We start from the raw sequence: 103908 nt of genomic DNA, 5'->3' as shown, positions 1-103908 counted from the left end.
AATGTACCATTAACACAATCTAATGTAATTAGAGTTATAGCTTATGAGTGGGTTGATACCATCATCGGAGCTCTCAGATATTGATGGTTAACCATTGCAATTCTCATTTTCTAAAAAGTCATTAGTGCATTTTAATATAGCAGGAAAGACTAAAGCATTAGGAACCTTAATTGCAATACAATGAAACTATTTAATTATAGGCAGATGAGTGCTTAGAAACAATAAGGGGGTGGATGTGTGTGTTCGTTTATGTGTATAAGTTGGGTGGGTGGTGTCAGGGTGGGTTGCGAGGGGACAAAAACCTCCTTTTATATTACCAGAATGGGCTTATATAAGAACAATCTATGGAAGTTAATGTGTCAGATTCTCAGTTTGCATATTTTCCTTGCATTATCATCATCATTTATATTTCCCTCAAGGATGAAAACATCTTGCATGTTAAGGCACACCATAACATAAGAGGACACAGCAAACATATGGTACCTTATTCTGTTTGCAATTAAGAGGAGTACAGCTAAATATCTTTTAAATGAAATGGCTCTTTATGATGCTCAAATGTCAGAGGAACCCTGTGGTGTGTGAGGAGAATAACATTTTCTAAATAGGACAGATAGGAAAGATTCACAATATTATATTTACTCTTCTTGACAACATCAGCCCTCCCTATTGTTCTCTCGGTGAATCTTCAGTTTCATTCACAGCAGAGTGCCAGCCTCCTATTCTGCTACAATGCTCTTGTCTTTTAACTGCAGTGTGTGTCTGCCCTGATCAGCAAAATAACTGGAGCAGAGACTCAAAAGATTTTACAGATGGTTTCCTCTATAGAGTCTCATCTTTTCAAGGAGACAGAAGATTTTAGAGTAAAACTAGTTTAGTTCAGTTTATTTCTTTTGCACTACTTTTGGTAACGAAACACACAAAAAATATATCACCAAAAAAAACAGGTAACACAATGACAACAGAAATTAGATTTTATCAATGAAGAAAGAAAGAAACAATCAAATAATGATTAAATCACAGAAACGTTCAAAGTTGTAAAGAAAGGATTTTAATGAGGGTGGTGGAATAAGTCCTAACCCAAACAATATTGCAATATGAGTTATGGGAAAACTAATCTGTAATAAAGAGGTAACAAACATTTGCTTTCATTGAAAAGACCAATAGATTTTGTAATCTTACTGCAGACTAAATCAGTAGAACTTTTCCAGCTCAAGTAAGTTTGTTATATGATGTATTATGAGATAAAATAAAGGCTATGTATGTATCAAATCAAAGGAACACTGTAGCTAATTGGAAAGTTCCTGTTTCTTTCTGGGTCTCTGCATCTTTTCCTCACTGCTGGTCCTAATCTGCTTGACAGTGTGAGTTCCCATGAATCCTCATCCTGACGAAACAGCCATTTCCTCAGACTCTGCGGTTTTCATATTCCTCATAAAGCCGACGAACACGAAACTGACGTTAAAATAGTTCACAACCATGACAGTTTGACTCTCCAGCTTCGGAGCTTGCACAGCACGTGGGAGTTCGTGGTGACGGGAACTGGACGAGAGGAGAGACAGGAGGCAGGGAGTTATCTTTGGAAGGCAGGTTGTAATAATTCAGCGCTGGCACAGGAAGCAGCATGGTTCACACCTCACTGCAGATTGAGTGGAATTGGGTGAGCAGGTCCAAGAAGTGTGGAGTGGAAAAGGGAGAGCAGGATAATGTCCAGCAGCTGATCAAACATGTCCAGTGAGAAGAGAGGACGGGAGTGCAAACAGTTTCTGTCACGGTTAGGTCGGACTCTGCCAATCCACTTCACATCTGTCGTCTGCTGTACCAACCAACTGCGTGTCTCTATATATGTGTGTGTATGTGCACTTTTGTACATGTGTAAGTACTTGTGTTCATTTGATTAACCTGTTCTGAATAGCTTCACTGACATCTTGCTAGCGAAGGAGAAATAGGGAGAAATAGCAAAACTAATTTGGCTCCATATCATTGATCATCATTATCGTCATAATCCGGTCTATGGACGTACACTATATGACACCCTCCATTAAGGCCTTGTTGTGTTGTTAAACTGTCTGTTTACAGGATTGACTCATATCACTAAACACCTTTTTCAAATTGGCCTTTTGAATATATTGACCATTAATAGGAGAGTCAAAACCCCTGATAGCGATAGGCTGCAGTGTTTATCACAATCCACCATACGAGTGGTTTAGACTGAATTAACGTCTATTCTTGGATTCTATTTTAGCTCTTCTGTAGCTGTACCTAACCCTAACCCTAACCCTAAAAGTTCACTAGATTTCATTGTCAGTACAGTAAAAACGACCATTTCCTAACCTTAACCTAGTGCTGTGAGTATCTAAACATACTAAACATAACCATAAAAAAGTTTAATCATAGTTTAGTTTATTATATTGCAAATATTGTCAGTGAACATTTTACTGACACGTTTAAACATTTTGCGACTTGCCTGTTACATGAATTAACATCTTTTCCTAAATATGTTGTTTAAACAAAACGTTATTTGGGCAGCATTATGTTTCCCCTGAAACGTATTTGACAAAGTAGTTGCATAAAAACAATTTCTATGAGTCAGGGTCACAGGGTGGACATCAGGTAAGTTATACAAATAAAACACGTCAGCAAGGCACCAGGATAAACACACACCTTGCATGCAAAACCACGAGTTAAACCCACAGCGGATGTGTCTCATGTTCAGATCTAACATGTTAACATCAAAGGCATGATCCCACAAGGTCGGCTCTGAGTCAGTTTAAATTAGAGCCAGTTGTAACAGAGCTCTTCCTCATTTAGAGCCGTGTTACATCATCAGATGGGACGGAGACGCCGGGGTCCGCAGGGCAGCCCTTATCCCAGAGCCACACAGCCGTCACTAATGACAAGGACCAAAACACTGGGGAAAAAAAGAAAATTATTCAACAATTTTCAAAACAATTTTCATTGTTCAAGACAACTTTGAACAAATTATTCAACCTCAGTTCAGTTTCAGTTTTTAAGGCAGCAGGAGAATTTACGTTTTTAAGTTAAACCAAGTTAGTTAACTTTGATATTAAGTACATTTTGAAGTTTTTCAGAGAGAGAGATGAAGGACTTCTCCTCTTATTTACATTTTATTCTCTTCTAAATATAAATTACAACAGAGTTTCAAAGTGAACTGCCTGCGTGTGTTGGCCATGACCTGTTATGGTGACTGATTGTTTAGTTACATGCAGAACTGAGAAAAATACATCACCAAACAACATTATAATTATTATTATTATTATTAATTATCTTATTTTAGAATATTACTTTTAATGAGAAGTAGTTTCTTTTTGCAGAAACCTTTCTTTTCTCACATAATGGCCATCTTGCAGTGTCTCCCGTGTTTCTCTATATTAAAATAATTTGTCACACACACACACAGGGACCATTTGCAAACAATTATAATCTGTAGAAAGTACATAATTACACTAAGGCATTGCAAATTACCATCTCCAACAGGCCCCAGAATTGTTAAATTGCCAACTTGAACTGCATTTTTACCTTTTAGTTTTTCCACAAATGTCTGCAGAACAGCTCAGGCGTCCTCATCTGCATTTCATTATGTAAAGGTCAACTGCCGTAGTTTGTGCAATCCTTATCCTTCCACCACTTCAGACCCTCAAAAGCTGTTTTCTCTTCCATGCTCTGCTCTGTGCCGGTCGTGCCATGGCACCGGTATCATCCCTGATGAGATGATTGCCCCGTCAGCTAACGACTCGGTTTGATTATGCATGATTTTGCTTTGTTTTCATTCAACACCACGCATGCTAACTAGTTCTGGGGGGAATGTGGAGGTGAGACATGGGCTGCTAAGGTGTATTTAATTTCTTTTCCTTGTTGTGGTCGACAGCGTGAGGTGCTCTGCCAAGCGCCCATTAAAAACAACAGTGGCACACCAGAGACACTGATGAAAGCTCCAGCAGGGCAGCGAGGGCAGCAGGATGATGATGGGCTTTTCCTCTTCCTCCAGATGCAAATGGTGTGATCGAAGTGGCTTTCACCAAAGTGTTTAATGAATATGTGTTATTTGCATGAGGATTCGAATTTGGAAGTGCACACTTAATAGCATTTGGGAAACGCTAATGAAAAAAGCAAAGTTGATTCAGACTTTCCTGCTGTCCATACTTTAGAATTCAATGCAATTTATGTTAGCCTTGGATTCGATGAGGAAAGTAAAAAGATTTTGTGCAGCTGAAATTCACAAACCTGATGTACGTCAAGTATATGAATTCATTGCAAAAACTCATGACCACACTGTATTGTAGTTACGCTGGTGTCTATTCCTTTCTACCAAGACTGCTAGAGTCTACAGCCATGCGGCTCTGTGAAGCTATACTTAGGCACTGTGGTGGTCGAAGCAAAATGCTAACATCAGCATGCTAACAAGCTCAGTATTGGACAAATTGAAATTTTTGGCGTAAAAGGTCATATTTTTTACAGTGTTTGTTATGATCCATCTGCACGTGAGCGGATGTGTGAGGAAACATATTTATTCTGCATGCAGCATACATGCAGTGAAAGGTCTTGTGCTGTCTGCTGGGAATCATTATCCAGTGCTGGAAGCTGAAAACGGGCTGCCAAGAGCTAACATCCTGACACCCCTTCACACACACTCTCAGTGGACAGATGTGAACTTGCTGTGCTGGGATACTTTGGAGCAAAAGTGTCAAATTCACGACCTTAAGCAGTCATACTGAGAGCCATGAAAGAGCCACTCACACACACTTACATACACACACAAATAGGCTCTTGCTTATGTTGTTGACATTTTCACTCATCACTGTTTGAATGTCTTTTGTGAGAGTGAATCTCAACGGGGATAATTAATCAATTATAGATTTTAGAGACTCTGTTGAGTGGGATTAATGGGCCCATTTATGTGATGATGAGGCAGTGTTTTCACCGGGGGGTCTGAAGCTGTGTCATGCGGACGGAACCATGGCGAGATCGCATCCGGGTTGCAGTGTTTAAATCTTCACTTTGTTACTCTCGAGTTTGTAATAATCATGTTCCACTGGCTGTACCTGATAAGCACCGGCAGTGTTCCCATTCAGGCGCTGTCGTATCTCTCAAGTGTCATTTCTCTGGATCATTTACCCGTTCCATTCTTTTCCCCCCAGAGACTTTCTCATCCGAGAGTCACTGGACATAAAATGCAAACAACCCCAGCGATGAGAGTGGCTGATGTTCAGCTGCAAAAGGCAATCAAGCTCCTCCATTCCAGCCACTCCTGTATCTGAATGACTGTCATCAAGAGCCCACGGTGGGAAACATGCGCACACAGAGTACACATTCCTTCACCTTTTTTGGCCACATCTGGGTGCAACGCAACACAAAGTGCACCTCACAATCAGACATGAGGCACCGGAGCTGAATTGTAAACCAAACACAGCAGTAAATCTGTCCAATTATAACATTTTAATGCATAAAACACATCATTTGTTTGTTTTACTTGAAGATATACACTTGAGTGCTGGTAGATTACATTAGTTTAAAAGAGAAAAACACCACTTGAGTGAGCGCATCAGAGAGGGAAAAGAGCATAAGGTACTCAGATCCTTTACTTTGGACATGTATAGAGACCAAACAATTGGATAATATGGACTGTATGTTTGTTACGTGAATGACATATTGTGATATATATTTAATGTGTGTACCGGATGTTGAACCTATTGGCAGAGCATCAATGGTAGAAGCATTTATGTTACTTATTTTTCTTCTCCCTGCTCCTTTTTGATAATGGAACAAGTATTATGTTGTTACAGATTGTACCTTATATTTCTATTAAATAAATAGATAAATGATGTAAAAGTACCAATACCACAATGTAAAAATACTCCATTACTAAGTAAAAGTCCTGCATTTGAAATCCTAAGTAAAAGTAAAAGCACAGAAGTATTATCAGCTAAATGTACTTAAAGTATCAAAAGTAAAAGTACTCGTTCTGCAGGTTTGTTTTGAAATTAATTATTTATAACTATTAAAATTACTGTTGCCTCAGTGTGTAAGTAGTGTTATACTGTTGTAGCTGGTTGAGGTGGAGCTACTTTTAACTACTTTATGTACAGCTAGTCCAGTCCCAAATGTGGGGGGTCGGGCAGTTTGTCTTATCTTTGTTCTTTTATGATATATTGGATACATTTACCTCGTTGGGCCTTGAACAGTTAATTAAACGAAACCAAGTGAGTAGCATAAAATAGTAAAGTACAAGTACCTCAAAATTATACTTAAGTACTTGAGTAAATGTACTTTGTTACTTTCCACCACTGAAAACTGATTCACTGCTGTATGAAAACAAATCAAACTCTCTGATATTAGCCCACACCTGTATTTGGCCTGTAGCAGCTCAGTGTGTCGCTCAGGATGCAGAGCGCTGAGACCTGCTGACCTGTCACATTTCTGTCAAAAAATGTTCAGCCGCCCGTCGATGACACACGGCTCCGCTAATGACTGACTTCCGCCTCCCTCAGGACTGCTTCTATATCAGAGGCCAAGGTGTGAGCAAAACAATATCCCGCTAACTCTGTACTTCCGCTGTTTAATAGAGGAGGCACATTAGGTTTGTAATGACAAGCTTAAAGACATCAGCAACAGGCACAACCAAAAGAACGTTCTAGCTATAATGTCAGGTGTTATTTCCATCAAATGAAATATGCATTTATAGGTGAATCTACTGTTTATTTTAAATCAACTCAATTTGGCCACAGGGGCAAAACACACAAGGAAAGGAAATGAAAGCAATTGCTTTATAATGTGGACACAAAACAATATTTGACTGTTCTTATGTGTTAATGGATAAAGAACTGTCCCCAGGCACATTCATGCAAAACATAAAACTGAGTTAGAGGCAGGCAGAGGCTGGGAAATGTGCCTTTATTTTAGAGATCTAAATGTCAGGACAGTTTACAACAAACAAGGCTTAAGTGAAAGGGAACACTGCTGTGTTTGTTTTCATTTAACTCAAAGCATGTCTCACAAAGATACATTAGCCTTTTTAGAGAGCCACAGACATGTAACCATAAAATAATCAAAGCAATTCAGATTAAATGCATTCTGTATTGGCTCTGTCTCAAATGTTACGGATATTTGTTTTGTTGTGTGGTTTCATGCTCCATTAAAACTGGCATAATGTTGCTGCAAATCAGGAGGAAAACGCAGAAACAGTCAATATTCCTTAAAATGTTGGATGACTAATAAAACACGAGAGTGATGAACAAACAGAAACAGTGATCAGAGATCTATCAAGTTAAATCAGCAAATCTATTTCTAAGAAATCCAATTAATGACTTGAATGTTCACAAATGTAGTGAATGTTAAAATCTACCCTTTTCAATTGATTCAAATACACAGTCATTTGTGATTTCAGGAGAAATACTGTACATGATGTATGTGCATCTCAGCAAGTGTGACCCTGTTTGAAACATGGCTTTGTGCATATAGAAGTATTATTTTAACTCATAATGTTTTTAGTTTAATCTTGTAAAGTTGTTGTTTGGCAGTAAACATCACTAATTAGCCTCTGAGGACAGGCTGGACAAGCAGCCCTCAGTTTCACTCATATGAGCATTAAAGGATGTTGTAGCTAATTTACTACAAACTGTGTATCCAAAGCATACCACAGGTTTAAGTTTAATAAGTAAGCCATCACTTATGTAGTTGCTTTTTTTCTGTCACCATTATTGTTGCATATAAAAGCAGTTGAAAGTGCAGACCGGAGGAGAACCATTTTGACTCGAACATGAAAGACTTTGGGATTTGGTTGCCATGTGGTTGCTATCCATGAGCTGCGCTGCCAGAAAATGAAACCCATCGCATGTGCGTTAGGGAAATAATGTACATTTTGTTTCCATTATATTTTTATTTTATTTGTCGTTTTACAACACGGGGTTGCACAGTTGTAGCCCCCTATACACATATACACACAGAAAGTATGTGCATAAACAAAGACTTTGGTTTCACCTTCATTACAATTTAATGGAAAAAAAAATATAAGATACATGTTTTTCACTGTGATGGATTTTCATTCATTTTGTGGAGTGAAGTGAAATAGCTTCTGCCTGAAATGAAGGAAAATCAGTCTAAAAATCTATAGTATGCTTTGGAAAATGGTTTTTGCCATGAAGTTGGCACTAATATGTAAAAACAATCTAATAGTCAGTCCACTCATCATTGACATACTAAGTTCAATGCATGGAGGCACATTTGAATTTGTAGACGTCAACATTGATTTATGTCTGAAGACGGAGCACTGCAGCTTCACTTATTGTAATGTACTGAATATTTGCCTTTAGGAACATGACTAAGGATCCAGAAGTCACTGTTGTCAAAACTCACGAGCTTTATTCAACACTGAGTCAAATTAATGTATCTATTTATATTTATCAGGATAAGCTGACATGCCAGGGGAGAACATGTCAAATTCAATGCAAAGATTTCCTGCGTCACAATACTAATATCTTTTCCTGGGTTTGTGGGAAAGTGCCCTAACATTTGGGTAGGTGGGGAAACCAACGTATCTTGCTGGGGGAGAAAACTGCTCCGACCGCACGGTCGCCACATGAGGACCAGAGCTCTCTATTCAAAATAAATAGCCACTGGAACCAACTTGGCAGCCTTCATCCTCCTCAACACTTATTGTAGAGTAATGGGATCACGCCTCATCGATTATCAAAATAGCTCCCAGTTCAACACCAAATTGTTTTTTAACACGGGCTGATTAACTTGCCAGGATTAAAAGTCATCGGTGAAGTGCTCAATATTTCCTCTTTAAGCGGCTGTCTCCAGGTTATTACCATGGCAATAAAAGCTGGATGCCAGTCTCAGACATCTGCAAGTTGTTCTTGTGTAAGGCTGTAAAGTAGGGTCATTAATCCGTTCACTTCAATTATGTTTAACAGATTAACTGGGTTTTATTTTTAGTTCACCGTATTCCGAGTAAAACGTCATGAACACTGCCTTTTTCGGACGGCTGAATGTGATTTGTTGTAACTTTAATGTGAGTCTTTATTTAATGGCATCTCCCAAGGAAAAAAAACAAGAGAGAATAAAAAGCATGAGATAAACTCCTACAGAGGAGCTGCAGATCTGCATGAGTGAATTTTGCTGTTTGTCGCAAACTTCCTCGTAATTTCAAGCGACATTTGGAGCAAAACAAGTGGATTACGTCATTAGAATTAAGAGTAGTTTCGTATTTCATTTTCCACTGAGCTCCTTTCACTCTCTATTGTTGTAGTTATGCCTCAGTTATAGGAAAGCCAAAGGGAACAGGGTTCAGTGTCACTGACTCAGTGTCTAGGCTGTATCGGGTTGATAAGCAATATGATTACCTTGGTGCACTAATAGCTTCTCTACGTCCGCTGATGTTATTAAGCATTGTGACAAATGCAAACCCCCGCAGTTCAGTCATCATGTTTGTTGTATAACTTCACTTCCTGCCACACAAGCCAAAATGGACTGAAATTAAGGCAAACACTAAATTGCCGTGACAGAGAAAATGGACCTTTGGATATAACACAACACGTCTCCATTACTGCAGCTGTTGTTCTTTTGGATGTAGGAGTCCTGTCTGACCTTTTCCAAGGAACCACGGTGGGCTAATATCCTTTGTTTGTCTTCTGAAAACAAAAACAACTAATCCTACAAAACCTTTCAGTTGTCTCTCTCTCTTCCTGCTGTCAGATTGAAAGAGCTTGTTAGCGCCGCTTCACAATTAGAGAAATTGTGATTCAAAGAGAGAACAAAGAGACACATGCAGAGAAAATTGGGCCACATAATTTAACAATTTGTTTGTAATTTGGACTAATTCACGGTTTAATGAACAGTATTTAAATGTACATTTACAACACACCAGATTTATATAATACTGATGTGCAGCAGGGCAGAATAAACATGTTTCAGATTTTTTTTTCTTGCTTGGTTCTGAACCAAATGCTTAAATCAGATTGATGTTCTGCTCTGCCATTCACAAGATTCACTATCATCCTTATGTAATGTCTTTTGTGACATCCACCCTTCTGGCTTTAGCTCCTGTTTGTGTGAAGATCGCTGTTCTGGCCGGCTGTAAAGGGCTGGAGGCCAGAGCAGAAAGCGGAGGCACGTAGGCTTCAGATCCACTCAGACCTCGAAAGAAAAGCCTGGCTCCCACTCTCCATCCCACAAACTTTTCCATAATGTGAAACCATCGCTCATTCTCTCAACTCTGCCATCGTTCCAAACCAAGGAGATCAGCACTGTTACCACCCAGTGAGAAACAAAATACCTCAAGAGAGAAGAAGAGAGGCATATTGCTGTTGTCAAGTAAAAACCTGGAAACTGATTCTGGTCATTTTCCTGTTTGAATATAATTTCACAGATTTATGGCTCCTCTGTTCCACACATCTGGTTTTACGAAGCCCATTTAAAACACTTTGTGAAAGTAGTATGGCAGCAGCTTCAGCTTTGAGCTCAGCCTGTCAGGACTGGCCCAGGGGTGGCACAGGGGGTGCCATGACTGAGTGAGAGTGGACCTCAACTGACATTGCTAAGTTACTGTTGTGATGCCGTCAAACTTTTTGTTCTCACAAAAGTAATTTACATGGATAACAGATTTACCACCCAAAGTTCTTGGACCTTAAAACTTAAAATGACAAAACCTCATTTCTAGCTGGTAACCATCGCTGTCTCCGGCTGACTTTTAAATGTTTCCTGTAAAACCTAGAACCCTGTAAAGGGTTTTTAAATACTTGAAGGCTACATACAAGATATTGTGCGAAAAGACTAAGGCTAAGTCGGCATGTCCCTTGCAAAAAAAGTCAGCATCCTCTCTAGTTGAGGATCCATTATTGGAGAAGACGTGGAAATAAAGAAACAGCTTTCTTTAGAGTAAGTTAGTGTTTTAAGTATGATAATGAAAATGTAAGATCAGACAGTTATCTTGTTCTTCCATAACACTGTTTAGCTGCTTAACTTGGCAAACAAGGCAGGGATTAGATGCTTTATTGTTTGTATTTTCAATCGGTATGTTTCACTTTTAACATTACAAGTGAAAAGGCTTGTAGGATAAGGACCAGCATTAATCAGTGCTGTCTCATTGGTTCTCATCACACAACCATGAGAATGTGGAAATGTAATGCAATTAAATAAATCTTTATTGCATTAAACAGGTGCATGCCGATGGTGTGGGATACAGATTTATTAGACCAGAGATGTGTTGAAAAACATTTTACATGCTCATTCATTTTACAACATGGATGCAAATGACTCTCAATGTAATAATTAACATAATAAACATTTATTGATGGATGGGGAATGTTGAGGACAGACTCGGTTTGAGTAAACATTGTCTTCTCAGCATATGTTTCCCTTTTATGGGCTGCAGAAGAGTTTGAAGAGGATAACTTTCATGATTGTTTAAAAAGATGTCAGTTTAAATCGTGAAAGGCTACTTCATTCATTTATATAATTCATTTATATAAAAAGGCTTCAGGTCTAAAATAGTTAATTAAATATCATTACCGGATCCTGATTCAAGTAGCAGCATTAAGACAAGCATTTTCAATATTTTAGCTTTCTGAGCCCCTGAAATGTGGTGACACATCAGTCAAACACTGTATTTTTAGCTGGAAATATGGAAACGTCCATATGTACTGTATATACTTCGGGGGACTGTTTGGGGGCCACAAAACCACCGATTGTGTAATAGAAAATATGCCTTTCAATCATTTGGATCTGTTTCATGGCTCTAGGAATTATATGTCTGAAGATATTGAACCCTAAAAATGGCTTCTCACCTAAGATTTTTTTAGGGGGCGAAAATGACAACATTCCTACTGGCAAAAAAAACTATGCAATTCTCAAAATTCAGCCAAAATATTTTACAGAACTTTTGGTCTCAAATAGCATCAGAAGAAAAAGAAAAAGAAAAACTGCAAAAAAAACCCAGATGTTGATTTTCTATCAGGAGGCAAATATCTCATCAGTGTTTACTATCATAACTGTGGAACAGTAACTTTGTTAATGCTCCCATGAAAATGGAATGCCTTCCAATCCTTTGCATGTTTTTCTTCAAACAGTTTGTCAACACACTCTCTTTAGTCTTGTATCTGCACAGGCCATGTTTCTCTGTGAGACAGGAATGTGCTCTGTTTGATAAGACCTTCACAGAGACTCCGACGCTGTCAGATGACTTCAAGGGAGTGGCTGGTAGGAAATAAAAAACTCAACAATGCTCAAAACAGTTTGTTCATATACACAGTGAGCATCCAATCAGGTAAAAGCTCACAGCTGGAAATCAATTTTGAACCCGCAACATCTGGTTTAACAATTATCCCAGTTTGAAATCTCAAAACTCTGTCAGTTCTCTGCTTCAAACCAAAGTGTAAGGTCTCTTTCTCCTCTTTGTGTGTGTCATTCAAATCTTTAACTGCATCCCCCAGTGGATGTTTTCCAGCACAGTGGTCAGTCAGTGATAGAGTGCCTGATAAAGAGGAAACTATAACCTGCGTCTGTGGCTTCACCACAAAGCAAAGCAGGACACACACTGAAAGAGGAGGAGACATACGCACGGTTCTTATACGGCACATTATATGTCATTACCAACCTACGTCATCATGCTGCTCTCTCAGTGAGCTCCATGACAACCACAGATGATAACTGTCTCGCCATTAAATGATTTTCTTGCACAAGTTTAACAGGGTTATGTCACCTGTCCTTTAACAACTCGAGAGTCCCAAACTGTAACCAACAAAGTCACATTATCTTTCAATTATATTCTTCCCCGTATACATTAATGTCTTGTTGATATCTGTCATTCAGCAGGCTGGATTACAGTCAGAAACTTTTCTCACATCAGAGAAAGAAGCCTCAAAAGTAGAGCTGTCACGAGTTTGACCCTGAAGACAATCATCATCGCTCAAATACCGACATCGATATTGACATTAAGTCAACCGCAGGACATGGAGAAATATCAGGTGTCTTTTAAAACTGAACATCATGGATTGTTGTAATACTTGGAAAATAATACCTGGAACAATATAAGAAGCCTCAAACCCACACGCTGCTACTGAACCAAGATTCACAACTCTTCAGAGTCTCAAAACGTGTAACTTCAGATGAACATTGTTTCACAAGCCCCCACAATGTTTCAAAAGCTGCTGATTGTCCTCATGAAAGCACAGTCATATTGTAATAAAGTGTTCCTAATTGGGAGCTTTTGTTCACTCTAGTACACGCTGAACCAGCCAGTTTAAGCATTCCTGTTCAAGAGAGAGGAGACATGATAACTGAGCAAAGAGACAAATTATCAACAAGGCCGAGGCCCACAAGCAGATAAGCAGAGATTGTTTTATTAATCAAATCAGTCTTGTTTTCACTGTCATAACCTACAGCATTTACCTAAGTGCACCTAATAAATAATCTTGACGGGTCTGGTACAAATATAACACCCAGAGGGGAAAGAAGTATTAAAGTAAGTATTAAAAGTTTAATTGTCTGGCAGTTTCCTCTTCACAAAACTCTAAATCTTCTTTTCACAACCCACATGTCAGATTTATAGTTGTACAGTTCATCACAGGAAGTGGGCCACAGTGATGAACTGTTTTAACATTAAAACTTAACACAACCTGATACATACATCACATTTCTTTCCGTTGTGTGATAATGCATGAGTCACTTGAATGAGAAAATGGATCTTTAGACGTACATTGGTACGTGACTTCCTCTTGGTTCTTGTTAATAGTGGTATCTAGTGGAGTGGAGTGGAATCACTTTCTTCCTCTCAGGTGACAACCACGGCACCGAAATGCCGCCTCAGTTGTTCGAGGAACATGAAGGTGAAGACAGTGTGAGGGATGAGACGTATGGCTGCAGGAACAAGACCCTGGACACAAATCACATCATTATTTCAGTGAGTGACAAGACGAGAAGAAGAAGAGTCATGCTTTTGACAGGAAGGAACAGTGTAGAACATAATTTCTTTGTGTTATTAACAGTGACATCAACCTTGTAAAATGCCTTTGGGCCCAGTTTTGCTGTTTCTGTTAGGCAGTGAAACACACCCTGCAACAAGGAGACACAAAAACTGAGACATGTCAAGCTGTGTAATTCTCCCCACAGTCCATGAATAAAACATAGAAGTCAGAGTGATGAGAGGGAGACCACGAGAGATTCCCCAGGTAACCTTAACCCTGCGGTCCAGGAAAAGATAAAAGTATACAGAGAAACAGCATGTATTGTACAAACTCACCCCATATTCCTGTTTTGAGTTCATTAGTCTTGTTTTAACAACATCAAGTGGTTGGCACAGGATTGTAGCACACCCCCCCTGTGTAGAAAAGGAGAAAAGGTGTCTTATTTATATATTATATATTATATAAACAATGACAGGTGAGTGACTTACCGCAAACACACTGGCCAGGAAGTGAGTGAAGACGCTGTCAGTCAGGTAACCAGCAGCCAGAACCAACTGCTTGGACTGGTCGTAACAAGACAGCTGCAGGGGGGGCAAAATGCACACATACTGCCAAATAATACAGTGGCATTTTGAGATTTAATAGTTGTATAACGCAGAGGTCTTTACCTGTCCGACAGAGACCAGTGCACCTCTAGTAGACGCCACTGTAGCACCAGAGAACAGTTTCCTCAATCCCTCTACCAATTAATCAGCAGAATGGAGCTTGTGAAAAGGTTTGTTCTTGGATATAAGGTCCTCAGTCACGTCACATGGGAAAACGTGCCTACACATGGCTAAAAACTTCTGAAGAAACATTTTTCACATGTATATATGATAAATTGATCCCTTTTTGCAACTTTAGAGCTGTTTTCAAGTCATTTGTCAGTATGAAGGAATCAAACTTCAGCTGTAATGTAAGAAAGTGTTTATGAGTCTTACCCTCCTTCCAAACACGCAACAGTCCATCTAGCGCATGAGCATAACTGGTAGAAGAAAAGAAACCTCACAATGTGGTGATTTGCATGTAACTACGAGTGACCACAGACAGTTTTCTGTACATAAAAAGATCTGTACAGGATGTTCCCCTTTTTTCTATTGTTACTCACTTTCTCCTGAGCTCTGCCGGCAACTTGACATCATTCTGCATTCTGCACAGATGAGAGATTTAAATATTTCAAAGCTAATTAACTGTCAGGATAAGTAACCTTCATAGTGATTATCTTAGCTGTGAAAACAGACCTATTAAACCTGAATGGTGCAGCACAAAAGGTTGTAGCTTCTCCAGGAAGTGACATCAAATCTAAAGACTTTCGCATTGCAGTACTACTTGGTATTTTCCCTACATGAAAATTTAAAAGAGAGGGAAATACTCTCTTACTTTAGTAGGATTACAGCATCCTTGATTTAGTCATTGTTCGCTACTTTTTTACATTAGATTTGGGCTCTCCATCGCAGAGTATTGTGCTTCCCATTATGATAAAAGTGAAAGTCCAGGTTGTGACTTCTACCTGGTGAAAGAGTTAAGTTATCGTATAAACAATTTTTAAAAACACACAGAATCTCTTCCTTAATAATACATAATCCACTAGACTCACCGGACATTCACCACGTCAGCTGGGGTCCCAATGAAACCACCTGCAAACCCTGACAGAGAAAATGCATTAAGTAATAAAGTAAAATATAAACTAACATGCCAAATACTGTCACAACACAAACCTCCAACGGCACCAAGCAGGACTTTCTGGTAGAAAGGCATGAGACCTTTATTTTCTCTGGTCATCTTGTCTCTGACAGTCTCATAAATGGCGAACCGTGACAAAGAATATGTCATCTAGGAGACAGGAAGAAAGAAATCTCTCCATGGAAATGTACAGCGAGCGAATGATTTAATGAGTGTGTGTGTGTGTGTGTGTGTGTGTGTGTGTGTGTGTGTGTGTGTGTGTGTGTGGTTTTCCACCTGTCGGCAGAGGGACGCACTGAGGCCACTGTAGAGAGTCAGGTAACCTTCCCTCCTCACCACGTTAACGGTCATCCCGATCATCCTCATCCTCACCTCCTGCTGTGTCTGTAAGTGCACCTGGAAATGATCACATGCTCTGTCACACTTTTACTGAGAGTGCCTGCACATGTGCAAAGTGGCAGTAGACGTCACCAAATCCTCTTCCTGTCTGAAGCAGGTGCCAGTGTGCATCAAGAAAACACAATCTAACTTAAAGGTGATATTCAGACTGAGAGGTAACGTCTGCAGCCTGCTCCAAACATCACCACAGACGATTTTAAAGAAAATCAATTCAATAGCTGGATAATAGCTGTAGGAAATACAAAATTGAACAGGTAGACCTGTGCTAAAGATGTTTCTGTCATCATTTTATGCACTTCAAAGCACCCAAACAAGCCTATTGATTGTCATAATCAAGGCAATTTAGGAAATTGGGTAAATGGAATCAGCGCCATGAAACAGCTTGCTCCTCCGAAAGTCAGCGTCAACAGGAAAAGAGGGCATAATAAACCTTCAAAGAACATAATTTTATTACCATTTTCCACAATGCAATCCAGAGGCACATGTGAGAAACACCCCAGACAGATCAATGAGGGCCTAACTGGATAGTTTGCTTAATTTCTTAAAGGGAAAAATGTGCTACAATGGTAGTTAAATAAAAAAGAATCAATTAGCTTTGTATTTTACCTTAATTAAATCCAGTGGGTGTGTTAAACAGGCGGCTGCGCTGGAGGAGACGCCACCAAAATACCAACGAGAAGTGCGATTCTCCTTCATGTTGTTAGTGAAAGTCCAAAAGAAGGAGGCAAAGTGTCTGCTTCTTAAAGGTTGCTGGGACAACTTTGTCCAAGGCTGCTCTCTTCATCCTTTTCCTTCAACACTGCCGTCGATGGTCGGACGCTGTTCATATTAAATGCACAATAGACAAAGTCTAGTGCAAGTGTCCTTTGTGTAAATCTGTGTTTTTGTCTCTCAGAAAGAGCTGGACATTTTGGATTAACTTGTCCAGTGGAGTGAGTGCAGAGTCTTACTCCATCTTTCTGTGCCAGCTGGTTTGTGGGAGGAAGTGTACGTGACCAATATAAAAATAGTAAGTTAGCGTGACTGCTGCTGTAGTTTTGTGAATGTGGTATGCCAGCATCCCAGGATTCAACTCACACAGATCAAAGGTCATGAAGTTCAAACAAATATTTGTTAAGAATAGCTGCTACTTGCCCATTATACCATCCAGTGTCAGGGTCACATAACAGCAAACACACTCTGCATGCCTCCGCTCTTATTCAGTTAAGCTCAAGAGTTTGAACGACTGTTACGAAGTAATCTTTACGTTTTATGGAAGTTTCTAAAGCCCAAGTGTCTGTTTTGTTTCTGAAGCATGACATGATTTTAAATGAGAGCTGCAGCAGTGGTATGAATGAGCCGCCTGGCGCTGCCCTGCGTGTGCTGACTCAGAGGGAGGGGGGGGGGCTCATGACAGATGACAGAAAGGGTAACTGGATACCGCCTCAACAAGTCAGAGCAAAGACAAGACACGAGCAAACACTCACTGCTGCAGGATCTGACACATGCAGACACGTGTAATGACACTAATGACACCTAGTGATGGTTAGTATTCTGAATCAGGTTCCTGTCCTGTGCCTGTCTTTAGTCCAGACATTACCAGAGAATAAGACGCATTTTCAAGTGTGCCTAATTTGATATTCTGCATTTTTGGATTTCTCTGCCAGATAGTCGCCTGTGGATGTTTCTCTAAATTACCTGCACATATTGCATGTAGTTTTATATGCATTTTGATTTTTTGATTTGTAATTGGATTTGATCTCATGTGCCGCCTTCCTGCAGTGACCCAAGTTACTGTCTCAACACGACAAAGCAGCCTGAAACTGTCATCATCAGTAACACAGCAGGGTTTCCTTTACAGCACATTATTCTATCTATTTTTCCAGGACTGAATTGGAGTTTGAAGTAAATGGATGATAAGCCATTCATGACTTCCACTTGCCATCCTCTCTCCTCGTCTTCAAATGGTTTTTTTCTAAATTTCTAATTTACTTAAAATGCTTTCTTTTTGTAATGCATTATTTCATTTATATATTTGTCTAATTTCCCCTCGGGGATCAATAAAGTATTTCTGATTCTGATTTGTATTTAAACATTTAATAGAAATGTATTTCCAACTCCATTTGCATTTTTAATGCCAGTTTGCCATATTTGGTGATTCAAATTTTGCATTTAACCTTTGAATTTGAGCATTTCCAATTGCGTTGTCCATTTTTCATGTGTCCATTTTACTGTCATTGCATAAAAATGTATTTTACTATTCCTATGTAATATTCATGGTGTTTATTGTCCCTGAGGGAGGACTAAATGTATTCCTATGTAATTTCCCCTGGTTTCTGTCTCTTGAGGGAGTTGACTGACGTGTGCACCACATAGCAGTTTTGATTCAGCCTGAGAGTTTTGCTGCCTGTCATCTCCTCCTCACTCCGATCCATCTATCATTCTCTTTCTCAGCTGCCTGGCAATTTAGGCAAAACATGCAATGAAGCCTCAAAAAGGGAACAGCTTTAGCAAATGCACAGGATGCAGGAGGTGGCTTTTTGAAAGTCTTTTAGTCATCCTCTAACAGAACCTCTAACAAAAAGTGTACATTTTTGTTGCTTTGGTAAAATCCTCAGGAACAGGTTGAGGTTTATATTTACTGACATCTAAATTAAAATAGACAATTAATCAAGGCACAATAAATATAGTAGCCTATAGTTAAAATATGCTACATGAGCTGATGAATGTAGGTAGGTGTAATCTAGGAGGGTGCAAGAATTGACGTGTATTTTAAACCCATGTAAAATGAGCCCTGGGTTGATTCTGAATCTATTCTCATATGGGCTAATGATGAAACTCAAAATGTAACCCATATGGTGTCTATGTGGACCTAATAAGAATTTAATCCTATTAGCCTACTTAAAAAAATAGGAAATACAACCCCCCTACTGATAAAGTAGTGTCACAGCAAAAGGAAAGGCTGAAACCATGCAGGGCTTTCTAAATGTCTCCTATCCCCAAAAATACACCAGATTCCCCTTTGAGCTCCTGAACTCCTGAAACAGCATTCAAAAGATATTAATTTATAGATTAACTGCAATGACTTAATCAGCATGAGGTATCTGACAGATGCACACCAAACATTTTTATGAGGGAGGATGGCTGCACGCTAAGATTTCATTTTTCAGCATTTCACCCACACCTTTTGTCTTTTTCAAGGCAAATTTAAATGAAGTGTCAAACACAACCTTGAGGACAGACTACATACACCACCTGGTGGCAATCTACAGTCAGGTCAAAGGGTTCACTGAGTTCATCACAAAACACTTCCATATCCACAAACATTTTAACAGATCACAAAAATTATAGCTCTTAACAGTATGTTGGAAAAATGTTCATGTCTCAGTAAGCCAACATAAGGGCCCTGCAGACCCACACAGCTGTTTTCAGTTATTCTGGCTAATTAGATCTCTGGTTGAAGGAGGGTGGAGTGAATCTGTAATTATTATCATGTATAAAATGCATGTAGTCATAGAGATGATAAAGGTGTATCTTGTTCAACAGGAGAGTGAGCGAAATGTCAGTCAAGCCAATAATCCTAAGAGTTCTCATCAAAATATGTAAAATCACTTGTGTGGGTGTACAGGGCCTTTAAATGGATGCTGATGTATTTATTTCAGTGTTGTTTTGAAATGATGACTGGCAGTCCTTTCTTTCACAGAAGATATTTGACAGTCACGGTAGGAAAAACACGTGTAGGTAACAAAAGTAATGATGAATTCCATTTAGCTGCTTCAGTTTCAGGGTCCTGGACCTGTGCTTTTCCAACTATGACAAGTCAGATGTTTGTCTGTGATGAACTCACGTGTACCTTTTAACCTGCTGATGTGTGCTGTAGATTTCCGGCAGTCCCCTGACACATTGAGTTTAATGTGCAGCCATCCTGTATTCAAAATATTAACGGCTGCTTAAAGTTTATATTTTGGGGATTTGAGATAAACATGGTTCCCTGCAAATTTGCATGAGTTTACTGTATATGCTTAAAACTGTTTGTTTTATGTGTTAGTCCAACTATAAATGGCATATACTGAATCTTTCCAAAGCATAAATTATTTGAAACTGATTTCCTGTCTTCCAGGACAGCAACTGGCTTCTGTTGATGTCAAAGTTAAATCAGCATGACACATTTCTAAGTTGACACAGGAACAAAATGTGATTCAAATGTCTTCCCTCATCCTGACTGAGGTGATTAAAAGAGACCTTATGACCTCTAGTGGCCAGCAGCAGTAAAGCAGGACGCAATCTACCGTATATGTATACATTATAACCACAAGAACACATAAAAGAAGGGAAAATATGGATATTTCAACTTTAATCACAGTAATAACAATTCTATAATCAATATGAGGACTCAGCCCTGCCATCCCCTGAACTAGATACAGTATCTGGTGTTCTTCAACAAAGGGAGTGGTAACCATGTCCCTACACCATGATCTTTCCTTCTGTGACTAGTTTAACATACACACACAGAATGGCCAAGTGACTTACTTGGCACCAAGGCCAGTGTTTCTGTAAGTATCAGACAGACACATGAGCAGACAAATGGACAAGGAAACAGCGAGGCGGACGTGTGTGCAGGCTGTAGTGCCTGGAAAGTTCAGTCTAGAGATTGTACCGCCCCGCCTGACGCTGTTAAGAGACAGTATTAGTGTCAGAAGGCATTTCTTTGTTTCCTTTTCTCCCGGGATCCTCCTCTTTGTCATGTAAAAAAAAAAATAATAACAATAGGATGAAGGTTGAAGTGTATGAGCAGCAAAATGGTGGAGAACGGATGGGCAGGCAGCCACACAGATCTACTCCAACACCACGGTGCCGCCTGCTGCCTCCAGGGCTGCTTTCAGTTTCTCTGCCTCCTCTTTGGATACGTTGGCTCGGATTTCCTGTGGAAGAGACTCCACTAGTTTCTTAGCCTGGTTTAGGAACGACAGAGAAAAAACAACATTTAGTGAAATTACCAAATATGTGAAAACAGGAGCTGGGATGCTGTCCTAAAATCTGTATACACACCGATCATGTACATGTTTAAAGAGACCAATATTACTTATAAGCACGCTAAAATCTTTTGTTTATTACTACGGTGCTCATATAGATAGAGTATGTCAGCTGTCATTGACACCATAACAAACTCAATAAGAAAACAGTGTAACCTGTTCCAACTTCACAATGCAGTGTCACATGTGGCTGAACTATGAAGCAGCACCAACAGATTAAAAGCAACAGCATGTAATAGTGAGAAAAGCAAGCAACAATCAGTATGGGATTTAAAATCTTGCATAAAAAAAGACCACTAACAGGAAAGCTGTGATAAAGACTTTTCTTTATGCAGAGCTTCACACCTGTCATATATTATTGTAGGTCTATTTTAGGTTCTGTGCAGCTGTATAATGTGATTAAATACTGGATGGAGTGTATCAGCAGAAAGTACTTAATGTAAAATGTGCCCTGTGGAGAACAAAGTTTCTCTCATTGTGTGCATCCTTGAGGTCTAATAAATATGTTAAATGTATTTGTACTTGCAAAGCCAATATTCTAAATCCATGTTTGCTAACTTGCAGTCCTCCTCCTTGCCTACATTGGTGCCTTGCTGCATTTCTTGGCACCGACTGTCAATCAGCAGACATTGCTCCTTAGCGCTACTAGTGGTCAAAAAAAGCTCCACAGGGTACTTTTAACTAATGATGAGACTTACCTGCACCAGATTCAAGCCTTGGATGCAGTTCTTCACTTCCTTTATAAGTTTCACTTTTTCAGCTGCTTTTAATTCTGTCAATTTGACTGTGAAGTGAGTCTGTTCTTTCTTGGCCGGTGCCTCCTCCTCTTCTGTGGCCTAGTTTCAATCAGAAAGAAGTGAAGTCATTTTAGAAGTTGTAGTTTATGATGGTGTGGTAGCAGATAAAGTTATATTGTATACAAAGCACTCACCTGAGCTGCAGGTAAAGCTGACGCAGCCATCGGCATCATCCCAACATCCTGAATGTTCAGAGTTTTCTGCAACAAAAACATGACACCACAGATGGATCACAACAGTCTCTATCTGACACGTATTGGCAGCGTATTGTGGTTGAGATTCTGCGTTTCGGGACATTTCCACAAACCTTGAGGAGCTCATTGAGGTCCGACACCTCTAATAAAGTGAGGCTGGCTATGTCATTGACGAGCTGCTGGATTTTGGGGGAATACTGTTTGGGTGCTCCGTCTAGTGGAGGGGTGGCGATGGCATCTGAGTGGGTGGCTGGACTGGTCTTCAGAAGTCTGAGAGCACACAGGGATGGAGCCGGCCGCTGAAGCTGTTGCCTGGAAAAATTGGAAATGGCTTAGCTAAATGGCTGACTGTGTCTGGTCCTGGTCCTGTGGTCCTCAGAGCTCAAGATACAAGACACCGTGTATACACATCTGCAGCTCACATCTGACTTCAGCTGGCATCTTAAATGCATCTTTACTGATCGAGACTGAATACTTTTAGGAGGCTGAAGAGGTAAAATGATTGTAACAATACATCAAACCATTGATTATTTAATCTGCAATCAACTATTTTGATACAGGATTAATCTCTGACTCTTTTCTTTCGAGCAAAAATACCAAACATTCCCTGGTTCCAGCTTCTCAATTGTGAGGATTTCTTGCTTTTCTGTGTCTTTGCGAGATAGTGAAGTTGATATCTTACCATCTTGACTGGTGATCGGTCAAAACAATGAAGCCATAATTAGGTAATTAGGTAAATCAAGAGAATAATCAGCAGATTACATGAAAATGAATGAAGGACTTGATAGTTTAAGTCCTCATAAAAGCAAAGTTTTAGAAGAAAGTCTGCCAAAACAAACCTAAATTGTTTTTAGCGTTTATTGTTTTTCTATGCAGCTAACCACCCTGTGACCCCTACGACTCTTCGGGGGGCGGGGGTTCCCCACCCGGATGGGAACCACTGCTCTGGGATGACTGCTTTGTTGTACTGTACTGTCAGGTCTGGTTTAACATATTAACTGTAGTTCATATTTATGGTCTCAACTTTGCTCAGAGTACAACGACACAACAACAAATTAAGAGATGCAGCTTGTGGTTATTTGACAAGCAAAAACCTGAATTTGCAGTTACACGAGTGTGACCTTGGCTGTCAGAAACATAGCTGCTTACTGGAGGAAATCCTCTCACAGCTGCTACATCAGGTTTTTACGACCCAAACTAAAGACGGGGACAAAGTGTTTCTCATGAGAATAAATGCATAAATGCAGGGGATCGCGATCAAGTTGAAGCCCGTAAAGGTTCAGTTACTGCTGGCTAAAGTTACCAAGCTAACGTTAGCTAACACTTGACGCACAGCCGTAAAACATGAACCTCCCTTCAGACTGCGGATGAAACACATGTTCTGTATTTACACGAGCTACAGCGACAACAGCCTGTCTTACAACCGAAATAACAGTCAGAAGTCACAGGCTGTCTGCCCTTGAAGAAGCAGACAGCCAGACTCTGATGCACCGTTACTACTGCCCCGGTCTTACGTGACTGACTGTTGCCCGCTCAGCAGACGTTACGTACCGGTGCGTGGTCGCCGCAGCCCGCAGCGCGGTCCGGAGGCAGCGTCTGGTGCAGTACATGCTAACTCTGTTAACTGGAGCAGTTTATCCCGGTGTCCCTGATAGAAAACAAGCCAAGTCTGTCTCCTTCCAGTCCCCCTGTCTCAAAAGCACATGGCGTCCTCTCGGCTTCTGACCTACCCACAATGCATTGCGTGAACTGTTAGAAAACCTATGGGAGCCCATAAGGGACCAAAAATAAATAAATAAATAAATAAATGGGAATAGTGCTGATACGGATATAATATTAGTTCTTTAGCGGGAATTCACAGTTAGTACCAATGGTAACAGATATTATCACACAATATAGTTGTAAAAGTAAAAATACTCATAATGCATAACAATGGTCCCCTATCAGTGTATGTTGCATTTTACTGCTGTAGTTGTTTTAGGTTGTCTTCATTTTAACTAATTTATATACAGTTAGTTTAACCTACAGCAGTGTATCATATCCTATAAGATAATCATATGTTTGTCCTGTGATAACCACATATCTCTAAAAACTTTTGTGTTAAGAAAACAGACCTGTTTTCGGCTTTGTGACAATGCATTTTCAGCTAAATAGTTTATTTAATTTAAGAAGTAGGTGTATTTTCTCAGCCTATGAAGGAACACTTCATCCTTCAGTTTATCAGAAAAATGTAATTAAAAAAATCACCTCATTTGGAGATTTTCACTGGACAGGTATGGAAAATTGTAATCTGAAAAAATAACAAGTAACTAAAGCTGTCAGACAAATATACTGGAGTAAAAAGTACAATACTTTCCTCTGAGATGTGGTGGAGTAGAAGCTGCATAAAATGGAAATACTCAAGTACAGGTACCTCAAATTTGTACTAAAGCACTTGAGCAAATGTACTTATGTGTTTGTCCTACCTGTCCTGTACCAGGTCTGGCCACTGGGGAGGAGCACAGGGAATCCTCTTAGCCAGGTAATCTCTGTACCCATCTGCTGTTACAGTCATCCACCACATCCAGCCTCCACCAATGTGCCATTTTCCTGCTAGTCTCAGTCAACCAGCACAAGGGAAGGTGAGAGGGATTCTCTGAGAAAGAAAATCAATGCACAGACTGGAAATACAAGGTACAAGATGATATAGTGACACATCCTTCTGCTTCCCCCCCCAGACCATGCTGCTGTCTCCTCAGGCAGAGAGGAACTGGGAGGATCTGTGTTCAGTGCTTGAAGACGTGCTGGAGGACCAGTCCCACAGGCAGCTGTTGGCCTTGGAGCTGGGCTCTGGAACTGGACAGCATGTCGTACGCTTTGCCCAGAAGATGCCCTTTGTTACCTGGCAGCCATCAGACATCAAAGAAGAATCTCGGGACAGGTTTGTGTCTTGTAGAAGGATGGATATAGTTATGCTGTCTTACATGTAACAACCTCAAATGAATGGCTCTACAGCAGCCATACAGTCAAGTGTTTGACAGTAAACTTCATACTTACAGTATTAAGGCATACATTGCTGCAACCCATGTAAAGACTGTGCTGCAGCCTGTCCACCTGGATGCCAGCGAACCGTGGGAGAAATGGGCAGGCCATCCTCGCAACTCCTGTGATGTTATTGTTGCCATTAATTTACTGCAATACAGCTCCTTCAAGACAGCACAGGTAGGTCTGGTTATGTTTGTGATATTTCTAAATGATCAAAATGTGCCAGTACCTGTTTCATATGTGTTAAAATAAAAATATATAATTTTCCAAGGGTGTTTTCAATGGAGCCGGTCAGATCCTCAGGCAAAATGGGATTTTGTTAACATATGGGGTATGTTCATTAAATGTATTATCCACTCAAAATAGTGTCAAGTGAAAAGGCATTGCACAACAGGCTTTAAAAACTAACACCTTTCCAAATCTTAAACATGTTCCAGGTGTATGCTATTAATGGCACCATCACACCAAGTTGTAATGAACACCTGGATGAAGAGCTCCGAAAAATGTGAGCGGGCGTTTATTTTCTCTAGTACACAACATCCTCCAACATGACAACAGCATGTGTCTGGTGAAGCTCTGCTGGTGGGGTGTAAATAGACTTATTTATGCTTTTACACAGAAATCCAGAGTGGGGTCTTCCAGACATTGATGTGCTGAGACAGCTGGCCTATGGGAACGGGATGCGTCTGGAGAGGATGGTGAGCCACATACTGTAGCTTTGAGTAACTACTTGGTAATGACAACAATACAGCTTTTCTACCTGTATGGTTTTGCATCTCCAGGTTGAGATGGAAGAATGCTACAAATGCCTCATCTTCAGAAAACTTTAAAGAAGCCAAACTGCACAAAGAAGAAAAACTCTCTTCTTTGTATACTTATGCGCAATATAAAGTTATATGTTTAAGCGCATTTCATCATATCACGCATCAATGTAATATTATGGCCTTTACTCAAAGATTAAAACCCCTCTTGTTGAAACATGTATGAATGCGACAAGGAAAACTGTCTTAACATGAATAAAAGTCATCATACCGTACATGTCTTTCTTTTCAAATCCTTTGGAAGGTTATCAAAAAAGAAACCAAGTAAGTGAAGCAAGTGGACAATAAGAACCAGATATTTATTAAATATAATTTTAAAATTACTTTAAAGTCAGACAGATCAGTATGATGGAATAAAGAGATTCACAGATGGAAACTGAAGGTTACAGAAATCACTGATTGGGTGTCTGAGATACATACATGCGACACGTCATGTTCGCTCTGCAAGCATTTCCTCATTTCTGGAGAGCCAAGTATACTTTAGAAAAAACAACTGCCCACTTGTGACAGTTACAAACAAATGCACACGGGGTGGGGTGCCTGGAGGCCATTTGCAGTTAATTATTGTTTATGGTTTTATGCTTCTGTCAGTCTTGTCTTGTGACGGTACTTTACGATCGGCAACACAACTCATTTTAATAAAAGGGATGCAGGATGCTATTAGAGTTGTTGCACTGCTTTAATATGTATATTTTATGATCAGTAGTTGTGTAATTTCAATGATTTCATCTATGAAAGTATATTAATTGATGATTAAACAACCACCCAGTTAGAGTTTCTAACTTTCCTCCCACAATGTACAATCCCTGCAATGTGTTTCATCATTTAAGAAACTACATGAAGACACACAACATTCCAAACATATAAATGCCAAAAACAAGAAAAGATGACCCTGGTTTGTGTGTGCATGAGAGAACTGAATATTACAAGCTGGAATGGCAAACTGTGAACCTGATGGGAAATGTGAGTTAGTGCCATTTATTTCAGGACTTTTTGACTGTGCTTTCTCTCCCTAGACATCACTCTTTATCCCCACAACCTCTTAAACAGCACATACAGATGTCTCTCAAACTGTTACGATAGGTTGCAATAATTCACTTCCATTCCAGAAAATAACTAAAATTTAACATGCAAATTTTGCTTTAGAAAAATACGAGACAAAGGATGGTTGTGTCTTGTCTTTTTTACTCCTCAATTATTATCACATTTTTCTTATTCATTTTTAACTTTTAATACCACTGACTATTTCTGAGCTTCAGTTATTCTTTTAATAAGGAAATACTACATACATATCAGCTGGAAAGAGGGAGGAAGAGGGTGGAAGGGTCAGGGTTATGGTGCTCTCTCCTGCAGCTTCACCCCGCATTCCCACACGTCAGTGGGGGGAAAGGCAAGGAGAGCAACAGTTCTGCAACATCATCACAATATTTTACATTGCCACAACATCACAGCAAGGTGGAGGTGGGAGGCGTGTGTGTGTTTCCGGAGGGCATCCTCAGAGTCCAGAGAGTGAGGGGAAAGACCAGAGGGAGGAGAGAGGGTGTAGTGTGTCAGACCCTGCAGCGTGGGGGCTTTCAGTCGAAGGAGATGAGCTGTGCCTCTGCACTGCCTGGCACAGCCTGAAGGGCTTGCGGCTGCTGCTGCTGCTGTGGAGGCTGCTGCTGCTGCGGGCCACCAGGGGGAGCCACCTAGCAAGAAAGGAACAGTAGAAGTAAGATTAGTGAGGAGATGTTATTGTCTCAGCCTGGAAGACAGCTTAGATAATTCAACACAGTATGTTGAAAAGTCTTTACCATGTTTTCTTACTGCTAACATCTGCTAGCAAAGGAAGAAATGATAAGTGGCTGACCTGTTGGTACATGGGCTGCTGGCCTGGCATGTACTGCTGTTGCGGGGGCATATTGGGGTCCTGTCCTGGCAATGCTGAAATCATGTTCTGCATGTTGTATGGCTGGTAGCCCATGTAACCCATACCGTTAGTGGGGGCAGCCTGGGACATGGGGGGCATACTCTGGGCCTGAGAGACCACATTCTGCACAGAAGAGGGACAACGGTTAGTGGGCTGATTACTTATCTTTAAACATTTTGGCGGTAGTTTATGTAGCGATCATAAAATGAAAGTGGGAGTCAATCAGACCTGGTAGCCCTGTGTGGGTGTGGGCTGATAGTTGGAGTAGGGTGGACTAGTATTGGGTGGAGCTTGACCAGGAGGAGGAGCAGGCTGCCCATTGGCGCCTGCAGCCTGGTACATGTACGCATTAACCATATTGGGATCTGGAGGAAGAGAGGACAATCAGTCACACACTAGAGCACACTTAAAAATATTAAAGTATCATGTCAAATGTTTCTTGAATGTGCTGAAGCTATCAAAGCATTATTTCAGTTTATCCTTCTTCTTGTTGACCTCCTCACCTGTGGCAGGGCCGGGCATGGCCTGGTACTGTGGTGGTGCAGTCTGCCCAGGCTGGTTCATATAGATGTTGTGCATAGGTGAACCCTCCACAGAACCAGCAGGGCTGAAGGTTCCTGGGTAGCTGGGTGGAGCACCGGGCTGGTACACCACCCCTCCTGCCACATTGGGGGGCAAAGACTGCATCTGCGTAACAGCACATAAAGACATTACCAGACATTTATTGCCAAAGATTTATAAGGAGGTTAATATGGTGTCTAAATCCCCATTTTATTTCAATGGAAAACCATGACAATAAAACAAAATGTACTGCTGATTTGAATTACAAAAAGTCCCGTTAATACTGGATTGCAGTAATTCTCCATCTTGCACCACAAAGGCCCATGTGTCATACCAACCATTCACACTGGGTGATTTTACCAATGTGCTACCCTCTCAATCAATCTGCTAATCCCAATTACAGTAGTGATTGGGATAAAATGCCACAGGGACCACTGCCGCATGAGACCAGAACGGTTGGAGTACGCATGTGTCTACCTGGGCGTAGGGCAGGGAGAAAGCAGGCATTTGGGCTCTCATCTGGATTGTGTGCTTCTGCTGCTCCAGACGCATCTGCCTCTCCTTCTCCTGCTCCTGGAGACGTTGGATGGCCAGCTGTCTTTGCATCTCCAGGTACTCCTGCAGTTCAAAAACAAACACTTGTGAGCATGGTAATGAATAGTGTACCAATATCTGCATTTTCAGTGGAGAGCCTCCTTTCATTACCTGTTTCTTCTGCCTCATGATCTCCAGTTTTTGTGCCAGCTGGATCTGCCTCTGTCTCTCTGCCTCCTCTGCGGCACGACGCAGCTTCTCTCTGTGTTCGTCCCGAAGGGCGTTGAGGGCAGCCCGAGCATCACGCACCTGAGCCAGCTTGTCCTGCAGCCCCTCATAGTACACTGCCGACAACATGCATGACGTGATAGTTCAGAGACTGGACACGCAGCAGGATAGAAATGCATAATGCACACACAAAGTCACGCACGGCTAACACTCACATCGCTTCTCATCTAGCTGGTTGAGGATGTCCAACAGCTGAGGATGCATGTTGTTAATGGACTGGAAGAGTGAGAGCACAGCACTGTCGTTGGTGATGCTTCGCCCACGCATGTGGTTGCTCTTCATGCGGTTAAGGAAGGTGGTGACAGCATTCTGCAGAGCCTTCAGAAACTGCTCGTGGTTCTCCTCCGACTCCCCGTTCTGGTACTGCTGCTGAAGACAGGGACGAGAGGGAAGCAGAGCGCAGAAAGTCATTTGTGGTCTGCCCACTCTAGTTCAGCTAGATATAAAAATTACCAACGTCTGCTCTCAGCACAAAGTTTCAACATACCTCCACTATGCTGACTGGCTGGACAGGAGGGACGTGGCTTTCAACAGGCTGACTGATTGCCGGGAGGGGCTCAGCCAACGGCACTGGAGCCGGGGCTGAGGGGGTGGGACTCTTACGAGCCTCTTCCTGTTTCTTCTCCCAGTATGTTCTGTTCAGGTAACGGGCCAGCTGGAATAATGTGACATATCACCATCAGTGTTATAAGCATCATGTAAGATTTTCATTAGTCTACCTTAATGTGGGTATTGAAGAAGAGAAGGATACCACATGTACCTCAGGGTCTACATCTTCAGCTGATGGAGCAGAGGAGTTCTGGGGAGAATATATATAGTTAGTTATACAAAACATATTTCAATGATTTGCTCAACAATAAGCAGGTCTTCGAAACTGGTTTTAATCATAACAAAATGTTTGGCAGTGTAAATAATTCTGTTTGCCAATGAGAAAGACAGCATGAGAAATGTGTCTTACCACAGGGGAAGTGTAGAGGGTGCTGACTGGTGGTGCTGAGGAAGTCACTGGAGTGGGATCAGCTTTGGGATACATTGAGTAGGAGTTCTTTTGTCTCTGTAAGTATAAACACACAGGTATGTATCAGTTTCTCTCTACAAACAGGAAGTAAAAATACAGAGTACAAAGATTTCAGCTGTGCAACCCACCATTCGCTCTTTCTCCTCAGCCTCACTTTGAGAAAGGGCAATGGCCAGCTGCAGCTCCTCCTCCTCCTGAAGTGCCGCCTCATCTCTCTTGGGGGGCATCTGGTGAGAGAGCGTAGCATTGGTAAGATCCTGGGAGCAGCAATGAGGGGAAAGGAACCAAAGAGATTCAGAGTCTACAAACTCCATTCAATTCCAATACAGAGCAGAGTAAATCCAAGAGCATCATTAAAATACACAATGTACAATACATGTCTGTTTTCCTACAGGGGGAGTTCTTCAATATCAACAAATGTATTTAAAATGTGACCAGTTTGATTGTCAACTTCTCATCTAATTTTTCTACTCATAGTTCCTAAACATTTACCTGTGACTGTTGGGACAGCGGGCTTGTCAGGTACTCAGGAGGCAGCTCGGCAGGGCCTGGGGTGGGGGCTTTTCCTTCAGCTTTCCTAAGTGGAGGAGAGAGGGAGGGGTGGCTGGTGAGGAAAAGGGATCAGGGAGGACAAACAACCTTGTAAATTAGAAGAGAACATACTGCTTGAAACACCAAGATCTCGCCAAAAACAGATCAATACAAGACAGAGCTCAGGGAGTGCACACCTCGGTCAATGCTGCAAAACACACATACTCATGCTGAGTTATGTGAATCTTAAGGCTCTAAAAGGTTTAACTGCAAAATTTCAAGTCAGACTCAATACCACGAAATTATGGTCATTTTTCATGTTGCTACAGAGCCATTTATAAGTCAAATACAATCACGTATTGCAGCATTGCTCAGAGTGGCTTTTCATTTAAATCAGAAACTGTTATAGGATGATTTTATGGCATATGAATTTTTTCCAGGGACATTTAATGTGTACCAAAATGTGGGAAATACTGCTCAAAATTTGTTGTAATGAAAAACAACACATTTAGAATCGCGATAGAACACATTATAAATGGCCACACGGTTGCACTAATTTCCTAAAAAATTAATCTGTTCTATTTTTGGCCCATGGTTTAACTTTCCACCAAATTTCAGTAAAATTTGTTTTTGCGACCATTAACTAACCAACAGACAAACAGGGCAAAGAACATGAGGCAATATTTCTACACAAAATTAAGGTCAACGCATGAATAATGGTGAGCAAGAGTATAGACAATGTACTGCATTAATCTTTTTAAATATTTTACCCTAAACCAGGAAGCCATGGAGGCTAGAATTACCACCCTGCAGTTGTATGCCTCTGCCAACCGGTCAAGTTGTAGTTGTGATTCATATATCACAATGACAATGACCTTTGGAAAAGTGTCACCTATTCAGTGTCCGACCAAAAAGTGTTTTCCAGGACATTATGATGTCACAGTGAAGTTGACCTTTTACCTTTTGGGTAGAAATGTCATCACTTCATCATTGTGTCCCATTAAACATCTGTGGGAAATTTTGTCATAATTACCGCATCAATTCTTGAGTTATGGTCAAAAACGTGTTTGTCAGTCATTTTGAGGTCACAGTGACATTTGACCATCAAATTCTAATCAATTCCTCCTCGAGTCCAAGTGGATGTCTGTGCCAAATTTGAAGAAATTCCCTATTCCCTCACAGCGTTCCTGAGATATCGCCTTGAGAGAATGGGACGTATGATTGTGAAAACATAATGCCTTCGGCCACGGCTATCGCCAGCGCGGAGGCATAACAACAATCTAAAACCAATGCATACATAAACGCAACAACAAAGTATACAGCATAACTTGAGAATCATTTAAATGTCAGTGTCATGCTGCAGCTAATGAAGTAGTTCTCTACACTGCAGGACACAGATATAGAGGCACTGACAGCCACCATACTTCACACCCGGAGACTGTAATTCACACTAAATCTGGTAGTTTGATCATCAGGTCTGGGGACTCACTTGTTAAGCAGCTCAAAGCACGGCTCGCACACGCGCACCTCCTTCTCTATGCCAAACTTGGGAATTGTGGAGTACTTAGACGAACACTTGCCACAGAAAATCTGTCCACAGGCTCGACAATGGTGCTGGAAAAGCAAAGAACACAAATCGAGGTCAACTTCCGCACATGCTCTATAAATATATACTCCACATACACACACATACACTCCTGTAACTGAATGGAGGAAACCATAAAATCTCCAAGTGCCCTAGTTTCAAGAACGCCCAGCCTACCTTTCTTGTCATAACTCCAAACTGGACTCTGCACCGGTGGCATTCCTCAGCATCAACCCAGTCTGGGGCCTGGACAAAGCAGACAGACATCACACATTACTACAGATATGGTGGTACAACAAAAACCACTGGAGCTTAGTGTATGGTCATCCTCTCTTCTAAGTACTTAAGAGCCAGGACTCGCAACAGCGCATGCTGATACTCTACACATATCCACCCACTTCATAAACCTAACTCTACATCAGGAAAAATAAAAATATCTCACTCTCTCAGCCGCAAACATCGCATCACTCTCCTTAAACTCAGGGAACACATGACCTGAGAGAAAAGAAAAGAAAAAACAGACCTGTTAAACATAGTGTGACACTAGCAGCACATTAACAGAAGTCAATGATGATGCATAATAATTGCTGTGTAATACAATGTACCATGTTTTTTGAATATTGCTGATGGAAAACAAATCACAGTATGTGTCCGCTTACCTTCCACTTTCATGATCTGATAGGTGTCTTGAACCACCTTATATTTGGGTTCGTTGCGGAAGGCGTGAGCCCACGCCTGGATCAGGTACAAGATCTTGTTTCTGACGTTTGGTTCCGTCTGTTTCTGGTGGTAAAAGAACCACACAGAGTAAAATAAACCTGTCTTTACAGCTTTAAGTCCCTTTTGAGTTTCTATTCTACATTTCTGTTGCGATATAACATTGCTACAACTGAGCTTTTCAAACACAAACTGAATCAAACAACGTTGTGTTTGACAACAAGAAGTGAGGTGGGAAGTACCAGGCTTTGGTCTGAAAAAACCCTCGTGTCACAAGGCAATGACATCATCAGGAAGTGGAAACCAGCATGGGCTGCCGGAGCTGGTGTCACATGATATAGCTGGGATCCAATCAAATACTGCTAGCTCATGCTGTGATGCAGCGAGCACTTATCGAGTCAAGAGAGAGGGTGAGAGAGGTGAGACATCACCTTGTCTGTGTAAAAGGGTACCGTTTCCAAACTTTCCACTGCTTGTTTCCATGTTACTTTGACAGAGGAGGGCAGGGGACTGATACATATTTGCACAGATATTGCTTAACCTGATTAGAGGTGAAACTAGTGGAAGAATCAATTAGTAGATGGAGAAAATTAATTAGCAATTGATTGATTGTTTCAGTCGTAAATATTAGCTGGTTGCAGCATTTTAGGTATCTATTGTTTTACATCATTGTGAACTGAATATCTTTGGGTTTTTGGCTGCTGGTTGAACAAAACAACACATCTGAAGATTCCTAATTTCTCTATGCAACTTTTTCTATTGTTGAATGGGAGCACCTGCCTACCTGCTTAATTTCCCCCCAGAAATCAATAAAGTATTTCTGCTCTCGGCCTCTCAGAAACTGTGGTGAGAACAGACTAAAAGCTCAGTGGATTCATCAAAACTTTAACTGACAGATTAACTGATAATGAAAATATTTTTAGTTGCAGCCCTAAACCAGATTCTATAAATGGTGCCTTTGTCAGCAAATTCAGCTTCACAATGAAAATCGTTTTTATTGACTACAACTAAAGTCAAAACTTGTGCAAATGTATGTTTGTAACATGTGTGGGGAAATAACTGAACTGTAGCAACTTGAAAAGAATGAGACTGAAGACAGTATATTGGAAATTAAACAGAGCGGGATCATAAGAAATGAATAGAACGAAGGTCACCTTGAGTAAATCCTTCAGTTCCTCCATAGTTTGTTTACTCGCCACCTCATCATGGACCGTCTGGCCACAGTTTTTCACCACTGACTCCAGGACCTGCAGGGTGTCGAGGCCACGTAATTATTCACCATGCCAACTATGTTATACACATTTCACCAAAGCAGCTTTCTCAACAAAAAAAAAGACAACAAAATAGCACACTAACACACAACAAAATAGACAAACTAGAAAATAGCATAACTGTAGGTTTACAGTTAATTCTGTGCTTTTTACATGTTATAATGTATTTTTTAAGCTGCTGAGAAATAATTTAGCAGCTCATTTTCTATGGTACACACTTCTTACCTCAAGTGCGTAGAGGGCCACATGTGGATTTTTGTCATTCAGCTTCTTCTTAATGGCCCCGATAGCATATTTAGCTCTGCAAGGACAAAAACAAAGAATGCTCAAAAGAAGGTCCAATAATAAATTAAGTGAGCAAAGCAAAAAAAAAAGAAAGATAAACTTTCAATTTCAACATCTAGGGGTATGAATGTAAAGGTAAGTGGGCAGAATCACTCACTGTGCGTCTCCTTGTCGAATGAGATCACAGATCTGCAGAATGGATTCCCAGTCAGTTTCCAGCAGCAGCTGACTGGTGGCTTTATCTGCAATTAGTACAGATGGTTAAAGCTCTAACATGTATATATGTCTGCCTAATATCTACCACACACCAAACCACCAAGTCATAAAAAATAAGGAGTCTCCGCCTTTCCTGATCACAGTCCTAGACGTGTTATAGACATGCTATATGAAAACTCTGTCTGTGCTTTATATATATATATATATATATATATATATATATATATATATATATATATACATATATATATATATAGATGTGTGTTTTCTCAAAATTGTCATGTTTGTACCAGCACTCATTACCAAAACACTGTCTTATTACTGATTACTTATTAAGTGGAGTGACATTTGATCCTAGTTTGACTGTTTGGTTTGTGGTAATAATCACAAACTGTATCTTTGGGAATATGGAAATATGCACAGCTACAGCACAGTATAAACTGACATGATAAACGCCTTGAACTTGAGGATGTGTCAACATCTAATTTAAGGAACTTCATTACCTAATACTATGCTTACATGGTGTGTATATTTCTACATTTTTGTGTTTCCAATTACCACACAGCAAACTTGATAATATTCCATCACTAAAATACTGTAAGAAAGGTACAGAGATTGGTTTATCAACTGGGGGCTTATACAGCCACCAATGTCAACTGAAACTCAATAAGCAGTTTAGTAGTTAATACATAATTTTCAGCATGACTCATGAAACCACCCACACCACCTGCATGGTATGACAAAGTTTATTTTTTTCCTGGGAACGTGCTATGGTAAGCTAAGTTAATTAGCCCTCTAACATTACCTTTGCCAACTGTATTTTAAAGGAAATGTGTCTAATTCAGTGTACCGTTGATCTATACATAGAATATATTAGCATCGTAGCTAATTATACACGTCTTGCAGTTAATCAACCTGTTGTGGACTCTAGACAACACCAAAAGTCATAAGTATTACGCAATTCACAATGTTGTGCTTTGCTGCCTGGCTTTCATGGGCAGCCGAGCCATGTCATCAGTTATACAGTAACATTATCAGCTACTGATGGTGTGAATCACTAGCTAACGTTGGTATATTATCGCGTCTGAAGCTGATACGAACCTAAAGAAAATCAACAGCTTGGTTTAGCTTTGGCTAATAGCACGAAGATAACACAAGGATAAGGTAATTAGCTTCGATTAGACTTAGACGGATGAACAAGATTATATTCGCCATTTAGTCGGGTATGCAAAATCTAGTGAGCATATCTGGGCCTCCAAACAATAGCAGCGAAATTGTTAGCAGGCTAAAATTAGCTGGCCTGAGAGCCACAGCCCCAGCGTCTGTCAAAACAATACGCTGAAAAACATCGCACTTTGGCTCATAGTTGGCTAATAAACTATTAACTTAACAAATATGTTGATAACTTACCCAGAAGCCTCTCAAATGTACCTCCGCCTTTCCCCATGTTAGCTTTAAAGTCTCAAAGTAGCTGTCGAGGCGTCTTGTTTAGTCAACGGATCTTGATATTTTCACCGCTGAGGTTAGCCTGTTAGCTTCCTTGCTAGCTACACGGAGCACAGCTGTACAGCTCTTCCTACTTCCCACTTCCGCCGTGGAAACAACAGCAACACAGGGATTTTCTCCCTCTCGCGACTGATAGATGCAAAGACAAGTATTTTGAACAATTAAGCAACTAGCACTTTACTTGAGTATTCATATTTTCCACTATATTTCACAAGGACAAAAATTACTTTTACTCCACTACATTTATATTACAGTTAGCCTACATGGTTGAAGTAGTACTTTTACTCAAGTATTTCCATTTTATGCTACTTTATACTTATATACTACTCCACTACATTCCAGAGTTAAGTAAGTATTGTACTTTTTTTACTCCACTACGTTTATTTGATAACTTTAGTTTGTAGTTACTTTGCAGATTTAGATTATTAATATAAAATATAAACAACTAATAAACTATGATGTATTATTATAGATTACTGTAAGACACCCAGCAGTATATTAAGTAATTAAAATGAGCCCCTTTGCTAACTGCAACATTAAAGTGATGTACACATTAACACATCAATAATTATAATCTATTATTCTGAAATGGGCCATTCTGCATATTCTGAGTACTTTTACTTTTGGCACTTTAAGTAAATTTTGATACTACTTACTTTTAATAATAATACTTTTACTTAAGTAAAACTTTGATCAGCTACAACATTAAAGAGTAACTTAACACTCCCTGAAAATCTTGTTTTGCCCAACAAAGCAGCACTTCTGTCCACACCCGACCGGTGAAAGAGGACAGCATTACTCATTTAGCCAGTGATTGCAGAGTTATGCCACTCTTATGCTGCCATTTGTATTACTCTGATGCCATATTCTCTTTTTAAACATCTACAGCACCTCAGTTTCACCTGTAAACATTATTGTTTGTATTCATGCAGAGGCTTCTTGGTCTAAATTCAGACCTATATAGAAACAAGATCTCAGGTGAGCTGGTAGCAGAGTGATGATGTTAAAAACCTCACTGAAGTGTCTTGAACAAGTCATTGAATCAGCTGTGTGTACTTGGCCCTGTGGATGGTTTGTGGTATTCCACAATTTTTAGTACACTTATAATCTGTATGGTGTTGGTACCTTACTTTTATAGTTATTTTGAGACACTGCACTGATTATTTACAATGTAAATGGTGCACTTGTCTCACACAATTGTACAGTAAAACAGCACAGGCTGCCTTACTGTATTCACGGCATTACTCTACCGACATTGGTATAGGCCTACTTAGGTCATGTATGAGTCACTACCTGGCACTTGGGACACTGGTGCCCATTGTTGTTGTGGTGCTGTAATGCTCTATAAAGTGGCATTGTGTTGCTCTGTCCTCTGCTGTTACGAACAGAAAGAAAAACAAAACCGAAGTAGCCATGCATCCCCTCGCAAGCGTGATCAAATGTACTGTTTACAGCGGATAGAAAGCAAGTTCATCCAGCATCATGTCAGCATGTAACCAAACTCCAAGCCTCTCTCTGGTTTTAATTCACAGAAATTGTTTTTGAAACATTCTGTGGATGATCGTTTACTTAAAATTAAAGGAGCACAGACTCTGAGGGATCTGAACAATGTCTCATGAATAAAGATTATGCTTTTTCCACTGTGGATTCTAACATCCCACATTACATGCTTACACACGGAGACACTGACAGATAGGCACGCACACATGCTTTACAAACGTGTTGATCTGTTTGTTTTTTTTTACTTAATATCATACAATTATCAGCTGGAATATCCAAGATAGGTGAAGGGAAGGAAACTTTAGCCACATCAGTGAATTCCTGTCCATTGTGACTCTGACAAGGAGTAGGAGGTTCTTTGACATCACTAAGAGAGCTGCTGTACTCGCTGTTAAGTGAAGGAATATCAGCATTTTTATGTTGTGAAAGAAAGATGTTTTTCTTTGTCCCTGGCACCGGGTGGCCAAGACAGGGAAGAGGAGATGGAAGATAGGAGATGGAGGACCACACACACACACACACACAACAATATGGCACCACAAGCAAATGTACACACATCCCCATTGTTCTATTGTTCTTCTCCACTTAGCAGCTCACTGCCCTCGTAGTGTTTACATAAATGAGCAAAACAAAGATTTTCTTTTTAAAACTACTATACTTTCAAACACATAAGAGCTTTTATATGTTACTATAAAAATGTAAACACACACCATTTCCCTCAAGAGAGGATTTGGAGGACCAACAACTTTATTGTATTTTACACTGACAGACAGAGAAAAAGGTTACTGAGGGGCATCAGGTATGAAATAATGAAATGAGTTCAATTTTCCCTAAACAGCCTCCTGCGGCTTTTCAGAGAAAAAAGCAAACTGGAATAACATTAAATATAAAATAATTACAAGAAGCAAAATCAAAAGGAGAGGAATCAGGTTTGTCATCGTTTGGGGGTGTATTTCTGGGACTTGAAGGCTTTCAGACATTTTGGGAACTTAAACATAACCTTTGACTTGTGTGGCAGGTGCCCTGCGGGGACTACTTTCTCCACTGCTGAAGGTGGGAGAGCCTGGGATTCCAGGGGGACTTGACCCAGCATAGAGCAGAGATCCCCCAATGAGGAGCAAAGCTGATGCCCCCCAGCCGATGTAAAGGGCAGGGCCGAGCTCACGCTTGTGGGGGGCTGCCACATGTGGATCATAGAAATCCCTGATGATGGAGTGGGCAGTCCAGCAGATGGGCACAAGGTAGAGGAACCCAGCGATGGCAAAAAGGGCGCCAGAGATGCGAGCAATACGGGCCTTGAGGCTGTTTACACCGATGCACTTTGTGCACTTGACTCCAAGGACCCCCAGAGCCAGAGCCAGGCCACAGATCAGGATGGAGAACACGGTGAGGCCGCGGGCTGCCTGCATGTCACTGGGCAGAGCCAGCAAGCTGTCATACACCTTACACTGGATCTGACCTGTGCTCTGCACAATGCAATTCATCCAAAGACCTTCCCAAATGATCTGAGCCGTCACTATGTTGTTACCGATGAAGGCAGTGACTCGCCACAGGGGGATGGCACAGACTATCGCCCCACTCACCCAACCCACAATGGACATGATGAGGCCCAGCAACTGCATGCCCGTGGTTGCCATGGTGAAAGGTGTTGTTTGAATCAGATGGATTTGTCTTGGTTTTATTTCAGTCTTTGTTTGTTGCAAAGGGCCCACTTATAGTCCCACAAAGAAATGTGAAAGTCTATAGTACTGGAAATATCGTGCTCCACTACTGGGTCTTCAGGTGATGATGTCGCTGAGTTCAGCTTGGGTTAGACAAGGACAGGTATCCTGGAAATGACAAAAAACACAGACCCAATTTAAATCAGTTTTTTATTCATCATACAAATGGTACTGCAAAAGTATTTATAACTTCTTACTACTTACAACAACGAGCATCACATTAGTAAAGTATGAAAAGACTAATGCAGCATATATTTATCATAAATATTTGGAAACAGGCTGGGAGGCCCATGTTTAGTGGATTCCAATGAGAACCACAGAGAATAGCTGTCTTTGACACAGCTGTGGGTGTCGAGCTACGCCTTGCCGGGTGAGTGGATTATCTCAGAAAAACATGAGGAGACTCTGAACACAAGCATCTTTCATGAAGGCTTGTAGAGTGGGCCAGGAGGACCTATGTCATCTATTTATCGCAGCTCTCAGTATCTACATTTTACCAATTCTGTGAATCAAAACCTTCCCTGCACAATCAATCCAGGGGTTGCTGCATGACAAGGATGGATGGAAAAATGTCAGAGGGATAAGCTTTACCCATCGGACCCCTTTTAGATAAACATTTATCCAATAGATATCCATCTGAGAGGAGTTTTATTAGATTTGCATTAAGTATTGAAAGTGGGCAGATAACAATGGATCATATGACTCCTCGAATAATAATCCTGACAGGCCTACATTCTCCCACTGTTACAAAGTATTGTGCATGGATTTATAGTAATTAATAATTCCTCTCTGAAAGTCCCTTAAAGGCCCCAGACCTCACATTAGGAACATGTCCTTATCTTTGGTACAACCAGTGGCTCTGCCTACAATAAAGGAAATTATTCAAACATTGTAATAAGGCAAGAGCAACTGATAACATCCCATTCACCTGCCTCCAACACTGAGACTACTTGAATAGGGATATTAAAGCTAAACATATAATAGTTGAATTACTGGGAACATTTTTTATATTCCATCAAACTCAAAACACGTCATGCAAAAGTATCAGTTTTACAGTCTAGTCTTTTGACATTTTTGGAAAAGTCACTAATGCCCTGATAGAGGATATTATCAGGGATATTTACCTCAAATGAAGTACTCTCACGGCTCCCCTCGGTCCACAGGTTAGTTTTACGGCTCCTTTGCTTGCGTAGATCAGTTGGGATGCCCGGAGTTGTGAATGACGGCCCTGAGAAGATTCAATTCAGTCCACGAGAAGGCTGCAGAGCAGGGGAGGCTGTATCTCAGAGGTCAGGTGAACTGAAGCAGAGAGGGTCGATCGGCTTCGACACCCAGGACTGGACTGGAGATGGGGCTGCCCTCTGAGATGCCAGCACAAGTCTGTGCGGCAGTGGGCAGAAGCATGCGCTTGTGTGCACGACCGTGTCAGTGTGTGAATGAGTGAATGTGTTTGAGTGTGTCTCCCAGTGCCTGGTGTACGAGCACAATGCCCTGCTGTTCAGCTGTGCCCTCCCTCCCTGCTCCTCGTCAACCTCTGTCCCAACCCTGCAGCCCCTCGCATCCATCCAACTCAGCAACCCATTTTCTCCTCTTTTTTTGCCTCACTTGTTCATTTATGAGAGCATTCTCTTTTCTTCTGCCCTCCTCTTTCCTTTTCAATCTGTTTATGGGTTTCATTGAAGTTTTTTCGAGTGTAGGGAGTCAGTCCTTGTGCAACCTCTTGTTCACTGTTCTGACAGGGAAAATGTGGTTCATTGTAGTTTTTCATATGGTTTTGCAACTAAATAAATATATTTGACAAACTGGATTGATACTGAAAAGATAATCACAAGCAGCCGTATTTATACTGGAGATTTAGATCGTGTTTTAAGTATGATGTTTAGATGCTGCAGAAACTAGAACAGATCTTAAGGGGAGCAGCGTTTTTGCCGCCATGCAGGCGACCAGGACTGAAGAATGGATGAAGCCTGTCAGTGAATGTATCTGTGAAGGAGTGAATGTGGACTCCAGATTCTGCGCAGTAGAAGGACACGCGGCCTTCTGTGTAGTCCAGAAACACGCCCACCTTCCTGGGTCTCTGCTCCAGAGCCACCGGGGTGACAGGAGAGGTGTTGGCAATGTACTGGCCCCCAGCCTTCAGGCTTAAAGTCCAGAAACCATTTGCAGGGCAGACGGTAAACTTGCCCTTCCTGTTTAAGGACTGTCTGACAACACCCAGGTTCCACTCGATCTTCTCCCCGACCTCCACCTCCCAGTAGCACCTCCCACTGCTGATGCTTTCTTTGGCCAGCACGTTTGCCACGCGGTCGAACCGCTTGGGATGATCTGGTACCTCCTGAAGCTTGTCCGTGTGTCTCACCTGTTTTCTGTCATCTGAGACGGAGAGGAATGGGTGGGCGGTCTTAGCACTCAGATTGACATCCACTTCGAAAGAAGGAAGAGAAAAGGTCAAGACTGGGTTAAACAACATGGGCATCTTTAGCAGTAAAGGACTGTAAGAAAATTACAATTTAAAAAATTGTAAGAGCCTCCCCAGCATTATCAATACTTTATTTGGACCCAAGCTTTGACTGAAAACTGCAACACCCTCCCCCTAATATCTCAAAATATATCTCTGGGTCCCACCATTAATAAAGAATTTAAGGCGATGTCATTTAATTTAAACTTCAGAATTAATCGTTTTCACAATTGGTGGAATTAAGTTTGTGTCAAACATAACAAAAGGCTGAACTTGAATTATAATATAGGCCTACTTTATTTAAGGTTTTGTTATGACGCAGAAGAAAGTGAAGGAAGAAACAACTTTTGGTAGAGATAACATTTAATTTGATGGGAAAAATAAATCCCTGAAACAGAAATAGGATTGTTGTCCTCTGCAAATGACTATTTGATTAATTTTTCTAAATAATCCTGTGAGGGAATGCTGAATACATTTGGGGCCTTCAGAAATAAAAAGCTTCTTCTCTATTCTCCCAAAAACATCAGACTACCCTCCCCTTAGCAAAAAGAAACCTGATTTGTGTTCACTCCCTTATATTTGTTTCTGTGAAGACAAAGCCTTACCTGTGTATTTCTCTATTCTCTTAAGTTCTGTCAAAGGAAAAACAAACGTCATTGTGATTGAATTTATTGTGAAATGTTGATTTAATGTCAGATAAAAAAGTGTTACTCACCAGATTTGGAGAGCCTGTTGACTTCTACCTTTATCTTTTCCATCATGTCTGATAGTGCTCGTCTGGTGATCCCAACACAAGGGTCAGTTTCTACGGTAACCTTGGACCACTCCTTCAACTCAGAGGGGCACGTAGTGGAAACACTGTTCTGCATGACATAAACAAAGACATTTCACTGATGGTAGCCACTGTCGCAGCTTCTCCATCATCATTATATTATCTGCAGAAGGTAAAAGGTGCTTACCACGGTAACTTGCTTCGTGTCGTCACTTTGATCGCTGTTTACAGGAATCTGAGAAACAGATTCAGAGGTCTCCTTCCTCAGCTCCTGGATCTCCTGTTGTAGCTCTCCCACCAGTGTTTCTACTCTCTTCTCCTCCTCTTCCTGTCTCTCCTCAATTGCTGCCACAACCACTTTGTGACTCTTCTCCATTGCATTTACGAGGGCAGAGAAGACCTTCTGGCTCTCTCGCACCTCTCTGAGGTAAGAGTTCTGATTGGACATCATCATGCATCAGCATTCAACGATATACATTTAAAAAAAACAATGATTGTAATGATGCAGAGGTTTTCAACACACCTTTTGAAGCTCCAGGGAATATTTCAACCTTTCTATCTTCTGCAGCCTCTCTTGAATCATTTGCTCAACATCTACAACCTGTACATGTGCAACCGTGACATAAGCATACATGAAATATACTAGATTTATTAATTATCAAATGATGTCTGATAACTGGCAAATGCAACGAAGTACCATTTCCTCATCAGGTGGTTTCTGTGGTCGAGTCTTCCTGTAGTTGTCTGAGAGGTCAGCCAGAATGTGGTTGACACTGAGGTCCGGCCTGTCAGTAAACACTCTCTTACAGTGGGGGCAGTATTTGGACTGGTGTCGTGTCCAGTAGTGGCAGAGGCAGGACAAGCAGAAGCTGTGTCCACATGGTGTGGTCACTGGGCTGGTGAAGATGTCTCTACACAGAGAGCACAAGAAGTGCCTTTCGGGGAGGAGGCAAATTGTAGAGGCCATACTCTGAAAATGACAACATCAACAAAGTGTGAAAAGGGGTTGAGCTAGTTTTAGGCTAGGCTCCCGACCTAGGGGTCAGAAAGGAGAAGAAAATGCACAAATTGAACAGTTTAGAGAGGAAATGTCTCTTTGGTGGAACTGCTATCAACTCATACTGCAGACATCTGAAACGGGACAAGAAGCCCCGACTTGAAACTGTTCTTTTGTAAGAGGTCACAAGCCAAAAAGGTTGGTAAACACTTTACAATATGTTGCCTTTTATAAGCTTATCATATGTTTATTCTATGTATTTGATGTAAAATCTAATTTTGTAAAGTAACTAGTAATTATATTGTAGTGGAGTCGAGTAAAAAGTGCAATATTTCCCTCTGAAATGTTGTGAAATAGAAGTATAAAGTAGCAGAAAATGGAAATAATGAAGTCAAGTACAAGTACCTAAAAATTGTACTTAAGTACAGCACTTGAATCAATGCACTTAGTTACTTTACACCACTGTATATGAGTACCTATTGTTACGTGGCTGTCTTTTAAAGCTAAATACTGCAAAATTAACAAAAGGTTGTCATTTGAAATATGTGTTGCTTTTGATAAATGTATTATAACTTAATATCAAAGTTTTTTATTTGTCAGCTCAGCTATGCAGCACTCAGGCTCTTGGGGCAGAAAAGGGGCGTCATGTTCTTCAGCAGAATGACATTCCTCTGATATTATACAATGATACACAAAGGACAGGATATGTGATTCTGTTTTAATCTACTGAAGTAACATTACATTCACTGGTGAACGCTCCCCACTGTGAAGCCTCTGGCCTTCTGATTATTTACCACATTGTCTTCTTTCTCATTGTCAATTGTGAGTTAAAAGGAATTTCTTTGTGATCACAGACAGAGAACGGAGGCAGCCAAGTAAAAGAAGTGATGTAAAGTATGTCGTCAAACAGGTAGCAGCCAAATGGTTTGTTACGTAATGTGGACAACTCAACACAAAGCAGCAGCTACTGAAATCTTAAGGTTGTTTTTCATGCGATTCCTGAGTTTTGTCCTGACTCCGTTGTACTCCATGTACATCCATGTAGGAAAAACTCTTGGATTATGCAACATGTTCATGAATGAGTCAGAAGTCTGATTTCTGTCTATAAGCAGTTTTCCCAAAAGTGAAACTGTATGAATGTAAATGCAGAGTGTGGTCTTACCTATCCAAGTTGATCTTGTTCAGATAACACTGCAGTTAGTCTGCACTGCTTCTATTCACAGTTTCAGGTAATAATGCATAGATACGGCATACACTCGACAGGTGCACTAAGTGTGTGTGTTGTCTTGGAAAGGGGCAGTGCTTTAGACAAAGGCACTCTCAGTTGAAACTCCACCCTGAATGTTATCTGAGCCACACTTCAACTAACCTACAGCAAGACACCAGGAAATGTTAGAGGTTAAACAAAATGGTATGTGGTTAGCAAACAACACACTCTCACATGTGCTGCCAAAAATCACAACTCTGTTTATTCAAAACACAAATGTACAGTTTAAAGCAGCCATGAGGCTGACTGTTAGTAATCCCCTTAAACTGTTCTTTGGCAAAACAGTAGCATAATATGGAACAAGTCACGTTTCTGTTTCTACCTACAGGGAGCTGCGCATTTGAAGGCTACATAAGCAACAGTTAGATACAAAGAGAACATGATGTACAGTTTTTCTTTTCACTGTGTCCCTGGACGAGGAGTTGCAAAGAAGCGATTGATAAAGATTGAGTTAAAGTTGAGTCTGGCAGGAGGGGCCACTCTGTCCTCCATGTGCTTTATAGCCACTTGGGCTGTTCCTCCTGCCGACCCACCTACTGCACCACCTATGATCCCATAAAGAACCATCCCCCCTGGCCCCTCTATAGACCCAACCAGCGCACCCATGACCGCTCCCACAACAAAACCCGTTCCCAGTCCTCTGGCCAGGGATGTTCTGAGCCATCCATTGTCCATCTCTGCCCTGGCTCTGATCTCTGCGCTGACACTGGCGGTGTAGGCATCCTTCTGTTGATACAACTCCTCTGCTATGCATTGCTTCTCCATGTCACTCCATGCTTTCTCTATCTCTGCGGTCCTCTGCTTCCTGAGCCTCTTTTCCTCCTTCTTCACGCTGTCTTCTGCCTTCTGGAAAGTTCTGCTGGAGAAGAAGCCACCTCCTAAAGAGGCCACCATCCGCTCTATCTTCTGCAGCAGCTCTCTGTCCCGGCTGCGATCTCTCCAGTTCTTGCTGAAAAAGTGAAAACGTCCACCGTACTTCTCAATCAACTCTCTCAGGTGCCAGTCAGTCTTCTGAACTCTGTCTTCCAGGGCAGCCCCCTCCAGATTTCCTTCGTAGGCCAGGAGGACCATGCAGTGCCTCAGACAGTGTCTTCCAAAGCGTTTCCTCATCAGTTTGGGGGCTCTCATGTCATTTGGGGAGATTTTCTCCATGTCAAAGGCAATAAGAAAGGCATGGGGACCAGGAATACATAAGCACTTAGACCTTCTCAGCTCCATCTTCCTCTTGGGTTGAGATATATCCTTGTCATAGATGTTTGGTCCATTGATCACAGCCACTCGTCTACCAGCCAGCTCTCCAATATTCTTCTTGCTGTCAGAAATGCTGGTGATATCCTTAGAAAACTCCTCCCTCCCAAGTATGGCATTTGTCAGTAGGAACTGTGAAGGTCCGCTGCTACCGACCACCATGAGCCTTAATTCTGTAGATCCTGTGAAAAAGTGAAGTTCAGAATTTGAGAAAGTGCATTTGCTCGCACTTATTGTCAGTGTATATTATGTTTAACATTATCTTGCAGTAGAATCATTAGCTTTTAAGTGCATCAAATTCGTATGTAATAGGTTGAACAAGAGGCTGACAAAATAATGTAAACAATTCATGAAAAATGACTCCCTTTAACATAAATTAACCACTCTTGCTAACACTAGATTGAAGGCCAATAACCAGTACTGCCAATCACTGTTGATCCTCTATGTTGATACAGTTTATTTGTGTTTGGTTGTCATGTTTTTTTCATTATGTTTTTTGATATTTCAAAAATTTTGCATTTTTCTAACAATGCACTGCCAGAATGACGAAAAATTATTTCCTCTTTTAGTTTTCTCCCGTAGCTTTAAGATTACAGCCATAGTGTCTCTGTGAGGCTGTGCTTTGAGCTAAATGCTAAGGTTAGCATGCTAACATGCTCACAATGATAATGTTAACATACTGATGTTAAGCAGGTATAGCTTTGTAGCTTGAGCTAAAGTGAAGCAGAGTACCCCTGTACATATTAAATCACTGAGCTTACCTTTCTTCCTCTTTTCCATTTGGCCGATTTACAGCACAGATTCACTCTTTAAATTTGGATTATCACAAACTTCTCCAGCTTCTCTCTGGACTGAACTCATCACCATAAGTGTTGTATGAAAACACATCTCTATCCTTCGTGCTAATCTCTCTCTCTCTCTCTCTGTGTCTCTCTCTGTGTGTGTGTGTGTGTGTGTGTGTCTCTCTCTCTCTCTCTCTCTCTCTCTCTCTCTGTCTCTCTCTCTCTCTCTCTCTCTCTGTGTCTCTCTCTCTCTCTCTCTCTCTCTCTCTGTGTGTGTGTCTCTCTCTCTCTGTGTGTGTGTGTGTGTGTGTCTCTCTCTTTCTCTCTGTTGATTAGGTAATTGGGTACGAGATTTAGTATTAAGTGGAAAATATCCCCAGGGTTGGAAGCTAGCAGTGAGCACATTTACATTTATTGACATTTTTAATGAAATACTTTGATTAATTACTTAATAAACTACTGTGTTTTGTATGTTTGTAGTTTGCGCCTAATACATTTTCTTTGTGGTGGATGTTGACTGGCTCATGTCTTTATTTACATATAGACACACGTCATATAAGTGACTTGTATAACCATCATCATCACAACAAACTCTCCAGAGTTGATCGGAGGTAATTATTTGAATATGACAAGCATTGACTGAAGAGTTGTTTTTGGCCACTTACCTCAACATGATGACGAGATTTAATTAGCTGTAACCCTGATGAATGAATGCATTCGAACAGTGTTGATTTTTTGCTTCTCTGTTAAAATGAGCACTCTGACACCACAAGGTTATCTCACTGTCACTCCTGGGATCAGGGAAATCAATAGCTCATTAAATTAGTTTGATCCTGTGTGAGTAGAGCACACATTTATATTCCAAATATAGACTAGACTTTATGTGTTGTCACTGCAACAACAAATAACAGTGTTTACTAAGACCTGCTGGTATTTAAATCAGCCTCATGCAAAAAGGCCAACACGAATAGGCTTCCTATTTAGATGTTCATGTACATTGCATTTATGAAAGTTTTCCTCTGGCAGCTGTCCTTTTTTTTTTTATAAATTATGCGAAAAGGGTTTATGATTATTTAACTTATTATAAATGGATGAAGTATTAAAGTTCTCTAAGTAGGTGCCTAATAGAACAACTCACTTTCCACTTTAAATATAATTTGTCTGCCAAACCTTAGGAGCTCCTCACAGCTTCAATTTGATTCTCAAAATGTGCATGAAAGCCAGCGCCTCCGTGTGGTCAAACGTCGTAACACACAAAGAAGGAATCACATTTACGTATTTCCTGTTTGGAGCGACGTCACCGCTACCAGGAAGAGACTTGTAAACAGACAAAAAGTGACTTTATAGTTAACGTTACTCTGGCCACGTCGTTGCCATGGAAACGATGTTCATTTTTATGATGGAGCCAGACGCGTGTGTAGCTGCTTTAGGACAACCTCGCTTCAGGACTCAGAGAGTTAAACATTAGATACAGTCACCAGGATGATCAGACACACGTCGCGTGCGGCCAGACGTGCCCTCTCTCCCGGTCTGCGCTGCTTCTCTGACACTTCCGGCGGAGAAATAACTAAAGATGTATTTGAACGGACAGTCTCTCCGCGTCTCACGCAGCAGGCGTCTCTCTACGTGCACGTGAGCCGGCTTAAGTCAATTTCAAGATTAAATATTAATATGCAGACATACGCACACATCTGCGGAAGCATATCCATGCACTGAATTAGATCTATTTTTCACTCTAGGCTTATTTCAAAATGTAAATGCTATGTCTTGTCTAGAAAGTTTGCCCAAAGTGACCTTCCTCCTCCCTTCTACAGTGGCCTTACTGTCTCAGAAGATGTTCTTACTGCAACTTTAACAAGTATATACCCAAAGAGAACAACAGCCACATAATGACTGAGTGCCTTCAGCGGGAGACGGAGACATTGCTGCAGCTCAGTCAGGTATCCTGGTATGGTGATTTGTTCCACATGGAATCATCCAGTGCCGTTCAACACATGCCTTCACCCACCTTTAATTGTGCTTTCTCCGCACAGCATTACCTCAGTATTTTTCGGTGGTGGGACTCCAAGCCTGGCTCACCCCTCAACCATTGCTGCAATCCTGGAGACTGTTTCCAGGCGAGCGAGTCTCTCAGATGAGGCAGAGGTCACTCTCGAGGTCAACCCTACTCCTGCGGGAATGTCAAAGTTAGAGGACTATTGCCGTGCTGGGGTGAACCGTTTCTCCATTGGGGTCCAGGTGAGTGTATAAACACTGATCGTAGAAGATTTGATTATGATGATGATGATAATTAGATTAGATTATCTCCATATCATGTTTTCAATCCTTCAGTCTTTGCAGGATGAGGATTTGAAAATCCTGGGGAGAGACCACGGTTCTCATCAGGCTTTGCAAACTATTGAAGAGGCCAGGAGGCTGTGCCCCGGGAGGGTGTCGGTGGATGTCATGTTTGGACGGCCCAATCAGAGCGTCGACTCCTGGGAGAAAGAGCTGTCTGAGCTGTTGAGGGTGTGTGACGACCACGTGTCCCTGTACCAGCTGACCTTGGAGCGAGGCACTCAGCTGTTCAGACAGGTGCTGCGAGGAGAAGTGACCGTGCCCGCTGAAGATGTGACGGCAGAGATGTACCAGCGTGCCAGGAGGACTCTCCACCAGCACGGCTTTCTGCAGTACGAGGTGTCTAACTTTGCAAGACATGTAAGTCCTCAGCAGAAAGACAGTTCACCTTGAGAGACATTGATTCTTTCATGAAGATTATAGGCTTTCGAGAAGTTTATTCGTAGAGAACCTTGGGAAAACTAAAGGCAAAGTGCTTTATATAAGGAATACAAAATAAAATTACTACAACATTTAAAACATGTTCAGGAAAGTAACTTAGAATAGAAAACATAATTAAATAAAGATGAAAGAAGAGAGGACAAACCCAAATCCAAATGAAATAACAAGACTACGAGTCTGCAGCCATGTTAGCAGCTCTGTGAGGCTGTACTTAGGTGTCAACATGCTAGCAGGTGTAATGTCTACCATGTTCACCATCTTCCTTCATTTGCTAATTAGCACTAAACGCAAAGTGTAGCTGAAGCTGATAGGTGTGTGATCTGTTGTTGTTGTTTGTCATAAAGCAGATTATTAGACACATTAATTTGGACCTGATGATGATGCTGAAAGTTAAGGAATGACCAAAGTTATTACAAATCACACTGAGGGCAACATGAATGTCTGTACAGAATTTCATGGCAATTCGTTCAACAGTTGTTGAGATACATTACATAACAATATACCTGCTGAACATTACCATGTTAGCATTGTTGGTTTGAGCATGTTAGCATGCTGAAGTTAGCATTTAGCTGAAAGCACCACACAGTGAGTGCAGCCTCACAGAGTTGCTGGAGTGGCTGAAGACTCTTGTTTACTCTTGCAACAGTTGGCAAACTAGTCCTTCATGTTGCTTTGAGAAAAATCCTTTAATTCTCAAACACTTTCATATTTTATATACCTTATTAACAGTTAATAAGAGTGAGAGTTAAAATTGACCTGACTATTATTCAGCTTTTCTGTTTTGTTTTTGATGAAATGTCTTCTCCAGTACTCATCAACATGGCAGATGTCTGCTCTGTTTTGCACCATATGGCCTCATGAACCAATCACAACAACACAATAATACTAATTAATTTACTTTTGTGTTACGCAGAACGCCGTGAGTCACCACAATGTGGGCTACTGGAAGGGAAGTCAGTACATCGGTGTCGGCCCAGGTGATCTATCATCTAGATTGAAAGCAGCAATCGATGAATTTGAATACTTGTGGAAAAGTTAGTTTTAACATTTCCGTCTGTGACAGGATCACACGGGCGGTTTGTTCTTCCGGAGGAGGGAGGGGGTGTCACTCGGGAGGCCCGGACACAGACTCTGGAGCCTGACGTCTGGATCCGTGAAGTCCAGCAGAGGGGACATGGGACACGGAGGAGGATTCAACTCAGCCATCTTGAACTGTGAGCTGCAGGAGTTTTGAGTAATGAGTGTTTTTGGTTATTTCACAAGGGGACAGCTGCCATTTCCAGACATTTTCAGCCCATGTGAAATATAACAATCATGTGTCAGCCAGTGTGATTTCGCACAGTGTGAGAAACATAGTGTTGGAGGTCGCTGCACATGTGCTTGTTCTTCCAAACACGCTGTCCTTGTGAAGTGCTATTATCAGACTCGTCCTTGTTATTATCAAAGTCTTGTCACTCTGAAGTTCTGTAATGAAAGACGTTTGATTGGCAGGTTGGAGGAGGTGTTAGTGATGGGAATGAGAATGACCGAGGGCATTAATCACAAGGTAAGGCCTTTATACCAACATGAAAAACACTAATGGAAAATATTCTGTTCAGCCAGTGAAGATGATGTTCACTATTCAGTCAATTTTGTGAAATGTGATAATGTTGTTTGTGGTCATTTGCTGGTTCAACAGCATTGGGAGTTGTTTAGCCCTCACCTGGGCCTCCATGAAGCCTTCGGCACATCCACCGACGTCCGAGAGTTGCTACAGAGTGGACGGCTCATTCTTGATGACAGGTGACTTATGACTATCATTTTACAGTGCTTGAATTTGAAAGTTTTACATTTTCTATGGCTAGAAACAGATTATAGATACTTATTTTCAATATCGACTACTCGATTATTTTCTTACTATTTGATTGATTGGTTTGTTTGTAAAATGTGAGAAAATGGGTAAAAATGTCCGTTTTAATTTCCCACAACAACCCAAGGTGACGAATTAATTTAGCTTGTTTTACTTGACCAGCAGTCCCCCAAAATATGCTATATGTTAGCTATAATATGGGACCTAGAAGAGCATCAGATCCTCATATTTGAGAAGCTGGAACCAGGGAATGTTAATAATTAATTTAATTTTCTGTCAATCAACTCATCGTTGCAGCCCTACACTTTTTCCCCATCTTTCCTTATTAGAGGTCTACGCTGCTCCTGGGATGGACTGGCTTTACTGGACAGTTTACTGCCAGCTCTACTGGTGGAGCTGGAGAGACAAACCAGTCAGAGGCTACACAGAGACCACCATGCTGCTGATGGACAAACAAAGAAGACCTCCAACCCACGATGACAGATATGGTTAGGCCAAATCCACATAACATATCTTATTCAAGTTGAGTTTTTCCTCTTCAGTGTTACTTTGCTGTTTAGCTGTAATGGTAACTCAGACCACCACAAACTGACCAGCAACAGTCACTTATCTAACTGGTTTTAGAGAAATAAAACAGGCCCAACACTTTTCTATTATATTGACTTTGTATCATACTGTAAGTAACTACCACTCTGGTCTGGACGAAACTTGGAACATTAGATGTTGATATATATTTTAAAGCTGCTCTAAACATTTCTCGTTGAGTCATTTAAATGAATGAATGAGTAATTATTACTCTCCCGGTGCACAGGAAATTGTTTGAGTTGATGTCTGAGTTGACGAATTTTGCTGCTCTTGTAAATAAACGTCCTGAAGAGACGAACGTAACTAACTGCCATTTTAGCAATAAAAGCCTGGCAGACAGAGCGTTTATTAAAATCTCAGACTTGATTAATATGACCTCATACAGTAGCTGCAAGTGCGTGATCTTTTCACATATAATACGGTAGATAGATATGAATATTCATTTCCTGGCCAACTCTCACTTCATCCTCTGTCCATCCTCATAAAAAGATTTAACTTTTCTTAAATAGACTTTGTTCTCTCTGTTTGAACATAAATGTATTAATTAATCCTTATGAATAGGTAAATTAGATATCTTTGGAAGTGCTTTGTTTTATGGGTGTGTAATTTCCTAATTATTTCCAGGAAAGTAAGTGACCACTGGTGTTCGCTCTGTCACTTTCTAGTAAGGACTATTGAAGTGCTGTTACAGCCAGAGAAAGATTTGTCCAAAAGTGTTTTAACTAGTGAAAGGACATGCAGGTGTTTCCTGTCTCATTAAGGATAAATGAACAGAGTATCCAGATAATTGCCTATATCCCTGTGAATTGTATTAATTCTTTTACAATACAATAGCAAGTTGGTATGTCTTCCATTTTATTGTGGCCTGTTTCTTTCATGTTTTTATGTCCATATAACCACCACACAGTGTTTTCCTAACAGAAATGACATAACTGCATTTCAGATGTATGTTATTCATGAGGCCGGTATGAGCAGCACTTGCATACAACCCCCTTTGTTTTCTGCAGTGATCACGACGTGCCGTCAGTGTGGAGACTGCAGAAACAGCTCACTCTCTGCTCAGGGATTCATGAAGCCCGATGATGAGTCCTCTGCAGCAATCTGATTTTATTTACCACTGTATAAAGACATTCAAAAACATCACTGTGAGGGCACAAATCATTACCTTTGCTTTATGGTGAAGAACATGATTCATTTGCATCAATAGATGTGGTGTTTGAGAGTGAAGGTTTGGCCAGGGAGCCCAGTGAAAGCTGAAGGACATGTCTTACAATACTTTGCCTGACTTTAAAGTACAGAACTGTACTTTTTTCAGTTCATTTCAGGATCCAGAACTTACTGAATAACTGGCCTTTTCTCCATCAAACCATCCTTTTCGCAATGCAAGGACACTCGGAATTGAAAGCCCACATACTAGTTTCTTGGAGACCTGATCCGTGGGTTGGATATGCTGTATTTTTACGAGTGAGAGGATATAAATAGAACTTCTACTACAGTGAGACCTCACTTTCATGTGGGCCCTCTCCATGGTGCTGATTTCACACAGTTCAGCATGTCTCTCCCTTCTCGCCCACCTCCCCCCTCCTTAATAAATGACGCTCTTAGCTCTTTGTTTCCTCCAAACACCATGGTGACACAATGAGTGTGTAGACGTGATTAACCAGGCTGTGTCACACCTCGGTCCTTGGTGCCATTCTCAACCTCGTGGGAGGATTTGGAAATGTGAACAATCTCTCGTATCTGGCAACATTATATGAGAAGACGTTTAAGGTCGGTGTGGGAGTCATCTCCTCCCACACACTCACAGCCATGTTTTGCATCATCACTTGGAGACAACTGATTGCTGATGAACATAGTCTAACAATATCTGTCTCTATCCCCTTGACCTGTTTGTGAAATGGACATGTCTGAAATAAACCGACTGATAGAAGAGATGACAAAGCACATATGACAATTAGAAATATTCATTTTTTTTATTACAGGATAATATAATACAGTTACGTCAGCCTACAAAAAACAAAATATGAGTGCACCGGTCCAGCCAGGTGCTGCAGAGTATAACTCCTTACATAATACGACATTGTAGCATACTACTACAATTGGTTTATCGAGAAGGCTCACAATTCATTGAATCTGACACCTCTCGGGTTTGTTGTGTTTGGTGCTTGATCTCAGCACCAGCCGCAGGTCGCTGGTGAAGCTCGGGCGTCGCGCCAGAGGGTCCATGGCGGCACAGGGCGCTCCGAGTCCCCGCGTGCTTCTCCCTCTCCGGCCTCTCTGGCCGATGCATCGCGACTGGTAGGTGAGGATGGGTATGATCTCGTGCCGCGACGGGCTGGTCTCGTCAGGCAGCCCGCCCAGAGAGGCAAGGGCCCGGAACAAGCCTTCCAGCCCGGTGCCGTCTTTAGCCGAGGTTTCGAAGAATGCGACATCCTCACCGAGGATTTCTGTCACCTCTGACCGTCCGACGGCCCCCTGCGCTCCCAAGTCCGCTTTGTTCCCGCAGATCACGGCTGGCACTCTCGCGGGATGTTTTAATTTCAGTAACTTTGCCTTAGCAGCTTTGATCTCGTCGAGCAGCCCGCACACTTCGTGGAAAGACTCTCTGTCATCCAAACTGAACACAAGCAGAAAGGTGTCACCTGGAGAGGAAGAGAGCACCACGTTCATTATTGATCATTGAATGTAAAAGTGACTTTAGATCAGAATCATATTCTCATAATCCTTTAGGGTCTGTCTGCTCTCAATACATTTGGTTATTATAGCATTTGTATGTGAAATGATATTCTAAAACCCCCAAATTGTACAGTCTCTCTCGTGTAAAATTGTATTTCTAAACATATTGACAAACCAACACAAGACCTGGCTCACCTGTCAGTATGGACAACCTCCGCTTCGCAGGGAAGTTCCTCTCGCTTGCGGCGTCCAGAAGATCAACCTGGTACGCCTCCCCTCCTATGTGGAACAGTTTTCTGTGAAAGTCCTCGGTTGTGGGCTCATAGTGCTCCTCAAACTCTTTACCCAGGAACCGCTGCAGGATGTTGGTTTTTCCTACTTTGGGTGCGCCGAGCACAACTATTCTGTGACAGTTCCTGGGCTTGGTCAGACCCAGCTCCAGCAGATCCACGGACCTTTTTGGGAGTCGATCATTCGAAACCTGCCGATTGCCTGAACTCGAGGATCTACTTGCAGCCACTTTCTTATCCTGTTGTCTCCAGCGCCCTTGGACCGTTTTGATGATGCCCATGCCTGTCTTCGATATGTTGGAGACTATGGGGAGCTGGGGCGCAGGGCTGAGGGCTGCGCTCTGAAGAACTGGGTGCGTAATGCGTGATTGGTTGTGCCCGGTGAGAGAGTTGAACATTTCGAGGATGCCATCAACGGGAAGGTAAAACTTCTCGGTTGTGTTCATCTCCGTGTTCTTTCAAGCTTCTCCAGGCACCGAGAGGCTTTCAAACTCTCACTAACCCAGCTGCTTCTCCATGTGTGCGCCGAAACAGAGCCGAGAGTCCTCTCTTATACTCCCACACCAAGCGCAGTCTCTGCGTCACGGCCTCATCCAGAGACACAGTCCTTTTATAGAAGCACGAAGCAACCGACGAACAAAAAGAAAAGCACTCAAGATCTCCTCTTTAGACTCTTGTAATTTTCCTTTGAAAAAATGAGCTCTGGATAAGTCTGGGAAGATATAGAGAAGAGTTTTCACTGGGTGCAGCTTTCCAAATGTGTTCAAAATGACTTAAATTAACAAACCTAATTAAGTGTACTAGTCTATTTTTAGTTCCTCTCAGGCAGGTGTTTCCTGTCTCATTATGGATAAATGAACTGACAGTGTCCAGATAATTGTTCAAATCCCTGTTGTCATGGACACTGGAGGTGTGAAGTGTGAGCACTAATGAACTGTGTTTATTCTCTTACAATAGTCATCATAATATTTGGTATGTCTTCAGTTGTATTGTGGCCTGTTTCTTTGATGTATTTTTTGTGTTCACATTTCAGATGTATGTTATTCATGAGGCCGGTATGAGCAGCACTTGCATACAACCCCCTTTGTTTTCTGCAGTGATCACGACGTGCCGTCAGTGTGGAGACTGCAGAAACAGCTCACTCTCTGCTCAGGGATTCATGAAGCCTGATGATGAGTCCTCTGCAGCAATCTGATTTTGTTTACCACTGTATAAAAACATTCAAAAACATCACTGTGAGGGCACAAATCATTACCTTGCTTTATGGTGAGGAACGTGATTCATTTGCATCAATAAATGTGGTGTTTGAGAGTGAAGGTTTGTACCTTGCCTGACTTTAAAGTACAGAACTGAACATTTGAACAGTTGTCAGTTCATTTCAGGAGCCAGAACAAACTGAATAACTGTGGCTTTTTCTCCATCAAACCATCCTTTTCACAAACCAAGGACACTGTGAAATGGAAAGCCCACATAATAGTTTCTTCCTGGAGACCTGCAGAATGGAAAGGCAGAGAGTGCAATCTCATTTCAACAAGTGCAATTCAGTGAAAATAAAAAAACAGCAGAAAACCATGATGGAAAATGTAATAGAGGTACATTTTTCTTTGCTCTGAAATGTATGATGATGTACTCATGGAAGACAAACATTCTGGCACAAACCTGTTTTTTTTTGTTGCAGTATTGACAACAACATATCTATAACAAAACATAACATAGGGAGGTGTTAATTGTTTGTGGGCTCCAGGAACCTCCTGTATATCTACTGTAAGTCGATCATCTTCTTTGCAGAAAACATTGTGGACCATACTGTGTCTCTGTGAGGATAATTTTTGTGCAACATGGATCCTCAGTTTGGAGATGACAGAGGACACCATGTAAAACAAATGTTAATACCTACTTAACCCCAGTAAGTTTATTTGGATTCCTCTTATTGGAGACTTAATAACAGTTCGTTCACAACAGGACATAGGACTTAGAGTATCATACTGTACGTTTCTTTGTATGTGAATGACTTGTCACCTTCATCAAATGTGCACATTCTCTACATATTGGTTTTAATAACATCAAAAGAAAAGAAAAACAATTGTTGTTTTTGCAATTATTATTTTTACATATACATACAAAGCACAAAGGTTAATGCTGCTGCTGCTGCTGCTATTATAATTGACCATGATGATGGGCTCAGTATCGTTATTATTGCCAAACTAGTCACAGTACAACGTCACACTGGACTAATGGCTGTCAACTGACACATCCACGGTCATTTAGTCCTTCAGTCCCTGGTTACATGAGTAAATATAGAAACCACTTTCACTATCATAGGATACGGCTGGGTTTGTATTTATAGAAATGATTGAACTGCATAATCAACCCATCAAATAGTCACATACTGTCGCATCATCTTGGATGTCACATGGTTCACTGCAGCCACCAAAACACAGTATAGACATGATTCTAGGAGCAGATTCACACCTCACTTCACCACTTTACTGTAGACTTGTGTTGGTTTTGAATATACCAGTCGGTTCAAAAAGCACTGAATGGTTTAGGACCAAAACACACTTCTGATCTGATGGTCTAATATGAGCCGTCCAGACCTCTCAGATCATCTGAGACAGGTCTGCTCACTTTCCCCAGAGTCAAAACTAAACATGAAGAAGCAGTGTTCAGTTTTTACACCTCACGTATCATTGCACTGCAGCTGCACTTCATTTTTATTCTCCTGTTTAATCTTTCTTATTCTATTTGAGCTTATTTTATCTCATATTTCATTTTACTCTGTTTAAATCTTATGTATCTTTTCATAGAGCCTTGTTTCTTTTCTTAATGCCTCTCATGTCTCATGTAAAGCACTTTGATGCATGGTTGTGGAGCGGAGTGATGCGAATAAACATATTTGTCAGGAAATTAACACATCGGTAACAGATTTAATTCTAACGTCACACTGTCTGCAGAGAAGTCTGGAGGTTGGTGATTTTAAATCACATGTAATGTACGTGGCCGGATTAACGTCCTATAGGGGGCCCTGGGGCAAAATGTGTCATTGGGTCCCCTTTGACCCCCACCATACATGGCACAGAGACACCGACCTGTATTCTAAAACTGAAATTATTATGTTGATTAATCGATCAGTTGATTGACAGAAAATTAATTGGCAACTCTTTTACTTATGTACAAAAGTATTCACATCAAAATATATACATATATAAGTAAATAAGTAAAAGAACTCATAATGCAGAATGGCCCATTTCAGAATTATACATATCATATTATTGGATTATAATTATTGATGCCTTCATGTGCACACATAATAATGTTGAAGCTGGTAAAGATTGGGCTAATTCTAATTACTTTATATACTGCTGTACATTTTATTTGTTTATTATATTTTGTATTATTAATCTGAATCTGCAAAGTAACTTATCAAAGTAAGTTATCAAATAAATGTTGTGGAGTAACACGTACAATATTTCTCTCTGAATTGTAGTGGAGTAGAAGTGCAAAGCAGCAGAAAGTGGAAATACTCAAGTGAAGTACAAGTACCTCAAAATTGTACGTAAGGAGAGTACTTAGTAAATGTACTTAGTTACGTTCCACCACTGCAAAAAGCCAGTAGAGGGCAGCAAAGAGAGACAGATGAAGTTTTAGAAACAAGATCCTCCAGTGGACAGAGAGTGATCAGTGATTATACACAAAATATTTTTTGTAGCGACAACAATTAAAATCAAATATGAAAATAAGTCACACACACACACACTTGTCAGACTTCCTCTCCTGTGTGACGTCACGGCTGTGCAGTAGTAGGGTGGTGTTATTTATCAGTCCCCCCCTCCTACTCCTCTGTTTTCCCAGACCTCGCCTGCAACCCCCCCCCCCCCCCCCCCCCCCCCCCGCACTGACCTCATCAGGCCTTTGTTGGGAAACAAAGAATGTTCAGGCATCTGTTTTCAGGAGAAATAAAGACATAGGGTGCCAAGACAGAGAGGAGGAGGGCCGGAGGAGTTGTATGAAGTTGAGCTCGACCGACCTGATCAATGAGAGTAGCATGAAAAGTAAACAGGGAGCTGCAACAAGTAAATTTACTCTCTCACAGTCAGTAAAAGCTCACTACAAACTTGTGTGAACCGTTTATCAGAGATACAAATACCCCACCAAAGTCCAATATATGAGGCAGCCTCACTCTGCTTGTTCTTCTGATTTCTGTACACTTTGCCCTTTTGTCTTCTCCAAGAGTCGTGCCTTTGTTGCTTCAAGGTGGAGCTGGTATTTCCTGTATATCCTGCTCAGTCAACCACCCAACAAGACCCACTGCTCTCTCCTTCAGTTAGGTAATCCTTCTTCACTCAATGTCATGACACGATCCTTCTGTACTTACCTACAACCTGTAGTTGGCCTAGAGATTACTTTGCACATTTGATTGAGTCCAAGCCAAAGTAAATACGGAGAAGATTTTAGGCCTTGTATAATGCATAAGGATGTGACTTCAGACAACAGCCCATTAGCGCTGATGAATAAGTAAAGAGCAGAGATGCAACGATGAAGCTGCTGAAAAGGAAGTGTGGTTTGTTGTTGAATCCCTCTGGGATAACATGTTCACTCAGTCTTCTAGGAAGTGTTTCCAGCATAGCACTATGGGAAATTAAAGGGTCACTTATATGTGTATACCCACTTTATTTTTACCTCCCAGTGAACAACTGTAACATCCCTATATATTTCTGCCTGTGTAGATTCTGTAATATTTAGATATCAAATTACTTGCAGTCATTTTTGCACAGCGACGTGCTGAAATTCAATATCGGATCACTGTTCTTCTTCAGGATATGAACAGATTTGTCTGAACAAATGCAGGCCGTGGTCCTAACAGCATGTCTCCACTTACACCACCTGGTCTGCAGTCATTTTAGTTGTGTGTTTACAGTATAATCCATGTGTGTGATCAGTCTGTGCGCTCTGATCACCTGCTCCGGAAAGCACAGATGCTTTTCCACCAGGCAGTGAAAGGGTTAAGTCTGACTCTGCATGCACCGGGCAGCCCTCCCTCCCTCCGTCCCTCCCTCTTCTCTCCCTCTCCATCCATTTTTACTGTGTGTGTGTGTGTGTGTATGTGTGTGTGTGTGTTTTATAGGGGGGCCTGTTCCATCTGCAAGTCCAGTGGATTTGTGATATACACACACAACTAAGTTTGATAACAAAACAGCGCCGCTGCGCTTCAGTTTCGGATTCATTTTGAGCACACACGGTTTTCCGCGGATGCTTTCCTCTGCGCTTTAAAATTTTTTCACTCTTTTCTCTGCCCGAAAGCTCCGGGACATGTCGAGAGGCGGCGGAGGCGTTTCTTCTTCCACCCAAAGCCTCCCCAAGTTGGGACCCCGCTGACGCGCTATGACATGAAGGTAAGAGGGAAAGTGGGAGCTGTGGATCGGGTCGTCGCGATCCAGCGGGTTTCTTCTTTATTTGTCGATGGGTTAACTTTTTATTTTTTATCTCGGAAACATAGCTGAGTCACGTCGCACTCTTCACCTACCCGATCGTCCCGTTTGACGCAACGTGCATGATAATGGACTCCAGTCGTCCTGGTTTGGGACGAAAAGGACATGTTCGAGGAATAAGTTGAATCGAGAGCTGCGCTTTCATCCAGCGGTTTAGTGTTTTTCCACACATCTGCAGGGCATAATAAAACATACCTGGGCAGGCATGCACTGTAGGCCTGATCTGGGCACAGTTCAGACTTTCCTTCCTATAGATAAAGTATAGACAAAGAGTTTGGGGGAATTATGTACTCACTTTACACTTTGCTGGATTTTTTGAACAAGAAAATGTTCTTGATTAGATCAATTGAATAACTCAAACAAGATTACAGACAAAGTAAATACTCCAGTCCGGTCATCATGTCAAGGTCATAAGTTATACTCAGGCTATATGAGAAATCTTCATTTCAAAAGACAGAGTGAGGATGTGTGTTTGACAGAAAGAGTGTTTATGTGTGAGGTGGTGGTGGGGAGGTGGGTGCTGCCTCCCTCACCACTCCCCTACTACCAGTCCTTAGTCTAAATCAAGCTGCCAGACACATCACAAAATGAATTTATGTTCATTATGAATGTAAGAACAACTGTAATGGAGATTGGATTAGAAATCTGGCCAGAGGGACGGTTTAATCTAGCCACATCTAAACACTTCCTTAACCTTTAACTTTCTTTTACAGGACGTTACAGGAAGCGCATATTTTTTTTAACTGACTATCTAGTCATCCCTCCCAGGAATCAGGAAGCAGGAGATAATGGGACTGAATGGTGAACCTGCCCGCATTGGTCACCACTTGAGATTTAACCTGTGGTCAGCTGAGCCACAAACATTTTGTCTCTTACTACCACTCCACAGTCTATTTTCAGCGCCGGGAGCTCTCTCACAGTATGACAGATAGTGCAGGCCAACTTAGTGCCGTCACTATTTTATTCATAGTGTGCCCACAGTCTGCTGAGGTTTTTAAAGGGTTTAAACTGAAATGTTTTTAGTTCGCCTCATTATTACATATACATACATATATATACAAACATATTTTTTTATATCTTATATTTTTACACACATCTCATTTCTAGCTCTATGCTACTTCTTCTATTATTGAATGGGAGCACCTGTAACATGTCTAATTTCCTCCCGGGGATCAATAAAGTATTTCTGATTCTGATTATTACGCTGTCAATGTGTCTGTAAAACAAACCCATTATAAAGCATTTTGTCACTGACTCAAGGGGTGGATACCAACCTTTTCTCATCTCATGCCCCATATTGATATTTTGGAAATGCTTACTCACGACACAGCACTTGACTCTTAAGTGAAGGGATTGATCGGTCATGTTCATGCATCTCAGTTCTTAGTTAGATAGATGAGACAGAGAGTTATCGGTTAGACTGACTCACTGTCCCACTGTCTTTGAATGCTTTGAGGCCCTGCTGCTGCTGTGGTGACGTAATCAGGTCAGAAAAACAGGAGAGGTGGAGGCCGTAAAACTCTGAGGTAAAAGATTTCTACACCGGCAGGTTGGGTTGTTGTCCCTGGGTCTGAAACTAATATTTGCATTTCAGGGAAGGAAGCAAAATTGAATTTAGGAAATGGCTGTCAAGCTGGTCATTGCTTACTTAGGAACAACCCACTGTTAATCACCCACACAGATCTCTTCAAGTTGTCTCAGGGAAAACGGAGCCCAGGTGTTGTGTTTCACATCGCTTAGAGGTGCTGAGCTGTTCCTCTCTCCTTCCAAACACAATTACTGAAAGAAAAAATGTGAGAGTTGAGCTGTAGTCACCAGTGCTGTTAGCAACAACATGCAGAAGGAGTAACAGTACTAAAGCTGTGGTGTGCGTTCTCTCCATTAATATTTGACATGACCCGTAACAGGCTCATATGATCTTTCTGTTCATCTAATTTGTGCGTTCTTCTCCAGCAGGAACTCACTTGTGGACGTCACTGAAGTAGCCAACAGGAGGTAGACGACTTCCTCACATTTTTCCACTGATCTGATCTCTAACGAGCCACCTCGCCTGAGGCAACACAGTGGGCTGGCCTGCTGTTAGACTATCGTTTGCCACCTGTGAAACACTACTGCCATCATGCAGACCTCATCGCTCCGCCGGCAGATGAAAAACATGGTCAACAACTACACGGAGGCCGAGATCAAGGTCCGAGAGGCCACCTCCAACGATCCCTGGGGTCCTCCCAGCTCGCTCATGTCTGAAATCGCAGACCTGACCTTCAATGTAGTGGCTTTCACCGAGGTTATGGGGATGATCTGGAAGCGGCTCAATGACCACGGTAAAAACTGGCGCCATGTATATAAGGCACTGACCCTGCTGGACTACCTGATCAAAACAGGCTCTGACCGCGTGGCCCACGAGTGCCGGGAGAACATATACACCATCCAGACGCTGAGAGACTTCCAGTACATAGATCGAGATGGACGTGACCAGGGTGTCAATGTCCGGGAGAAGGCCAAGCACCTGGTGGCCCTGCTGAGGGACGAGGAAAAGCTGAAGAAGGAGAGGAGCCAGGCACTGAAGACCAAGACGCGCATGACGGGGGTCACCAGCGGTCTAGGCTCTGGATCCCTGCCTCCTCCATACCCAGGACGTCGCACCAGTCAGCCCAGCTCGGCAGGGTACCACGGGGATGAGCTTGGCATGTGCAGAGGCTCCCCGTCCTCATTTCACTGTGAGTAGCAGAGACATCTGACATTTGTATATACATCATAAGGTGATACACCCTTTATGAGACATGAGCGCACTCATTACACACTTGCTCATGTTTTAGTTCCTCAAAATACACAATTCTCTGAATGATACCTGAATGTTTTCTCTGTCGTGCGACTTGGCATTTGTCAGGAATGCACACATGACAGGTCACAAGTTTATTTGGTCATGCATTTCAGATAAATTCAAATGTGATCTTATGGATGATGAAAGTAACAGCATTCCTTACCTAGTTTATCAATCACCTAAGGGTTTCCATTTGATGACAGGAGAGAGCAAAAAGAGGCAGTTCATGGAGACGCTGTCAGTTATGTATTTCATAAGATATCAGATATCAGTCAGTTCTCACCTGTGATTACTCATCAAGGTAGATGCTGTTCAAGCTCAAGCCTTGATAAGTATTAATGAATTGCTCATTCTTTTTGTCCTCTGGTGTTTTAAAAGACCGTGTTACAGTTTTGCTCTCCACTGATGGTTGGACATCTGCATTCCTGTCATTCTCCTGTGTACGGTCACGTCAGCTAAACTGGATTTACAAAAGAGAGGAGGCCCTGTTTGTGCTTGTCTCAATCTAATGTGAAACCACAGCTGGATACCATGCTGTTTACTTGTGGTGATATGCTCTGTTACGCTGCAGCAGAGCCCTCAGGTTAGCTCGATAGATCATATAAACCTAAGTCATCCCCCTGTGAGTGTGCAGAGGTGACAACATCTGATGCCACTGACTTATCAACTCCAATAAATAGCTCAAATTTATTGTGCAAAAGCATCAAGTAGCTGTATATAGCATTTGTAAATGTGGTATGTGTAACATATACTATTTGTGTGGTCTGTGCGGTGTATGGTGTTTATTAAAAGGTGTTAGTCAGAAGCAGAGCTGTGGCTTCATGAAGGCACCAGTCACTCAGTTATACTTTGATGTGTAAACAGAGACAAGCCCACATGGCATCCGACTGTTTTATTACCACAAATTCCTTAAAAGTCCTTTTTCTCCAATACATTTTCCACTTGATACACGTTCCTTTCATACTTTTGTGGGCCAGAGCCTGTGCCAGTGGAAACATGTGGCAGAAACAGTTACCACCTCCACCTTCAGGCTCTGGGTCTGTGGATCAGTGATGCTACAATAGGAGCATGGTTTGCAATACACAGGATAAACATATCCATCTCATAACGCCACAGCCAGAGGCTGGCTTTCATGCTGGATAACCATAACCATTTCGCACTCTGACAATCATAGCAAGTAATTAGAATCACTTGGTCTTTATCCTGCTTCCAAAAATGACAAAAACTAAGCTCTTCAGAGGTGTGCTGCAGGTTTTTAAATACTCGAAAGGTGTGGGCCCTGGGCAAAGATAAAAAGGGAGGATAGTGGTGCTCTCTTTGAGATTCCAGGACACCAGCGCATGGTTGGAGTGTTGGACGAATTGCTGATGGATGTCGTGGGTGGGGGTCAGGAGGTTGGCAGCAGCTAATTGCCAGCAAGCATTCCAGCTCAGGCGGGGCATATTGAGGGGCAGCACAGTGGAAATGATTGGTTTCTGAGACCTGACTTTGCCAACGTGTGGCCTGCTGCCCTATTTTAGCCCCTTGACCCACAGCCTGACACCCAGACTGGGGTACTGCCATCCCCCAAAAACCTGGACCTGAGTCCTGGAAGCCACCCAGGCGATTCGGGGTAATAAGGTGGGCCCCTCTCCAACTCGTTCATTCCTCTCCCCCTCCACCACCCTAACTCTCTACACAGGCGCACCATTGTTCTCAGTGCAGGCAGAGTTAGGCAGTCTGTGGCAAGCAATGCCAGCAAAGGCCCTAAACAACGGGCCATGGAAAAAAATTAACATGCAAAAACAGTGCCAGCTCTTTTCAGACCTTAAAAATCAGCCTTAAGTTTTTCTTTCTTTGTTTTCCATCTTCTTCCCCCTCTATTTCCATCTCTTAATGTTTCTGTCTACGTCCCTCTGCTCCCTGTTCCTCGCTAAACACCCAATCCCCTCTGCTCTTCCTCTCTCCCCTTAGCCTCCTCTTCCTCTCCTCGAGTTGCTCCAGACCTGGAGCAAGCTCGGCCCACGACCAGTGGAGAAGAGGAGCTGCAGCTGCAGCTGGCCCTGGCTATGAGCCGAGAAGACAGTGAAAAGGTATCTCTAACTGAGATAACATGCACGCACACACACACACACACACACACACACACACTGAGCACAAACCTCTTATCCCTACAGCACATGCGCCTGACAGACAGAGGCTTCTCAGCCGCGCTGCTGCTGACATGTTATGTTGTAACACTGTGGTAAAACATTAAACAGCTCCCACACACATGCTTAGACACTATCAGTCATGGTGGTGAAGTCACTGCTCCTGCCTGTCTCTACTCGGCCACCATTTCCCAGAACCTGTAACAGAAAGTGATATCATCAACTCTGCCTGTGATGTGGTCAATAATGGCGCTTTGACCAATCAGTGTCAAAGAGGAGCTTTCTCCCTGAAGAGCGAGGAAGCTGTGAGTGAAAGAGTGAGAAGCCAGACAGGATGTGTGCATTGATCGACTCCTAAGCATCCACAGCACGCCCCCGTCTCCATGGCAAGGGCAGCCGTTGCCCTCTGTGACTTCTGGGAATATATGATGGCACAAAGCAGTTTCCACTTCTGTAATCAAACCAATCAACTGTGATTTTAAGGATCAAACTGAGCTCCATATATTTAATTTGTGAAAAACTCCTCACGTCTAAATCACCTCAAATAATTATATTTCTTTAAAAATCACAAAATCAAGCGTGCTTTTACTCTTCCCTTTGACTGGTCTTACTCCTAATCCTTCCTGCTTGACCCTAGCCACCTCCTACAGTGGATATTGATGAACAGACCCAGCTCCAGATTGCCATGACTCTCAGCAAGGAGGAGGCCCAGAAGGTACAAGTATGCTGGGACCAGGGATGACCCTTCCTTTACATCCTCTGCCCTATAGCACATCTCCTGTTGCTCTGCACACTGAAACCAGCCTCACGGCCCAGTCTGGGCCCCTCTGAGAAACAGCTGCATGTACTACTCACTCTCCTCCCTAGATTTGATCTACGGCCTCTTTCACCCCTGAACAGCAAAAGGACATGTAACTTCTTCCAGTGACTAATCAAAAGAGGCTTCATCTTTCTGTTCCACTAACCATTAGATCTCTCCTCTTGGTCCAATAGTATGACACGCCCATGTCAGACTCTGACCTCTTATGGTGTGGTGTCAGGGAGCAGTAAAGAGTTTGACCCCTTTGCTCTGCTTGGGACACCTGTAGAATTGCATGCAATGTACTGTGAGGATGTCCAAACATTATTTCCACTTTTGTTGACCCAATACTGATTGCAAATTAACACCCTCACAGCCAGTCCAAAGTGTACCCCCCACAGTGGATATGGATGAGGAAACCCAGCTCCAGTTAGCCCTGAGCCTGAGCAAGGAGGAGCACCAGCAGGTAAGGCTCCTCTGGGTCACTGAGGGGGGGGGCAAAGACACACTTTCTGTTTTGGAGCTGCTGCTGTGTGATGTTGGGAACACAATTTTTGAAACTCTAGCTGACAGTGAGAAGATTGACAGGATCACATTCAGATTTGCATGAGCAGTCCAGTCAGCGTTTTACATGTTTTGATTTGAATCACTTGAGACAACCAATGTGCCAGTGGTCCGTGATGATTTGCTCTATTTTGCAAAACTCTACATGATCTTGAATCTCAGTAAGCAGTCCTGAAATCTTAAATGACACACAACAAGGCCACATCAGGGTTATATATATTTATTGTAATAGTGAATGTTTTGAATTATTTATAATCGCCCACTATGAAATGTTAAACTTATTTCCACACCCTCTGCTTCCTTTGCTTTGCCTTTTTTAAGTTGTATATCTACCACGTTGTATTATCACTGGCAACCTTTTTACTCCACCTCTCTCTTCCTGTCTCACTCTGTCTCTTTGTCTTTTTTCTCTCTCACTGTGCCAACACACTGTAGCACAATAGAACTGCTCTGTTAGAGATCACAACGATGCTCTGCTCTCTCTTCTCTCTTTGACCAGAGAACTTTCTGGTTCGTGCCCATTGCATGCGCCTATCTCTGGGTCATATGTTGCCTAGGAAAAAAAAATACAAGCTGGCGTGTGCTTGTGTGCAGTCGCTGAGTCGTAAATATGGTATGATGTGACAATATGTGATTTTTGCCGGAAGCTGTCATGCCCAAAGGCGTCCATGTGTATCTGTTGACAGGAGCAACTCAGTCGCCAAGGAGATGAGTCGATGCTCCAGAAAGCTCTGGAGGAGAGCAAGCTTGACATGGAGTCTAAAGGCGGGGTATGAAATATTGGGGTATGGAATATCTCAATGGGGGTGATGAAATATAACCATACGGTGTAGTTTACATTGATTTTTCTCATCTTGTCAGAACATGCATTTGTAGACCAATTAAGTATATTTTGTGATAATGATGGGCAGGATTATTGGGTCTGATCTGAGATTTACATCTCAACCATGAAATACACTGTAGAGATTTCAAACCAGAACTTTCAAACTATCAGAGAGTGATACTGACATACTGATACTGAACTGACACAGATTTATTCTTGTTCTTGTGGTCAGACTGCCTTCATGGACCTGGTAGATGTTTTCGCAGTGCCCTCAGATCCGCCTCCTGTTGACCACAGATGGAATAATGCTCCACACCTGGCAGCCGCTCGCCTGGGGGGCACAGACCCCTGGGACTCCCTGGGTGAGCCTTGAGTTAGCTAACCATGACCAAAGAGGTGTTTAAGCACCTAGTTGTAAATAATATGTTGTAATTTATGGTCATGAAATGCTTATTCTGTGTAGCCTGATTAATTTCCCTGTGTTTACAGTACAATTTGTTCTGCTCACATGCTACGATAAACTACGATAAACAGCCGTAGAACAGAAGCCTGTCTCTCTAATCCTCCTCTCTGGTATTAAAGAAGGCAGCACCAACCCCTCGAGAGTGGATCCTCCCTGGATGGCACCGCCAACTTCCAATAGCCCCCCTCCACCGTGGGAGCCCCCCGTCGACCCCTGGCATGACTCGCAGAACAACGCCTCCAACCTCAATGCCGCAGGCCGAGTGTGGGCCTTCCCTGCCAACACAGGTGAGTCTGTGTGTGCATACACACACTCATGCAGCTCAGCCAAAGATAAATGTCTCACAATGATTTAATTAAATTGCATGTTGGTTTGTTTATAGCCTCCTCAGGAGTTGATCCGTTCTCAGCCCCCTCAGCTGTCAAGAAACCTTCCCGACCCGGAAGCCCCTCAGGTAAACAATACATTTGTTTTAACTCTTCTCACTCTGGTTCTGTGAATTCCACACAAACTCACTCTTTTTCTGCTGTTAGATGGGGATCTGTTTGATGAGGCCATGGATGGAGGTCTGATGAATGTAAATGGGCGAGGGGAGGACAGTCCTGAGATGTTTGACTTGTCCCGTCTTGGGGAAAGCCTGGCTGCCCCCAGCCCTCGCACATGCCGGACACCTGAGACCTTCCTGGACCCCACAGCAGCTTCCTTAGTAAACCTGGACAGCCTGATCCCTGCAAATCCCCCAGCCAAGACCAAGAACCCTTTTCTATCAGGTATTTATTGTATTATTAGCTGCAGATGTAAATTATTTTTTGTTTTTACTGAAGTATGCCATAAGTGTGGTGTGTAGATAAATTCCTAACTTGTAATAGTTCACTGTATTTCTGTATGGAATAAAAATCTACTTGCAGAGACTAGAATGGTAAAACAGTTGTGAATATGGACTAACTTGTTGATATCCAAACCTTGCTACTGAAAAGCTACATTTTTAATGCAAAAATTGACATATTCATATGCTCCTTTTCCTGTCATCCTGTCATTTGTTTGTCTTGTTGATTATATTTCCTGACAACACAGCTTGTTAATGCATTTAATTTTGGCTGCTGGACTTTAAATCTCAGATGTTTTAGTATTCTTTAAAGCACCAGCAGGAAAGATTTTTCAGTCACTACAACAATAGTGTCATGCAAGATTCACTGACAAAAAGCAAACCTAATAGTTTTTACTTCTTTCTGTCTAGGCCTGAGTGCTCCTTCACCCACCAATCCATTCCAATCTGAGCAGCCCAAACTAACTCTGAATCAAATGGGCTCCACCTCTTCGGCTCCCCACGCCACTTCTCTTCCATACAGTGCCTCCTTGCCCCTGCCTATGAGCCACCAGCCTGCCAGCCTCCCTTCGTCACTTACTCACCCCACCCAGCCGGGTCTGGGCCTGCCAGGGAACCTCCCTGAGCCTTTGTTGCCCTTCTCTTCAGCCAGCACTGAAGGATCACAGGCTGCAGAGAGCAGTCAGAACCCTTTCTTATGAGGACCAACTAAACTGAAGAAAATATCTTAGAAAATAGGGGAATGCCATTAGGTTTTGCTCTTGAAATATAACCCGCATAAAACGCAGACCGAACTGCAGCCTCAAGGACTTGTATGAAAACCCTATTCTTAGTTGTTTTTATATTGTGGTATAATACAGTACTCCTTAGATCGATGCAAGCTGGTTCTGCTCTTCACTGCAACAATCTGTCCTGCTCCTCTTGTCATGAATGCAGTAACGTGCAGCACAAAAGAGATAACACCTTTGAGACTCTTAGTGTCATGTAAAACCTCTTTACGGCCACAGCCTATTGGGAATTTACTTCAGATCAAATGTACACAAAAGCACAGTTTGATAATATTTTGTTAGCCATAATTAACAGGCAAATGTATTATAGCTTTTCAAGTAGTCAACAAGTCTCCTGCTCACTCAGCTGTTTGTGTGATTGGCTTAGCTGGCTACTGCCGTCGTCATATACTCTGGCTCCAGAAAAAATAGATTTCCAATAAGAGACAAGAGTTGTTCAGTTCTTGAACTATTGCTGCATCACCATCGTAAACTTTGTGGGGCTTCTGTTGGACCAGAGCTGAAGAGAAACATCTGTGTATATGCGATTTCACTTTCGTGAAATGAATTGCTGGGGTTAACTGAATGAAGTTATAGTTGGGGAGGACTTTAAGTGCTTCTGAATACACTAAAAGCAAGGCAACATTAGAAAATGTATGAATCATTAGTTTTATTCATTGCTTGTGAACCACTGACTCTCATCAAATACAAGGGTATCATTAGAATGCTGCTTCATTCTTCAGTTGGTGTTATTGTTTTGTATTTTCTCATTTCTTGTGATGAAGACACTTTTTATATGAAATCATCACAACTCAGGCACACACCCAGTACCAGTTCCAGTATTTGTTGTGCATCTTATGCCCCCTGCTGGCAATGACTCATTACTATTATGCTGCATCACTTCACGTCAGTCACTCTGACAAGCCAAACAGTCCTTACAACTGTAACGTCATGCAAGATTCACTGACAGACTAATACTTACCTAGTAATAAAAATTGTGCAAGAGCTTATTATATTTCAGAATAAAACTAGAACTTACTTAGAGTAGCATGACGTTTCCCCCAATGTTACAAGTCCTATGATCACACTACAGTCAGTCATGAATCCCTGTAATTCACGGTTTATCTGTCTGGAATTTGGTGTTTTAACATGTTAAAATGGACAACCATACATTCATTCCACCCTGCTATGATATCAGTAATATATCTTCTTCCCCATTCACCCTTATGACCAGTCACCATATTTGTATCGTACAAAGATACAGCATTAGCAGTTTTTCTTGTCATATGTCTTGCCACTTTTTCAGTGAGTCCAACACTAAACACATCATTAAATCCTCTTAAAAATGGTGTGTACACAGTCTTTGCACACCGAGGATACTGACATGTCTGTCATCATTCAAAGTCATGTGAGAGTAGCATCCTTTCCTAAAGGTACAAACGTGTGATAGTTCACTTGATTATGATCGACTCCAGCCAGCTCAGCACCTCCTGAAGTCCCTGTCCGGAGCGGGCACTGAGTTCCAGTGTTGTGATTGGCTGAGTAGCAGATGCAATGATGTCATCCATCCTGAACAGCGACTTTATCTCTATAAGACTCATAGTGCAAGGCATGTCCCTGGAAAAGGGTGGAAAGAAAAACAAAAATAAGAAAATACAGGATGGCCTGAACGGCTTTCACCAAGAGACAGAATTATGATACTGGATACATATTGTGTTGAACCTGCTGACAGTGACCTCTTGCAGGTATGGCAAGTGATCGTAGGGATTGATGTGTACGATTAGAGTGTCACCTCTTGTTGAAGAGAATAAGCACCGAGGCACTGCGCAGAGGCTCAGCAGACAGTACTGACAGCAGCTGGACACAGGAAGAGGATATTTGAACAATGTTGGCAGAATCCACCATGAACTATGAAAATAAACACAAAGAAAAAAACATTCAGTTAAAAAATTCCAACAGTCAATTTATTTACTTCCATCAAATGTTGCATATACATGCAATATGTATACAAAGAACATACAATGACAGAGGAGCAGTCTTTGAAGTAACTCGGCCATATAGGGCCCATGCAGCCTCCAATCTCTCTTAATGTCACCTTCTTCTTCTTCAGTATCAGGTCCGTCAGGTTGGTTCCTACCTGTGGACGTTTAAAGAGATTGGAGGCATTACAGCGATGGGCTGTCTCATCAAAACTGACCTGCAAACTTATTCAAATGACCTTTCATCATTACTTACTGTAGGCAGAGTAGGAGGAGGTGCCTCCAGTTCACCTAATCCATGTAAACTGAGCTGTAAACACAATCTGTTAAGAAAAATATCCACGGCAGCCAGTGCTGTGACTTTTTTATGTTACCTTTAGCAACATGTCACTTATTTAGGCTAACGTCACCTCATATGCATGTGTACATACATATAGTTTTTCAGCTATATTTAGATATCGGTGGAGAAAGGTCATAAATAATACGTAGCTAGCTAGTATATATTGATTGACTACTTATATGTATTTACTAGCTTTCCCTGTATTAGTTAACGGTTACTACTAACTTAACTAGCTACATTAACGTTAGCTCGTCAGGCTAAACTAGCTAGGTAGTTAAGGTACACAACACTTTTTACAGTACTGTATACTTTTTTTCAAGTTCTAGTTCAAAAACACTAAACTGGGCACAAAGGATATTTTGTAGACGTTTCAGCAACAACGTTTTTCCGACGCCCGTTGCTCCAAGAAGCAGACAAACTTCATTGCTGCTCATATCGCATAGCGAAGCCAGTAGTAGTATGTAGGAAGTGTAGCTTCACTTTGCACCATAGTGACGCTCACGTGACCGTGTTACATCGCTGTGATTGGACGAAGTAGGAATCAATCATTTTAGTCTGGCTCCTGATTGGTTACCACTCCACAAGCTTACCATCCCGAGCAAGAGTTCTCGTTGGTTCATACGACGGAAACTGTCAAAAACGCTCCCCAAACGCAGTTGCACTTCGTTGTTGGTATCAGCACCATCATTATTCTACTAGAATTGCTTTTGGGAAATAACTATGGAAGCTAAGTTACAGAAAGAGTTGGGGACAGCCATGCTGAAGCCAACCGGTCATTCGGGAGGTGGGTGTATCAGCGAGGGCCAGAGTTATGATACTGACACTGGGAGAGTGTTTGTGAAGATAAATCACAAGAGCGAGGTATTGTATCATCATTGTTTTATCTTTTAATGTAATATAGTGACCTGTATTTAGTTGGTGTCTGACTTACCATATGTTCTTTTAGTCAAAAGCACATCAGTGAGTATTTGAAGGCTAACTTAGTTACATCCTCTGAAAGTCACATAGTATTTGATTGCCACTGAACTTTGTGCATACATTGCGAAATTTACAACAATGTAATTGTTTATTTCATGTACATCCAAACTAGTGTAGATCTGTGCTACTGCACTGCTCACGAACCCATATCATTTTTTTGTTTTGTTTTATTCAGGCCAAATTGATGTTTGATGGGGAGATGGCCAGTTTGGAAGCCATTTTAAAGACAGAAACTGTTAAAGTCCCCAAGCCTGTGAAGGTGATTGAGCTTGACAGAGGAGGATGTGTATTTGTGATGGAACATCTGGACATGAGAGGTCTTAGCAAGTAAGAGCTCTCTCATACAATTGGCTTAGTACTGTATCAGTATCAGTACCTCTGTATGCAGGTTAGAATAGACGACAATGTGAAAAGATGGTGAAAATATAGTTTGTTCTTTTTTTGTTCAATTAAATACTTCATTTCCAAATCCAATGTGTAGGCACTCAAAGCTCCTTGGAGAGCAGCTGGCAGATCTTCATGTTCACAACAAGAGACAGTTGGAGAAATTAAATAAAGAGCAGCAGACAGTGGGTAATTTACTTTAACCTCACTTTAGTACATCACACAATGTTTAATCCTCTAGCCAGTACTCCACTGAGTAGTTAACTCTCAAATTTTAAGTGACAGGTAATTACTGATTTACTATATAACTTATTTGACTGTACACAGGAAAAGGAGCTGGGCAGTCGGAGGGGGCTGTTGTTGAAAGATTTGGCTTCAGTGTAACTACATGCTGTGGATATCTACCGCAGGTAAATAAAATATTGTATCTATATACTGGGCAAAACTGGACTGCATTGTAGTCTCTAAAATGCATATGCAGTACGTATATCTGGTCTAAGTCTTTGAGATGTTACAGTCATCCTTTGCAATATCACTGCAGCTTTCTTTTTCTTACCTCCCCAGGACAATGAGTGGCAGGATGACTGGGTGACATTTTACTCTCAGCAGAGGCTGCAGCACCAGCTCAACATGGTGGAGAAATCTTATGGAGACAGGGAGGCCACAGAACTATGGTCCCAGCTACAGGTGCACCCTCCCTTTGGCCCTCATCAGAAACAAAACAAGACATCCTAATGATTGTATCAGTAATCTGACATATTGAATCTTACATATTGTGTCTGTTATTTACAGCTGAAGATCCCTCAGTTTTTCACAGATGTAAAGATTGTCCCTGCTCTCCTCCATGGAGACTTGTGGGGAGGCAATGTGTCAGAGTGTGCAGAAGGCCCAGTCATATTTGACCCAGCCTCCTTCTACGGCCATTCAGAGTATGAGCTGGGCATTGCAGGGATGTTCGGTGGCTTCAACAGCTCCTTTTACTCTGCTTACCATGAAAGGATTCCTCAAGCACCAGGCTTTGCAAAGAGAAACCAGCTTTACCAACTCTTCCACTATCTGAATCACTGGAACCACTTTGGCGGTGGCTACAGGGGCTCTTCAATAAGAATTATGAAGAACCTACTGAAATAATTGTACTCACATTCACTTGAAAGAAAGCTTCACAGTCTTAAAGTATTATGTATATATTGACAGATGCTAATTTGACCAAAAACAGCGTGGCTAGTTGTTGAAGAGACTAAACATAGTATTCTAACACTGTAATGTCTGTTTTATTGTGTAGAAAATACAGAATCAGCATAACAAAATAATTCTTCCCCGCCTGCTCCACCTATACCTACTGGCTTACAAAATATAAAAAACAGAATCCATATCTTTTAGTTACTATCTTAAATTGTGTGTTTGAACAAGGATATACTCTTACCACACACCCAAAAACTCAGCTCTGGACCAACTTAAAACTTCTTGGTTTTTATTTAAACATTTTCTGCAAGTGGAAGAGCAAGCAATAAGTCAGACTCATCAGACTCGCTTGTCAGTTAGAAGAACAAATACCAAGAAGTTTTAAGTTGGTTCGAAGCTGAGTTTTTTGGTATGCTGCAAAGCCTTTTTAAATGTTTTATTCTTTTTCTGATGCTGTATACTTTACCTACATCATAATAGCCTGACTGTTTGTGTCATGCAAACTGACACACACTACATACATCTACAAAATGTTGTTAATTATAATAATGAATCCTTGCAATATTTGCTTTCCTCTGCTTAACCAACAATAAATCCTGGGAAGATCCAAACCTGCTGTGTTTGTTATCTATCTGCTTTGAAAACAGAAGTGAATCAGACTGTAAAACCTCCATCATCATAGAGAACTCACTGACGGTTTGACTCACTGCCTCCAGGTTGAACAATTGCTTCTTCTCCTAGGCTGTTGGACTGCTGTATACCTCGCCACCTTACACATATAAATATAGTTGTCTTACATGAATTTTATTTCTTCTTTGCTTATATGTGTATGATTATGTTTATACATATATATTTATTTCATACTCTGCTATTTGCACTTTATTGGAACATACGCAGAACTTTTATTGCTCTCAGGTTTTTATGCCCTCATAGACTTGTTGTTGATGTTTTATGTTTTTGTTTGCTTTAATGTTTTCCCGCTTTAAATTTTGTTTTATTCTCTGGTCCTGAAGAAACAAAATTCAATTTCATCTGTATTTTTTCAGGTTTAGAATCACAATCACTGCAGATCACACACACACACTCATCACAGCCTGGACACAACCTGCTCCAACTTCTCCCCTCCACTGAACACTGCACCAAAACAACCAGACGCAAGAACAGTTTATTTCCACATGCCATCACTCTGATGAAAAGTTAAATCAAAATAGATAACAAATAGTGTCAGAAAACAATCCTGTGCAATAACCCTGTAACACTGAACCATCCACTGTAGCTACAAATTATATATTTCATAGTTCTTGAACATATCATCACCATCATCATTGTCAGATATAAATCTAAGCATGCTGTATATAGAGATGTATACATGCATATACTGTACATATCCACCTACTTCATATATATAAAGTAACCTATTACATTAATCACTATTGTGTTCTTGTTTACAATTTACAGAAACTGTTTGACTTGTATATAGACATTGTTTGTTGTTGTTCATAGTTGCTTTTTATGTATAAAAATAGGCATCTATTTTTCACCTACTTGTATGTGCACAATAGTCCTATGTTTACTTTTACTTATCTTTGTTCAGCTTTGTTGTCCTTGTTTTTAGCTGCATGTCTATTTCTAAAAGTTGTTCTTGGACTGTGTGTAAGTACATTGAGACGTGAGATCTGATTTTGACGTTATATGAAGTTTGTTTTGAACTAACATATCACAGTGGTACAGCCTGTGCTATTAAACCAGAAATTGACAGCTCTCCTAGATGCACAGTAACAAAGACTTGGGATATTCGTTGATAAACATGCAGTATTTAATGAATTAAATTTCCTTTCTCTCAGAAACAGAAGCGCTTACTGAGCGCTTGGCCTGTCACGTGACTTGGATGAGTATGAACGTCCTCGCTTACCGTACCGGGGCGGGGCACGAGCACAACAGCTACGCATATGCGGGAGCATCATAATAGTTACTATAAGGAGCAACGATAGTACCTCGCTTTTTTAATACTCTCTAGACCAAGTCCGCGTCGTAGCTGTAAGTTTAATACATTCCGTCGTTTCCCAAGCTAATTTTCATCCACACCCGGTTTAGACGTAGATGCTAATATTAGCTAGCTAACTGGCCCACAACTTATAACAACAAACGCTAACGTTAGCCTCTGCAACAAAATCAGTCTTTGTAGGTAAAGGTCTGTCATAATGGCCTTATCGGAGACAGAGGGTGGGTGTTCCGGTGGTGAAGGAGGAGACTCGGACGTTATTGTACAATCGTTTGTGTTGGGGGGCTTCAGTGAGAGCGGCGAGACCAGAGCCCTCATCTCCAGCCTGGTGGAGGTACATGGGGACATGGTGACGAGCGAGTCCGCCACACAGAAGTTCTTGGGTGAGGCAGTCATCCTCAGAGTACATGGATCCTTAAATACATTTTTTTTTATCAGTGCTTTGGATGGGTGGTTTTAGCATGTCATCACACTCTGCCCATTTCCTCCCACAGTGATAATGAACAGATATCAAGAGCAGCCTCATCTGCTGGACCCACACTTAGGTACATTATGACTCTAAATTCAATTGGTATTAGTACTGTAGATTAATTTGGAGAATGTATATTTGATTTAAATATACTCTCACTCTTCAATTTTGTCTTAGAATGGATGGTGAACATGTTACTGGAGTTTGTAAGGAGTGAGAAGTCTCCCCCTTCATTGGTGTATTTGGGCTTCAGGTTTCTCTACATCGTCTGTAAGGTCAGTCCAAAACAGTTCACATTAGCTGTGTCTTGAAAACCCACCAGACTGCACGTCACAGCGTAAAACCTCATTTTAATGACACAGTCAGCAAAATTATCCAGCTAATTCAGTGACCCTGATTTGTGAGACAGTCCCTGTGGTATTTGTATTTATTTATTTTTTCCTGAGCAGGTCAGAGGCTATAAAGTCTTCATGCAGCTTCTTCCCCATGAGGTTGCAGATGTCCAACCAGTTCTGGACCTGCTGTCCAGGCAGGATCCCAAAGACTCTGAGGTGAGATAACTTTTCATATGGGAAAATGACACAATTACACCTCTGTGCATTTTGCTGTCAGCTTTATCGAACATTTTACATTTGTTTGTTTCACCGTATACTCATTCCAGACTTGGGAAACTCGCTACATGTTGTTGTTGTGGCTGTCCATGACCTGCCTCATACCCTTTGACCTTTATCGTCTGGATGGCCACCTGGAGTCAGACGGCGGCCAGGCCAGAGAACCAACCATGGACCGCATTCTAACTATTGCAAAGGCAAGTTAAGTATATGATATAATCTTGATTCTGTTTTGTTGTTTTGTGTTAGGGGGGTTGGTCTGTATGTCTTTGTCTTGCTCCCCATAGTTGCTTGGCTGAGTTATCACTTGGCTGTGTTGACTAAAGGTTGGGCAGTAATTCTGTGACACAGAGTAACTTATAACAAAGCACCCTCTGCTGTTTTAGAGTCAGTGATATATCCATAATAATACAGCAAAACATTTAATCTAAAAAAAAACCCTCTGTTTGTCCATATCCAAACTGAGGTAACTAAAGAGAAACCTTTTAAGAAAGTGATGATGTTCTAAAGTCATGTTATCATACAGTATGAATATGATTTTTTTTTCAGTCTTACCTACTCGTCAGTGATACTCCCAGGGATGCTGCATCTGTACTGGTATCAAAGTAAGTGCCCAAACACCACACAAGTAATTACATTGTATTTTAATTTTGTGGTTGTCTCCAAAATCAGTGATCAGTATATATGATGCTGTGATTTAATCAGAATCAGGAATACTTTATTGATCCCTGGGGGGAAATTATACAATTACCTAAAAATGACCTAAAAGTATATAAAATTTCAAATGACCTCTATTTCAACCAGCTATAACTTTTACTTACATTACACTACAGCACTTTTTACATGTCAGTGCATCAATTGTCCAGCTATATAATGATATAACACTGACAGGGCCCATTCTGACAAACAAACACTTTTACTTTTTGCTGATAATAGGACTTTTACTTTAATAATTGAGTATTTCTATAGTGTGGTATCACTACTTTTACTGAAGTAAATTATTTGAATACTTCTTCCACCACTGGGTATTTATTTATTCTTTTATATTTAATAATAAGATCCATATTTTTCCAGTGAAGGTGATAGGATAAACTCTTGATACAGGGTATCAGCGGATCTTTAAAATGTCTTAAGAGGCCTTAAGTTAGATTTTTTTTTTTAAACTTGAGCTCATAAAATGATGGCATCGACCCACAGGATTTAATGACAAGTATTTAAATATAAAATCTGTTGTTATTCGGCTGCGACCGAGTCATTTTTTTCCTTCCTCATTTTATTGTAGGGAACTGCTGAGGCCAACGCTAATAACTAAACAAGTTTTGCATTGTTGAAGTACCTGGAGGGAGCAGTGTGAAGGGCAAAACATCCATATAACAATTAATTAATAATGATTTTATAATATTTTAAATTCAGCATCACTCACTGTCAACTAGTAGCCTTACATGCACACTTGTCCCTGTCATAATACATCACATTTTATTTGTTGATGATATTTTGTGTTATTAATCTGAATCTGAAAAGTGACTAAAGCTATCAAATAAATATAAAAAGTACAATATTTTCTTCGGAATTGTAGTGGAGCAGAAGTATAAATTAGCATAGTACCTCAAACCTTTACTTTAGTACAGTACTTGAGTAAATGTACTAAACTTTCCACCACTATTTTCCACCACTGCTTATCTTGGTTTTAATCATATTCAGGATATGATATGAGACATAACCTGGTCATTAATATTCCTGTATGATTCTAGCAATATCCATTATAATGATTAGTGCATTAGTGTATTTGACGCCTCCACATAAAACAGTCTGTCATTTCTGTACTGAAGTGCACCTATTCCCAGTATAACACTATGGACATGTTGACCACATTTTATGATCCATTATTTATTTCAATTCTATTTTTGACAATTAGTTTCTTCATTATACGACCTACAGTCCACATTTTAGGCCTGCATTAAAATTAGTGAAGCAGTTTAGATACGTTTTACAGCTGAATAGCTATGTGTTAAGAAAAATATTGTTTCCTATAATATTTTGTACAGTGTCCTTTAGTATTTTTTGTGACATCCATAGAAAGAATTTCGGTGATAACTTGTTGCAGGAAGGTCTAAACAGGATTAAGACTCTCTTCGACCTCAGCATGAACAAAATACTGAAGTTTCTGCAGAGATGCGGCTCACCTGCGAAATGTCCCTGAAATAGGTGCAACAACAACCTCACTGCTCACATTGATGACTGCTGCTCGATGTCATATAACACTGGGGAACAATTTGAAAAAAAATTTCTGTTGAGTTAGATTTTTATGCTGATTAAAACTAAAATTGGCATGCTGATTCTAAAATTGCAGTCAGTTTTTTTCTAGCACGTCAGGTTTTTTCTCCACAGCTTACCCTCCAGATAAGCAAAATTCCACTGATTAGCTGTAGTAAGACTTGCCAACTGATAATGATTGGACTCATCTACAGCTACGTGGCAACTTGTTTGTGCAGTCACAATTGAGACAGTGCGGTGAGAGGTGTGTGCAGCTCCCAATAGGTCAGTACTATCACACACATATCTGTTAAGTACAGTATTTTTCATATTTTTTAAGAAAACGGGGATCCTATAGTTCAAAAACTTCACGTGATAGAGAAAAACTGAGATCAGTTTTAGATTCCGCACCCAAAAATTAGTTAAAAACAGCTGTCAGACCTAACTCAACAAAAATTGTGTTCCCCAGTGTAATTAAGTGAAACTGATTACTATTTATATATATTTTGTGGCTCAGCAGGTATCTTGCAGCACTGTGTGCAGCACTTTTGACAGCTGTCATTCCAGTAGTAAAAACCTCTTAATTTATAGCAGATACCTATTAATCAAAACACCTGGATTTCATCATCCTTACTTTACTTTAATTTCAGTGTGTGGACAATCGTTTGTCTTTATAGGTTTTTTTTTGCTAAACTTATTGACTCACTGATTACTACCTGACGGGAGTTGAGGACACAGTACACACAGTATCCATATCCACGTCAAGAGTCTTATCCTGGTGTGAATCATAGTACATCTTCATCTACATGACTCATGTATACATAAAATACAATCTAGATGAAGTTATTAACTGTAATTATTTATCCAGCCAATAGAGGGCAAGGTTGTTGTTGTAATGTCTTTACTGGTGTCTGCATTTGTTATCCTTGTGAAGCCTTTTATTGTTTTCTTGTCTGATTGTACATGACTGTACAGGTTCATGACACGCCCTGATGTGAAACAGAAGTGCCTCGGAGACTTTTTGGACTGGAGCCTCACCACTATATCCCAGACCAATGACCAGTCAATGAGAGACATTATGGTGCTGGATGGTGCTCTGCAGTCTCTGGTAAACACACTTACCCAACGAGCATACTCAAGCCTGCGGTGTTGTGTGCACGCCTGCCTGTGTATGTTATTGAAGCCAGTGTAATCTGTGTGCACTGCTGCATTAAAACCTGCACAGGGTAGTTTACAAGAGCTGACATGACTGGTATGTCTCGCACAATACCTAATGTGGTTTTGGCAGGTGTGTAATGCACCTGTTGTGTGTGTGGGATCTGCTGCTTCAAGTGACTTATGTCAGTTTAATCCACTGCTTTAAGCTAAACGGTTCTCCAGCAAATGGGAACGCCGTTGAGGGTACTTAGCTCCAATGAAATCCACTTTCCCAACATGATGCCTCTCACATTACACCTGTTGTCACTGCAAATCTTTATTAATGAGGGAAGGTATTTTCAAATCTCTTCCTGTCAGCTAAGGTAATGTAATGCAGCCCTCAAGCAAGCACATTACATTCATATCATTGGCATATAAACTTGCATAACATGTTTAGAAAGCGTCCTTTTGTGCCTAATGTCTGTAAAGTGAACCTGGCTCTAGCTCTATGTGATGCTTAGGGCATTCAAAACTGGCTCAGTTTGTTCTGTCAACAAGCCTAAAGGACCCATACTTGCAGGTTTTTTTGTGTGTAGATTGAGGGATAAGTGCTGCAAAGAATCAAGATTTAAGGACAAGTAGAAGCTGTCAAGAAATTAGCTAGTATGAATTTGGTACTATTTCAAAATGTGTGATGCCTTCCCAAATGTTACCGCTCTTATGTGTCCTCTGCAGTGTCTTAGATTGATATGGTCATCTTATTTATGTCCCCTAGGCGAAGCTTTTCAAACATGGAAAACGAGATGACCTCCTACAGTATGGTAGGTCCCCTTTTCCCTGTTATATTTGTAATGAATCAAGATTTGCTCTGTAATCTCCATGTGGAGGTCAAAGCAAAAACAGAATTTATCTGAGCGTGTGATTGTCACATTTGTCGGCTTTGTTCAATTGCTTTTGCCTGTGGTAACAGAATTATTTGTGTTCACAAATCTTTATCTAAATGTTCTATCCCAGAGGGGAGATATTTGAATGTATTTCCCTTTAAACAGTACAACAACAGAGGCTTCCCATACATGAACATGCTTTTCTTTGACATGCACATTTCTGACAACATATGGCACTCTCTATAGAGACAGTGCAGTCATAGCTGGCATGTGAACCTTGTTGATGGCGGTTAGCATTATTGGATGTCGGTGTACCTGTGACATTTAAACATACTCTATGTAAATATTAAGACATTTGAATTGTCAACATAGTGAGAATTATTTTCCGACCAAAAGGCGTGGAAATCTTTCTTAGCCTCTAGCCAGATACCTCCAAAAATATGTATATTCCTGTATATATATCTATCAATTAATTTACAGTATAACAACAGATGATACTGACATCCTTTTTTGTTTTACCAGCTCCTACAATTCTGCAGTGTCTGGAGCAGAAACATCTATCAGAGAGCAGCCAGGCCATGCTGAGGAAGCTCGGTGTCAAACTAATCCAGAGACTCGGCCTCACCTTCCTGAAGCCACGTTTGGCTGCTTGGAGGTCAGACATAAAACCAACTAATTGTATCTAATGTTGTGAAAAGTATGTCTCCAACCAAAGTCAGCTGATACAGTCTTTATCTGTACAGCACATAGATACACAAAGAGTGCATGAAGAGTGTGTGTTTATTATGTTTAAAAGTGTACCATCAGTGTAAATAATATTGTTAATGGGCCCTGTTCAGTTGAGAATGACTTATATCATATATATATATATATATATATATAATATCAGATCTCTTTGCAGCTAGTTTTTCATAGTGAGTAATGTGTTGCAACACATTTTATGTCCTCGGTGAGACAGGAGCACAGAGCTCAGTGCCTCAATACGTTTATGCGCTTGTTTTTCAGGTACCAGAGAGGTAACCGCTCCCTAGCAGCAAATCTTTCCCAATCTGCTACCGTCGCTGCTGCTGTGACTCCTGAAGTGGAGACACAAGAACAGGAGGAGGACTATGACATTCCTGAGGAAGTGGAGACTGTTATTGGTGAGCTTCGGCCTCCACTCAGTTTAAAAAGTCTGTTATTGCAATACCTCTGCTTAGGAAATCTCTAAAATGTTATTTTACAGAGCATCTGCTGGTGGGACTGAAAGATAAGGAGACCATTGTGCGCTGGTCTGCAGCAAAGGGGTAACGAGCTGTTCATATGTCAATCAGCAAACCTGAACTGTTGATAACATCCTTGTTGCTACTTGTCTTTGGTATTCCTTCTGTCAATGACTCTGAAGTAGTTTATGTGTTACAATAATCATCTGTTTTGTTTAACCCTTCAGCATTGGGAGGGTAACTGGGAGGCTTCCCAAGGAGCTGGCAGATGAGGTGGTTGGATCAGTGCTGGACTGCTTCAGGTATATTGGCTCTCTCCGGCAGTCACGCCATTTGTCATCTCTTATATGTTTTTTCAAAATACCCGTCACACAGGGACAACTTTTCAAACAGGCCCATATATATATAACATGTTTTGTGTTTTTTGATCTGTGTTGTGTGTGTGTCTTTTTTCAAGCTTCCAGGAAACAGACAATGCTTGGCATGGAGGCTGCCTGGCACTGGCAGAACTCGGTAGGAGAGGCCTGCTGTTGCCTTCCAGATTGACAGATGGTATGTGTCCAAAAATTCACTTTGAAATTGTCATCATAAGATATCTGTAAGCAGTAAGTCAGTCATGTAAGTCAGTATTTGTTATTTATTTATTTATTAACATATTTACATTTACAGTACATTTCCACATCCTCCATTGTCAACTTTCTACAATACAAAAAATGTCCATATTTAAATATTAAGAACACTTATAAAAATTGCCTTTCACCTTTTCCAATCAAGTGTGAGAACAAGACACAATATGCACATACCTGTGACAACAAGTCTTTACATTTAAAGTTGTTGGGTTTTTTTTACAGTTGACCTTGTGGCAGTGCTATGGACATGTCACATCTGTGCTCCTGCTAGAATGATCAAATCTTTCAGTGCTTAATTAACATTTTAATATTGATGTTCAATAAGTTGATCTTTTCATGATGAAGCTTGCAGTGGTGGAGGTTAGAGATATTCTGTCCTTATTATAACAGTCAGAGTTTATTTGTTAGCAGCAGCGAGGCCTCCTCCTCAGAGCCCGCCCCGGTGCTTTTACTCTCTTGTTTGGTTTATGGCAGTTGCTTTCAGCCTGGCCACTGTTTGTTCTTTTCATGCCCTTTGCCTTGGCCTTGGTTGTCTGCTTGGTCTTCTCTGGAGAGCCAGGACTTCTAGTGTTTGTGTAATCCTCAGAGGGCCTGTCTGCAGTGCTGAAGTCACATGAAGAGGCAGCAGAGCTTGCAATGGCTAGCTGACAGAGTGCCAGTGCTGCAGTCTGCCTCTGGTCACATGGTTCTTCATCCAGCTCAGTGTCTGGCCTCTGCTGAAGATAGTCTGAAGTGCTCAGGGCAGAGCTGTGTGCAGGGCTGCTATGAGAAGCTCGCAGGCTGAGGTTCAGTGGCAACTCCTCCCCCTTTAACTTCTCTGTGTCTGAGCACCTCAGTCTGTGGTCAGAGGGACTTTTTTCTTTGTCCTGGCTCCTTGTTGAGAGGTTGAGGGGGGCCAGATCTTCTCTGTTGTCCTCATTATGTTGTTCTGATGTGATAGTTTCAGGACATGATGACTCAGAGACGGATGTAGAGGAATATCTGTTGCTCTCAGCTGATCTGAAAGAGACAGGCCAAAAGAGTTAAATGACTACCGTAATTGCAAACACAGTATACTGCAGCTCAATTAAGCCAAGAAAGAAAGATTTCTTTTAAAAATAAAACTACATTTGGGGATTTTTACTTACCCTCCATCCACAAGCTGAGTTCTTAACTGCAGCAAGCTTTCTGTAGACTCCTCTTGTCTTGAGTCACTTTTGATGGGTTGCATGGCTGTAGCTGTGTTCCCTAGTTGGGTGGTTGTCTGTGACTCACTTTTGTTGGTGAAATGCTCGGCGTCTGTGTCTCTCTGGATGATGTTCGCATGACTGGGTCTGTCAGGGGACCCCAAGGCTGAACATCCCTCTTTAGGGCTTAGCCTGGTTTCCTTGTCTCCACTTTGCCTGTGGTTGATCTCCTCTTGTGTATGTGCGTTGAGGCTATTGTGACTGGCACGGGAATGCATGTATAAGTCATAATCCTTAGGCCCAAGGGTCGGGCCATACAAATCCAAAGGAAGATATCTGGGTCCTGTAATTGGCATGGAGAGCTCATGGGGTCTGTACAGAGTATAATGCAGAGGGGGGCCTGCGTGAAGAGGGTGGCAGTATCTATATGGGTATGGGGGAAAAAGGGGAGTGTGAGGCGGGGCAATGGGTTGTGGCACCACAGGCCTCTGGGGATCCATAAACTCTGGCCGGAAAGAAGGAGAGTTTGGCTCATTCGCATGGGGGTTTCCTGGTAGGTAGTATGGTGGATACAGGCCCCGATCAGGCAGGAGGTAAGGAGAGTATTCAGGAACCATGCGAGGGGGGAATGGTTTTAAGGGAATGGATGATGAAATCGTGCCCCATGGGAAGCCTGGGTGATTGAAAGTGGGAATGGGAGCTTGCGAATCCTCTGACTGCTGCACAGATGACTTGAAGGCTTCTGCTCCGTCACTTTTGGGTGTGACGGGGTAGAAGGCAGATGGGCGCGGCAGAGACTTGGCCTCAGTGCTCTCCCTGTTCTCACTCTCTGTTACTGTATTTGATTTTGTCACACTCTGGCTGTGCTTATTGACTGGACTGTCACACCCAACGTCTACTTCTTCCATGTCATCTCTGCACTCAGTGTCGTTCTCCTCAGCTCCCTGTTTGTCAGGACTGTTGTTCTGAACTGCCGGCGGGGGGCTTGGACAATCCTTAGATTTGACAGGGGCTCCTTTTGCCACGGCCTTGATCTGTCGGGCTGTTTGCCCATTTTTCTGTGACATCAGTGAGATGGAGTTTTTACACAAGTTGTATTTCATGTGGTTGAAGAGATGGGACTTTTCGTTGCAGGTGAAAGGACACTGGAAACACTGGTACTTGAAGGGCTTTCCTGGCGGTCGGGGAATGTAGTGGGGCCTTTTTGGCTTGCGTTCCTGAGTAGTTTCCATTTTGATGCTTGTTTTCTGAAAGAAAAATACAGCACATTGCATTTGGGGAATTAGTAGTGGTTTAGGTTTTCCTAAAATTCCCCTGTTCGCTGAAGCTGTTGGCGAATGTGACACTAAAGCATATAAGAGAAACTCATGAATCATTGCTGCTTTTGTACCAGATTCTCACTGAGCTCACTTGTCAAGTAATGAGACTAATGGAGTTGTTTGACTGGTTCTGGTGGAGAGTGGCTCTCATTGGAAGGGTTTTTCACTCTGTGTTTCTTTAATTGCTCGGGCAGAAAAAATCTCTAGCTGCACAAAACACTGCACCCTCAGGCTAATGTATTTCTGCAACTGTTAATCTACTCTGGGTTGGACACCTAACAGAAATAGTTAAATATGAAAACTTGTCTGGTATATGCAAAAATGCACCCACATGTTTGCATAGGTGCGCAGGTTTTGATTGACAGCGGCCTACACACATCTCTACTTGCCTGCCTGTCTCTCTGTTCTGATATCACTCCACTCATCTGTCCTGTAAAGTTAGAGAGACGCTAGGGCAAGGTAGGCAGGTGTTGGGCACACTAGGCGCTTACTAACACAGACCTGGAGGGCATGCAGAGACTTGCTGTCTCTCTCAGCCTTACTAAACTCTATGCTGTTGGCGTGGGAACCACCAGCCACCTGCTTCCCATGACTACACCTGCGGGATGCAGCTCCCAATCATCATCATTTGATGATCTCACCAGCTCTGGAGAAACTCTAATAATTTTCCATGCAAAGTACCAGCTAGTATGAGTTGTAATAGTTAAAACTAGCCATTAAAAAAACTGTGAAGTAGGTGGCATCTGAAACATTTCAGGTTCGCCTTTGAAATGAAACATCACCTAAAGCTGTGAGTTAAGTGTTGCTGGGCGCCACATGGAGGAACCTGCTTGTCATGCACTGTCGCAAGAAGTTGTCACTCAAGTTTCTGCCCAACTGTCGTAGCACGCAAAGCCACTCCCTTCTTAAGATGTGAAATTCATTCGAAAATTCCTTTTGGACTGTGTATCTCTTCACTTTGAATATAATCCAGTTAAAACCTTTTGTTTTTTATTTGTAATGAAAATATATTTGGTTCCACTGAGCTCAGATGTTGTGTTAATATTTTAATTCACAGACCACTCTGTATAATTATATAAAATAGATATAAAATAGTTTTTAAAAAAGGCTATTTAATCTAACTAAGTATCTTGACCTTTTTTTGAGGGTCTCCTGCATAGACCAGGTGTATTTGCAGCATTATCTGTGCATCAGTTGTGGCAGTGCAAGCAGGCGCTCATTAAAATCCATAGGTAACAGGTGCATACATAGCGAAAATCTGCTCTAAATATACCCCACAAACTAGTCAACAGTACCTTCACAAACCACTGTCTCTTTCGATAACACAGAACAGAGCGCCGTAAATAAGTAAATGTAACTTAATGCTGCTTCCTTGTTAATGAAGGAAGAATAAAGAAAGGAAAATAATTACCTGCTCTGGTTGTAACAACAGTGTCCTCTCCGGAGTATTCAGCCTGCAGAGAGCCGCTCCACAGTCCTCAGCCAGCGTCAGTATCTGGTCAGGACGTTCGCTCCAATATGTTCTAAAAGTTCAGAGTGTGTTTGTGAAGGTGTGTGATGGTGCATGTGTGTGCTGATGTTAGTTGTGTGGTGAGTTCCTCTCTCTGAGGTGTTGTCTCACTAGTGGGTGGGGCTTCAGCCCAAACAGCAGGGCCCTCAGGCAACATCGATGTACCTGATATTAGTCAAGCCTCAAGCGATGATTTACATGATGGGGTGGGGTGGGGGCTCTCACTCCTTCTTCCTGCTCCATTTCTCTCTTTTGTGGAAGTGACCACACAGGCCTCATTCTGCAGTTACTCCAAAAAACATGTTGATTTACATCAACGCCTCAAAGCTGGCAAGATCAACGTGACATTTGCATACTTGCAGGTAAAATTGGTGCTGACCTTGTTTAGTGTTACCTCACTTTTTATGTGAGCAGTGATCAAGGAAAGTAATACAGTGTCAAAGATTTCTAACTCTTAGAAAAGTAAAATTTTTACTAAATGAGCTGGCTTTATTGCTGTAAGTACCAGTTACTAAATTATTATATATGAGAACATTGATTTCACTGATGTCACAGTAGAAAATGAATAGGTGGGCAGGCAGTAGCTTGCATTTAGTTCAGAGTCAAATTTCCAGTTGCTTTTAATCAATTTTTTATTTTCAAGGGAGACCACCACTGAACAGTTAGCACTTAAAAAAAGGGTGCTTTAAATACACGTAAACTATAACTATATTATTATTAATAATAATTAATAAAATCTGAAATGCTTACCACAGTTTGGAGGCTCGGCGTATTGAAAATTGGAAATGTTCACGAAAATAAATGTTGAATTCTTCATTATTATAAAATAAATAGTACAGTCAGCACACATAATCTTTGAACTCTCCTTACCTCACAGATTGCATACAGTATATGTAACATATGTTTTTGATATAGCTTTAATTCTTTGAACTTGTTTTTTTGTTCATCCATTTCTGTTGTGTGCTTGCAGTTGTGCCGCTCATTATCAAATCCCTGACCTACGAGGAAAAGAGGGGAGCATGCAGCGTTGGTTCCAATGTGCGTGACGCTGCCTGCTATGTGTGCTGGTCTTTCGCCAGGGCTTATGAACCCCAGGAGCTCAAGCCTTTTGTCCCTCAGATTGCCAGGTAACCTTCGTCTTCCTTCCAAGAGTGAATCTTGTGTTGATAAGTGGCCCAAATTATTAATTTCACAATGAATGTGCCATATAATCATACTTCATTCTTCCCCAAAGGAAAATTCAAAAGCCAGGGTCAGCTGCAAACTGTACCTGTTTTCTCATGTGCCCCATTGAATTTGCTCTTGCTGCTGTGTGTTGTTACAGTACATTTTTACAGCATTATTTACAATAGCATAACATCACCCGTATGCCATCATTGCCACCCTCAACAACATAATCACTCCTCTTTCCCAAGAAGGAGAATACAGGTCAGATATGAATAGAGCTGTAGCCCATAAACATAATTTTGCATTTACTGATATATCTGTAATAAGCCTGCAGCTACAATCAAGAGATGAAAGCAGAATACACTTTTCAAATCATCAGTAAGATTTTTTTTAGGTAGCAGCTCATGTCATTCTCATTGTTATTTGCATAGAAGCTGCATGGTTTGCCTCTAAGCAGTTATTTACTGCCTCAAACCAGTTTTCCTGTGCCACATCAATCTTGCATGTCTCCACATAACCAGCAGTGTGCTGCTTGTGTGCCCACATATGGAAATAGGCTTCAGTACGTCTATAGCTTAATTACACAGACATGTCATTCTAAGATTATGGTATCAAAAGGTGATCATCACATGTTGTCTGACTCCAAAAGTAATTAATATTTATTTATGTCACTTATAAATGACAGTCATTTGTTATATACATGCGTTTCCCTGTTACGTTACATGCTGTTGATATGCGTTCCTGTGTGCCCTGTCTGACACAGTAACAATATGCTCCATAACTTCATAGAGCCCTCATATCCTTAAAATTATTCCACGCACTCTTGTTGTGAAAGTCAGTTGTGAACTAAGTGAAGTTTCAAAGCATCAGTGGGGAGCTTGGAGGGATTTATGTGCATTTTATTGGTGTTATAACAACCAGGAAGTGTCTCTAAGGTCCATGTGTGATGATGGCATAGAGACAGTGAGTCAGTAGAAATGAATTAGTGCACAGTGTGCAGTGAAATAAGAAATAAAATACAGTATGTAAAATGTATAGACAATAGACATGCAATTTATAACATTGCTGGCTTTTTGTCATTTAGACTTAAGTTAATTTTACACAAATTTTCCTTATTCAGACATGACAGCAACTACAAAAAGAGCTACATGCTCGCGTGATATTTGGCAGAGAGAGGGAGAGATTTGCATCAGTTCCGTCATTTAGTGTTATTAGAAAGCAAATTCTGCTCCCTGTGTTATAATATCCGACAGTGCACAAGCATTGAATGACATGACGTTAGGTTGGGACTCTGGTTTTATTCCTATTTGCTCACATGCTGTATGTAAAACGTTTTGCTGGGTATTCATTTCTTCATACAGTTGGCATAAATAAACCTTTAACATATAGAGAGAGAGACTGTTGGTCAGATTATTACTGTGGTTTTTACGAGGACTTTTTATCCCCTGCTTTTTGTGACTTTTGTTTTTTGTTTTGGGTCAATAAACACTTTAACTTCCGTTTTACTTTGACCTATTTTCAGATTTAGAAGTTTTAGGGATTGAACAGAAATCTCTTTTGGTCTATAGTGTAGATTGCAAAATGGCTTAGAAGGACTTGTTCCAGGAGCAAAAGCTGGAGCCAGCCTTAAAAGAGTGTCAATGAGTAACACTTTAAAGCTACATCTAATGGGCAACCAGTGTCGAGAAAGGGTGCAATATCATCCAGTGACGTGTGTTCAGTCTTTGTCAATAGTAACGGTTTGCCTCCTCCTTGATCTCTTTTCTCTCGGCGTGCATGTATAGACCTGCGGCCTCTGACTGTGCAGACCAGCTCTGCGATGTCAGTTTGAACCCCTGCGACTACCATTATCATCAGCAGTCGCGACAACACCCTCTCTTTCCCTAGCCTACAGGATTGCCAGGTTTCGCCTGTTGCTGTAGGTTTCGGTCGCCGTTTGGCAGCAAAGCTCAGACAAGCTGGTTCCTGCTCTATTCATCACAGCTTGATGACATTAACAGAAAACTCACTTTTGTAAATGTGAGACTAAGTGACTTGGGGGCACACACATACACACAGTTGTATCTTTGCTTGCACCGTTACACTTACATGGCATACTTATTAATTGGAGCTGCTGCAGACATAATTCAGAATGTCCTTTAGGGCATTATCCAGAGTGCAAGCCCTCAGGGCATGGGCTGTTGGTAAAGCCATACTGGGGCAGGTAGTAAAGATCCAGACTGGGTCTTGTTGTTTGCAAGCAGGGAACATGGGAGGAGAGCAAACAAGGCCAACAGCAGTTAGTCTCAGGCTGTCACTGTGATGAATAAGCGGGTTGGCCCCCCCTTCAACAACTGACATTCATGCACCCACCCCACCTGAGGCTTGTAGAGGCAGTGTAGAGTGGAGGGACATTGAGGTCAAAACAGAATCAGACAACTTCCAGTATCACAGGGGGAGTCATGGTTAATCACTTTGTGGCTGCGTTGTTCCGGGAACCTGTGCACCACAACCAAAATCTGTTTTGTGGTGATGATGTAATCTAGATTTAGATATCACTTTAATCTGAGTCACTGATTGTCAAAGTACTAAGATGTTGATACACTGTTGGTGCACTGTAACAAGGCCGATGTATACACGGTTAGTCTCTCAGTAAAGGAAATGTTGCAAAGACGCAGACAATGAGCGTCAATATGGGCCTATTTTTCTTGCAAATACATTTAGAAATTGATAACTGTCAAAAAACAAAGCAGCACCTTTTACACTTACAAAGCTATAGTGGAAGAACTGATACATGCTGATTTGACTACAACTAAGTTAAGGTGTCTACGCATTAAACTTTAATTTTTAAGCATTCTGTGACTGTAAGAAACACTAAACTCAAGAAATGCATTCATCATTGCCTTCAGTGGACATGTACAAGTCTTTTATCAGATAATTTATACTCTCCAATCCATGCTTTGTGTTTCTCTCTGCAGTGCTTTGCTGATTACAACTGTGTTTGACCGAAATGTCAACTGCCGCAGAGCTGCCTCTGTAAGTTCTCTGGTCAACGTCCTGCGATTGCTTAACTAAAGATATACAGTTACATGACAGAAGTTCATTTTTTATGTCTCATTTTGTCCCAGGCTGCCTTCCAGGAGAATGTCGGCAGACAGGTTTGTGACCGCTATGACTAACAGAATTACTGTGATTTGAAGTTTATTTGCTGCCAAATATCCAGGTCTTGCTCAAACTTGTCTCGTTAGTGAAAGCTTTTAAAGCAAAGAAATAGCCTTCCAGTACAACTACAGGGCACCAGCAGGCATTTGATTTGCCAACAGTCCTTTAGGCATAAATCTCTCCTAAAATCATAGGTCACTACTTGAATTTGCACCAAATCACTTATTTCCCATCTCAGATTCATCTGCTCAGTGTCGAACAACATGGACCATTCTTACACAATGAACTGAAAACGTCTCAGCTGTTTGTTGTTTGCTTGTGTTTCAATAGGGGACATTTCCTCATGGTATTGACATCGTAACCGCAGCAGACTACTATGCTGTTGGGAATCTCAGCAACTGCTATCTGAACATTAGGTAAGAAACAGTGTGTGTTCCATATTGGTAGTTCTGATGGACTTGTTGTTTACTTCAGTAAATGTTGTTATAGCAGCCTAAACACTAAAGTGGCAACAGGTTCCATCCTTCCTCATTGACACAGCACATATTTCAGTTAAGTTCTAGTGTCACTTGTGGTCATCTGGAAGGAAATTGTCTCTGTGCAGAGGGTGTGGCAAACAGAAACAAGTCCAACTTCATGGCTGAACTTGTGGCCAAAAGATTTTCTTCCCCTCCCCCTGTTCCACCAGCATCTGAGAAAAATACACTCAAGTCAGAGGAGTGTAGTGTGCAGACATCATTACACGTTTTCTGGTTATTTCTTGGTTTCTAAGTATCCAGAAATATGCAGCTTTTTACCAAATACAACTAAATGTTGCAAATTGTTTAGTTTAACTAAGTGTGGCACCAAAGCAAAGTTATCAAAATCTAGTGTTGATATTACACCTCAAACATGCAGCTTCAAGCTCCTAAATACCTCCCAAAATGTAGCCATTGCTTATGTTACTATAAATGTGCACTTTACTGCATATAGCCAGTTTTATCCACGTATTTGTTTAGCTGTTTTAACCTGAATGTAAAAGCCTAACCTGGGACGAGGGCTGCAAATCAGCTTCAGCTAGACACCCTATGAACATGACATCTGTTGGATTGCTTCTCTCCATGAAACAATGTTTATCTATATGGTCCCTGTTGAGTAAACAAACAAATAACATAAACTTGGTTAGCTTGTGGAGAATATGTGTTCCAATCAAATTCTGCCACCCTTGTACATACACATCTGGCATCTCAGGAATTAAATGTGTACATTAAAACCAACACAGAAAAGCTCCAACGCTGTCAGGAATTGTCACCTTTGGCAGAAACGTGTCACTACCAGCAGAGCAAACATTCAAGCAGTGAAAATGGAGAAAGATGTTAGCCTCGGGGTACGACTGACTGCACTTAACAAGGAAAATAGAATAAAGATGTAGAAAAGATGAGAGATGACTGAAATGGATTTTTCCCCACTTTTGAATGGTTACATAGGCATCTCTGAAGCTGGTATTGATTTTCTGTGATATATAACCTCTTTTTTTTGTTCACAAAGTGTCTATATAGCTAGTTTCCCAGAGTACACCAAGGCCATGATAGATCATTTGGCAGCCATGAAAATCAACCACTGGGATGGGTAAGTGCTTGTTTTGCCCTGTCTTCATAAATGCCACTAAATATGAGGGTATAGGTATAGTAGTTCTGAATTCAATTCTTTTACACTGCACTATATTCTTGATGTGTGTTTTGCAGTGTGATCCGAGAGCTCTCCACTAAAGCACTCCACAACCTGACGCCTCAAGCACCTGATTATATGGCAACAACAGGTAAACAATGTCACCTTGCCTGTTCCCCAGGCAATGGAGAAAGTAAATTACTTATGAGAAATGTCTTTTGGAAAATTAACTGAAACCTATAATCATGAGTAGATAAATGAGGAGCTCTTTCTTCCTTGTTGGTTTCAGTTTTGCCACAGCTGTTGCCCATGGCAGTGGGCATTGACCTCCACGGTCGCCATGGAGCCATACTGGCATGTGCAGAGATCACACATGCTCTGTACAAACTGGGCCTTCAGACCAACAGGTAGACTTTAAGTACCCAGTCAATGGAATATTTAGCTAGACGAAGATGTATTAGTCCATAATTTTAACATATTCTTTAAAACTTCTACCTGAACTGTGGTAATATACTGTGAAGATGAGCAAGATGTGCTACTCTGTTGCTTTGAACGTGAATGAGTCTCACGTGTTGTCTCCCTGTATTTGTCCTATAGGACTGTTGTGGACATAATTTCTTCAGAATGTGTGGACGCATTAAAAAACATTCACCAGAGGGTAGGTGTACCTCAAAGAGCTGACCAAAAATGTTGTTTCAAGTTGAATAAATGGTGGTCAAAAACGTCTTCTGTTGCTGATGTTCATTTTTTGACTTACTTTCAGCTACATGACAGAAAACAGTACAGGTAGGCAGACAGACTGTTTGATTTTTCATGAGCAGTATGGTAAAAAAAATCTAAATATTGTTTTGTCTTCATATCAAAATTATGCTTTTTTATAGGGGTTTTGGTGGAGAGCTAATGAGGCCAGCAAGTAAGTCCAAAAGCAAATAAGAAAGTGGTTTTCACAAAGCAATTCATTGATTTTAATGAGTTGCAAGAAACCTGATGGAAGACATTAAGGGCAATGTTCTTTTCTCATGATACAGTAAATGTGATCAGTTTTATCTTTTCTACAGTGTGCAGTCTTATGGAAAAGCTGTCCCTGTCCAAAATGCCTTTTAAGAACGACCCTGTAATCGGTAAGTTCATTCTTTAATAATGCATTTAAATGTTCGTATTCCATTTATCTTAGCTAAAGGTCTCTAATGTTGTGACATCCTGTTTCAGCTGGCTGGCAGTGGCTTATTGACGACACCATAAATACTCTTCATCTTGTTTCTAGCAGTGTGAAGGATGGCGTTATGGTAAGCTTCATTTTTCTTTATGAAATGGACGTAACACAGTGGATCAAAGAGAATTTCCTGCCAATTAAATGCAGATCTTTGGCAGTAGTTAACGAAGTGGCTGCTCTTAAGAAATTCTAATCAGCAGATACACACTCAATGTGTGTTCATTTGGTACTTTTCAAAACTGTGGAATTGAAGACTATTTGTAAAAATAGAAATCCTGCTCCCCATTCAGAAAGACTATTTGTTGTTTACTACTCATTGACCTTCATCCTCTTGGTCTGCAGGTCTCAGTGGTGTCGGCCTTGTCCGCCTTGTGTGAGGAGTACTACCAGGCCGAGTCAGGCCGAGCTGACTCACAAATGCAGGGTGGGTTGAATATTATTTCCTCGTTCCACTAGTTATATGTCTGAATTTGAAAGTAATCTGCATGGTGTGTGTGTGTGTGTGCGTGTGTGTGTGTGTGTGTGTGTGTGTGTGTGTGTGTGTGTGTGTGTGTGTTTGTTTGTGTACACATGTGTAGATGTCCTGGTATCTCAGTACATTGAAGGGCTGAAGAGTCCGCAGATGCTCACTCGTTGTGGATCTGCCCTCGCCCTCGGCTGTCTGCCAAGATTTATGATCCTTAGCAAACTGAAGCAGGTGTGTTTGAAGGATGTGTACATTTTCGAGCCCTTTTACATCTCACTGCGTCAGTATTAAGGTATAAGATGGTTTGTGTTGCTGTGTTAGATCCTCGAAGGCCTCCAGCAGATGTGCGCTGTCAGCCAGAAGGAGGGGAGTTTTACAGAGGCGAGGAGAGATGCAGTCAAAGCAATTGCTCAGTGAGTATCAATATATATATATTATTTTATTTAGTTGTTTAAGTGTCCCCTCTGTCTCTTGTCTGTTATTTGTCTTGCCTGTCTGCTATCTTAACCATGTAGTTGTGTTGGCAGTAATGTTAAAAGAAACAGGTGACTGACTATACCTGCAGGACATGAATGACATGCCCATCCATTTGTTTTTTCACTACTTATCCTCAAAATTACATTTTCTTTTATTTCCCCAGCTCATCAGATACTGTATCTCCTCTGGTGGCCTTTGAGTCTTTTTTTTAATACGTTTTTCTTTTTCTTCCTCCATCAGAGTATGTGTGAAGGCGGGTGTTTGTGCTCACGGCTCCCCAGACTCCTCGCTGTGCTCGGAGAATGTAGCAGAGGTGTATGGCGCTCTGCTAAACAGCATGAATGACTACACGACAGACAGCAGAGGGGACGTAGGGGCCTGGTGAGTAAACTTCCTCGTCGAAACACAAACACAGCTCACAAATACACGCATGCTCTTTTTATTTTGCCTCAGGGATTAGGAATGCTCCCCTGCCTGAGGCCTCTGGTGTTTTTCTGTCCCTACACCTGGGGACACGAAGACATGACATGCATGCCTGTGTCACTAGTAGCCCCAGGCCATGCTTACCGCCAGGAATGTCACCAGGCTTGTCACTTGTGCTCACCACATGGGATGGGCTGCTTCTTTCACCCTGTCTAGTAATCTTTTTCTTTCCTTCATTCTTTCTTGTGAAGCTGTTTTCCTCTTTGTGTACACGTCCTTATCTCTCCTGTTATCTTCTGTTTTCTCTTTTTGCATCACTTTTTTTCAGAGCCCACACCCACACAGGGACAGATTCCTCTCTCTTTCATCTATTGCGACATGACTGTTCTTCAATCTGTCTTTCTTGTTTCCCAATGGGCCAAAAATCAGGAGCTCCACTGGTAGCCTGTGAACCTGTTTTAGGGTGTGACTTTTGAATGAATTTCACGTAAACAAATTGTGCCCCACAGCCATGAAGCTAATTTGACTATAAAACTGCCAAATCGAGCGACGCTGAAAAACAAATTATGGCGTGTGTCCTTGTGCCAGCTTGTGTTTGTATGTGTGCATCATGTATGTTGAATGCATCAGATAATTATTGTAAGCATAAAGTCTTGACTCTCTGTTATATTCCCAGGGTGAGGGAGGCAGCAATGACTAGTCTGATGGATGTGACTGTGCTGGTGGCCAGCAATGCTCCAGAGATCCTTTCTCCAGACCTGTGAGTAGCAAACTGAAAACTCTGATTAACACCAACTCTTTTTTATTAACCTGGGCATACAGCTTGAGAAACTCCACGCTGTGTGTCACGTCACCAGCAGGTGACCGTAAATGTTGTAATGCCAGTCGGTCCCAGGCGTGTTGTTTGCTCATTGATTTGAGTAATCTTTGATGTCTCAAGGTGTGGCCACAATACCTTAAGTCAATCCAACTTGGATCATGTAGGTTTATTATAATAGAGGAACAGGACATTTAGTTTACTGGTGATATGTTTTTTATATCTTTAAAAAAAGAAAAGGTAGAATTCACACCCAGTGTTGTCTTTGGGCTTCTTCATAGTATAAGACTGATGAATTAATGTTAATTGTTATCATGTTTTATCTTTGTCACCAGAAACTTATCTGAAAAGTTTGAAAACAACAGCAGACTTGTGATTTGTCATTTGTTGAGAAGTTAAGTGAAAACCTGCAAGGGTTTCTTATTCTGTGGATTAAATGATCACACTTATCTTCTTTATTTCCTACTATCCTGTATGCAGGGTGAAGTGTATGATGTGTTGCCTGGCCCAGCAGGCAGCAGAGAAAATTGACCGCTACAGAGCCCACGCTGGCAGCATCTTCCTGTGCCTCCTCCACAGCACAGAGCCTGCAGTCCCTCACATCCCCCACCGAGAGGAGCTGTTGAGCATTTTTCCTGTGTGAGTCATCCCTGCTCTCAACTTGCAGCTCGTCCAGCAGCATTACAAGCAGTTGCAGTGATTTTAACCAGCCTTTTATGCCGGGCTCTTGACTGTTTTTGCAAATAAACATAAAATATGAAAGTTTGATGTGTGAAATTGTATGTGCGACAACTTGTGATTGACTCCACGTGCTATGTCTTTCAGTGAGACCTCAACCAGTCTGAACTGGAATGCTCCATCCCAAGCTTTCCAGTACATCACCCAGCTGCTGGGACTGCCTCAGTATCAGTGCCACACCCTGCTGGGCCTCACTGTGTCTGTGGGAGGGATCACCGAGTCCACAGTAGGTCAAATGTGATGGGAGGAGCAGGACATTGTCAAATCAGAGCAGTATGATGTACAGATGGATGATAAAATGTAAAGAAAAACAAATGCAGACAGTTCCATGCAGGACACGAGGGTCACTGAATGCTTTGATGAGAATGAATCACATGCTGTGGCTTTTTCCGCCACCAGATCTCAACTCAATTGAACACCTGGGAGTGATTTTCCATCCCTCCAGTAGCGTTTCACAGATTTGTACTATCTGTGATTTTGGTTTTTCCTTTAATTTGTCACCCGTCTGTAAATCATAAAAACATCACTTTCATAAACAGTATTGACTTAGTAGAAGTGTCTATAATTGTATTCATATTTGGAGGCCATAAACAAAAATTTCACATAATGACGAGAATTAAACACAAATGGTGCTGGAATGGAGCATAGTGTATGGAGTTTAGTTTGGATTAGGCAGGATGTTGTTTCAACTTTTTACCGCTGGTAGGAAATATAGAACTCCTGGAAATGATATATAATAGAAACACTTAATAACCACATAATGAGGCCTGATTATTTGTTGGGGGGGCATGTGCTGCTTTCTTTTCTTTTTTTTTTGGACAGTTGTAAATCCTGCTGCTAGTAAAGAGTTGGCAAAGTCAGATCTTGGTTTGTTATTATTTAGGAGGAATTTAGGCCAACAGGGGGAGCCGTGTGTCTAATGTAGTCTACTCAATCCTCTGCACTGTAAACCCTCACTCTCTCTAGAATGACTTTCACTGAATTCTTAAAATCACAGATATCAGGCTGTGGTGCTTATTTCCACCCTGTCCCTGCTTGCAATAGTGTGGCAACCACCTGGGCTTGAAGCATTGATCCAGAGTGATCCAGAACAAATCGATCTGTCGGGTGTCTCGTGGTACTGACGGGCAAGAATTTCCCATCCGTTGAATCTTTGCAATCCAGAGCTAACTCAGCTTAAAAGCATGTCTGCATTTTTTCCACTCCTGACCCCTTTCACTCCATCACCCAGGAGGCTCAGCTGGGGCCCCAAACTGGGGTTGATCAAGTTCTCCCTGCTCCTCCAGTATGACCTAACCTGTTCAAACCAATCATTCGAAACAGGCCCTGCACTCAAAGATTTGTGATGATTAAGCTATTTTTAACTTTTACTGTTTGTGGATATAATAAAAGAAAAACAAGTTTAAAGCAGCAGTGAGGTCAGTAAAGTTGAACTCATGTGCCAATGGAGGCTGTAAACATATTCCCTTAGAGACGATCTGGCTCTCATCTTGCTCTTCCAGCCTTTCTTTGCCACAGATACGTCTTCGGAGACGAGAAGGACTGATATGTTTGTACAGGGTTGCATGCAGAAAACTGAGCCAATACTGCATCAATACATGGGCCAAGATTACCATTCTCACACCACAGGCACATATTCACACAGGCCAGAGAAAGACTTCCAGGAATTGCCTTGAAGGCCAGCCTCAACATAGAGAGACCATAAGGCCATGCAAAAGCCAAACAGCAGAAACTGTCCGAGTGTTTTCAGGACACAAGTGTTTCACAGTATATATGTGTATAATTCTTAGTAATATGAATTCTAAATGCTTGAAATAACCTTTTAACCATTGAAACACACAAATAAAAACACAAATTATTTTGTTTTTACGGTACGTGTAGATGAGGAAATCAGACCCAAAGTTTCCATGTAACTTTGTTTATCTCTATCACATTGTGTTGCTATGTTGTGTTGCTATGTTGCAAGTCTCATGGTTTGACACTTGATGATATCATCAATTTTTATTTTCTTTCGAAGGCCCCTCAGGTTCATGGTCAGTCACGAATAAGCACACAGTAGTTTTGTTGTTTCAGTCAAGTTTTATTTAAACCGTCTACTCTAGGAAATCACAACACGTAAAGCAAATCTCTGTTCCGTGCTCTACGGCTTATATCCTCCCTTTTTATTTCTTAAGGACAGTGATGGTGTTAGATAAACAGTTGTAGCTAGCACCCAACCCCACCACAATGAGTGGGAGTCTGTGTGTTTCAGCCCACTGTTCTAACCTTCAGGCTCCGCTGCTTCCATTCAGGTGCATTTCTCTTCCCAGTCGTTGTTTGATTATCTGAGAGGGATCCAGAACAATAGTGCTGCTCTGGCACAGTTTGGAGATACGTTGCTGAACATCTTCAGAGACAATCTCCGCAATGACAGGTACACAAACACATACCCCCCCCTTTCCGTGATGTGTCAGCCTGGTCTTTTTAAGATAACTTCTTTTAAGGGTTAATTGTCTGTTCTTTACCTTTGGTTTTATGTGTTGCAGAATGTTCTTCCAATTCATTTTCATTGTTAGTGCCATTTATGCATTAAGTGATCCACTCTTTACAAACACACTTACAAGCCACCAGAAAAATAGTTTAATATATTCATAGCATAATATATCCTCTGACTGTGTTTTCTTTTCCTTTTTATAGGGTGTCTATTCCATTTCTGAAGATGCTCAATCAGATGCTTGCCAACAGCTGCTTCGAAATCTTCACCACTCAAGAGAAGTGAGTGTTTAAATAAAAAGCAGCTTTCTTCAAATAAAAAAGTGGATGATCTCTGTGAGAGCTAAAGTTTTTCTGTCTTTGTTTTCTAAGTCATCAGTTCTGTGTGGAGCTTTTGACTCTTTGCAAAGAGGTCAAGAAGGCCAAAGATATTTCCAAGCTGCGCGCCTGTGTATCTGTGTAAGTCTCCATCTCACTGACAAATGTGCGCATTATATACGGGACTGAGGCAGAAACCACCGTCCATGTTGACCGTGCTGTTTGGTGTTTCCCAGCTTCTGTGGGCTGATCCAGTTCCAGGGTGAGGTGAGGAAGAAAGTTTTGTCCCAGCTGCTGATGCTACTCTGCCATTCCTTCCCTGTGGTAAGTTCACAATACAGGAATACTCACCAACCTTAATAGACGTATAAAACCACTGACAAGCTGTCTTTCCGCATTCAAAAAATGCAGCCAATCTCGTTTATGCTACAACATTCGCACTCTCCAAATACCAATGAAACTTGTCTTTAGCCTGCTAAACTGGCCAGTAATATTATTGTATTGCATAGATGTTTTTTTGCCATGCTAGCAGTGTGGCTCTAAAATTTGGCAACGTCAGTTGGTTGGTTGGTTTGCTCACAACTTTGGTCCAGACTGAAATATGTCAACAATATATCAGATGGATTGCACTGAAATGTTGTACAAACATTGATGGTCCCCAGAGGATGAATGTGATTTAATGATGTTTTTAGTGCTAATCAGCAAATGATAAGATGCTAACATGCTTAACTGAGATTGTAAACATAACTGCTTAACATCAGCATGTTAGCATTGTCATTGTTAGCATGGTGAAGTTGGCTGTAGACTCTCTTGTTTGTCTTTTTACATTGCTTTGTGTAACAACAGCCTCTCTTGCAACTGTAGATCAGAAAGATCACGGCCAGCCAGATGTACGAGATGCTCCTGACCTACGATGATGTCATAGATCCTGAGGTGTTGGATGATGTCATGACCCTGCTAAGTGATACTAATTGGTTAGTGGTCTCATTGGATGCAGTTATTAATATATTCTGTGACTGTTAAATGCTTTTGTCATTTATGTGACACGTTGTCATGCTGGGTTTTTGTTCCAGGGAGAGTGACCTTGCCACAGTACGGACCCAAAGGAATCAGCTTTGTGATTGGTTGGGAGTCCCCAGGCCACATGTGGTTGCCAAGGTAACCATTTAACTGACACGAGTGAGAGTTGAGTGCTTGATGGGATTAAACATCGAAGGTTTTGTGTTTTATCACCTTGTTGGACTGAGTTAACCCTCACCACTCTCTCTCGTCTGCAGAGCCCTGTCCAGGTTTCCTGATCATCTGTGGCTGCGACAGCCAACTGCTAATAATGTACCCGGACAACATGCTGCAAGAATTAAGAAAGGCCTGTGAGTGCTGAACTTCTGAAGCTGCCCTGTATCAGTTGGTCTGTCCATCTACCAAAACACAACACATGAAATGAATGAAAACAATACATGACAATAAATGGACAAAAACATCAGGCATTTCCCCTGTTTTTGTTTTTATTACTACAAAGTTCATGCACACCAGAACGTTTTGCCCCTTCGGTTCCTTGCCTGACGAAAGTCTGAACATTATTAGTAAAGTCTTGACTAAAAATAATCAACAGTGTGCTGGATTTTTAGTTTTTTCTTCCCAATGCTAAGCAGCACATATGACTATCCACTGTATAAAGCTTTCATTGTAGTCTTCTGTGTATAACACCTTTCTTACATGTCCCGTTCAGGTCACAGTCTAGTGAGGCTTTGGAAATGTTTTCAATAGAGCTGTTTACTTGTACCTGGGACAATGCAGATAGGTGAAACTGAAACTATAGATTGCGTACACACCAGGGAAATGGTTGCCATTTAGCTGTTTTGGCACAAACCGTGGAATGTCACTAGGGCCCTGCTTCCCCTTGGGTCCCATGCAGACCTACTTTTTCTGCATGGGTGGAGGTGCCAGGGACTGGAGGAGTCCCAGGCCAGGTTGCCTGTGGAGCAGAACCTGTTGTGTCACCGTTGGTCCAGGCTTTCTCATTAGTGTCTGATAGTGGCCACATTGTCTCAGCCAGCTTCCCCGTCTCAAACTGACAAAGATACAAGGTTTCTGATTGTTTATCATGCATTGCAGCTCCCTAGGCGAGTAATCACTATATTGCATTACATTTTTCTGTAACATGATTAATTTAACTAGGTTTATCCTTTCCCATGGAAACTGAAATGTATTTGGACCCTCATAAAACGGGCAGAAAAATGGCTGTTATTTTTATCGTGTGTTTGGCTCTGTGTATTTCAGCAGCTGTTTTAATTTTGTGTGTGCTGCCAAATCATTAGTAACATCTGGCCATTATTGCCTGGTTATTCTCAAACGGTGGGTAATCATGAAGCCATTGACTTCAATGGATCTACACTAACTTTTGGTTTTACTTCAAATTTCAAATTTCCAGTCTTTAAAATGGAACACTTAATTTGGTCAGTATTGGTATGGAACCTCTGCTGTGTGGCATAAAATCATGCCGCTATCAAGAATAGTCAATTTCCTTCCTGTGGTGATCAATACTATAAAATCTATAAAACATAATTGTACAACAAAATCAGGAAATGTAACGCTAACTCTGAGGTCATTTGAACTTAAAGCCTTCACCATGTTTTAGCTGTTACTGTTACTCATATATTAGTCTCGCATAGCCAGACCTGTCTCCACACTTTGGAGACAGGTCTGGCTCAACCCATCGTCGTTCTGGGATAGGGGAAAAAAAACGCTCTGGCTTGTTTGTTTTTCTTTAAACCAATCACAATCGTCTTGGGCGGTGGTGGAACATTGGCACGTGGGGAGGCGAGCGCTGCCATTAAAATGGTTAAATCCCGGCTAAAGAAAACGCAACTTACAGCTTGTACTGTCATCGGTGACCTAAAGGTGAAGCCTACCTATACTTTACATCTGGAGGAACTCACTGGACCGTTAAAACCACGGACTTTGAAAACAGTAACGCGGAGTTACTGAAATAGTCGCAAGACTTATCCCAGCAGCCTACATCTGGTGAGCCAGACTACTCAGCGAAACGTAAATTTGATTTAAAGAAG

At 41.4% G+C, this 103908-nt stretch overlaps 14 protein-coding genes across 24 annotated transcripts; 5 read left to right on the top strand and 9 right to left on the bottom strand.

The window, feature by feature from the left end:
* Positions 1–13789: 13789 nt before the first annotated feature.
* slc25a10a (solute carrier family 25 member 10a) lies at positions 13790–16739 on the bottom strand. The gene is made up of 11 exons (XM_070923708.1): positions 16650–16739; positions 15921–16040; positions 15680–15794; positions 15559–15607; positions 15070–15111; positions 14903–14946; positions 14591–14661; positions 14411–14503; positions 14258–14335; positions 14014–14070; positions 13790–13891 (listed from the first exon to the last, which is right to left on the bottom strand). Exons 1-11 carry the CDS (start codon positions 16737–16739, stop codon positions 13790–13792), a joined length of 861 nt encoding a protein of 286 aa, XP_070779809.1.
* Positions 16740–20359: 3620 nt separating this feature from the next.
* Positions 20360–23750, bottom strand: mrpl12 (mitochondrial ribosomal protein L12). Its single transcript, XM_070923601.1, has 5 exons — positions 23598–23750; positions 22160–22358; positions 21987–22052; positions 21754–21891; positions 20360–20974 (listed from the first exon to the last, which is right to left on the bottom strand). The coding sequence occupies exons 1-5, from the start codon at positions 23654–23656 to the stop codon at positions 20858–20860; spliced, it is 579 nt and encodes a 192-aa protein (XP_070779702.1). The 5' UTR covers positions 23657–23750; the 3' UTR covers positions 20360–20857.
* A 1016-nt stretch (positions 23751–24766) lies between these two features.
* Positions 24767–25900, top strand: LOC139300795 (methyltransferase-like 26 B). The gene is made up of 6 exons (XM_070923984.1): positions 24767–24966; positions 25085–25247; positions 25342–25401; positions 25508–25575; positions 25690–25768; positions 25853–25900. The coding sequence occupies exons 1-6, from the start codon at positions 24767–24769 to the stop codon at positions 25898–25900; spliced, it is 618 nt and encodes a 205-aa protein (XP_070780085.1).
* A 271-nt stretch (positions 25901–26171) lies between these two features.
* Positions 26172–36341, bottom strand: hgs (hepatocyte growth factor-regulated tyrosine kinase substrate). 8 transcript variants are annotated; one of them, XM_070923423.1, is made up of 20 exons: positions 36217–36341; positions 34748–34832; positions 34531–34606; positions 34189–34281; positions 32977–33100; positions 32760–32812; positions 32495–32563; positions 32222–32346; positions 30694–30805; positions 30330–30458; positions 30142–30237; positions 29944–29982; positions 29671–29838; positions 29339–29552; positions 29067–29239; positions 28839–28979; positions 28304–28487; positions 28029–28165; positions 27741–27923; positions 26172–27579 (listed from the first exon to the last, which is right to left on the bottom strand). In XM_070923423.1, the coding sequence occupies exons 1-20, from the start codon at positions 36251–36253 to the stop codon at positions 27466–27468; spliced, it is 2352 nt and encodes a 783-aa protein (XP_070779524.1). In that variant the 5' UTR covers positions 36254–36341; the 3' UTR covers positions 26172–27465. The 8 variants fall into 8 exon arrangements, with proteins under 8 accessions (XP_070779524.1, XP_070779525.1, XP_070779529.1 ...); XM_070923424.1 differs by having other exon boundaries at positions 29339–29549; XM_070923428.1 differs by having other exon boundaries at positions 30330–30428.
* Positions 36342–38540: 2199 nt separating this feature from the next.
* Positions 38541–39464, bottom strand: cldnk (claudin k). Its single transcript, XM_070923433.1, has one exon. It carries the CDS (start codon positions 39447–39449, stop codon positions 38802–38804), a length of 648 nt encoding a protein of 215 aa, XP_070779534.1. The 5' UTR covers positions 39450–39464; the 3' UTR covers positions 38541–38801.
* A 1849-nt stretch (positions 39465–41313) lies between these two features.
* btr02 (bloodthirsty-related gene family, member 2) lies at positions 41314–45039 on the bottom strand. The gene is made up of 7 exons (XM_070923432.1): positions 44923–45039; positions 43461–43733; positions 43287–43364; positions 42954–43199; positions 42707–42854; positions 42597–42623; positions 41314–41957 (listed from the first exon to the last, which is right to left on the bottom strand). The coding sequence occupies exons 2-7, from the start codon at positions 43728–43730 to the stop codon at positions 41413–41415; spliced, it is 1314 nt and encodes a 437-aa protein (XP_070779533.1). The 5' UTR covers positions 43731–43733; positions 44923–45039; the 3' UTR covers positions 41314–41412.
* A 387-nt stretch (positions 45040–45426) lies between these two features.
* Positions 45427–47104, bottom strand: LOC139299994 (GTPase IMAP family member 9). The gene is made up of 2 exons (XM_070922958.1): positions 47037–47104; positions 45427–46457 (listed from the first exon to the last, which is right to left on the bottom strand). Exons 1-2 carry the CDS (start codon positions 47053–47055, stop codon positions 45427–45429), a joined length of 1050 nt encoding a protein of 349 aa, XP_070779059.1. The 5' UTR covers positions 47056–47104.
* A 1435-nt stretch (positions 47105–48539) lies between these two features.
* On the top strand, positions 48540–53065 carry rsad1 (radical S-adenosyl methionine domain containing 1). The gene is made up of 10 exons (XM_070923697.1): positions 48540–48689; positions 48872–49005; positions 49091–49295; positions 49389–49754; positions 50749–50812; positions 50899–51049; positions 51327–51381; positions 51514–51617; positions 52014–52111; positions 52239–53065. The coding sequence occupies exons 1-10, from the start codon at positions 48540–48542 to the stop codon at positions 52274–52276; spliced, it is 1365 nt and encodes a 454-aa protein (XP_070779798.1). The 3' UTR covers positions 52277–53065.
* Positions 53066–54393: 1328 nt separating this feature from the next.
* Positions 54394–55684, bottom strand: rasd2a (RASD family member 2a). The gene is made up of 2 exons (XM_070923767.1): positions 55141–55684; positions 54394–54911 (listed from the first exon to the last, which is right to left on the bottom strand). Exons 1-2 carry the CDS (start codon positions 55679–55681, stop codon positions 54394–54396), a joined length of 1059 nt encoding a protein of 352 aa, XP_070779868.1. The 5' UTR covers positions 55682–55684.
* Positions 55685–60410: 4726 nt separating this feature from the next.
* epn3a (epsin 3a) lies at positions 60411–70641 on the top strand. 4 transcript variants are annotated; one of them, XM_070923478.1, is made up of 11 exons: positions 60411–60628; positions 62681–63441; positions 65499–65617; positions 66312–66389; positions 66850–66939; positions 67724–67807; positions 68093–68222; positions 68443–68610; positions 68706–68777; positions 68857–69093; positions 69561–70641. In XM_070923478.1, exons 2-11 carry the CDS (start codon positions 62844–62846, stop codon positions 69848–69850), a joined length of 1866 nt encoding a protein of 621 aa, XP_070779579.1. In that variant the 5' UTR covers positions 60411–60628; positions 62681–62843; the 3' UTR covers positions 69851–70641. The 4 variants fall into 4 exon arrangements, with proteins under 4 accessions (XP_070779579.1, XP_070779580.1, XP_070779578.1 ...); XM_070923479.1 differs by having other exon boundaries at positions 62678–63441; positions 68446–68610; XM_070923477.1 differs by having other exon boundaries at positions 62678–63441.
* On the bottom strand, positions 70601–72669 carry arl16 (ADP-ribosylation factor-like 16). Its single transcript, XM_070923481.1, has 5 exons — positions 72594–72669; positions 72152–72207; positions 71937–72053; positions 71709–71824; positions 70601–71533 (listed from the first exon to the last, which is right to left on the bottom strand). Exons 1-5 carry the CDS (start codon positions 72667–72669, stop codon positions 71368–71370), a joined length of 531 nt encoding a protein of 176 aa, XP_070779582.1. The 3' UTR covers positions 70601–71367.
* Positions 72670–72940: 271 nt separating this feature from the next.
* fn3krp (fructosamine 3 kinase related protein) lies at positions 72941–74749 on the top strand. The gene is made up of 6 exons (XM_070923783.1): positions 72941–73096; positions 73389–73540; positions 73695–73786; positions 73925–74007; positions 74162–74284; positions 74390–74749. Exons 1-6 carry the CDS (start codon positions 72956–72958, stop codon positions 74726–74728), a joined length of 930 nt encoding a protein of 309 aa, XP_070779884.1. The 5' UTR covers positions 72941–72955; the 3' UTR covers positions 74729–74749.
* Positions 74750–76943: 2194 nt separating this feature from the next.
* Positions 76944–102320, top strand: tbcd (tubulin folding cofactor D). The gene is made up of 39 exons (XM_070922688.1): positions 76944–77164; positions 77276–77326; positions 77428–77525; positions 77700–77801; positions 77912–78058; positions 78411–78466; positions 81090–81222; positions 82027–82072; positions 82658–82790; positions 83141–83277; positions 83361–83421; positions 83565–83639; positions 83795–83889; positions 88932–89088; positions 92086–92143; positions 92236–92265; positions 92600–92685; positions 93797–93877; positions 93994–94067; positions 94206–94323; positions 94514–94574; positions 94680–94702; positions 94798–94829; positions 94975–95037; positions 95126–95202; positions 95472–95553; positions 95708–95826; positions 95917–96008; positions 96313–96453; positions 97172–97255; positions 97793–97951; positions 98138–98276; positions 100342–100463; positions 100727–100804; positions 100895–100981; positions 101077–101164; positions 101705–101814; positions 101914–101998; positions 102118–102320. Exons 1-39 carry the CDS (start codon positions 76981–76983, stop codon positions 102136–102138), a joined length of 3585 nt encoding a protein of 1194 aa, XP_070778789.1. The 5' UTR covers positions 76944–76980; the 3' UTR covers positions 102139–102320.
* On the bottom strand, positions 84006–88044 carry znf750 (zinc finger protein 750). Its single transcript, XM_070923557.1, has 3 exons — positions 87863–88044; positions 85094–86379; positions 84006–84965 (listed from the first exon to the last, which is right to left on the bottom strand). Exons 2-3 carry the CDS (start codon positions 86362–86364, stop codon positions 84371–84373), a joined length of 1866 nt encoding a protein of 621 aa, XP_070779658.1. The 5' UTR covers positions 86365–86379; positions 87863–88044; the 3' UTR covers positions 84006–84370.
* Positions 102321–103908: the final 1588 nt, after the last annotated feature.

Source organism: Enoplosus armatus, chromosome 17 (genome assembly GCF_043641665.1).
Source record: "Enoplosus armatus isolate fEnoArm2 chromosome 17, fEnoArm2.hap1, whole genome shotgun sequence".
Taxonomy (NCBI): domain Eukaryota; kingdom Metazoa; phylum Chordata; class Actinopteri; order Centrarchiformes; family Enoplosidae; genus Enoplosus; species Enoplosus armatus.
The sequence above is the reverse complement of the archived record's forward strand: the minus strand, read 5'-3'. Positions and strand labels throughout refer to the sequence as shown.

Bases quoted from the DNA above. Each gene is read 5' to 3' on its own strand.
- rsad1 (XM_070923697.1), top strand. From the start codon at position 48,540: ATGATCAGACACACGTCGCGTGCGGCCAGACGTGCCCTCTCTCCCGGT. The intron at 51,050-51,326 runs GTGAGCTGCAGG...TTTGATTGGCAG, and splicing joins CAACTCAGCCATCTTGAACT to GTTGGAGGAGGTGTTAGTGA. The intron at 51,618-52,013 runs GTGACTTATGAC...TTTCCTTATTAG, and splicing joins CGGCTCATTCTTGATGACAG to AGGTCTACGCTGCTCCTGGG.
- tbcd (XM_070922688.1), top strand. From the start codon at position 76,981: ATGGCCTTATCGGAGACAGAGGGTGGGTGTTCCGGTGGTGAAGGAGGA. The intron at 97,256-97,792 runs GTGAGTAGCAAA...TCCTGTATGCAG, and splicing joins GAGATCCTTTCTCCAGACCT to GGTGAAGTGTATGATGTGTT. The intron at 101,999-102,117 runs GTAACCATTTAA...TCTCGTCTGCAG, and splicing joins GGCCACATGTGGTTGCCAAG to AGCCCTGTCCAGGTTTCCTG.
- slc25a10a (XM_070923708.1), bottom strand. From the start codon at position 16,739: ATGAAGGAGAATCGCACTTCTCGTTGGTATTTTGGTGGCGTCTCCTCC. The intron at 15,608-15,679 runs GTTTGTGTTGTG...TTTCTCTGTCAG, and splicing joins CCTGCTTGGTGCCGTTGGAG to GGTTTGCAGGTGGTTTCATT. The intron at 13,892-14,013 runs GTTGATGTCACT...ATTTGTGTCCAG, and splicing joins GCCCAAAGGCATTTTACAAG to GGTCTTGTTCCTGCAGCCAT.
- LOC139300795 (XM_070923984.1), top strand. From the start codon at position 24,767: ATGCTGCTGTCTCCTCAGGCAGAGAGGAACTGGGAGGATCTGTGTTCA. The intron at 25,402-25,507 runs GTATGTTCATTA...AACATGTTCCAG, and splicing joins GGATTTTGTTAACATATGGG to GTGTATGCTATTAATGGCAC. The intron at 25,769-25,852 runs GTGAGCCACATA...TTGCATCTCCAG, and splicing joins GGATGCGTCTGGAGAGGATG to GTTGAGATGGAAGAATGCTA.
- hgs (XM_070923423.1), bottom strand. From the start codon at position 36,253: ATGGGGAAAGGCGGAGGTACATTTGAGAGGCTTCTGG. The intron at 34,833-36,216 runs GTAAGTTATCAA...TACTAATTGCAG, and splicing joins TACATTTGAGAGGCTTCTGG to ATAAAGCCACCAGTCAGCTG. The intron at 34,607-34,747 runs GTGAGTGATTCT...TTGTCCTTGCAG, and splicing joins ATTCGACAAGGAGACGCACA to AGCTAAATATGCTATCGGGG.
- epn3a (XM_070923478.1), top strand. From the start codon at position 62,844: ATGCAGACCTCATCGCTCCGCCGGCAGATGAAAAACATGGTCAACAAC. The intron at 63,442-65,498 runs GTGAGTAGCAGA...CTCTCCCCTTAG, and splicing joins CTCCCCGTCCTCATTTCACT to CCTCCTCTTCCTCTCCTCGA. The intron at 66,390-66,849 runs GTACAAGTATGC...ACACCCTCACAG, and splicing joins GCAAGGAGGAGGCCCAGAAG to CCAGTCCAAAGTGTACCCCC.
- arl16 (XM_070923481.1), bottom strand. From the start codon at position 72,669: ATGAGCAGCAATGAAGTTTGTCTGCTTCTTGGAGCAACGGGCGTCGGA. The intron at 72,054-72,151 runs GTAAGTAATGAT...AAACGTCCACAG, and splicing joins CTCCTCCTACTCTGCCTACA to GTAGGAACCAACCTGACGGA. The intron at 71,534-71,708 runs GTGACACTCTAA...ACCCTTTTCCAG, and splicing joins CTTATTCTCTTCAACAAGAG to GGACATGCCTTGCACTATGA.
- mrpl12 (XM_070923601.1), bottom strand. From the start codon at position 23,656: ATGTACTGCACCAGACGCTGCCTCCGGACCGCGCTGCGGGCTGCGGCG. The intron at 22,359-23,597 runs GTACGTAACGTC...CAATTTTTCCAG, and splicing joins GCTGCGGCGACCACGCACCG to GCAACAGCTTCAGCGGCCGG. The intron at 22,053-22,159 runs GTTTGTGGAAAT...TTTTTGTTGCAG, and splicing joins ACCTCAATGAGCTCCTCAAG to AAAACTCTGAACATTCAGGA.
- fn3krp (XM_070923783.1), top strand. From the start codon at position 72,956: ATGGAAGCTAAGTTACAGAAAGAGTTGGGGACAGCCATGCTGAAGCCA. The intron at 74,008-74,161 runs GTAAATAAAATA...TTACCTCCCCAG, and splicing joins GCTGTGGATATCTACCGCAG to GACAATGAGTGGCAGGATGA. The intron at 74,285-74,389 runs GTGCACCCTCCC...TGTTATTTACAG, and splicing joins AACTATGGTCCCAGCTACAG to CTGAAGATCCCTCAGTTTTT.
- rasd2a (XM_070923767.1), bottom strand. From the start codon at position 55,681: ATGAACACAACCGAGAAGTTTTACCTTCCCGTTGATGGCATCCTCGAA. The intron at 54,912-55,140 runs GTGAGCCAGGTC...CTTCCTCTCCAG, and splicing joins GAGGTTGTCCATACTGACAG to GTGACACCTTTCTGCTTGTG.
- cldnk (XM_070923433.1), bottom strand. From the start codon at position 39,449: ATGGCAACCACGGGCATGCAGTTGCTGGGCCTCATCATGTCCATTGTG.
- znf750 (XM_070923557.1), bottom strand. From the start codon at position 86,364: ATGGAAACTACTCAGGAACGCAAGCCAAAAAGGCCCCACTACATTCCC. The intron at 84,966-85,093 runs GTAAGTAAAAAT...TGTCTCTTTCAG, and splicing joins ACTCAGCTTGTGGATGGAGG to ATCAGCTGAGAGCAACAGAT.
- btr02 (XM_070923432.1), bottom strand. From the start codon at position 43,730: ATGGCCTCTACAATTTGCCTCCTCCCCGAAAGGCACTTCTTGTGCTCT. The intron at 43,200-43,286 runs GTGTGTTGAAAA...ATGTCCAATCAG, and splicing joins ATTCCCTGGAGCTTCAAAAG to AACTCTTACCTCAGAGAGGT. The intron at 42,624-42,706 runs GTGAGTAACACT...TTCCTTTGACAG, and splicing joins CAACAGGCTCTCCAAATCTG to AACTTAAGAGAATAGAGAAA.